Below are 116907 nucleotides of genomic sequence, written 5' to 3' on the forward strand. Positions count from 1 at the left end.
GGAAACAGCAAGAATTCTTCCTCTGATGGTGGAGGTGGAAACAGCAGGCATTCTTCCTCTGCTGGTGGAGGTGGAAAAAGCTGTCCCACAGGCTTTGGATTCCCGCGGGCCCCCTTGTCTGGGCGCTGGACGCTCACGGTCCCCCCGTCTGGGCTCTGGACGCTCACAGTCCCTCCGTCTGGGCGCTGGACGCTCACGGTCCCCCCGTCTGGGCATTGGATGCTCATGGTCCCCCCGTCTGGGCGCTGGATGCACGGGCTCCTCCCACTTGGGCATTAGTTCCCCCTCTGCGTATTGCATGGGGCATAGGGCAAACGTGTGCCCATATACCCCACAGCCGGGGCACAATTCTGCCTCGAGGTACCGGAAAAAGCCTTTCAAGCCCTCATCCCCAACCTCCTCTAACTGTTGTAGCTTTCCTCTTCCCCTTCTCTTCCTGCTCCTTCTTCCCACCTTCCTCTCTTGGGCTGGTTCCTCTTCCTCTTCCTGGAAGGGGCAGACAACCATCGTGTTCCCGTACACCCCACAGGCGAAGCACCAACCTGGTCCTCCAGACTGCCGAGGAGCTCCTCTAGGTCAGTGCAGCTGTCTCTCCAGCCTTCCATTTTTTATTTATTTATTTATTTATTTATTTATTTCCAAAAAAACTGCAGGTTCCTGCTCTGGTCTGCGTCTAGGAGGCACTGGTAATCCCATGATGACACCACGTGTCACAAAGACGGCTGCAGTGGGTGACGTCAGACCAGAAACAGGAGCCAACACAAAATAAACAGAGAGGTGGAGTTTGGTGAAGCTGGCGATTGTTACCGCTCAGCATTTAATAATTAAACAAGCAGAAAATAAAACAAAAACAAAACAGAAGACATGGCAATTTAGCCAAAATAAAGAGATGAAACAAAACAGACTAACACTTAAACAAACAGTGGACTAACAGACAAACAAACATGGTGAGTCAAAACAATTATTGACTTTTGTTTTTACTTTCTCCTGTCCACACCCGTTCTCCACTCACCGAACACACAACCCTGAGTGAGTGAAAACATGCTGCTAATCAATCATTCAGTTGGAGTCTCGGTACAACTGCACGTGAATTAATAAAAGTGCAATTCCCCGTGCTCAAATATTACATTTTACTTGCACGTGAAGTGCTGTGCAATCCTCCTGCCTAAATAAAACATACATTTTAAACACTCGTGTTACACAGACCCATTTATATCCCGTGTACCAATGACTATACCACAACATCTACACACTACTCGTAACATACAACATAAATAAATAGCCCAGGGTCGGGGCACTTTGCCACAATGGTCTACTTAGATCTATCTTTGTATTAGTGCTTGCAAATAAATAGTGAATAAAGAAGGAAATATTTTCTGGTGAAATAAAACAGTTGTCAAATTTAATTTTTAGTATGTTTCTTTTAGTACATACATATTCTACACAAATAAAATGTTCTCTTTTCTGTGTATGTGTGTGTGTGTGTGTGGGCAGGTATTACTAACAATGTGCATTTGAGAAAATGTCCCCTCAAAGGTAGTAACTCTGGAAAAAAATAATGTTTTGGTTCCCTAAAAGAGAAGACTACCACCAAAACATACTTATGGGATATGTGTGGGCAGGTATTATGCGTGGGCAGGGCAATTCCAAAGACTAGTTGATGTCAAAGGCTGTGATCACCTTAGGTGGAAAAGCAGGGTTTGTACGAAGTAACAACCTGCTGTCATCGTCCCAAATATGCATAAAGGAGCTGTGCACTGACAGCGCCTGCAACTCACTGGCCTACTGTGTGGAAGTGGTAGCCAAGAGAAAGGTTGTCTTCATAGACAGATACTTCAACTCTATGGAGTCTATGGGCTCAAACGGGGTCTTCGTGAGAGCCTCCAGTACAATATCAAGGCTCCATTAGGGGAGAACAGTCCTCCTTGGAGGGCATAATCACCAAGCACCCTTGAGAAAACGGGTTGCCAAGAAATGTGAACCTGGAGATACAGAATCCACAGGGGCATGGCACTCAGAGTTGGCCACCAAATACCTGTGGGTGAAGAGGCCACTTCGATGGATGCGTACCCTCCCTCAAGAGGGCGTCCACTGCCCACTTCACCACTCCAGGAAGATCCGTCGTCCGGGGACCGAAGACCACCCTGGTGGTTGACATACTCCACCACTGATGTGCTGTCCATCTGAACTAACACATGTGTTCCATTGTAGCACCGGGGCAATCTGCTGGAGGGGAATGAAAATAGCCTGCAACTCCAGCATGTCTATGTGCAGGGATGTCCAAAGGCCCGACCATGTGCCATGGTCTCCTCTGGCTTCCCAGACTAACCCCCAATCCAAGTTGGAGGCGTCCGTTATCACCACCTGGTGGTTCACCACTACTCCCATCCTCACACCTTCTCACAGGTGACGGTGTCTGTTGCGCTTCGGATGTAAATGAAATGCATTGAGCCACACTTGCAGTGCATATGAAGTAAGCCCAGCTTGATGGCTGCAGCCATCAGACCCAATAATTTCTTACACAGCACCAAGGTAACCTCCAATCCCTGTCGAAACAGCAACCTTGAATGGCTGCTACCCTGTCATCCGACAGGGCCCCAAGTACGTCATGCACTGCACCAGTGTAAGCAGACTCTTTGCATCGTTGATGAGGAGGCCCAGCTTCGCCAGATGATCTGTCACAATCGCCGTGTGGGTCACTACTCCCTCTCGCGACTGGGAACAAATCAACCAGTCGTCGAGGTAGTTCAATACTGTGATCCCCTGCAACCGCCAGGGGGCCAGGATAGCATCTACGCACTTTGAAAATGTACAAAGAGCTAAGGAGAGACCGAAAGGCAACACAGAAAATACTATCCTGAAAGGTGAAGCAGAGATACTTCCTGGGTGCGGGACGAATGAGACGTGGAAGTACGCATCCCGTAAGTCCACGGTGGTAAACCAGCCGGAAGGACTGGAGAATGTGAAGGTGGGTGAGCATTTGGAACTCCTCTCCTTTAAAAACTCGTTGGGTAGTCTCAGGTCTAGGATGAGGCAAAAGCCAGCGTCCTTCTTAGGTACCAGAAAGTATCTCGAGGTGGGATCTACAAGACAAGTGGCTCGCTTGCACAGCAAGGCAGCCACTTCCTGCTGGAGTACCAAGACACAAAGAGGGTCTGTCACAGATGTATTCCTGACCCCTTGGAAGGGAGGAGGCCCCATGTAGAACTGTGGCGCATAACCGTTGTGCACAGTGGTGACCACCCAGGATTCCGAGGTGCAAGCACGCCAGTATTGCAGCTGGTATATCAAACGGATGGGTCTGAGGCTGCAAGGCTTCTAGGCCCCTGCTGAGGTTGGGACGGAGCATGCTGAGGCAGCTGCCTAGAGCAACAGCCCTGCAACTGCCTCCTTGAACGCTGCTGCGTGGACTCACCACACCATGCATTCTCTTTGCGTAGCAGGGGTGCCTGGTTGCCTGCTGCCGCGGTGGCCTGTATCCAGTGCCTCAGATCACCCAGCAGAGCTGTGGGAACTGGAACCGTCCTAATAATGGTGCGTGCCTGGGGAGATTGCCAATGGCTCGACCTGCCCCGCTCTGGAGCACGGGGAAGGAGTAGCACGGTCACTTGCCGAGACACCTTGCGTTCTCGGTGGGAGTGCTGCAAGATTTCCTCCACAGCTGGCCCAAATGTATGCCCTGGAGATATCAACACGTCTATCATCGCCGCCTTATCCACATCGGGGACCCTCGCCTGCGACAGCCATAGCTGTCTACGAGCTACTACCAGGCTTGACAGGCTCCAGCCTAGGGCTTTCCCTTGAAGGCCGGAGATCTGGAGCAGTGTGTCTGAAAGGAGGCGTAACTCAGTAGCCACCAGCTCAGGGTGCGGGGGACCTGCAAAAAAGGATGCAGTCCCATCAGTGCCGACATCGAGCTCAAAAGCGGGGACACACTAGCTTCCGAGGCAACCTTGGAACTAGGCTCTTCTCGGCAGAGAACGCAGGCTCCTCTCATTCCGCCATCTCAGTAGGGAAGGAGCCTTCACCCCAGGAGGCTTTTATCAATAGCGCATCCTCCACTGCCATCGTGATGGCATTGATTGCTCAGCCTGAGCTCCCCTGGAGCAGGCGATGGCAGAGCCGCAGACACCTGCTGCCTTGTTAAGAGCTCTAGGACCTGGGCCATCTGAGCCTTGAGGTCCATTATGTCTCATTTGCTGAGATGAGGAGCAGCTACAAGGGGTCGACACCCGAGCCTGCTTGCAGGGAATGCCCTGCAAGGGGCACTGGGACAACCAGAGGAGCAGGAGGCCTGGGGCCCCAAAGGACGCTGACGGCATGGTCTCCCGGGACGGACCCTCCGTCTCCGTGGCCCTAGCCAGCCCATTGTGAAGCACCCAGGGCTGAAAATCCGCTCAGATGCCGCAAAAAGCCTTAGGGCCAGAGTGGCGTGCTGGACACCTGAGCACCTCGTACATAGGTTATGCCCATCCTTCTGAGGTATGTTTGCAATATAGGACTTGCAAACATGGAACCAGGACATGCTTGCCATCACTATTCCAATACCGGTTGGAATAAAAACCTCAGGCACCATACAACATGCCTGCATGGAGCGCAAGGCACGGGACCGCTTAAGCACTGTGTGCACTGAGTTACCGAAGCACTGCGTGCACCAGTCTATGCTTGCACCGACTTATTAAGTACCGCATGCACTGGACAATATCGTGCACCAAGAGCACCGGGTGCCATGCGCACTGTGTGCACTGAGCACTGTGGGCGCTATTCACCACATACAACAGACAACGAGGCAGGCTGTAGAAGAAAGGAGTAGAAAAAAGCTATATTTTAGAGCCGCTGATTCCACAAAAGCGGCTGGCCAGCTTTCAGCACGAATGCAGGGGAACTGCAGTCGACTCAGAAAACCTCTTTTAAAATATGCTCAGTTGTTATACACAGAGGTCTTACCTTACCGAAGGTGAGAAGCAGAAGAGAACATGGCTTCCGTGGGTTGACTGTTTAATCCCTCAGTAGGTGGGACCGAGGACATCAACCCAGGAAGGGGCCTATCGTCAGCTCTGATATAAAGAGCTCAGTGAATACCTACCTAAGACAGGCATATCCCATAAGTATGTTTTGGTGGTCGTCTTCAAATTGAAAGGGAACACGTTTTTAAGAACTAAATATGCCTTCCAAAAAAACCCCCAAAAAACAAAAGTGCCAAAATGTTTGTTGTAGACTTTCACCCTGTGTGAAGTTTTGTACGACGAGTTAGAAATAGCAAATAAAAATACAATGAGAGTCAATCATAGGTCCCAGCAAATATAGGATTGCAAACGTGTGTGTGACCATTTAAGTTTGGGTAAATTTCCACCAAGACTTCTGCATAGTATAGCTTAAATCACTGTACCAGCACCTTACTATAGTAGTTATGGAGTTTTGTGTTCAGATGCTACCTGCTTAGTTACTGTACATCAGGAGCACTTGTTCCATTACAGTTTCTTTAAGAAAAGTACCTGGATATTAAACATTAATTAGCAAGGAATGGTAGCCAAACATAATGAGAGATATCAAACATTAATGGTTTGAACCTAGAATTGACAGGGGGCTCTCAAGGTTAACCAATTAACAAAATTATATCCTTTTTATTGTACTAAGCATCTCTAGGTTCTTCACTTTAATTCATGCTCTTTCAGAGTATGTAAATATTTCAAATGTAAAGCTATAGATAAACTGCTGTATCCTTACCTTTAGGTACTATGGTACTATGCTCCATCATTAGAATCAGATTGAACTACAATAGGAAGTTACTGCAACTTCCGAGTGTGCTGATAGTCATATTTTCAGAGTAATTACCTTTAAGAAGTATTTGTTGTCAAGCATTAAACAAATCCATGTAATATGTGTTTATTTAAAAACAAGAAAAGCTGACCTTCCATCCTTTTAACAGCTGAGTACCAATCAATGGAAATTAACTTCGGAATTAAGGGTTATATGTTTACTAAGATGGGCCAGTTGCAGCACAAACATACCGCAGTTTGCATTTTCGTTGCGACATTGTTCAAATAATTAGCAGGAGTTGAGTTGTGGTTTGCTACAGCAGAGGACGCCCAAAGGATAACATCTATGCATGCAAGGGTGCATAATACTACACCACTGATTCGTAGCCTATAAGCCAAATGTATACTGTCTATTTTTATTTAAGTTAGTCAGGGGCGCAGTGCTAAATTGTGCACAATTACAAACCACCTGAACATTAATAGAATAGGTATGTTTCCTATTGCTATACATATACTCAGAATGAGCTCGTGACAGGGTAGCCGGTTGGTGACGTCAGACCAGAAGCGGGAACAAAAACAAAGAAGCAAGTACTGCGGTCAGAGGCGCTGCGGAGCCGTTTATTCAGATAAAAATAAAATAAAAAGTTTTTACAAAAACACACTGCTTACAGAGCAAAACAAAAGTTTTAAACAAAAAAACAAAACCAAATAGGTCAGGCTGGGCAAATTGCTAACACTTTTCCTATGTTTTGTATTTTTAGTTTCGTTTTGTTTCTCCTCTCGCTCTCCCGTACTCTCCTTTACTCTCCACCCCGAACTGAGAGCGCTGCAAGTTTATATGCAGGTAACCATCTCACGATTAATAACAAATTAATCACTTAATTCGGGAGATGGTCACATTCTGCACAATGTTTTTACTTACTACAGACGACAACCTGCTGACCTCGCCTCTCCCAGAACACATTTAAACAATAACAAAACACGGCTACACTGTCATATTTAAATACAATAAATCAGAATAACAACAACAACAACAATACAACAAAACAAATACAAAATAATAAACTGCACAGGGGCGGAGGGCTACCCCGTTCTAAAAATAAATAAACAAATGCAGGTAAAGAGCTCCCCGCCCTGTTACACACCTGGAGGGGTAAGTGACACGTGTGCAGTCTATTGCTCCCTGGTTTTAGGGAAAAATAGGTATTTCGTTGTTCGCCTCAAAAATGCATTGAGCACAAGCGGCAATGCACGAGAAAAGGTGGACTGGGAAATGCCACCAACAACAGTGACTGTTTAAAACGTGTTTTTAAAAGTTATTAAACATGTATGCAATTGTAAGTGTTGCAACTGTCTATGGCTTTTGTACATTTAATTATAATATTGTGTCACCCACATATTGTTTGTAAACCTACACGTCTTTTAAAAGCCGATTGGAAGTGAATTTTCCTCTCATCCTGGGCGCTGTCATTTTTACTCTGTACTGCCGTAATGAAAACATGTTGTAAAATTAGCAAATTCAGCTGATTTGTCACATGTCACTGTTCCGTAAACCGAACTCAAGAAACTGGGATTTGTATTTCTTTGTCGGGTTTAATTACATCTTGCCTAGGACTACAATCTAACAATTTATTGCAGAGATTACGCATTTCTAAGGAAAGTGAAATAAAAATTATTTAATTTCAAAAGCTTAAAGAGAGTAGCTGGGTGCTAAAAAATATAGCGTTATACATCCCCACATGCTGCTACAACCTGTACATTTTCTTTTCATTGTTAACATCCTGACAACTTTTCTGCTCTAGTGTACTGGAGTTTGATTTCTGTCCTCTAAATCACTGCAGGAAGAGAAATTTAAAACATAACATGAAGTTCTGTCGTTTTTCTGTTCCATACCACATCATGGATCGTTACTGCTGTGTTACCTGTCTGACAATGTGATCAATAATCCTTACACTATCAGTGCACTTGAGCGGACATTTTGAAACATGTTTGAAACGGGCTTTAAAGTTTTAAGTGTAAAATGCTGTCAGGATGTTAACATAGACAAAAAAAATTACAGGTACATAATTTAAACAGTTGTAGCAACACGTGAGGTTGTGTAACGCTATATTTTCCGGAACCCGCTACTTAATATTTAAACTTTGGTAGTTTGATCATGACAGGTTCTATATTAAAAACACTGTCAGTTTTATTATGGACTGAAACTCAATAATTGTGCAAATAAGCGAAACTTTTGTTGAGTAATTAACACGGTTTATTCCATTTAATTAATACCAAACAAACCTCACATTTCTTAAAGGTATTTACTCGGAACACCCCTACAGGTCATTCACCTGTATTGTATAGTGTTGTCTAAAATATTTGCAATATAGATCACTGATAATATTCTAGCACTTGTTAGCGCTCTGTCGTTACAGTACAAATCATTAGTGAATTACATATAAGAAGCCAAAACATTTTACAGTATATATTTTTAAATGTTTTAAAAATTCCAAAATGTTTTCCATGTTATTAATTTTAAACTGTTCCCACAAATGAATGCCTCAGGTAAGTAAACCAGCCATGCACATGTTAAAATAGACAGCTAAAGCGCACAACTGACTAGGAGTAAGTACATTTTCAAAATAACTCATACGCAAGAGATCCCTCTTTACGCCAAACAGTCCCTTTAGGCAAGCAAAAAGTCATGTATTAAAACAGGTCCCTTTGTGTTTCATCAACCACAATTCAGTTTACTGTGATTGAAGATGAGAGTCAATAAGTATTTTTACCATTAGCTTTAAAAAATGAAATTTCTATCAATTGATAGTTGACAGTATGCCCTTAGTGGAAAATAATCATTTGATTCTTGCCAACAGCTGTTTTATATAACATTGTACTTGAAACTTGGCTATGCAACCAGGCTTTAACAAGGCTTAGGTTATAAAAAGCATTCATTTTGATAATCTAGTTCTGTGGTTTTTAACCTTTTATTAAAATTGTACTGCTTCTGTCTGGAGATTTCAGCTCAAGTACCCCTTTAAGATTTTTGCTCTACTGAATGGTAACACAGCTGCAATAAAAGGCAGAATAATCTGATTAACAATCCCCCCCCCCTTTATTTAATATATAATTTATGTTAACACAGTTTGGGGCTGACAAACTGCTGGTTTAGGACAGAATACCAAGCAGTAGGCCTAATTCTTAAAACTTTCCTAAGTAGTCTGTACTGTAAATATTTATCACTTTACCATTTACTTTCCATTTCAGCATAATTATGTGTGACATTTAAAATGTTTAAAATATCAAAAACATTAAACTAAGTAAAACTATAATAACTACCAAGGGCAGTGTTTACATGCACAAGTCATGATAGATTTCCTCACGACATGTTTGCCGTACTTTTCAGGAAATGCGTTGCTATGCAGTTCTGATGTCGGCCGTGCCAATGCAGATTGCTCAATTCATGGTCATTTAGGGGAGGGGATATTTAAATGTCCATGTCTGCTTACTAAGAAGGAAAAGGACGACTCTGAATGACATGCATTGCCATGAAGATAAAAACATTTAACAAAATAAACTTGTTGTCATGCACATTCTGAATTACGCCACGGATTAACTACTTGTTTATCTGGTTACCATTCCAACACACACACAAGTACAAGTTTTACTACTTAGAATGTGTGTGTGTGTGTGTGTGTGTGTGTGTGTGTGTGTGTGTGTGTGTGTGTGTGTGTGTGTGTGTGTGTGTGTGTGTGTGTGTGTGTGTGTGTGTGTGTGTGTGTGTGTGTGTGTGTGTGTGTGTGTGTGTGTGTGTGTGTGTGTGGAACCACCTTAGAGTGGCACAGTGGCGTGATGGTTAGCACTGCTGCCTCATTGCCCCAGGGTCCTGGGTTAATTTCCAGCCTCAGGGTCTGTCTGTGTGGAGTCTGCATGGGTCTTCTCTGGTTTCCTCCCACAATCCAAGGACATTCTGTTCAGGTTGATTGGTCATTCTAAATTGCCCTTTGTGTGTGTGTGTGGTGCCCTGTGATGGACTGGCATTCTGTTCAGGGTGAAGTCACGCCTTGTGTCTGCTGGGTTAGGCTCCGACTCACTGTGACCCTGTAAAGGATTAAACGGTTAATGATAATGGATGGATAGATAGAACCACCTTGTACAATACATGTTTTTAATTTGAATAAAGATTTCACCTTGAAGCTAGCCACAGCACTTCAGCAGAAACATTTAAATCAGAAAACTGCAAAGCTGCAGGCTGCAGGAGCTCAACCTGGATTCTGTGCTGCGAGTGACACATACACAAACAAGAGAAATCATGTTACATTTTAAACAGTAAGCAGATAGGTTTGTTGATTGTTTGAGTATTATTGTTCTTTGGGATAGCAAAATGCTGAGCATTAGTCATGTCATTTCATAAAAATGCCAGGTGCTCAGTGTTTGGTATTTAAGTTAAGTTAAAGTTTCCAAAATGAATTGATCTGTATTAATAGCCCTTCAAAAAGACATGATTTTAATTAACGCAAGAACAGCAATTACTATTGCACGACTTCAAGAAAACAATGTCGAGGTCTTGCCGTGGGCAGCTTTTTCTGCTGACCTGAGTACAATAGAACATCTGTGAGACCAAATCGCCAGTGCCATCCACAGGAGACAACCGTGACCAGCCAACCTTCGACAGCTGGCTGCAGCTGCATGAGAAGAGTGGCGGAACAACCCACAGCAGTCTATCCAGAGGCTGATCAGGTCTATGCGCTGCCAGGGTAGTGTTAATGCTCAGGAAGGTCATACCCGATACTAACTTTGTAATGTTTTCATGTTGACAGTGTGTCACATTTCATATTAAAAACGTATCATAATTCTTTGATCTGTATTTGTGTTCATATTTTCTGTGATGTTGTTTGATATCTATGTTAATTAATTAGTATTTAATTATACGGCGAGTTGAAAATGACAAAGTTCATGACCAGCACAGACGACACTCCATAGGTAGAATAGCCAGATGCCTGCTTCACCCACCTGAATATCAGTTGAAATCATACATGTATACAGGTGAATGATTATTTTTAAACTGTACTATATTAACCTTTGAACTACTAAACCAAAAAGAAATATTAATGCAACTTTGGTTGAGAGATAATATATAATACTATTAAAAAAAAAATCAAGATCATTCTTTTTTTTTTACTTTAATTTTTATATTTGCATTTCTGAGTCATCTTGCATACCCCCTATGACACTTTGAAGTACCCCCAGTGGTAAGCGTACTCCGTGTTGAAAACCCCCACTCAACAATCACTGATCCCAATTCACAAAGCATTAACTCATGCATTAAAGAATACATTTTGATCTATTATATAACAAATAATTAAAAACCTAGAACAGTTTAATGGATAACAAAGTGTATTTAAGCCATCAAAACAGACAACAAATATTGCTCACTTGAATTAAACCTTGGTGAACAGGGCTCTCAGTTTCAGATTTACATAATCAAACACCAAATAGGGAAGATGGTTCTTGCTTTGACAATGTATAATTTCTTCATTGTTAAGTGAGAGCATAATTTTTGACCTTCAGATTGCTGCCATTGACTTTACAAAGTTCTGAGTGAGTGAGAGAGAAGGAATGTCATTCCACACTCTGGTAATTGATTTCTTCTAGGCAAAAAATATAATTGGATGTAGGTCATGGCTTTGGACAGGCTACAGAAGAATGTCTGTTGTCTAAAATGAACCCTGTTTCAGACGAACCCACCTGGGTCATTTGGGATTGTTATCTTGGGACCCAGTATACCTATCTTGGTATTATACCTATAGGATATATTATATATATGGTCTATATATAATATATATATATATATATATATATATCATATATATGCGTTGATATCTATCCAACTTGTTTTCAGACCTTTTGCTGTTAAATTTGGTTTAAATTTATTACATTTCTGACTAGTTTTTAAATAAATGGTTAAAACCTCAAACGGGGACTAAGCAGCAATGATGGCGAAAAGGTATTGGACACAGAGTACTAGTAGCTGGTGGCTTGAGTTGCCACATAAGGGGCACAGTTTATTAACTGCTAACAACTTGCTTACTTACACGATAACAACTGTAGTTGATTATGTATTCTTGTTACTATGTATAAACGTATTTATAAACTAATATAAAGGTATTGTAATGACCTGGGGGTCTGCTTTACTACAATGGGACATAATTATGTGCTCGTAGAGTTCTAGAACGTCTTTTGACCCAGAGCCAAGTTAATTGATACTGCAGGTGTTCAGTGATGTCAGAAGCTAGAGAATTTCCACCAATCATAAGCTCATCTTGCAGAACAGAGGGACCGACACTTTGCAAGTACGAGGGAAGGAAGGTGGGGCAGATGGGCAGATAATGCATGCTTGGGATTGGTGGGTGATGTGCTGGGGACATGGCTTGGATGAGGGCATATAAGGGAGTAAGGGCAATGGCACCAGGGAGATCATGGCTTCGAGAGCTAGGGGATACCTGTGATTTGATTGCAGTTTAGTCTGGTGTAGCACACGGCCTACAGTGTGCTTTACTTTTGTTTCTGCAGTCTATGTAACATTACGTCACTCAGCTGTTACTGTACTACTCATTTGAAAGCAGCACGCTTTACTTGCTGAATATAGAATCCCTGCCTGCAATAAACCGCTGATTTCGAGAACCTGCAACATCTGTGTGAGCCTGCTTCATTTCCTACCTGTCGCTACAGTATATTAAATAAAACCTGATCTTATTATTACAATAACATCTTTTAAAGTGCCTGTGGCAGGCTGGCGAGTGGATAGAGGCCCAGAGACAGACTGCAGTTCAAAAAAATAACTATTTTATTATAAATAAACACAAAATGAAAGGGCACAAGGGCCAAAACAAAACAATTTAAACACAAAGAAAGACAAAAAGCAAAATTTACAAAAATAACAATCTCCAGGCTGGGCAATGCCTTCACTGGATTCAAGCTCTCCAAACAACCAAAAAAAAACCCAACCTGCTTCCTCAGCTCCCTCTCCCCAAATGAGAAGCAGAGGCCTCCTTTTATATCAGGTGGCTGGGCGCTGATTGATCGTTAATCAACCTAATCAACTAATAACCCCAGCCACCTGAACATAATAAACCCAGGCAGGTAGGGGAAGTTAACCCCATCCCTGCCAATTTAAAGGGCAGAGCTTTGCTCTGCCACACACCTCCCTCCATGTACGACGTACACCGGCCGCAATCGGCCAACTCCCCCCTTCCCCCCACCCCCCCCCCCCAAGAGTCCAATTATGTCCCTTGGGTGGGCTGTTATGGTGGGTGGTGGTGGGCGGGGTTGATGTCGGAGCCCCCAAGCCTTCTTTGGTTGAGGGGGCCCCGAATGTCCAATGTAGCATGGCGACGGCGGCCCGGCTCCCTCTGGTGGCGGAGGCGGCGACGGCGGCGGCCCGGCTCCCTCTGGTGGCGGTGGCTCCTCCCTCTCGGGCTCTGAGAGCGGTGGCGGCGGCTCCTCCCTCTCGGGCTCTGAGAGCGGCGGCGGCGGCTCCTCCCTCTCGGGCTCTGGGAGCGGCGGCGGCTCCTCCTCCCTCTCTGGCTCTGGGGACGACGGCAGATCCTCCTCCCTCTCTGGCTCTGGGAGCGACGGAGGCTCCTCACCCCTCTCTGGCTCTGGGAGCGACGGAGGCTCCTCACCCCTCTCTGGCTCTGGGAGCGACGGCAGATCCTCCTCCCTCTCTGGCTCTGGGAGCGACGGCAGCTCCTCACCCTCTCTGGCTCTGGGAGCGACGGCAGCTCCTCACCCCTCTCTGGCTCTGGGAGCGACGGCAGCTCCTCACCCCTCTCTGGCTCTGGGAGCGACGGCAGCTCCTCACCCCTCTCTGGCTCTGGGAGCGACGGCAGCTCCTCACCCCTCTCTGGCTCTGGGAGCGACGGCAGCTCCTCACCCCTCTCTGGCTCTGGGAGCGACGGCAGCTCCTCCTCCCTCTCTGGCTCTGGGAGCGACGGCAGCTCCTCCTCCCTCTCTGGCTCTGGGAGCGACGGCAGCTCCTCACCCCTCTCTGGCTCTGGGAGCGACGGCAGCTCCTCACCCCTCTCTGGCTCTGGGAGCGACGGCAGCTCCTCACCCCTCTCTGGCTCTGGGAGCGACGGCAGCTCCTCACCCCTCTCTGGCTCTGGGAGCGACGGCGGCTCCTCACCCCTCTCTGGCTCTGGGAGCGACGGCGGCTCCTCACCCCTCTCTGGCTCTGGGAGCGGGAGGCGGCTCCTCACCCCTCTCTGGCTCTGGGAGCGACGGCGGCTCCTCACCCCCTCTCTGGCTCTGGGAGCGACGGCGGCTCCTCACCCCTCTCTGGCTCTGGGAGCGACGGCGGCTCCTCACCCCTCTCTGGCTCTGGGAGCGACGGCAGCTCCTCACCCCTCTCTGGCTCTCGGGAAGGCGGCTCACCCCTCTTTATTGGAGTGACCGGGGCATCTCCCATGTCTACCGCCAGGTAATTAACCACCATGAGGGCAACCTCTGGGAAGGAGGCCGGGTGGTGTTGTTCCTCCCACTGTTCCCACCTCTCCCCATCTCGACGCCACAGCGTGTTGATAACTATGGGGAGATCGTGGACGAGGTCTGCCTCAGGGTGCATCAACCAGTCCCAGATCTCCTGGGACGGTGGTGAAGGTGGTGGTGCTGGAGGTAGTGGGGTGGCCCCTGATGCCCGGGGTGAACACTGCACCTCTTCCTGGGCCTGGTTGTAGGGGCATCCTGCCCAGTTGTGGCCGTCCTCCTCACACCGGCCACACCAGTTTGCCGGTGGCACGTCTGGGCAGGACCGCCAACGATGGTCCTCCTTCCCACACCAGGAACACCAGGGGAAGAGGCTGGCCGGGTCCTCCAGCGGTGGCTGCAGCAGCTTACATTTCTTCAGCTGCTGCTGCTTTTCCTGCCTTTGCCGCTGTCTGCTCTTTCTTCCCATTTTTTTTTTTTTTTTTTTTTTTCAAAAAAAAAAAAATTATCCCAAAAATTCCACAAAACAAAAAAAAATACTGCTCTGAGCCTCTAGGTGGCGCTATCCCACTTCTGACACCAAATGTGGCAGGCTGGCGAGTGGATAGAGGCCCAGAGACAGTCTGCAGTTCAAAAAAATAACTATTTTATTATAAATAAACACAAAAATGAAAGGGCACAAGGGCCAAAACAAAACAATTTAAACACAAAGAAAGACAAAAAGCAAAATTTACAAAAATAACAATCTCCAGGCTGGGCAATGCCTTCACTGGATTCAAGCTCTCCAAACAACCAAAAAAAAAACCAACCTGCTTCCTCAGCTCCCTCCTCCCAAATGAGAAGCAGAGGCCTCCTTTTATATCAGGTGGCTGGGCGCTGATTGATCGTTAATTAACCTAATCAACTAATCAACCCCAGCCACCTGAACATAATAAACCCAGGCAGGTAGGGGAAATTAACCCCATCCCTGCCAATTTAAAGGGCAGAGCTTTGCTCTTCCACAGTGCCTTTTGATAAATGTAACCCTATCAAATGATCTGACTGACTTGGAGTTCCAAAAGTAAAGTTTTAGCTAACTGTTTTTTTTTTTTATTATTATTATTATTATTATTATTATTATTATTATTATTATTATTATTATTATTATTATATATTTCTTTCTCTTAATTATTCTTGATTTAACAGGGTGTCTAATTTTCATATTTACATGACTGATTGCAAAACTTGCTTATGATGTTAGTAACCTGAGGCATTCTGAGTGCTTATCTAGCTATACATTGCATTTTGTTCCTGAAAATAACCCAGGCCTTCAGTATATGTAAAATATATGTATATGTATATGTAAAAATCTACAGAAGTGGCCACTGCAATATAAAAATATATTAAAAAATTGACAAAAAATGGTGCAGGATTATTATGATATACTGTTCAGCACCATTCAGTAAATATTTACTAGTACATATTTGCACAATATGTCACTGCAACAAATTAATGTTTTCTGTATTCTTATGGGTTAAGAGATCTTATCATAAATTGAAGTGTCAATAACCAGCTTTATTCAGAAGCAGTGAAGTAGGAGAAATAAAAAGTCTGAGGCCGAAATAAAATATTAACCTGTGCATTTACACTATAAGTTTCACTTTTTGTTTCTGTGCATTGACTTAGAAAAAGTTTTATGTTTGAAAGGACAGAATTTCATAGCAAGCTGAAACTGACCACAAAAAAAAACACAGTACATACTGAACAATGTTTTTCCCAGATTACAAAATTTTTTCCCCCCATTATTTCATGGGCAGTTGAAATGTCAGTTGTATAACACAAAATAGAATTTCAAGAAGAAAACAGTTGGTTTCATTATAGTGCATAAAGGTACAAAGAGATGAAATTGACTTCCCAGATCTAGTTCAATGAAATGCTTTTGATTTAGTTAAAAATGTTTATTCTTTAGTACTGGTTTAGGGAAAACTTATCAATAAAAAAATAAAACTTTAATGACTTAAATATTACATGTTATTGAACTGATTTGAACGTACGACTTACAGTTTAGTTTAGGTATTTGTTACTAGTGATTATATACACTCTATAAACATTACAATACACTTTTCCCTTATTGTTTTTGCTATAAAGTTTTATACCCAATGTTATAATATGTTATAATATATAGATTGATGTATATAACCGCTTGTAATGAAATCCAAAACTAAAGTTTTGCCAATTTATCTGCCTGTTTACCTTCTATTTATGTGTTTAGTACCAACCTAAGTAATATAAGAGACACTCTGAATCTAAGGGAAAGATTGGGAAAGATTTGTTTTTATGTAAAACTCATTATAATGTATCCTCAATAAATTAATTAGATGGCTGATTGTGGGTTTAACTTTAAGCAAAACTTTAAGTTAGTCTTCACAGTTTTACTTTCTACCCCAGGTTGACAACGACAGCATTGTTTTGTTTTTTTCTTACCATTTAAGTAGCAGGCTGTTAATTGATGGGAAAACATCAATCAGGAAATTGTAGTTAGAAAACGGATGTCAGGGAGTTTTAATTCCAACTGGGGTGGTAGTTATACAGTATTCTATTGATATGTGTTGTAAAAAAAATAAAAAATTATTATTATTATTATTATTAACTTATTCTTTATGCCCTGTTAAGTTATGCTGTTTAATGCACAAAATGTGAAAGCTCATTATAATAAACTGATCTATGAAGTGATAACTATATAGGAATACAGTAATTATCTCCCTGTAGTCGGGTAAAAAAATGACTGATACATGAGGACAACAGTAAATAAATTCGCATTTACTATTGTAGCGGGGTAAGCATATATGACTGTACGTACATAGCTTCGTTATAAAGTAAACATGCCATACAATTGCAAACTAAAGCAATACATTGTTATTAAGAATTTCCCTAATAACCGAAACATTGGCAAAGTGTCACAATTATTATAGCAGTCATTATGTTTTAATTATGATAAATTCATACACAAAATCAATTTACAAATGTTTTTTTTAAAAAAGTATTCATTTAGGGAAATGCGTGTGATACACCCGTTTCCATGGTGAAAAGGTACCACTAAACGGTAAAAACTTGAGAATAAACCACATCTTCATGGGGATCTCTGCACTGATACATGAGGACTTACGGTGTTCCTGCTTTTATTTTGATGAGTGCTCCATGTTCCCTAAAGTTTATCTGCTTTGTATATCCACTTGCTCCCTAAATAGAACTTGTTGTTTCATCAAATGTGAAATCTCTTCAGTCTTTAATTATTAATTATTAATAACATTTTTGGTTCTATAGTATAGTGTAAAACCTCTATATGAACTAGTTTACACAATGGCTTATTGACCTTCTTTACATAGCATAATCTTTCCACTCTTCCAGGCCCAGGGGTTTGAATCAGTCTGTAATGATAGGTTGATTAGTTCTGCAGTAGGAAGGGCAAACAACCTCATCTGCAATTACTAAAAGGTAGTAGTCTGACGTACCCACTGCATATGGGCATGACTGGAACCCAATTTAGATCATTCTGCTAATACAAAAATGGCATTATCCTTTAGAGCGAAACAGGACCTCAATGAAAGCAACGGTCCATAGTGTCTACTGTTCATTTTACAGCATGTAAACTTTATTTTAACAGTATTTATTTAAAAAAAAAAAAAAAGTTATAATGTATATTATTTACAATCATTTAAAAAAAAATTGAAAATTTAAGAAAAGTGCAATTTACTGCAGTATGTGCTCTGGACCCCCTCCCCACTCACCTCTTCCAGGCTGCTACCCCTAGTCTACTCCCTTTCATTTCCTCTCTCCTCAACACTTTTCTGTGCTCTGACTGTTTCCCCTCTGCCTGCAAACAAGCCTACATCACCCCCATCTTAAAAAACACTCACTGGATCCCTCATCCCTCCAGAAGTACGTCCTGTCTCCCTCCTCCCTTTCCTCTCTAAAACCTTCAAGAGAGCAGTACACTGGTTTTCACCTGGCACACTGTCTGCTTGTGCCACCTACCTCTCCTCTGTCCTTATTCTCCACGACCCCTCTGCTGCCTTTGACCCAGTCAATCACTCTATTCTCCTGTCCTACCTCGCTGACCCGGGACTGCTTTTGTCTGGTTCTCCTCCTACCTCTCTGATCACATGTACTGGGTGTTCTGGAGTAGCTCTCCCTCTGCCTCTTGCTCTCTTTCAACAGGTGTCCCCCAAGGCTCAGTCCTGGGGCCCCTCCTGTTTATTCTCTACTCCCGCTCCCGGGTCCCCTCATCTCTTCCCATGGCTTCTCGTATCATTTCTATGCTGATGATGCCCAGATCTTCTCTCCTTTCCCACCTCTGACATTTCCTCCCATATTTCTGCCTGTCTCTCTGCCATCTCCTTCTGGGCGCACTTGCATCATCTCAAACTATACCTCTCCAAATTTGATCTCCTTTTCTTCCCCCTCTTCCTCCAACACCACTGATCTCTCTATCTCTATTCCGCTGGAATCCACCACCCTCTCTCCCTCCTCATCCACCAAGAACCTTGGTGTCATCCTTGACCCCTCCCTCTTATACTCTCAGCACATCTCTACTCTGGCACGCTCCTGTCGCTTCTTCCTCATCTGCACACATATGCAGAATTCGCCCCTTCCTCGCCAATTAATCCATGCATCTCCTAGTTCAGGCCCTGGTACTGTCCCTCCTTGATTATGGCAACTCCATCCTAGCCAGCCTTCTTATCTCTGCTACCTGTCCGATCCAGTTCATCCAAAACTCTGCTGCTTGCCTTGTCTTTTCCCTTCCTCATTTCTCCCATGCTACTCTGCTGCTCCACTCTCTGCTCTGGTTACCTCTCGCTGCTTGCATCCAATTCAAAACTCTTGTACTCAGCTATCACTGTCTTGACCGTTCTGCTCCCTCCTATCTCCTTACACCCCCTCTTGCCCTACCACTCCTCCTCCTACAACTGACTAGCTGTACCCCCCCTCCACTCCCCCACCTCCAGAGCCCGCTTCTTCTCCACCCTTGCCCCTTGGTGGTGGAACGACCTACCCACGGATATCAGGACTGCTCAGTCCTTGACTACTTTCCAGCGCCTCCTCAAGACACACCTGTTTAGACAGGATCTGCAAACATTGACCATACTGATTAATATGGCACCCAATTGTACCAGTACCTGCACCAGTTTGCTTCTACTATAACTACTTACTGTATCTTGCATTTGATTTTACTCTTATAGGTAACTGCACTCACATTTTTTGGAATTGCTCTTATCTAAAAGCATTGCAGCACAGAATGTTAAAGAAATGTTGGTACATAAAAAAGTTCAAATCAGCTGCTCATAGGAAAGGTATCAACCACGTACAACACATAATATGGGCTATGTTTTGTGAGGGCTACTGCACTGCAGTGCATACTGTAGTAAAGGTTTCCATAAATATTGTTGTAAAGTATGCATTATACTACAAACCAATTTGTAGTAAACCAATATCTCTACTCTTTACACATTGTATTGCCACATGTCCGTTATAGAGTATTGCTGGCAAAGTCTTTCTCTAACGTTTACCCATACCTATAAAACATTAAATCATAAAATATATGTAGAAATACCAAAAGTAACCGGTAAGATTCTACTTTATTTTAGTTTTGTTTGTTTGTTTGTTTTGTTTTGTTTTACAGTTCTCTGCAGTTACAGAATAACTAACAAACTAATTGTAAAAATAATGCCTGCATCACATCCCTTACTGCTAACAGTTCGTGGACATATAGTAGCCAAGTAAGACCTGGGAAGGCTATCTGTCTTTAAAGCTGAATTATAACTGCCTCTCTTTTATTTGTCATTAATAAGATTAGAGTCAAAAAGCCAGGGGTAGGCAATATTGCTTATTTCCATTATGCATTGAATCTTCTAAGTAAAATTGCTTCAGACTTATCTTCAACAGAATGAAGTAAAAAGGGGAGGCTGCCTATTTTAAGCCCTTGCCTTAGGAGCTATACATTTTTCCTATAATAGGCTTTGATTTCTGAAAACTCACCTTTATGAAAAGTAATTCAATTGGGTCAGATTTCCTTTCCAGATAGAAGTTCATGGGTGGTGTACATATGTATGCATCTTTGGCACCTCTGTTCTGGATTTGTTAGTTTTTATGGGAAAAACAAAACAAAACATGGCATTAATTATCTAACAAGATCATTACAAATGGATGTTAGATCATGTTTAATTTCTTAAACATTTAATCAAGGCAATATGAATGCAAGGATTGCCAACAGAGACTAATCTAGTGTACTGCCAGATATCATATTTAAAAATGAAAACACGTTTGCTAAAACATAGGATAATGGATGTGCATAGCATGGAACATTTATGGAATGGATCTGTTACCTACAATCACTTATGTTTTCAGTTGATTTGGACTAGTGAATGGTGTAATCAGTTCCGGTTTTCTTATACTTTTGGATGAAAATAAATAGGGTGTGACCAATGAGGCCACACAGTGAGGCCCCATAAACATTATAGCAGTTAAACGATAGTTATTATTTTACATTGTATATAAATCAGGCCGCACGAACTCAGAGAAAGTTAGACCAAGAGTAACATTTTCGATACCACAAAAATAGCGAGTTTAGGTCTTGATTAGAATTATTATCCAGGCTGGAATGGGTCTCGAGGTCTGGATTTGTGCTCTACTGTGCATTGTGTATATTACAACATATACAGAGTGAATAATTAATCACGCAACATTGGATCATAATGAAAACCAGCACATATGTGTAGGAATGTGGTTTTTGCAAAGGAAACATGTCTGTGATCTATGACAGAGACACTCTGGCCGTAAATATCTTCTGACAGTCCCAAACTCTCTGACTGTCTGTTTTAACTCAACTCTTGTCCCGAACCTTGTTGCTATCATAAAATGGAACACTTTTCTGCTGTTTTCCGACAGGTGGAATGGGTGCAATTTACCTAAAGGTGGCGAAATAACTATTCCGTTTTTAAATGAGAAACCTTTGTTCTGTATTAATTAAATTATAGTTTCATGTACCTGGTTTTTTGGCAGATATTTTATGCCAAAATGAAAAATAAATAAATAAATAATACATAAATAAATACACATGCATCTATTTATTCATTTATTTATTTATTTATTTATTTTTCATGTTGGCATAAAATATTCTCCATACCCGGTTGCACTTTATGAAAATTAATAACATGTGAGTGTATAACAGGATACAAAGAGCCTGTTTGAAATAGGTTCCCATCTCCATTAGGTCTCTTTGAAACAGCCAGAACCATTTTAGATGGGAAATACTCATTCTGACCACATCAACCCTTTTGATTTTTGCATGGGTGGATGTTAATTAGGTACCCACTTCATTTGCAATAACATTCCTCATACTGTCGAAATTAGGGTTTTGCAACTGTCCTCATCCTTCCTGGCCATTTTTTTTATTTTTGCTCGGAATATGAAACAGTCAGAAAGTTAAAACACCACTACAGTGGCTTGCGAAAGTATTGACCCCCCTTGGCATTTTTCCTATTTTGTTGCCTTACAACCTGGAATTAAAATGGATTTTTTGGGGGTTTGTATCATTTGATTTACACAACATGCCTATCACTTTGAAGATGCAAAATATTTTTTATTGTGAAACAAATAAGAAATAAGACAAAAAAACAGAAAACATGAGCGTGCATAAGTATTCACCCCCCCAAAGTCAATACTTTGTAGAGCCACCTTTTGCAGCAATTACAGCTGCAAGTCTCTTGGGGTATGTATCTATAAGCTTGGCACATCTAGCCACTGAGGTTTTTACACATTCTTCAAGGCAAAACTGCTCCAGCTCCTTCAAGTTGGATGGGTTCTGCTGGTGTACAGCAATCTTTAAGTCATACCACAGATTCTCAATTGGATTGAGGTCTGGGCTTTGACTAGGCCATTCCAAGACATTTAAATGTTTCCTCTTAAACCACTCGAGTGTTGCTTTAGCAGTATGCTTAGGGTCATTGTCCTGCTGGAAGGTGAACCTCCGTCCCAGTCTCAAATCTCTGGAAGACTGAAACAGGTTTCCCTCAAGAATTTCCCTGTATTTAGCGCCATCCATCATTCCTTCAATTCTGACCAGTTTCCAAGTCCCTGCCAATGAAAAACATCCCCACAGCATGATGCTGCCACCACCACGCTTCACTGTGGGGATGTTGTTCTCAGGGTGATGAGAAGTGTTGGGTTTGCGCCAGACATAGCATTTTCCTTGTTGGCCAAAAAGCTCAATTTTAGTCTTATCTGACCAGAGTACCTTCTTCCATATGTTTGGGGAGTCTCCCACATGCCTTTTGGCGAACACCAAATGCGTTTGCTTGTTTTTATCTTTAAGCAATGGCTTTTTTCTGACCACTCTTCCGTAAAGCCCAGCTCTGTGGAGTGTACGGCTTAAAGTGGTCCTATGGACAGATACTCCAATCTCCACTGTGGAGCTTTGCAGCTCCTTCAGGGTTATATTTGGTCTCTTTGTTGCCTCTCTGATTAATGCCCTCCTTGCCTGGTCTGTGAGTTTTGGTGGGCGGCCCTCTCTTGCCAGGTTTGTTGTAGTGCCATATTCTTTCCATTTTTTAATAATGGCTTTAATGGTGCTCCGTGGGATGTTCAAAGTTTCGGATATTTTTTTATAACCCAACCCTGATCTGTACTTCTCCACAACTTTGTTCCTGACCTGTTTGGAGAGCTCTTTGGTCTTCATGGTGCCGCTTGCTTGGTGGTGCCCCTTGCTTAGTGGTGTTGCAGACTCTGGGGCCTTTCAGAAGAGGTGTATATATACTGAGATCATGTGACAGATCATGTGACACTTAGATTGCACACAGGTGGACTTTATTTAACTAATTATATGACTTCTGAAGGTAACTGGTTGCACCAGATCTTATTTAGAGGCTTAATAGCAAAGGGGGTCAATACATATGCACGCACCACTTTTCCGTTATTTATTTTTTAGAATTTTTTGAAACAAGTTATTTTTTTCATTTCACGTCACCAATTTGGACTATTTTGTGTATGTCCATTACATGAAATCCAAATAAAAATCCATTTTAATTCCAGGTTGTAAGGCAACAAAATAGGAAAAATGCCAAGGGGGGTCAATACTTTCGCAAGCCACTGTACAAAAGCTCTAGCCGACAATTGGAAAAGCTTTGATTTTCAGAGCCTTTGTGACCCATCATTTGCCCACCAGTGTTGTTCATTCATTAAAAAACAAAGCAAAACAACAAAATGCTGGTAAGACATTTAAACTACATATAACGGTGGCCTCCATTTTGTGTCAAGCATTTGTGAGTTTTATTGATAACAATGCATCTTAACACTCAGCAATGTCGTAGCAACAGTCAGAGCAATCTCACTTGAAATCAATAGCTCATATATGTTGCCAGGTTGTCAGCAATACACCTATGACTTCAGATTTCTAAAAGAGTGAAATCTAAAAGAGTTGCAGAGAAACTGCAATTACCGCAGCGCTGCGGAAATTAATGAATTAACATGAATTATCACAGGAAATGAATCGCAACTCTAGAGGTATAAAATTGTCGCAACTTATTCGGGTGTGCTTGAGAATTAGTGTTTTCAACACATTTCAGTATTTGGCCCATAGTTCTCACTGGCCTTCTCACTCATACAATCAAGTAGGCCTATACTTCAGAATATAGCTGCTACGACTCTAACTTCTGACAAGTGGAAGGACCACATTTTCCAGGTTCTGGTTATTATTGTAAACCAACAATAAGTTACAATAAGTTCTAGTTGTCTACTTGACTTACACATCCCCTGGGCACCTTTGAGGTCGCCTAATGAAGGGCATTCTCTCCTGTGTCAGAAAATCTCACTCTGGGAGGTTGCTGTTTTACCTTTTCTACGCCATCTCTGATGAATGCACCAGCAGAGACAGAAAAGGACTGATAGTCTGTTTCTTTTTTTGCTTTATTAAGAGTATTTACAGCCTGCATTTTATTGGGCTGAAAATCTTTTGGTTATTTGTTTATATATTATATATGTCAGGATTTGAAACTATTTCAAATACAACACTTTAAAAATAATCTGCTGCATTTTGATCGCATGATCTGATTGCAACTAGACCATTGGAGTGAATTTACCTACTGTACTAATGATTAATATTGTAGCATTTAAAATATCTGCATGCCACAAGTTAAAGTATAAAAAGGTTTTAGTGCTTGCAATACATTTGAGCTTTTCCCTTATTTGTTTTCTTGAAGTTATACCACGGTAAAAGCATAGCAACGTGAAGTAAAGGGGCTTAAGTAAAGCATTGTATATGGAAAAATGAATGTGAAGTTTTACCATGGTAAACTTATAAGGGTTAGGTGCAACACCATGCATATTACAAACTTAATCTACAGTTGCAACTCAAATACTTACAGATAACAGGTAGCTTTCCTTAAACTAAGCTGTGATCAACAAGGTCAAGGACTTTGAACAAATCAATGGACAAATCATCCCAGCAATTCCCCTCTACCAAGGGTAGAGACTGGGATCGCGTTGAATTCTGTTAGGCTATCAAAGTAGAGTTCTGCAATCTAAAGCCTGAATCAAAGTGAAAAATGTCTTATATTTTTTTAATAGGTGGCATGAGTTGCTTTGTGACTAAAGTGCTAGAATATCTAAAGGAAACACGATTAAATAGAAAGTGTATTTTTGTATTTCACTGCTGCAATGTTTTGCACAGTATAAACATGTAGGCCCAGATATTCAAAGCAATGCGCCATCCACTCGCAAAAATCCCCACGCAATCCAACACAGCACACAATAGTTACGTGAATTTGGAAAAAAGCAGTTTTCTGCTCAATTCGCAAATGTGTTTGAGCCTCGCAAAACCGTCTGCGCAGTCAATACCAGTATAGCAGAAATGCACAAGATAATATTAATAATCCAGCTGGAATCACCTGTTTTTGTATAGCCTATATATTGATTGACAAACCCGGGGGGCAATTAATCAAACTTTAATTGAATGGGCTGAATGGGCAGTGGAATAAGAAAGGAGCACCTTTCGTAATTTTACATTCAAGACGCCAACAAAATTTACCAATACAGTAATCAGTAGTCTAGACTACTACTTTATAAGCAGTGTTTTTTGATATTGAAATCTATGCGATTGCATAGTAGTAGTGAAGTTAAGGGGGTGCAAACTGTTTCTTGATCGATATAGGGGTTTTATACTGCTGTATGCGTCTATTAAAGTAAAGCGTTCCTGCATTATACAGGTAGTTGTTTAGTGTCTGCCAGCTTGGTCTATGTTACACACCAACGGTATGTACTATGATACCGTGCTGTACTCTTGATTCGGTTTTCTTTCAGCTCCAAGAAAGTGTGCTTGGCAAAGTGATTAGTTTGCTTTCCGTCTGAAAGAACGATCATGACTGCAGCTTCCTTGTTTATTTTAATCATGTATTAACACTAATGATGCTGCTATCACAATCATTCTTTTGAATATAATCATTATATAAATGTGGACGGATTATATAGATGTGTAGTACCTCGGAAAGCGCCTGCATTTCACTTCAAACTGATTTTGTGCTTGGCGCATAGTTTTGAACATGGCAGGATCACGCAAATTGTCAGCCACTCCTGTCAAATTGCGCTATGCATACATAATACTTGTACACAGCACAAAACAGATTGTGGCACACAATTTTGCGCATTCATTTGTGATGCACATAACGCGCTGCGTGGTGCACAAACCTTTTGAATGTCTGAGCAATAGTAACAAATATACAGTTATAAAGTATAATGTTAACGTCCGTGTGCATTCACAAAAATGGAATGGTGATCACCTCAGTAATACATTGAAAACACTGACCTCTGCTGGAAAAATAATGTCTAAGTTCCAAGATAAATGCATCAGTGTTACAGTACAGTAGTCCCTTACTATGTATTTCTTTAAGGAAAGGTGTTCCTTCATGAAATGGGTCTTTTATAACAGCTTCCATTCCCTCTACCACATTTTACTGCAGTCAGATTCTATAAGGGAAATCAGTTCTAACACAACCCTGATTGGAATAACTGCTGTGAGTGTGTGCCTATTAACATTTATACAGTGATAAAGGTCACATTTCTGTTTTTTTCTGCTCAAGAACATTGTGATTTTTTAATTGAAAGCTCAATTTGTCCTGAATCTCATTATCACACCTAATTGAGTCTGCCTGCATGATGCAATTAAAATGTATAGTTACTATGCCAGGTTTTCATAATGAACTGCAGTATGTTTACGCAGCACTATTGATTCCAACAAAGGTTTAGAAATTGAAAACACTACTTTCGAACTACTTTTCTTTCGAACCATTTAGATAATGTTTTGAAAGCCCTTAAATGTACTGCTGCTCATAAAGCCCACAAATCTCTTCGATCATAGATTTAACAATCCATTCAGAATGTTCCTCTAGACTTTCAATTAGGACGCCAATGAGACCTATGTGATTCACCTCAGGTACATTGTGAGTTTGACATGTAATTGCTTAAAGGAGTGCTAGCTAAGGTTTTAAAATCTATTCTCTTACCTCTTATTAGCATTAGCAGCATTATCACTGGTCCCCCATGTTCCTCATATTTTGGTTATTTTCTTGTTTTTTTGTTTTGCTTTTTTGGTGCTGTAAAACTTATACTTAGGCCTTGCATTCTTTCTTCAAATCACAGTATAAAATACAAAGTACCAGCAGACCTTCAAAGGAATTGAGACCAAGAATAAAAAAACATTCACTGCTAATAAAAGGTAAGACAACTGATTTTAATTGTGGTTAGCATCAGCAGTCAAACTGAGTAAAATTAAGTGATCATAGATTCCTGCCAGTTTCTTCTATATGGACAGGATCTCTTCTGGGTCCAGTCCAGAAATATTAGATCAAATCACTTACTTTGAAGTGCACATTTCCAAGAGTACTAAAATAATATTGTAGAAGTATACAGCAAGCAAGAAACAACTTGAAATGATAATTTAACTGCTTCTTCGTGAAACTGAGTAGCCTAGCAATGCTGTTTTTTGTTGTTAACCATTCTATCATGTTTTGGTTCCTGGGCCTACCAGATATGCTGTTACTTGCGTTTTGAAGAAATTGAAAATATAATAGTGGAAATTATCAATTTGAAAGGCAGGCCTGTACATGGAGCAAAGTGGAAGGAACTTGATCAAGTTGATATGCATGCATGCATTGGGTAACTTTGATATGCAGACATCCATTGGGTTACTTTGTTATCTGAAGTGTACAGATCCAAAGGAGACTAGTTTGTGGAATACAGACACTGACTGGGTTGTATTTCAGGTCAATATGTCACTGGAAACATATCACATCATTGCTAGAGTGATTTGCTTTAATAATTGTGATACCAGAGCTAACCATTGTGAAAGAGACAATTAGCTGGTATCAGGAAATAGTTAGATAAATAGGTAGAAAATAAAAATATGCGCAACCTGTGATGCTAAATCCAGCTATGCATGGAATATGGAAATGTACACAGGGAAACTGCCTGGAGAAGAAATCAGGGGATGTGAGTAGTGTTGGAATGACTCTGGGACTCCAAGGTCATAATATCACGTGTGAAAACTTGTTCACATCTTACAACATTTGTGGGTTTTTGAGCATAAACTGCTCATTTCAGGTTCTACCACAACATCTCAAGGGGGTTTTGGTATGGACTTTGACTAGGCCATTCCAAAACTTAAAATTTCTTGTTCTTCAAACATTCTGATGTAGACTTGCTTGTTTGTTTCAGATCATTGTCTTGCTGTATGACCCAGCTGCGCTTCAGCTTCAGCTCATGGACGGATGGCCTGATATTCTCCTGTAGAATTCTCTGATACAAAGCGAATTCATGGTTCCTTCAAATGACGGCAAGTCGTCCAGGTCCTGAAGAAGCAAAGCATCCCCAAATCATGACACTACCACCACTATGCTTGACCGTTGGTATGAGGTTCTTCTCAATGCAGTGTTTGGTTTTCGCCAGACGTAACAGAGCCCATGTTGGCCACTTTTGACTCATCTGTCCATAGAACATTGTTCCAGAACTCTTGAGGATCAACCAGGTGCTTTTTGTAAAACTTTGGACGAGCATTCATGTTTTTCTTAGTAAGCAGTGGTTTCTGCCTTGTTACTCTGCCATGAATCCCATTTTTGCCCAGTGTCTTTCTGATGGTGGAGTTATGAACACTGACCTTAGCCAAGGTGAGAGAGGCCTGCAGATCCCTGGATGTTGTTCTAGGGTTCTTTCTGACTTCCTGGATGATTTTACGCCTTGCTCTTGGAGAGATTTTGGCAGGACGAAAGAAGATTCACTACTGTGCCAAACTTTCTCCATTTCGATAATATGACTCTGACTGTGGTTTGGTGGAGCCCCAGAGCCTTAGAAATGGCTTTCTAACCCTTTCCAGACTGATAGACATCAACAACTTTTTTTCCAGAGGTCTTTAGGAATTTGTTTTAATCGTGGCATGGTGTGCCTCTAGAACCTGTGTACTGACAACTTAACGCTGATGGTAAGGGCCAAAGTTAGTCAGATTTATATTGTGCAGGGCTGGCCCAAATCAGGCCTAATTGTTAACCAAAGTATTCAAACAGATGACCCTAATTATCCCTTTAATTGGGTTGAGTTAACTAGGGGGGGCAATAACCTTTTCACACCTGAAGATTGCATGTTTGATTACCTTGCACACAAAACAAATGAAAGAAGCACCAAACTTTGTTGTCACCTTTTCTCATGACTCCCTTAATATACTACTACAACCCACAAAAAGATCTGACCAAATTCAATGTGAAAAATATGCAAAAATGCAGAAAATCATACACGGGACAAATTCTTTTTCATGGCACTGTAAATCTATTCTCCAGAAGCTCACAGGATTACATTTTTAAGGATTTTGGGGCCAAAATAGCGGTAACAACAACCACTGTTTATTTCTTTCTTAAGAAATGGACGCTCTGAGAAATGGGATGGGAGGCTGGTAGTAAACAAAGAGAAAACATATGCACATCCAAAGTCTTTCAAAGTCTGCTGGGTGAAATATTTTAAAGTTAAACATAGTACCCGCACACTTATATATTATGCTCCAAAGTATTTATAGTTTTTATTATACCCAAGATCAGCGTTTCGATCTGCAAGAGATTTTCATCAAACCTGGTAAACAACAGCTTTGCAATTGTGCAATACGAATGGATTCTCACTGACACTGCTACGTCATATTAAAACTTGAATACTGGAGGGGGGGAGTTCCTGATAAGTGACGAGTTTGTGAACTTTGCAGAGTCTTCTGGGAATTGAATTGTAGTTTGGCGTATTGATTTCATAGCGCTGTTATGGTCAGCGCTGTAATGTCTGTTGCAGTGATGTCATAGCGCTGTTGTGCAGTTGCTGTACTGTCCGTCACGGTACTGTTGTAGTGCTGTTATGGGCAGTCGCTGTAATGACCGGCGCAGTAATGGTCCGCGCGGTCTTGGATTCGTGGTGATGTCGTGAAATGGCTGAGCTCCTGCCAAGTTGACAATCTGTGATTGGATGACTCGGCAGTTGTGGATACAGGTCTGATTGCTTTCATCGGTGCAAAGTATTGAGTGGCTGTTTTTGGTGGATAATGAAATAAATTTGGACCAATTGTGTCTCTGTTTAATATTTGCTATCCGATGGATATGAACTGAGCTTTCATTACAGCAAGTCAAAATGAAAAAGCCGGCACTTGCACCAATTGATTTTACATTTGATTCACAGGTGATGCTTGTACTGAATCATTTTCTAACATATAGTTGATGTGTCAGCATGCAATGCTTTTGTTCTTCAGGCTGATATCAATGCAATGTGGAGTGCTGGCAAGTTATATCAACGCTGAATTTACCTGGAGATGTTGGACAAGGCCTTAATGGCACTCTTCATTCAGAGAAGATCAAGAATGCCTAGAGCACCTGCAGCAATTGCTCTTATATACAATCTTCAGGCAGAAAGAGCCAGTGCATCTCTGACTATAGCAACTGGCATTTTCAAAAAACATGCAAGATGCAACTTTTGCCCTTCAAGCAATGGCAATAAGACAATAACTCATCCTGGACGTAATTTATGTTTTGTTTTGTCACAAGTAACTGTGATTATCTGTGTGTTTTGATAAAAAGGTCGCAAACACAAGGGCAACGCATAAAGTCACTACGGTAGCACCTAAGGGAGTGGTCCATCCTAATCCGACGCAATGTCTTTGTGCTACGCCAATCACTGCCGAGTGGGAGGTGAAATCTGATGTCAGTAACATTCCCTTTAAGAAGCTGTTTGTGTTTGCGCCAGGATGCTCAGCAGTTTTGAATTGAGAAAAAGAATAAGCAGTGCTGGGCAAAGCATCTAATCTAATTTCAAGACACTGATTAAATAAATGCTTTTTTTAAGAGGAAACAAACATTTTCTTAGAACGCTCCTGCAAAGAATAAATTCAAACTTCAATCTTCAAAGCCCGTCCCTTTATGCCTTTAATGCTGTTGTTGTGTGTAAATGTGCTGTTTTTCAATCAGTTTTGTTGGTGACAGTAAAAGCAAGCACTAACTTGAGTTAAACCACAGGCTTGCATCACAGGAAATTCAAAATTACTGTGGTTTTCAGTCACATGTTGATGAAGGGATGTTTATTTTCATCTGAATTTAGAAAATAGGATTGTGTGCTACCTTACAATTAAAAGAATCCCTTCTGGTTATACCAGTGCCTTCTATATTTTAATATAAAGATATATGAGCATTCTGTGAGTAACATGTCTGTTTTTAACAGATGTTTTTAACCATAAATCTGTATTATTAAAATGCACTCTCTTTTGAAAACAGGAACTAAAAATCATCTTTCTCATTTACAGATTCAAGTACATTTTGTCCTGCAGAGGTGAATTTTGACTACCGTCTAGACAGGTATGTTATGTGTTTTAGTATTATTATTATTATTATTATTATTATTATTATTATTATTATTATTATTATTATTATTTAAAGTATAAGAAAAGTAAATGCTTTTTAGTGTTAAAGAACAACTTGGTACAGGTCTGAAATAACCTCTGTTATCTTAACTCACATATTCTTCTTGGATATCATTTTCTGTTATATTTATCCCACCGTGGTCAATTTTTTAAACTAAGTTAAAATATCCCTATGTCTTCTCTCTAAGCGCAGCTGTAGTGTAACCATGAACCTATCCCCCCGTTCTGTTCTACGGTATATGGAATTTATAACTGATGTTATTTCTACTACATCCATTAGGGGGAGTGTTGCATGATGTCTGGTTAAATGGTTATACTCTAATGAAGAACACGTGTGAGAACCCTTAAAACCAATTGCGTGCTTTAAACAAGTTTAACCAGGATGTGCTGCATGAAACAGAACGTAATACATAACATTATTCTAAACAAGATGTATACACATTAGTTAGGATAACTGTGATATTTCAGACCCATACCAAGTCAATCTTAAAATGGAGACTCAGCTTAGAGAAACTAAAGCCTAAAGCTTATTCTATTAACAGCAGCCCAGGTAGGGGATGTGAATGAGTTCATATTTTTTAGAATCCTGCTGCTATGTCACATGAGCAGACATGTAGACCTCCTCTTCCTCCTCCTCTTCCTCCTCCTCCTCCTCCTCCTACTTCTATTATTGCTACTACTACTAATAATAATAATAATAATAATAAATAATAATAATAATACAAATATAATAATAATAATAATAATAATAATAATAATAATAATAATAATAATAATAATAATAATACACACTTGAAAATGAAACTGCAACTAGTTCTATTGAAGGTGACATTTATCTTTCTAAAAATATAAAAAGAAAAGTTATTGAACTTTACTCCTGTTTACCCAACTGTACTGTAGCTTCATCTTGGTTTCCCTTCAATCTCAAAATGTCAACCACTACTAGTTGGGGAATGACCCTCGTGTCACATAACCAGAGCACATATTCAAAAAGCTGCCTGATAGGCCCACTGTGATCGCATATCTGCTGCATTCTGAATCAAACCTTCGCCATTTGATTCATCACTCCAACCTGAGAAGACGTGTCTGCACTTGCTCTGTTTTTGTGAGAATTTCTTTTTCTTCAGCACTGTTTTGGCTAAGTTACTACCTCACGTATTCCTCTTTGGAAGTTGGCTTGCCTCTTTCTTTTTCTGTATTGATTGTTTTTGTTTTTTTTAACTAAATCACATGGCTGTAAGTTTTTAGTGCAGATTGCTGAGGAGCAGCGGCTGCTGTTTCCAGTTTTGTTTAATATTTCGGTTCCAGTATTTGTTTTTTGTGTGTTAAATAAATAAATAAATAAATTCTACTGTTCCTGTTGTCTTCGATAAGCGGCTACAGTGTGTTCCAGTGTACCCGCACCTCATAGCTCCGGCTCAGCATAACACAGCACCTTAACCCAGTGCAGAGCACTCCATGCATAGCACCTTGGGATTTATTCGGTGGTGCACAGCACTTCCGTGCACAGCAATGCTGTATTACTCCGTGCTCAGTACAGGTGCATAGCACTTTCATGCGTAGCACCCTGTGCACTCACCCATTGTCCCTGTGCTCGGTACACCCTGGTGCACAGCATTTCTGTGCAGAGCACCTTGTGAATTTATTCACCCGTGCGTTAACCCGGTGCATAGCAATGGTGCTTTACTTGGGAGCACTTCCATGCAATAGACAACGGTGTATAACACCTTGGTGTATAATGCCAGTTAATTTAATCTTGTAGGTGTGGCATTTTATGACTGTGAGGTGCGTGGCAGCCTCACTCTGGAAGATGGCCACAATGTGTGCGTCCAGTGCCTGGGCACTGAACATGCCCAGCGGGCGCTGGCAGACCACACCTTTTGCAAGGACCTCAGCATTGGCTGGACAATAAGGACAACCGTGGAAAAGTTTGTTTCTATTATGAAAATATCTAAAGCTATTGGAAGCTTCTGTTTCTGTTTAGTGCATGCAGTATGCAAGAGGCCTATTGCTACACTAAATTGCTTACAAATATAACAAGTCAGTTATGGTGTATTGCTTATTCAGTATGTAGATGGTTTTACTAAACCTTTAATTTAATTCAGGCATGGAAATAAGTAAACAAACTGCACTAACCATAATGAGTACAACAATATTATTTGTGAATACAAACTACTTATTTAAATAAAGTTTTTGCTATAAATTCAGATAAATATGACCCTGTACCCATAGCTTACCGACCCGTGAGGGCTTGGTAAGGTATGGGTACAGGTGATTCTCCACTGGCTATTTGTCAAGCCGAGCGAGAACTAAACTGTGAAACTCCAGCTGCACAAGGCATCTGAATCTGGCTACAAGCTGAGTCGAGCCAGGAGTTAAGGATTTTCGTCATTACTTTGCATCAGTCAGTACACTCCAGAAAGAAAAGCAACAAACATGGCGGACAGCGAGAATGATGAGAGAAAAGTACAGCCTTGGGATGGTGAGGAAGTGCAGGCTCTGGTTTCTTTGCTAGAAGTGCTCAGGAAGATCTGGAGTTGTGCAGCAGAAATGAGAAAGTTTATGCCCGAATTTCTGACGATTTGAAGCAAATTGCCATAAACCGCAGGTTCGGTACACTTAACTCACACACTCAAAAGCACAAAACTCTACCAAATGTATCATCCTTGACCTTTATTATATTAATATAAAGAAGAAAAAAATGTGGGAAATAAAACAATTTTAAACTTATTTACAAAAATATTGTTAAACAAAATACTGTACATCTATCAGGACAAACTGAACTATAGTAAGTAGATATAATTAAGAAATTCTTAAATATATTTACAATAGAGATACAAGATTCAGCTGTACCATTTGGTCTGTTAATTTTTGAACACCATTTTTTGTGTATTTTTTTGGTAAACTGCGTTAATTAATAACAATAATTAATAACACCTCTTTCGTTGTGTGTGACGTCAGTAGCACAGCTCTGTAGTGGAAAAACAACCCAAGCTCCCCTTAACCACACCATGAGGGCTCGGTACGTCCCTGGCGCAGCTCAGTTGTACAGTGGAGAGGAGGCATAATATACAATTTTGTGTTTATTCACTTTTTCAGTTTTCATTTTATAATATTTTTTCTGACTTTTTGTAGATTTCCAAAAGTCAGTGTTTATTGGGGCTTTTGTTTTTTTATACTGTCCATAAAGTGAATTGATTGATTCCTACCTGACATTGCCCCAGAATACTCTTTTGGAGTATTGATATATTGGGTCAACCTGAGAACTGCTCAAATCAAATAATAGGTTTAATGTTCTCATTGATTTGGTGGGGTTAATGTTGTTTATTGGTTAAAACCTAAAACCCCAAATCCTATATATTGTAACGGAGCGTCCAGTTGGATATTTAGGCTGCATCATTGTGGTCCGCTTTGCCTACAGCAACAACAGCCTGCAACTATAAGCATGCACAACGTGAGAGACAGAACCTACCTCAGAAAGGCCCTATAAGTTAACACAGGAGCTTTCACACTTTCAAGGGATTCAGGGGATGCAACTGGACTAAGAGAAGGAACTGGGGCCCAGGATGGGAAATAATTATACAATGTTGTATTTTTGTTGGCAGACTTTGGGTTATTTAAGGGGAGTCTGCAAGCTCATCTGGGCAGAGTTTTAGGGAAACTTGACAAAGCTAAGTCTCCTGTCGGATCTTTTCAAACTCTACACTGTTCCCAAGAAGCTGGTACTCGACAGTATGTTACAAGTGTGAAAGCCTTCAGTGACCATTGCTGGGACCTACTGAACATATCTGTTCCAACAGTGCCATTCAAAAACTTGTAAAGTCTCTTATGGCAAAGTTCCCCGCCCCAGTACTATTTATTTGTGTTTTTTGTTGTATGTAGTGTGTTAATATTGGTATGTATAGTCATTGGTACATGGGATATAAATGGGTCTGTGTAACACAAGGGATTTAAAATGTGTATTTGTATTTAGGCACGAGGATTGCACAGCACTCCACATGCTGATTAAAAAGCATATAGTGTATGGACATGGGAGTGCACTAATTTAATTCACGTGCAGTTATACTGAGATTCCAATTGAATGATTGATTAGCAATCGAGTCTCAGTACAGCTGCATAAAAGCAGCATGTTTTCACTCACTCGGGGTTGTGTGTTCAGTGAGTGGAGAATGGGTGTGGAGAAGGAGAAAGTAAAAAGTAAAGTAAATTAAATTCAAGCATATAATTGCTATTTCGCACTGGAAAGACCAGAACGATACTTGTGTGTTTGTTTGTCTGTTCATCTGTTGTTTGTTTAGTGTTAATCTGTTTTATTTGTCTGATTATTTTGGCCTCAAGTGCCGTGTCCTGTTTTTTGTTTAAATCTTTTTTTTGTTGCACTCAATAAATGCACAGAGCGCCACAGCGTCTCAGTTTCCACCTCAGTACTGCTTTTCTCTGTGTACTCCTTTCTGGCCTGACGTCACCTTACAGCCAGCCTGTTCACACCTTTACACAAGGAGGTTGGAGGAAAGGAGCAGCCAGTACTTTGGGCAAAAATGTAAATATTATGGCCCAAAATACTTTCCCATTTAAATCATTACTTGTGTATTGTGCCACTGGCAAAAACTTCTTTTGTTTTAGCTTTTTATAAACATTGGAATTTTATAAACAGTAAGACCAAAAGATGTAAAAAGTGTTACTTTGATTTGTTTCTTAATTTTGGCATTTGTATTCTTTTTTTCTAAACTTTCAAGAGAAAGCATTTGAAATCTGTCATTCAAATCCCAGCTAGAAGCGTTTAGAATTTCTTCTCTGACACTCCATCAACGTCATTGTCTTTTCTCCCTCCCCCTCCAGCACACGCAAGCTGTCTACGATCTAATTAAGCTCCTACTCACTCTTGCTCCCTTGCAGCTGCCCAGGATAATTCAGGCCTCGCCCTGCAGCGCTGTTTTACCTGATCCATCTGCTTACTATTGAAGGCTCCTTGGTTAAGATGCTGGTTCCTTCAACTCATTTGTTCCCCTGCTTATTCCTCAGATCAGTGATCTGTTATTCAATTAAATTCATCCCTGCGCAATCTCCTCCCCTTAATCCAAGACTACATGGCCACTGCCCTCGCTCGCTCATTCCTCCCTCGCCTCTGCGATGGGCTGGTCTGCCTTCATTAGCTTCAAACGCATCTCCTTTTCCACCAGAACTGCATTCTGCATTCCTTGTCCAGACAAAAGACAATCTATTCTTTCTGTATAGGTGTGGCAACCTCAGCAGCCAAAATCAATTTCAACCAGCACTTCATCAAAAAGAAATGGGACACCAATCTTCCACCGTAGTTGAGTCTTATCTTTGTTCCTCTCTCCATGATATTTCTTTTATTGCTAGTGTTCCCTGGGGCCACCAGAGTTTTCCTCCCACAGGGGGTGGGGCTTCCTTTTAACTGAGCGGTGAGATTAGTTTTTCATTTTAAAACTCTTTTCTATTTGTTTTCCTTTGGATCTGTGACACAGTTGAAGGGAACCAGGGGTCCTCTTTTGGGGGCAAGTGAAGCTCACTTCACAACCTTATGGTGGGTTTACACCAGGCAATTAATTTCTAGCAATTTTTGTAATCCACACTTGTCAATTTATTGCTGGCAATATTGCTATCAATTTCAGGGAAATTCAGTGATTCGACTGAAAACTGAGACAAGGACTTTCAATAATGCAGCAGTATGTGCATAACAAATACCAATGTTTAACTAAAGAAAATACTTTACACATATAAAGACCTATTCAATATATTTATATTGGGTATTTAGGTAATTTACTCATTATATGGCTTCATTTACATATAGTGAAGTTGAATTTCAAATTGATAACAGTAGGAAAAGTATAAAATCCCGATTCTCAGATTAGAATTTGATGTGTGTAGTGTACTGCTGTTTTACAGTACAGTATGCAGTAGGCTATAATGTAGTACAATATTTGCCGTAAAAATGATAAATGATAACATAAAGGAATATAAAAATAATAATAGTACTCTACATGTACTTAAATACTGCAGTCTCTCCCAGAGCATATACAACGATTCTCCTCAAACCATACAACTTTCATGTAACCTTTTCTGGCACGATTTTGCAGGGGACATTATAGAGATTTTTTTTTTTCCCCACATAAAGAATTAAAGCAAAAACCTGCTTAAAAATGTCACAGTCAACAAAATTGCCTGAAAGCTGCATACTGTGTCACAGGCTTACATTTGCATATATTTCAGGCAAGCTTTTCTGATATTTTTAGGTTTCTTTTCCTGTGTCAGGCAGGAAACCCTTGACCCACATGTTGAAGCCTCATGCTGTTGTGTAGTCAAACCGAAATGACACATAAAGCCTCCAACTTTTGAAATAATAATAACTGAAAGAAGCTGCTTCACAGAAGACAGTACCCAAGCAAGCATTTTAACCAAACGCTCAGATATTACATATTACCTCTTCTCACCAGCAGGGTCTGTAGAACCAACAAAAGTGTTGCACAGTATGTAAGATGTAAAATATGTTACATATTTTGTTTTAACTCATGAAAGTGATCAATTTACTAAATATATGTAAGGAATCTGTTAAAAAAAGTGTGAACGATTAGACTATATATTTTTTCTAAATACAGTTTAATATTTATGATCTAGAGGCAGTTCCTTTAACGGCAGTGTGACAGGCTGGCGAGAGGTGACTTCAGGCCAGATGCAAGAACAAAAAAAAACAAAGGCAGCACTGCAGGCAAAAAGACACTTGCGACATCGTTTATTCAATACACAAATAAATAAAAGGTTTAAACAAAAACACTTGCTCGCAGAGCAAAAATAAAAGTGTTAACAAAAACAAATCACAAACACAAAATATAACAGGTCAGGCTGGGCAGATTGCTGTCACTGTTCCTATTATTTTGTTTCATTTTAAATCAAATTTCATTCTCGTTCTCCCGTTCCTCTTCTGAACACCCCACCTGGAGTGCAGAGAGCTGCAGGTTTTTATACAGGTGACCATCTCCCGATTAGCAACAAATTAATCACTTAATTAACTCGGGAGATGACCAGCTTCTGAATAAGGTTTTTTATTAATTATTCCTGGCAAAAGACAAGATGCTAACTTGCCAGAACACACGCAAACAAAAACAACAACAAAACAACGCAGCGCTTCGCCGTCATATATAAATACATAAATAAATACAAAAACAATAACCACGGCTTTCGCTGTCAAATACTATAAATAAATCATAATACACAAATACAAAATAACACAGGGGCAGAGGGGGAGACCCCGTTCTAAAAATAAACAATACATTTACAGGTATCCTCGCCATGTCACAGGCAGAATGGAACATTTTCATGAGTTTTGCCTTCAATACTGTACCTCATGAGTAAAAACTTTGTAAAAAGGACCATCTATCTAATAATTGTATGAGATACACCAGTTCAGTTTTAGTTCAAAAGAGATTGTAAACTCAGCCAGACCACACCATGGGAAGTCACATGGATACAAAACCTTTTAATGGCACCTAATAAAACAGCCTCTTCCTGGGAGGTTGTAAAAAAATATATTCCTGATCTACTTTAGCCCGGAAGCATTCAAAACAGGCAGACAAAAATAACAGTCATCACCACGACATCAACTCCACTAACGTGAACACTGTTCAAACTAAAGGGCAAGCTGATTAGACATGTCTAAATTCAGAGTCTGCAGAGACATTAATACATTATTAGGCAACTCACACAACAGCAGTTAGATAGACAGGGACTCAAATGCATCTTTGCGTAAAGCTGATGGATACTTAAAATTCCAAGGTCCTCATTCACTAAGCAGCATCAATGTGTTTTGCAGGCAGTAAGCCCCTATACTGCATGCTCTGTACTGCTGCAGTGGCAGGAAACTTAGCGTGTGGTAAAAAGCGTGTGGAAAAACTACCGCGTTCAAGTCATTTAAATATAATGAATATTTAATGGATGGAAATGTATTCAAATTTCATCACAAAATATCATGAGGGAGGTATTTGATATGCAAACCATATGCATTAAAATTAACAAAATACCTTTTATTGAAACCAGGCGGTGTCACAGAACTAGGAGAAGAGCTGCACAGGAGAGCAAGAAGAGAATGAGGGAGAGAGTATTTCTGACCAGATAGTTGTTATTAGGGCTGTGTGAGCTTGTATGTGGGGCCCCGGAAAATGCACAATATCACAAATTTCATAGAAGTCATGTATTTCACTGGCTAATGTGAAAAATATGCATTTTATTTACCTTACCGTATTTTACATTATGCTTCACCTGTCATATTTTTATCAAGTAGAAGCAGCGCTACAGTAGATGCACATGGTCCGGAGTCAATAAATTCGTTACTTCGGCAATGGGGTCACACAAATACCAGCTCCATGTTTGGTGAATTTCTCATACTGTACAATGATGAAGTTTCAAATGGTTGTTAAGATAGTGTTGATGTATTAGTTTGCAATGTATGATTAAGATTAAAAAAAAAATGCAGACAGCTGACAAATAAAAGAAAATACCTAAATTAATTTCAACAGAAGATCGAGTTCAGAGCTACGAAAATGGACGTTGCATGCAGATGGTGGGATTCTGTTTTGCTCAACTTGTAATGTGTCTTTGTATCATCTAAGAAATGGTGCTATTGATAAGCATCTTGAAATCACAGTACACAAAAACATGAAAACCAAACTTTAAGTTCAGGTTAAACAATTACCAAACAAGCAGGTCACAATCACAGGACTGTTTAAAAAGAGCACGGAAAGTGGAGAAACACGTAATGTCAACACATCTGAATTAGTGGAAGCCTTTAGTGCAACGAACATAGCAATACAACGGCTGGTCAATGAACTACTACAAAGTTTTTTAATAAAAAAAAAATCCTGAATCGTGGAGCCGTGCCTAACAGTGACACACTCAGAAGAGAATACCTCAATGTACGCATAGTTTGTATGCGACAAGGACACTGATGATCGAGGCAACTGTGTTTTGTACCTTATTTTCATCCCACAGAGCTTTACAACTACTATTCAGAGGAACTTATTGCTTACTTACTAGATACACGCTCAATGTGACAAACTCAGTACTTCCCTTTTCTTTATATATTATAATAAAATGTGTCTTAACCTCGTGCATAATTCTGCACGATGTGACAACTTGCAAATTAATCATCATTTCGCTCGCTTTATTTGTGCATATAATTAGCTTAGTGAACAGAGTGACCACTGGTTCATTTTTGCGCATGGTGTGCCTTCCCCCTGCCATGCAGTAATTCTGGTCATTTACTGCTGTTTAGTGAATGAGGCCGAAAGCATGTTTATTTATTTTTCAAATGGCCATTTATATTTGCATAAAAAGTAGTACTTTATAATGCTTAATGTTGTGAACTGTTAATTGTTTCTAGTGATTTATTCAGGCACTATCCCATGAAGCTATTACAATCAGTCCCCTCCCCACTGTGACTGAGTAATTAGGGCATGGAAGATACAGTAAATAATGACAGCTGTCTGTTTATTGTCTCAAAGATAACTGTGGGGAAAGCAGTTAGCCGTTTCTTCGGTGGATGAAAAACAAAGATGTGGATTCAAGTTTAACACTTACTTAAGGTGAAACATGTTCCATTTAGCATGTCATTAATAATATATACATGGATTAGAAAAACACTAGGTGTGGTGTTTGCTAAAAATCTGTCACAATTGACAGCTCTAGGGTTGGTAAGGATAAAGACTGGGGGGTTGGGGAGGATGTTAATTAGTGAATTGCCCTTTCAAATGTGTAAACCTTTCAGAATAATCTTTAACCCGAGTTGCCATGGGCATTCAAGGCTACTCAACATCTTAATCTGCATCTAAATTAACATCACCGCCTCTGTTGGATAATTGATTGTTGGTTTATAGATAGTTAATGAAATGAGGCCTGTTCTCTTGACATTCATTCATTATGATGAGCAAGTCTAATAACGATTTGGAGTCAAAAGCTTTGACAATTTAGCAGTATACTGTATTTATATAATGTATATATAGTTAGTCATAAAAATGTAATATTTACTGTCTTACAGCCATACCCTTTAGATTAACTGTTGGGAATGTAAGCCATCTGCAAATTTCTTTTTGTACTATTTGTATAACTGGTCTCATTAAGTGTCAATCTAAAAGGACTAGCATGGTCTACCATTTGTACAACACCAAAGCCAGTACAATACAAACCACTGACCTTAAAAAAAAAAAAAAAAAAAACTTGCTTGATTGCTTGATTTCAGATTTTGCGGTATTCTCTGTGGCTTCTGGTCATTTGTATTAATTTGTTTACAGCAGAGGTATATTCAGTACTGTGACTTAAGTCGCATTTCAAGCAGGGTTCAAGCTGGTTAACTGTTACTCTTTATGAATCACCCCTTTGGCTTGGGTTTTTATTAACATAAACACACTCCTTTGTCTCCAAGAATAGACATGTCATCTTTACTGATATCATCTAAATGATTCAATGATGCTTTCCTCATTAGCAACTTTTATTTTTTACATTATTTTTTCTAATCCAGTGAGTTCAAAACACTGAGTTCGGAGGTGTTTAACCTGTTCACCCACTCATATTAGAAGGTGTTAGTTTCAATTTCACCACCCTTGGGGTCAAGTTGAGGTGGGATTTCACCCTAGTGACAAATGTGTCTGCATCTTTATTGCTTTTGACAGTGGGGTCACTTTCTTTAGCAGCAAAGTAAGTAGTTTCTGCCCTGAAGGAGGGGAAACTGGGAAATGGCCATGATGATTTGTTATTTAACGTCACTTCTCCCTGTTTATCTGGAGAATCATTAACAGGTTGTGGTTATTGAGGAACCAATGGGTTATCTATTCTAACCTTTTCACAATGGTGGTAGGAACAAACCCCCATAATTGGGTGCAGGAAACAGTGTGAATGTAATATTCCATTTACAGCAAGTTTAAAAACAGAAGCATAAGAATATTATTAGTATTTGTATTTCATTACAATACTATAGTATTGTATTACATGAGCTGACCCATTAGCACACGACAGCATTTCCACCAATGCCAACACAATGGTTGTTAACAATTTTTTAAGGAACCAAACGCAACAGCAACTGGGACATCAATGTAATGTTGCAATGCAAATTAAAAACATTTGCTTTGAAACTAAATGGAGAACTTGGCAACAAGCCACTGGGTGCTTTTTCCAGTCTGACATTCCTGTTTTATAAGTATACACAGTTGTTCTGGAAATGAAGCTGAATTGGAACAATGTAGTATTTATCTGAAGTGTTCCTGGGGCTTCTGTAGTAGCTAGTACTGTATATACATGTATTCATATTTGGAAGTGCCTTCTGTTTCAGCAGCTGCAAATGCTAACGATTTTTAATGTCACAGCAATTCAACACAAGTGATTTTGTTTCCTGTGTGTACTGTTCATTATACTTTTACTGGATAGGTATTTGCCTGTAGAACATTATATTAACTGTGATGTTAAAGGATAAACATATAATTGTACTAAATCTTATATCCACTTTAAAATGTGCAACAGCTTGGTACTGTGTAATTATGTTGCACTTGGTATAGATATGTCAGTTGCTTCTGGTATAGAATTACAGGTTTTTCAGGTTAGGGGAGGAGGAATTTGGCTTGAGCAATTGATCAAAGCAACTGATTACATGTTCCAAAACATTGTCAAATATTTTTGAGATCCACCTTAATGCAATAAACCAGTTCCAGAGTTTGGAGAACAGCTTGCTTTCTTTCATGGAACAGGCTGCAAACTACATCATTTTTGCTGTGAAGCGGTAACTATTTCTCCCTTCCCCCACGTTTTGTAAAAACAAATTCCCTATCTGTTTCAAGCCCAAGACTATAGAGCCCTTTACACTGGGACTGTGGGGGTTGGGCATTACCTTTAGAGTTAACAAATGCCATGACTGTGGAGGAGCAGGGGGGTTGGTGGGAAAGGGGTGGGTTTAGTTTAAAGCTGGCCTGGTGCCACAGGCAGATTATTTTCAGACAAGAAACACCTGTTATATCAGCAGTAGACAGAAAAAGAGAGGTTAAGAAAGATGACAAAGGTTTATTTCGGTCTTTTATCTCCCCAGATATTGCCATACTTCTTTTTAGCAGCCCCCAACCTAACTACACTAGGCTTCTGAGATCTACATCTGAATGTCTTACATTCTTCTCCCTTTATTGCTGTTCTAATTGCTTAAAAATGTATTCCCTTAGCAAAAACATAGCTTTATACATTTTAAATGGATGGTGAGAAGGGGACAGTTTCTGTTTTGTTTTTTTAAGAACATAGAATAAACCAATATACCATACATGTTTCCATATAGTGGTATATATAGCGGCAGATGTTCAGTGGTATAACTACCTATATATATATTTCTTGATAGGGTTTGGTTAGAAATATGTAATCAATCACAAATTCACAGCAACCTACTACTATTTATTTCCTTGCTAGAAGATTAGTTTAAATGAAAAATAATACTGTTGAAAAAATGTCTACCTGGTGCACTGTGGAATGTGTGTCATTTAAATACCCCAAAGCCCACGTGGGCTGTGTAAACAGTAGGTGGGCCTTGGCGTAAGAAAGAAAAACGAGATGACTCTTGAAGGGTGTTTCAAAGGATAGAGTGTAGTTTTACCCCCAGCACTAAAAGCGTGCTGTCAGCCAAAAACAATTTCTGGCTATGGAAATGAAGGGAGGGCCTGGTTTCTGGCAGGAGCCGAGTGTAGTAAGAGTTGAACAGTAACAAGGAAGTGGCAACAAACCGCAGCCACATTGTAGGATCTTTTTTGCAAGAGTGACAACAAGGAACTAAAATAAGGTTTGCTAATCCTCTTCTTGCCACATTGTCTTTCATTTTCTTCCTGTCTTGAGGGAGTGGCTGGCTGCTGCAGGGGATAAGGAAGTTTGCAAGACAAACAGCTGAGTGGAACTGTGTGTGTAGTGGGAGTGGAGCCATGTCCTGTAAAGTCCATTCCAGTGATTCAGGGCAACCATCCTAGTGTTCACTATTGTGTGTCAGAAAGAAAAAAAATGTGGGCCCTTTGTGTGGTAAGGTCTCAGTAGGGAAGTGATTTTCAACTGCCTGAGCCTACCAGTAAAGCTAGCTCCCTGACTCACACAACATGCCACTCTGTGTGCCGTAGCCTATGCTAGTCACATCAGTATCTGAGAGGGGCCCACAGCGACACCGGGCTTCTTCTTCTGGTGATGAAAACAGGCGTTAGACTGCCCCATGAATATTGATGTGGAGGATAGTCTGCTTTCGTAAACGAACAGAAGGAAGCAAGATGGCTGCCCTTTAGGATTTGTTAAAAAGGAGACCCAGGCTGTTTCTGTTGGAGTTCTGCAAGGTGGAGGGAAGCAAAAAGAGGTCAGAGTGGTTTTCTGTTTTTATAAAACTCTTCTTCCCCTCCCCCTCTCGTTGTGATTTTTGTTGGCCTTTTAAATCTCACCAGTGGATTTGAGTTATAAAAATAAGGAGGAGATATTAGATAAAGCTTCTTCAACATGGCTGCCAATTTTTTTTTTTTAAAGAAAATTAGTTTACTTAGTTAACTGTGTTATTTTTCAGATAGTTTTTTTTTTTCTGTTCTTTAAAATGGTGGGAACTAATGACATTTGGGAAGCTGAACTGCACTTTTTTTAAAAGTAATTAAATAAAAATACTACTGTTATTAATAAATTACAGTAGTTTTTACTACCTATACATTTCTTTTCTTTTTAGGTGTGGAATTTTCCTTGTTGAAAACTTGTTAAAAGGATAGTAATTACTATGGAAAAGGCACTATTTTTGTTTATATTCCCCCCCCCCCCCCAAATATGTCCCTGTTTTTTTATTTATTTAGCTGATTTTTTTAATTGAAGTTCTGTGTAATTTCTTATCAGTATTATAAACCATGTTTATAAGGTTTTGTTGTGCTATAATTATGGCAAGGGGGAGCATATAGATGAACTAAAAAGCATGCTCTGTAGCAGTGCTGGGTTTTGTCTTGGCTTGGGGTATGCCCCCTGAACCGAAGTGTGTATAAGATAGTGCTTATTCTAGCTTTGTGCATCCCGTGAAGCAGCTTTCATTTGGTTCGGTGGTGACTGACAGGCAGACACAAAGGCAAGCGCAGTCAAAGAAAAAAAGTATTGTGAAGCTTGAGGACTATAAGGTCAGGGGCTCCCAAGGAAATGAAACCCAATCCCACTGCACCATTAGCAGAGAAAAAAAGGAGCGGAATCTGGAACAGGTTTCCCATTAAGGTTTTCTCACAAGTTTTTGTGCTGAAATGTAGCCATATAATAAATCCATATGCAACTCTTTAATGGCTCACTCATGTTTGCTAGAGTGACCTGGTATTCTGAGGTTGTCATTTATTGGGATTGAAAAATGTGCTGCTCAAAATGTCCTGACTAGTACATTTCCTGTACTGTGCCGCTAATATCAGTAATGGTTTGTTTATAATTGACATTCTTCTATCAGTGTTGGGTGTAGGGTCAAAGGGAATGCAAATGGTTGTCATCCGCATGCTAAAATTCTAGTTAAATAAATGTTTATATTCATAGGAGATAATTAAGTATTCTTGTTTAATTTTACCTTTACATTTAAAGAAAGTGGGTCAGATAAGATAACCGTGAAATATCAGTTATATCAGTTATCTATTTCATCATCAACTAAATCCGTACATCAGGTAATAAACTGTAAAAGGTAAAATATTGCCTCATCCATTAGTATCACAAATGTGTTTAATGTCGAAAGATATATTGTATTCAATCCCATTGAATAAAGCGTGTTTAGAATTAAAACTAAAAAAAAAAATCGTCACAACCCACAATTATTTAATTTTTTTTATTAAAATGAAAAACTACCATCAGAGTGCATGTTTTAAAATCCTTGCCTAATCAGGGATATACGTACTGTATCAAGCAAACTCTTTAACAGCAAAAGGATATTGGCTGCAGTATAGTTTTTATTAGCTATTAGGAGACCTTTCTTCCTCTGTTAACAGACGAATTGCAAATGGGTTGTGTGTGTTTTTGATCCTGCTGAATTTGCTCACCAGCCCATTAGGATTAGCATTAGAATTACAGCCTAGAATACTGGAGATAAAGGTCCGAGCTCATTTGTATTTTGTTTGTGTATTCACCAGGGCTATGCACTTTAATGGTGGATCACAGTGGTGTGTGATATGCGAAACAAGGCATGCTTGTAAAGGAATCTGCTTCTGCTAATGACAGTATTGTGAATAAACATCCTAGAGAGGGAGGTGGTGCACATGTAAATTTAATTAAAAGAAGAAACATTGTACTCTTTAGTGAATGTACTTGTCTTTGGATTCAAAATAGGCTTCTAAGTGTTTTCTGTTTTATTTTGTTGGTTGACTCCTGAGATCAACCTTAGTTTTGGTTCTTGGCTGCAAGCCAATGAAATTGTATTTTTTTGAAATGGTGCACATGGTCATTGACTATACGGTGTCACCATTGTACAAGGATCTGGGAAAGTATGTCTATTCAGAGTTTGTTTTGATGGACCAATGTGCTGGACCTTCAGTTGGCACTACACAGGGAAACTAATGCACTGATGTGATGTAGAAAAGTTTTGCTTTCATAAGCACACACAATTAATTGGTTGTCGGCTAGTGCTAAATCTACTTTATTTTCACACTGCAATAAAGACAAAAAGCACTTTTTTTATAAGGATGCATTTCTGTTCTTTTGCAGTTGTCTGAATCATCAGAAGGGGTGATATGCATAATCCTTGATAAAGCTACATCATTGTGTTTTTAATATAGGGTAGTTGCCAATGTGCAAAATATGTTGCCATTCCTGTAGTCAGTTACAAATTGTAGTATATACTATATATATATATATAATATATATATAAGATATATATATATTATAATTATATATATATTAATATATATATATATATATATATTTATATATACTATTTATGATGAAACTACCATTACACTATTGGTATTTATACTTCTCATCATGTAAAGAGAGATCATTAAGACATATTCAAATCTTAAATTAGAATATGGGATAGGATATATATATATATATATAGAGATATATATATATATATATATATATATATATATATATATATATATATATATATATACTATAAACTATACTATATTTAAATATTGATTTAACATTGTAACCCTATAGTGCCCTATAACACCTGTAATTCACCTTGGATAATGTTGTCTGCCACATACATACATACATACATAATATATTAATAAAAGCCTGCAAAGCCCTATTAATTCCAGTCCAACCTTATTGCACATTCAGCTAACCTCTTGCTAAGCTTAATATTCTTCTTGAGTTCAGCTGAACTGTTAGCCTTTGTACTATTTATTTTCTGCAACAACGTTCACTTGTTTAAAGTCTCAAATTATCTTTAAGACCTACCCACAGTTTATAAAAGCCAGTAGACTGTTGCCTAAAGATGTGAGACACAACAAACCCATTCAGTCAGAATCAAACACTGGTGAATGTAGTTGCCAAGTCTCTCAGAAAGCTTGTATTAAACTTGGAAGCAAGATTGAAGTGTATAACCACAAATGGTTTACCCTTGAATAGAACACAAGCATGCCTAATTTCCAATTTGCTATTGAGGCTGTCTGCCAGTAGTCAGTGTGTGGAGGAATCGGTGGGAAAATAGAGATGTCCATTTACATGTTTGGAATGTGAAAATCCAATAATAGGAATAGGCACTAGGAAGTATAGCTTTTTTTTATTGTGACAAAAATGTATTTGAACAGTTAACTCAGTATCATAGTTCAAGGGCCGAGTCTTTTTCATGCAGATTGGACCAATTGTGGAATGCTTACTGGCTTGAAGTTGAATATAATTTGCTATTCAAATGATATAACTCAACTACAATACAGAAAGAGAATGGTACATCCAGGTTCCAACTTACTTGTTATATGAAAATGCAATAAACAGTTCATGCTTCTAACAATTAAAATATCAATACAATTGAAAAAAAAGATCATATTCCAATGTATACACTGTTCCCTTATAAGTAGGTTGAATTAAGGAAAACATTTTTTTCTAATTAATTAATTAAATTAGCCAATGCTGGGAGATTGTGCCATTGTATTTTTTTTTTAATTATGTTTACAAAGTAGACAGGGCCCTGCTAGTTTAGAGGGAAGAGTCATTACCTTTTGACACATAAACCACTTCTCACAGGATCTGGTGTCCTTGGACGACTCCCATCCAGGTCTTGACCAGGCCCAGCCTTACTCATGCAGTTGAATGGTATTGTTTAACAGCCACCAATGTATCTGTTATTGCTATCAATGTACGTCACCTAATGTGTTTAACTGTAAATCTGATTAACCATGGATTTTGCTATGCTTTTACAGTAGTATGCCACGGTAATCTTGCAAGTACGTTTGCAATAATAATATTAATGTAGCGTCTAAAGGGTTCTGCAGCATTCAGAAAAATAGGATCTGTAACCAATCTGCAGGTACAGTACATACATTCCCTACCTTAGAATTTAAATACAATTAGGTGAACTGTACCTACAGTGTGACTATTTGACACATAGTTTTACAATTTAAGCACCTATGATAAGCCTACTTAAATTTCATTTCTTGTTATGACTGTGAGATAAACAGACAGAAAAAGTTGAGCCACTTTTCAGTTGATTATGTACCTTTTTTCTAATTTGTCTCAATTTGCATTCAACAATTACGCTGAGTAATACCTCATCTACAGCAGCATAATGAGGCCATTCATTACTGCTCGAAATAGGTTTTTAAATGTGTGCCATTCTGAAAATTATTTTGCAAAAAGTCCTTGCCTGATAGCTAGAACAGTACAAAAAATAAATACAAATTGGCGAATTGTGCTATATCAATGCCAAGGGTTACCTCTGGGTAAGATTTTCAGGCCAGCCTGAAAATCTCTCCTCATGAGTACGCGCACATGGCTACACTGTTTACAAACACAATCCCAGAATTCCTGAGGGCTCTCACATAACAGTCAAAGAGAGCAACTCTCAAGGCCTCACATGATCTAAATATTTGAATATCACTGGTCCTTCCACGGGCGGCAAAAGCAATGCACTACCTATGGTTGAGGTTGTACTTTGCAAACCATAACAGACTAGATTTTATTTGGTTTTACATCATTGAAACTTTTTTTTTTAATGAATTGTGCTTGCCTCTTTAGATTCATTAATGTCCTGAATTAATGTTTTGGACAATTGTGGTGAAAATGTAGGGAGTATGACCTAGTGGATAGAGCTGAGGGCTGAGAACCAGTTTATCACTTCAACCACTGATTTACTTTGCATTCCATAAAAAAAATAATGAATTTCCTGTAACCTCAGTTCCACTGTGCTATGAAACTGGATGCAAACAAAAGCACATTCACAATTAATGTAACACCTCTTTTATGGATTGTATATGATTTTCATATGTCTTTTAATCTAACTTACATTGCTGCTAATTGCAGCCTATATTAAGGGCTTTACAGTATCCATAATTTTTATTTATTTTTTTAATGAAATCAGTGTTTAAGTTGGCTTCATACACTTATTAGCTATAATGAAAGATATTCTTTGTAGAGGTGTGACTTCATTTGGTAAGTGTGGTTACAGTTTGGTTGGGTTTACAGTAACCAGATGGATGTGTGTGTGTGTGTGTGTGAGTGTGAGAGAGAGAGAGAGAGAGAGAGAGAGAGAGAGAGAGAGAGAGAGAGAGAGAGAGAGAGAGAGAACTGATCAGTGTGATAAGATATACAAAACTTCCTTTAGAATACATTTAGTTTTACTTATTTTATTTAAAGTGTTGTCCTCAGGATAGGTTTATAGTGTGTCTTCGTTGACAGGCATAGCAGGTTTGAAACGTGTGCTTTATATATATATATATATATATATATATATATATATATATATATATATATATATATATATATATATATATATATATATATGTTCTATTTGACAACAATTTTATTGTTGAGTAAAATATCTAGGTTTATTTTAGATGGTAAACCAATGAAATTTCATGTTCTTCTAAAAATGTTATCAAAATTAAAGTACTGTATCTTCTAGTCACAGATTAAACTAAAAACTAAAAATTCCACTTTCCAATGGCTTTCTTTCTTAATTACTGTGCTGCATGTTTTAGCTCAAAGTAGATAAGATACAGTTAAATGTATCTTTACTGTTAGTGTCTTACAATTGGAAATTACTTTAGCAGGCAATGTAATAGTTTACTTAGCACTAGATTTCTGGAATTGTCAAGCTTTTTGAGTTATGTTTTCAATAAAATCTATTTTACGGGGTGATGATGTGTTTCAATAGTGTGTTTGCTGCCAACACAAAAGAGTCGAGCTCCCCTCTGCGAAATGGAGATATTTTAAAACAGCTTTAGAATATAGTTAAACTGTCTCTACAGTTACACGATTTGAGACTTCCCACAACTGGGCAACTTCCTAACAGACAACTTAATACAGACAACATTATACTAATTAAAGGCTTCGCTGAAAGAAAAAAACCAACAGGAATTCAACTGCCACCAAAGGAAATGGTGAAACAAAAGAAATGGCTTTGGGGTAGGGGGAGCTAAAAAAATCAAGTTATTGGAATTACTGTTCATATAGTAGGAAGAAACTTTAGTCCTTTGATCCCATGGAATCAATGTTTAAAACATGTGGTATTGTTAACCCAAGCATTCTGTTTGTGCTAAATTAATGTTTTGAGCAGATAACTATGGTACACTAATAAGGAGGTGATCACCATGGATATTGTGCAGTCTGAACAGAATTAGCTTTGCACTGTGCAATAGCTGAGGCTGTGTATTAAACCAGTCAAATATATTGATTAACAAATAAACTGGGAAGGAGTACAAGATTGCAGTGGAAAGTAAATTTAGCCAGATAGTACAGAAAAAAAAAAACTGCAAACCAAGGAGAGATGAGGCTTATTTCTAAAACTTAAGATTCCCCTATTATTTCAATGTTTTGTAACCAAGTAGATGCCATTTCTGACCTCTAACAGCTGGATCCTTCTTGTGTAGCTCATAGTGATGAGGTGGGAACCAAGTTTCAGGGGGACAGAAACTTGCGCCCATGTAGCTGGAGCCACTGACTTGGGAGAATGTAAAACGAATGGGTGGCTGACAGGTTATGTTTTCTGATGAAAAAGAGTAGGTGAGCAGATATCTAGAAATATATATATATATATATATATATATATATATATATATATATATATATATATATATATATATATATATATATATAATGCATATCAATGCAGAATATGGTTGCAGATATCAATGCAGAATGTGTGGTTTTGGCAGAAAAGGGGTTAAAATCACTCTACCAAACGTAATTGTTATTTTGTTAATTGAAACCAGCTCCCAAAGTATAAAGAAAGAACAGTCAGTCTGTTCTGGGTCTCTCCTGTGTGAAGAGCCTCGACTGCGTGTCGTGTCGTGTAGTGTCTAGGTACTGTGTGGTTTCAGGTGTAACTGTGTATAAAACGTGTTTGTGTTTTAATCGGGAATTGTTTTTTTTAATTCATTTTTGTGCATAAATAAATAGCCCAATCACGCATTTACAATCCACTTCCTGAGTGTTTGGTTAGTTTGTGTGCTGAAAAGAACTCAAACACTCAGGCTATATATATATATATATATATATATATATATATATATATATAATATATATATATATATATATATATATATATATATATATATATATATATAGATACACACACACACACACACATAGACACACACACACACACACACAGGTTGTCCGTATACATTGAATATAGCCATATGGGATATCAGAGGAGAGAAATCCGTTGTTTGGAAGGAAGTACGTGATTGAGAGCGAAGGAGAAAAGATTTAAGAAAAATAACAATTGCTACGTGTGCAGGAAGCACGGTACTTGCTTATTTGATGTCAGTGTTTGTGATTTGTTTTTGTGCAAACCTTTTTTTTGCTCTGTGAGCAGTGTTTTTTTTTTGTACAACCTTTATATTTTATTTTTGTTTAATAAATACGCGCACCAGCGCTTTTCACCTGCAAGTACTAGTTAATTTACACAATTCAGAAATTCCCAGTTTTCTATGACACTTTGTCTAAAGTTTACAAGGACACAGAGCGAAGAGAAAATGTTTGGAGGCTGATCTCTTCAGAGATCAACATAACAGTAGAGTTGTCTTTTATTTGAATCTTAACTAGGCTTCGTCCCATCACTGAATCTTCTTGCATTCAAACTTTAAAAACTGTGAAAGATGTAATGCTAATAAATGATTGAAGATATTAAGCTAAAATCTTTGTTAAAATTAAAAAATTTCTACCATGTCGTAAATCGTTTACATCTTTGTATACAGAATGTATGGATATGCTTAGCTTTTGAATTGTACATAGACTACTGTAGACAGGTGAACATCCTTCTGCTCTGATTCTATTACTTCTGATTAGGGGGCGGGCCCGCAATCAAGATGCGGGAAGCTTTATTATTTAAATCTGCTGCAGGTGACCTGGACGTGCTGCTGTAACAAGGTTGCTGGGTTTGGTAAATTTCAGACGCATCAAACACTCATTTTTTGTCATGATCTGATGATCCAATGGGGTCTGATGTTTAAATATCATTGAAACAAGAAGGTAGCGGTTGCCACTTTTTTTTGTCACACAAATGTTTTATTTATTTTTGATCACTTAATTATTGTATTGTATTGTTTTATAATTGTTATTGTTTGTTTTGTTTTCTAAATTTCACTTAAGTGTGTTGATTTGATTTATTTACTCACACAGTGTGTTATACTGACCTGCTTTCCAATAGGGCTATTCATTTAACCACTGGACCACACAGCCTCCTGTAAGAAATGCGTTTTTATCGTCTCGTCTAAATGATAGAAGACAAAAAGGCCATGCTTTGCATTTAAATGAATCTCCAAAATAACAGTGCACCATTTTAATTGTGTTAATTATTTTAAGATGAAACTTATTTTTAAAGTAATGTTTTATAAAACAGTATGTTTACTTTCATCAAAATTTAACACTCTAAAGATGTCAGATCATTTTACAGAGGAAGTTTTTTTAATGTAATGTTACTGTGTTTACATTTTATTATGTAATGTTACTGTGTAAATGTAGTCATTATTTTTGAGAGTTCTCTAAATACTGATTACCTTTTGGGTGTACTGTATATATGGGCATATCTGTATTCTGAAATTAAGCTTAAAGGCTATACTAAAAGTAAACTAAAATAGTTCTATATAACAACTGCTGAAATGGTTTTAAAGGTGATGTATTACATTTGCTGAAGTTAAGTATATAAAGTGGGACTGCAGTACTTACTGGCATGCTGTTTGAATACAGTTCCAAGGTAGCAATATCTAATTATTTCTTACATGTGTGGCAATCATGTGACTAAGATATGTTCAACCAATGAACTGTACTTTCATTTGCTATCATCATTTGGTTATTAGTTTTCACTCAGGGAATCAACAGGAAACAGCCACCATGGTATTTTTTTTTTCTGAAAACAGATAACCAGAGTGAAAATATATTGCAGTGTACTTGGCAATACTATAGAGTAATGTTTTATATATAGTATTAACTTGTCTTTGAATATTTTAACCTGAGTGACACTGGTACCTAACACAGTCATAGGTTTTCATCTTGTGTTATGCTATACTGAAAAGTAAAAAAAAATCATAAGCTAGTGTGCAGTACTTGAAAGAAATGTAGTTATACATTTTGACAAACATACTTTGACAAACTCTATTATATACAGTGTATACCACAGAAGACAAAGATTAGTAAAATTAATTTAGGTCAAACCCTTCTTACCACACCTTTTGGTGGTGTTGTGGCTACACTAATAAGAGAATTGCTTATAAGGGTTGTGATTATTTGATTGTTGGAGATCAAAGCACTTTGGTTTCATTATTCTGAACATAGGCACTAGCCCTTTGTGCTTACTGGCATGCAGATAGCTGCAAACACCATTAGAGCAGAACAGAAGACGCTATAAACAGCCACTAATGAATTTATTTTGTAACTAAGTGTTACATAATACAGGGGAGTTGGGTGAAATTAGATATTAACAATCTTGGAGGTGTTAGGAAGGTAGAGCCACACCTAAGAATGTTACATTAACTTCTGCACACAGATACCAATAACTTGAATGAATTAAAATATCAGTTCAAGACACAAAGATAAACCCAACCTTGTATAATGTTGTTAGCTGATCAGAATAGTCCATTTATCCAAACAGTTGCAAAATAGTTTCCTTTTAAGCCGACAAAAAGGAAAATCTTATTTCAGTATTAATTAAAAAACAAAATGCAAAGCCTTTGTAAATATCGTTTCTGTATAGTGTCAGGGAACTGTAAGGACTAGAGCCACAATTACACTGTGTTTTTTTTCTCACAGCGTTCTACAGATAAACTGAAAATAGGAAGTTGTTTACTCAAATACCATTCTCGGCCATTTCTTTCTCATCTCAGGAAATTTAGTTGTAAAGTTTTGGTACAGTACTTTTGATAACTACACTACCAGTCAAAAGTTATAGAACACCCCCATTTTTACAGTTTTTATTGACATTTAAGCAGTTCAAGTCCAGTGAATAACCTGAAATGGTACAAAGGTAAGCAGTAAACTGACAGAGGTTAAAAAAGAAAAGTTTAGGTTACCATAACCTGAAAAATAATGTATATTTCAGAGTTATATAAAAAGGCCTTTTTCAGGGAACAAGTAATGGGTTAACAACTTACAGCTGTTCTGCAGCAATGGAAGTAAATTAAGCCTTGAAAGTTGATGCTAACAATTCCTACAGGTGTCCCAACTTTTGATGATTACTTACAAACCCTCTGTCTGTATAAAAGCAGTGCTGGAACAGACTGTGTTACTACACCCTCTTAAGCATTGTTTGGACAGTATTGTACTGCAGGAAGTAGTATATTGCTATCATAATGGTGAGAAAAGGGCAATTTACAAAGACAGACAGACCATTATAACCCTTAAAAGTGTAGGTCTTTCCTTTAGAGAAATTGCAAAGATAGCCAAGGTGTCATTGAGTATAGTTTCCGACACCATCAAAAAGCACTTGGAAACTAGAGGAAACTCTGACAGGAAGAGGTCTGGCAGACCCAAAGTCACAACAGAATCAGAAGACAAGTTTCTGAAAGTCAACAGCTTGCGTGATAGGCAGCTCACAGGACAACAGCTTCAAGCACAGCTTAACACTGGTCGAAGTAAGCAAGTCTCAGTTTCAACTGTGAAGAGAAGACTTCGAGCTGCAGGTCGAGTGGCAGTAAGAAAGCCATTGCTAAGATTGCAAAATAAGAAAAAGAGGCTTGCCTGGGCCATGAAGCACTGCCAGTGGACTACTGAAGACTGGAAGAAGTGCTTATGGACCGATGAATCAAAATTTGAAATCTTCGGTTCATCACGCAGGGTTTTTGTACGCCATCGAGTAGGTGAAAGGATGGTTCCTCGGTGTGTGACACCAACTGTCAAACATGGAGGAGGAAGCGTGATGGTCTGGGGCTCTTTTGCTGGTCGGCGACTTGCACAGAGTGAGTGACACCCTGAACCAAAACGGCAACCACAACATTTTGCAGCGCTATACAATACCCTCTGGTATATGCCTAGTTGGTCAGGGGTTCATTCTACAGCAAGATAATGGCCCAAAACATACCTCCAGGCTATGTCAGAACTACCTTAGAAGAAAAGAACAAATATAGGCTTCAAATCATAGAATGGCCAGCACAGTCTCCAGACTTAAACCCCATCGAGCTGGTTTGGGATGAACTGGACAGAAGGGTGAAAGCAAAGCAACCTACAAGTGCAACACATTTGTGGGAACTTCTGCAACAGTGCAACTTTCCAAACAATATTTGATTTCGATTGTAGAAAGAATGCCACAAGTGTGTTCGGCTGTTATATCTGCAAAAGGTGGCTACTTTGATGAGTCAAAAATTTTGATTACATTTTGTTAAACAAAAGGATTCCATGATTTCTTTTTTTTATCTCCAATTGTTTATTTGTTCTATGCTTTAGTTTCAGAGTACATTGAGACATTAAACTGTGTACATTTCAATAGAAACTGAAAAAATGGAGGTGTTCTAAAACTTTTGACCGGTAGTGTACATATTTCTGTGTTATGTTGTACATCTTGGATAAGCAACATATTAATTTGTTTCTAATAGATTATGTTCATGTTTTAAGTTGAGCTATTATTTCACATAAAATAATAAGTGATGACATTTCCTTAGATCATGCTTCAGGGGTGGTGATTGATTAGAAGTGCATTAAACTGTGGGGATATGTTATATTTCATAAATATATCTCATAAACTACATTTGTTGAAAATGGCTTGACATAGAAAATGGGTAAATTCATACACACACTATTGGGACAGTTTTGGGACAAAGGTGCCTGAGCAAAGCTGGGGTGTGGTATGGCTGTAAAAGCCCCTTCAGGCATGTAGCTCTCTCCTAATAGACTCTCTAAAGTCTAACTTTATTGTAAATAATGTAACGAAAGCCTCTGTTAAAACCCACATGGCTATATTAATAATAATAATAATAATAATAATAATAATAATAATAATAATAATAATAATAATAATATCTTTATTTTTATATAGCACCTTTCATAGTGGACCATCATCACAAAGCCCTTTACAGAGGTAGGCTGTGAACTTTGCATTACATGCAGTCACTTACAATAGGACAAATGGTTCTCTCAGCTGTGAAATTGGGTTGAAGACTAATCAGCATTTGAATTCAGTTGCAAGATGATTATACTGATAGTTGTGCTGAGCGTCATTAAAGTAGCATGATATAATGTTTCTCACTGTGGTGCTGACCACAAATTTGTCACATAGCCTTGTATGGTTATACCTTGCTGCACAGAGTCGTCGCTGGCTACTGGCAAGTTCACAGTTTTCATTGGTTTGTAAATTGGTTTGTGACAAGGGAATAGTACAAGGAGTCAAGACCCAACTTACTGCTGTTCTTCTCAAATTAATTTAAACTCAGTTACACAACCCAATTGTACTGCCTCAAACACAGACCCAACTGATTGTATTCAAAACAGGCTTTTGTAATCTCACACTAGTCACTCGTGAGTAACAACTACATTTCTTATTGATATTCTGTGAACATGCAAGTAGGAAGATTACATATGTAACTGCTCAAAGGCTTACCATTATATAAAACATTAATTATTAAAACAATTGATTGCAATTATTGAAAGTGAATGCAAACTTACTGACAGTGACGCAAAAATAATGAAGAAAATGTTCAAGTGATTCAAAATTTTAGCAAAGAGGGTATGCATTTGAAGCAATACAGTCTTTTACCAATGCTGGCTGCATTTAAGGATGAATAACACCTGCATAGAGCCAAATGTCAGTGCAATACAATTATAAAAACCCAAGCAGAATCAACAGCAGATAACATCATTACCAGCAACAGAACACAGCACTGTATTACCAGCGCAATATTTCACTGTGCTCCAGGTCTGGTGGTAGCAAGGCTATACGGTCATGGTACCATCATGAATTACCAGTGTTCATTGCTTCATACAATTGTCAAAATAAGAAATTGTTACCACTGCAGTATCATTTTACTAATGCCGCATTCTACTTTACTAATGCTTGAGCTGTGCAGCTGACAAGCAGCATGTAAATAGGTTTCAAATTGTAATTTCTCAGGAAAGCTGATCCACAGGGGACTCTCAAAGATGTCTGACCATGCAGTGCAGTGTCTTTGTGCGACTGGACTCACACTAGGTAGCTGGTTTGTGCTGTAAATGAGGAGTGTCTTTCTTTAATTTCCATTGCATTTTACAACTGGGGGATGATGCAACCTGGGTAGAAAATGATGTGTTGCCATGATGATTTAGACAGGCGTATTTGATAAGGGGGTTAGAAAAAATCACCTTGACTGAGGTTAACATTACATTAGAAGAAAAACAAATAAATCCAAGGAAGAATATGTATTCTATTAACTTTCATTGGTACAATATGAGGCAGACCTGTTGTTAGTTGTTTTAATTTAACAAATAAAGCAATCACTAAAAGTACTCTTCAACTTCCAACTGAGAAAAATGCATTTGAAGTTCCTGATACCAGTATTTTGTCACTGTAAAAGGAATTGACAAATTCTCGGTTTGACTGGATACACGAAATCTGCCTTTACTTTGACACATGAAACTTCAGTTTATGACTAACATTCAAGTAACTTGTTCACAGAACAGTTATCTTGAGATTTGTATGTGCTCTGATGGCAAGAACTGTAGAAAACAACAACTGTGCTTTCTAAATGGAGCTCCAAAACAGCGGTCTCCTGCATTGGCTGGGTCGTAGCTTAAGCTTCTGACATAAAAAGAAAGTCTCGCTGCAGCCTGCTTTAGTGACCTAGTACTCTAGATGACATTACTTTTTTTATACGCCCTCACCACATACATTTGTGTTTCAAACACAGGTTCCAGGTTTAAAACCAAGACGAAAATGCACTTAACTTTTTTTAACTTTACTCACTCAGAAACATTGTTACCTGGAAAACACAATTAATTTTGTTTCTTTCAATGACTGAATTGTTCTGTTTGTTTTGTTTTTTAACAGATGTGTTAGCTTGAGTAATAAATATGATTTACATACATGTACTGCCAGGATAGTGGTAGAATAAACTATTTGCTTTGATTTAAAACAGGAAAAGATTAATAGTGTTATTTAGTCCTGAAAGGAAATGGACACGTGTAATAATAAGTTATTTTTAGTCACTACAAAAAGGGTGCTGCCACCAAGCTGATTTATGAATTTTCTCCACAATATCTTGATAGTGCTAGAGCAATTAGAAGTGTTACGACTTCCGTGTCCCTGTTTGAACTTGAGAAGCGTGGCTCAGAGCAGTTGTCATTATCAGTAGACAGAAGCAGTGAAGTCTTGCCAGCTTAACCCATTGAGTACAGTGAAACGTCTTTCATTTCTCACAGTAGCTGAGAATATTTCCTAAACACATGTTATAAATTAACTTGGTAAAAACAAACTCAAATTTACACATGCACAACCTGACATGTATACCAAATCTACTGTAGAAGATACCTTGTATATATGTGCACTTTGATTCAGCAAAATGTAGTATTATTTATAATTCATTTTAATATTTTTTTTGTGTAATTTAAATTGGCTTGTAAATTAATAGGAACATAAAGCACCTGTATAGAAGATGCTTGTTGGGTTAATGTGCTAACACTGCTTTTCAAAACGCACTAATACATTTTAAAAAACCAATGGCTTTGAAATGAGTGTAAATGTAGAAATATAAACCCAGCTAACTTTGAATAACATCTTACATGACAGTTGTAGTGATGAACTTAATTTTCTGTAAGATAGATTCTAATTGCAGTCCTTCAAATATTAAAATATACAGAACAGAAAATAATAAGGACTGTGAAAAGGAAGTTTGTGTTTTGTTACAACATGAGAATAGCAAGTCAAGCAGTTCAAGATAGCGAAGTTCCTCGTTCAATTATTATAAATATAGATATGTGGAAGCTTTTGAATTTAAGCCTCTTAGCTGTATATCATGTGGGAACAGGTCCTTACAATATATATATATATAATATATATATATATATATATATATATATATATATATATATATATATTATATATATTAAATTCAGTCAGCCGACTGAGAAAAAAAAAATTCATCTTTAAATGCACTGTGAACAGAGTGCTGCCAATATTGTTAATGTTTCAAAGAAGCTGAGTCTACATTAGCATTTTTTGCAGGGAGCTCTCAGTAGGGATCTCTGGCTTTGTAATCTTATATTTTCTCTTTTTTTTAAGGTGGGTGTATCCAACTGTGACAAGCAGCTTGGTGTTCAATAAACTCTGGTTTGTACCTCCAGGGAGACTGGAGTTGGATTTCACTGACACTTTCAAGCTAATTCCAAGGGGTTGCAAGTGGTTGGCAAGGGTTCTGTTTTGATACGGCATTAAATAAGGGCTCTACGCTTGTGAGGCAAATAAGTTGCTTGTGGCAGGTTATGTCAGGAACTGTGGGAATATAGTTTTTTTTTTTAAAGACAGTGATTTACAAGCTTGGGTAACATTACTGGACATGAACTGCAACTGTTTAACTTTGCAGTCAATATGTAAATCTTGATTTGTGTGATGTTTCTTGGTTCAAACTGCTTTTTTTTGTGCACTACTAGCCATAAATAAATTACATATATTTGGTGGTATGAGAACCCAATTACATCAGTCATAAACTACCTTTAAAGTTATAGAATACAATAGTAGCACACACTTATTAAGGCACAAGCCAAAGCACACAATGTTTTTTATGTGTACTGAAGAGTAAATGTCTCAGTTCACATAGACTGTGAGTCTAGTCTGACGAAGACATGTTTGGCTGGTTTTAAAGACACAAATTAGCGCAAATCATTCCGTAAGGTAAGGATTGGTAGTTCTAGATTCATGTTTATCATGATCTATGAAACCAGTCTGTTACATCCTGGAAAAGGCACATAAAGGGATTTATGTATTAATTTTCTGCATAACATGGAGATGTAGAATTAACATTTCAGAACATTACTGCCACACATCCTGGGGCTCTGCAAACAAGAGGCATTTTACATTAAAATTATATATAGGCAGACAAGTTTACAGCTATAATCGAGGATGTTGTTTCTTCATATAATAAAACTAAATTTAGATTTCTTCTGTGCTAGGGAAAGTTGATAATGATGATTTTTATAATTATTACAATTAATAGCACACGCATAGCTTAAATGGTTTAGCATAAGTATGAGGTTAAAAATCCACCTGCAAGATCTGATAGTAAACTTTCTTCATGGGCATATAGGTAAAAACTATGGGAGTATTAAATTGCATTTTCAGTCACTCAATGATTACCAAGGTTATTTATTACATGCTGCATTATAATTTTCACAATTTAAATCAAAACTAAAAGATATAAACCAAAAATAAACCAAAACTAAGATATTAGGTGTTCAAGAGGAGATTTTGCAAAAGCATGCAATCTATCTTTTTCCTAGCTGACGGATGTAATACATTGCAAATGTGCTATTGTAGCTGTTATCTATTAGTGCTGCCATGGTGCTATTCTTTCTGCCAGCCATTAATTTATGCATATATTGTACCATATATGGAGCTCCCTATTTCCATTTGTTTCATTTCTGAAGGTCAGTATAGCCCAATCCATTATGCAGTGTGGAATAAGTCATACTAACAAGTTCTGATGGGCCGTTGCCCAAAATAGGCTGTTTTTTTTTATGAACATTTTTCACACAGCATTGTTAAAGTGGTTACAGATGATATGAAACCAGGATGAGCTGGACAGAAGTAGTTTGAAGCTTGACAGCTTTTCCTATAAGATCACAAGCAACTGTGATGAGGTGCAGAGTATGCCAAATGAAACATACCAGTCTCTGTGCCCTGCATTACTGCAGTTTATAAAGTGCATTGTTCCATTCATAGAATACAGTGATGAAGAACTTTTCAGAGGCATTCTGAGTCTGTCTCCAATTACGATAGAAGCACTGGAGGTTCTGCTTTTTAATGTAACATGCAAGGCTTTTAAGGCTAACTTGATATTGCTATAAAATACTGGTTTTAGTGCCCACACTACACCCAAACCCCACTTTTTCTCATGTTTTGATGTATAATTGTAAACATAACCAGATTTTCCATCCAATTCTTAAAAACTTGTTGGTTTGCTCTGTATTTAACTTGGGCTCTAAATGAATGTTACACTTTGATGGGGTCTATTGTAGCAGTCCAAACAGTGGCAGATCTAAATATTGCCATCCTAAAATTGAAAAACCTTATTTTCTGGGGACTTAATTTCACTGTATTTTTATTGTATGTTGTAATGTTAATAAGTGGGTCAATGGACGAAAACACCAATAAGATTATTAAAGTGTGCCAGTATGTCCTTCTGCTGTGATTTTATATAATTTAAATAGATTCTGATGATGGGAACGAACTACATTATCAGAAACAGCCCTAAGCACTTGTTTGACATCCTTTTAAAGTAAATGTTCCAGAACAAGTTGCAAGGTAGAGTGGGATAGGTTCAATGTTGACTTTTGATGTAGAATATATTAGTATTGCCATTGAGAAGTGTGCAATCGCATCACTTTCCCAAAATTGCAAATCAAGTTTCTTTTAATTTTATTCCTTCAACTTTGTACATGGAGAATATGTTTTTAAACTTGTATTAAATGTGATGTTATAGCTCTTTAATGATGAATTTTAAAATGACATGCATCGGTTTATTTAATGCTGAATCAATTTAAAATGAAACCCCACACTGATAATCATAAACCCCACAAACACCCAACTAACAAGTACCACCTCCATTGACCCAATAAACTTATTTTGAATTTCTGTAGGGGTTTGTGGGTTTTATGAACTTTGAAGTTCACTGCCATTGGAAACTCAATTATACATATGTGCTTCCTGAAATAAGAAGTTATACATTGTCATTATTTAAAAAAAAGGATAATTTAAATTGAATATATCATAGAAACAAAATGTAATGTGCAAGATATTTAGTGTGCCTGTAATTTTATAAATTTAATAATAATATTGAAATTAAAGTTTCACAGATGAAGGCCTCATTTGCTAAAGGGAGCTGAACTTTACAGTGCGCGATAATTTAAATTAGTGTGCACGTTCACTGTTTACTATTGCAATTTTATTCACTATCACATGCGATACTTGGCATATTATTGCGTGCACTAAATTTAGTGCTTCACACTATGGTAATTAGATTGAATATGTGATGTGTATGGTAATGCATGCTGATGTATTTAAAAGAGCATCCAGCTCAGAATAACGACATGAGTTGTGTTCACATGGTATTTACTAAAGGATGTTAATTTTACATAGTGTACGGATTAAAGTGATCATTAATTAGTTTGTATGGAAGTCAGCTATAACCATTATTACAAGTATTATTTAAACCTCTTTTTAGAGGTGATGTGTAGTTTGATTCTTTTTACTGACTATTTGTTTGATTCATTCAGTTTAGTGAAACAATTCAACAGATTTGTTCGTTTGATTCACTGATTTCAATAACGCGAAATAAATCTTGCTTAATTACTTGGTTATGAAAATATGTTTGAACGGAAAAAGTCTAGAAATGATAAGGTTGTTGGGCACTTGAAATGGTAACATACAGTTAAAATAAAATTTAAAAATACAGTAAAACTTCAAATAATTGCCCAGTCTCAATTAATCGACGGTCTCCAACAGGCGCCGGGGCTGCTGGGAAGTATTGTAAATAAACGCCGGATATCTTTTAAATGCTGGGTTATGAATAATACTATAATGCCCGTTAAACTGGATGTTCCCACCAATACACCCAAACAGCCGTACAGTGAGTTTAGCTATTTGTTTTTCAATAGCGCCGAAAAGATGTTACAATTTAAAATTAAAGCTTGAAGTGTTAAGGTTTGCAGAACAAAATGCAGGTGAAGCTGCAGCACATGGCTTGGGCCCCAGGTGTGTACAAGAATGGAAAACAAATGCTTGAAAATGAATCAGAAACTCAGCAAAAACGGAAGAAAGTGGATAGCAGGGGAAGAAAGAAAGTAAGTGAAATGCTGGAAGCACAGGTTTCTGACTTGATAATGACAAAGCCAAATAGCTATTTCTTTCTTTAGAGAATAGCACTGCAGTCAAGTATAAAGCTAGCGGTGGGTGACTGAATACATTGCTGAAAGGTAATGGATTTTCTGTGTGACGCCGCTACCATCCTTGCTCAAAAAGATGCAGACAAGCTAACAAAGAAACTTGTTTCTTACATTCTGTATGTGGACAATGAATGAAAAGAAAAAAAAAGCTTGCCAAGATGTTTGGTTCGACATGGCTGGGTCCGGCACTGTGGATACTCGTGGGCCCGTATCATATCATTGAAAACTACTGGAAATGAAAAATGCCACCTGACAGTTGTGCTTGCTGCAAAAGGGGACAGGACCAAACTAAAATTTTACATTTTGTTCAAAGGAGCTGTCCGGGAAGTGAAAAGCATGCAGTATGTTAGTGTTGTTGTTGTTGTGGCAATATCCAAAATTTGGCTGGATACTCATGTATACAATACAACTGCATGCCCTGCTAAAGCTTGCAGAGAATTATATGAAATTTCCCACACAGAGGACAGGTTTATAGGACGTGAAAGTGGGCTTCTGCCAGGTTGCTGGTTTCTCCAGTCTGATGGCTGATATTGATTGTATTCACATAGCACTGTGACCCCAATCCATGGAGCCTGCTCTGCAGGGTGACAATGCCAACAAGGAAGAGAACTGAGGCTACGTCTCATCAATCAATATTTCTCCAGTAAGCAAGACAAAAAGAAAAATTTGCCATTGCACAGCATTACTTCTACTGTACATGCATTAAAGGAGAAAGGAAAGGGGCTTTTTTGTTTTACATCAGACAAGGAATACATGTTAAAATGAAAAGGAAAACAGTGCAGTTTCACTTTATGTTGCCTCTGCCTGTCCCCAGCTGAGTGCTGTGTCTGTTGAGCTCTCATTTTTAGTCAATGTAAGCCACCTCCACCTTTCACAATAAGCTACTGACCAAAAGGTTTTTATATGAAGGTGGTCACGTGTAGTCTCGGAAATTATCGCTCGCACTAAATTTAGTGCGTGTACTATGGCATGTAAATAAGCCAAATAGTGTGCACATACAGTAATTAGTATGTTCTGTGTTAGTGAACAGGAAAGTAAAATATGGATTTATCGTGCATTTACACTGTATTTTACCCATCACATAGATATTTCAGATACAACGCTATAGATGAAATGTTGATGCTGCTCTAAAGTATCTGATCGCTTCATGTGTTGTAGTTCAAACTCACTCCAACAATCTTACTGCCATCAGATCATGTGGTTCACAGAAAAGTTTACAGGATGCAGCAGTTTTATCTAAAGTGAAAATGTGTATATCTGGAATTAACATTGAAGACAACATATGGTATTAAACTTGAGAAAGTAACTTGCTGCTTTTTGTCTGTCTTCAGAATGAATATAAATATGACAGGATAATAAAAGTCACTGCCTTACTGAGCTAATCATGTTAATGTTACATCCTAGCTGCTTTGCAAGTCAAATGGTGCTCAACAGATCCGACGTTGCTTGCTACTGAAGTGATATGCCATTGTATTTTATAGTAATCTGCTATTTTTAAACTAGTCTTCATAGCATCTGCAAAATGGAAGGTCATAATTATGATGGATTAGACTGCAGAGTTGAGTGCAGTAATTGTTTCGCAGATGCTACTGATGTGACATGCATTACTAATTATGTGAAGCAGACAAAACCAATGCATGGAGTGCAATCTACATTTTGCTTTGAGTGAACGTACGAAAAACAGCTGAGAATATCTGTGCTATTGAAGGACATTGAATGGGGTTATTCCGTCTCATATGAACCAATATAGGACCCTCTCTTGAATTATATATATTTTTACAGGCAGAAATGCACTAAACACACTCATGTTTATTATTAGGTGTTTGATTTTTGGTCCGCCACTGTTTAACCGTCTAAACTATAGAACATTATATTTGAAGCACAATTTCTTTAGTTAGATTATATGTTGCTAATGAACCATTTTCTTAAATAGTTCAAAGATAACAAAAATCTGAAAGTGAACACATTTCCCTTATAAATTTGTATATCTTCAGATACGAGTACATTACTACTGTATAGAACTAAAAATAAGTGAATATTCGGAAACATGTGCTCTAGTGTACTTTCAGATGTTTCACTGGTAGCATGACGGGTATTAACTTGTGCTTACCTAACTTAATAGTATGTTTCCTCCAGTGAAACCTAGTAGTAGAGCATTTACAGCTAACACATTCTAATAACAGGTTTTGTATGTTTTGCTCTCTCTCAGGAAAGCTGTGATCTCAAAGGAAGCTTCAGCAGTCACATTAAATGTCACAAGCATACATTGCTGAAACATGTATCATGCGTTCCGTGGCTGTGCAGCAAAATCAGGTCACACCATTAAAGAACTGTGATTGAAATGTATGTATGCCAGCTGACGGAAGACTCCAGCCCTCAAGGGCATTTCAAGAGAGGCCCATTCTCAGTTATGGTGGGTGTAGATAATAAAGAGACCAGGACACTGCAGGCATACAGTTGATCCAGAACCTGGTGGTTATTGTGTTTTGAGTAACATACCTCTTAGTGCACTTGCAAAGGCAAGTACACTAAGCTGTGGGGCAAATGACATAACATAAGAAACATGGCCTATATTTATACAAATAGGAACACATTGGTATTGATATATGTAGAAAAAGAGGGTTAACATTTTGTTAAATTTGAAATATGATTGTAGTTTTAAATATAGTCCACAGAGATTGAGGAATGTGTTGAAGAAGGCTGATTTTTCAAGAATGTCATTCCTTTAATAATTATGTTAAAAGTCACCTTGGATAAAGGTGTCTGCTAAATAATATAATAATAATAATAATAATAATAATAATAATAATAATAATAATAACAATAATAATAATAATAATAAATTGCCCTCTTAGCATTTTACCGTATGCCGTGTTTTAACCATTAGCAGTCCATTTATTCAGCGCTTGTCAGGTGCGTCAGGTCCAATTTATTTTCACTGACGCTGTTTATTTTACACGCACTGTTTATTTTTATTTTTTTTCAGAGGAAAACAGGTTTCAAATGCACTGCATAGCAAAGGACACTGCGTATTGAAGCCAAGTCCCACCCCTTGTTCGCTATATTTTTCACATACCTCTTCATAGTCGTGCATACCGATTAATGTAATAATGTGATCCAAGTCATTATTTTATTACTATAACATCTCAAAAAGTTCTGCAAATGTCTGTGATAGTCTTTGGCTTCATTCGGCTCCTTTCGTCGTCACTCTGCCATTGAAAGGTTTTCTCAGTTTTTTCCGGAGAAAAAATGACTAGAGACCTGTGCTTGACGTCTTTTTGATGCTGCTGCAATTATGATATTAAAAAGGTTTTAAATAGTTGCTCGCAGGACTTTTTTTCTGAAAATGGTAGGTTAATGATTATATTATTAATGTAGATAGGGTTTATTGTACAGGATACTCTTTGAAAAGCAGTAATTTATAGGTAAGGCTTTGCAGTGTCGACGAATAACTCAAACCAAGACTAGAAGCAATCTGGAATGATTGATATGTTTGCTGGCGTCCAGACAAATCCGGATCTGTTAAAGTTGTGCAATAATATAATATACTAAGTAAAGTCCATAGTTTTACATTGGTGTACAATGCAAATAAAATATTATTTTAAATTGCAACTAAATGATTTTAGCATTGTACATTGTATTACTGTATTATGTTTAGCCTAGACGATTAAAATAAATCATGGTGCCATGTTCACAAGTTATGGTACTTACAGGAGGTCAGTCAATTCTCCTTAATATGGATTTCAAGGGACCAGCAACACATTTTTTGCATTATACCACTAATTCATATTATCACGAGTAGCCTGTAAGCCAAATGTATACTGGCCATTTAAAGTCAGTGGTGCAGTGCTAAACTGTGCAATTACAAACCACCTGCACATTAACAGAATAGGTGTGTTACCTATTCATATTCAGATGCTCAGAATGAGCTGGAGGGGTTATATCAGAATGTACGCAATAGATGACTTCTGCTAATTGCTTTCTAGTACATAGTTGACAATAAAGATCAAAAAAGGAAAGACCAAATGTTTGAAGATTCATCACAGGCAATTTCTAGTAAAAATATAATTGATTGAATATATTTAAACTCAATTAAATATTTAATATATATATATATATTATATATATATATATATATTATATATATATATATATATTATATATAAACATTTGTGAAATAATTTGTATTTAATGTGAAATAAAGTCTTTCAAGATTAGGGACTGTGGAATAATTAAGAGTTTAGCTTTATTTCAACTCCTGACAGTAATACCCAGACAAAGAATGCTCACATGCAAGCAATTTTAAAAGTTAAAACATACTATTGTTAATTCATTGATGTTTTTCTACATTATTTATTATTATTATTATTATTGCTATAACCTAGTGTTAACTCTCATACAGTTCAGCATAACTTGAAACTCGTGTGACGGTGTGCTCTGCAGTGGGGGTATCCATTTTAATATGGTGGGGGTGTGCATTTCAAAGCAATTAGAGAGGATATAATGTCTTTCAAATTAAGTCACTCGAGCCCCCCTATTGTTCAAAAGTTTGAATGGACTAAACAGGTATTTTTTGTATAAGCAAATCAGTGTATTCATTTTAGGTCGTATTATTATAAAAACAACTGCTTCAGAGGATTCATATGCTGACATGTCTTTTGAACCAGTTAATCCTGTAATGTAGGTTTAAGGTTTTAGGGCTTTCTGCTTTGTAATCTACTGTAGGCAGAAATTTAGATTTCACAAGTGTGTTACACTTTAGGTTCACCTGACTTTGTGCCATGTGAAAACAGCAATCATAAAGCCTTTTATTTTCTTTTTGTTTTTCAGGTACGTTCAGAGGGCAGCCTTGTGGATGGACCCAGAGCAGACCAGATAGAATCGGATAAGACCAGTCATGTGGCAGACAAGAGACTGAATTCACTGTTATTAGCACATCCTACTAATGTCCATCAGATCGAAAATCTGAACACAAAAACGCAGAATGGAAACCAATTACCAGAAGCACTCCCACAGCAAATCAATGGAGATAACAATTGGAACTATTTTAAAAGTAACTTGGGAGTCAGCCAAATGAAGAGGCAACAGGAAAACAGTTCAAGTCCTGCAGTAATGCAAGACTTAATTAAAAATACACCCTATATTCACAATGGTGGGATAAAGCACGCTTTTAGTGAATCGTCTTTACTGGGGCTTCATGAGTCCAGAGAAGTCCGATTAGATTTGGAGGTAAATGGCCAAGAAAGTAAAGTAGAAGAAAACAATGTGATCAATGTATGTAGCAAAAAAGAAGCTCTGGGGATAGCAAGGATACAAAATAGTTTTCCAGAACTAAAAAAGCCTTTAGAGTGTGAATGTGACGGTCCGGAATGCCATAAACTTCAGAGACAGAAGGAAAGCAGTCAGGACAAGAAAAACTGTAACTACTACAATGGGGACATTTTCTCTCTATCCAGGAACAAGCAAGTGCCAGTCTCCAATGGTGCTATAGTTTCTCCTTCCTCCATGGAAAACATTCACGGTGACCTCCTGGAAAAAACATTGTCTCAGTATTACCCAGACCATGTTTCCATTGCATTGCAGAACAATGCATCTCAGGAACATGCTGTCAAAAGCCCTGTTGCAAATGACTTGCCCATCGAGGCAACACATTCACCCCATACCCCAGATTTGGCAATTTCACAACAGACCTCTGCTTCTACACATTCTGAAGTGCCAGATACAGTCTCCCCACAGGTCCACACCCCTGATATCTGTAATACACCAGTGAGCACAGACAACTACCTAAATGAGTTTCAAGGAGAGCCCCAGCAGCTTCAACATCAGCAATCATACAACCTGCAGAACGTTCCGGTGACAACTGAGCAATGTCACGAGGGGCAGGGCCCTGGCAAAGTCCAACCTGCAAGACCTGGGAGCAGTTTACAAGGTCAAACAAACACAGAGTGTTTCTCTAATGAATCTGAGACACCAGATATGTTCCATAAACCAAATGCAGTGTTAAGTGTAGAGCCCTATTCTGGGGAAGCAGACGGATTCAACCCTTTTGAAAACTTAACTGAAAAAGATCTGGAAAGCATAATCAAAAACAAGGAATCTAAAACTGGGCATCGGTCACCGGCTCCCAGTCTGCTCTTACAGCCTCACAACCTTCAACACAGGGTGTCATATGCTACACAGCATCAGCTGCTGGACTATAATGCAGCTGAAATCAGTGGCATTCTGGGCTCACCTGCGCTACCTAACCAGCTACCTCCTCCACATCTGATTCGAGATACACCAATTTCTGCAAATGATCTGAAACCTCAGCCGCCTTATCAGCAGGGACAGAAAGCTCTTCAGCACCTAACGGCCCAGCAAAAGCAAGGCAACGAGATGGAAAATGAAATGCCCTTTAATGGAGAAGCTGGCAAAATATTACAGCAGACACACTCCTATCCTCTGTTGAATTGGATAGATCTGAATTCTTCGCAGCTTTCGCAGCAAGGAGTCCTGTCTCAGACGTGGAAGAATTTAAATTTATTGTCACAGCAACATAAGCAGATGCAGAGTCAGGGGGAAACCCATACACAGAATACAGAGGCAGTGCAAGGCTTCCAAATTCAGGATTTCCAACAGTCAAAGCAACAGGAGCAGCAGATGCCCCAAATGTACAAACCTAGTTTAGCACAGGATCAAATCCAGCAGGCTGCTGAATGGCAACAACAGAATTCAAAAAACAATCCAGTGGTACAAGCAGAGACTCACATGCAGCCAAACATTCTGCACCATGGAAACCAGCAGTGCAGTCTGTCCCAAGAGCAGGTACAACATCAGTTTCAGCCCCAGATACAGCAAGAGCACTTATGCGATAATACCCAGGATGTACAGCAAATGCTGTCATCAGAGTTTTTACAGGAGCAGCAACCACATCAACCTCAGTCTGAACAGCAACAGGTACAGCATGTCTTGCAGCAACACTCTTCTCAAGACACTAAGGATATAAAAATGGGTCCAGCACAAGAGTCTCCTCAAAGGCCATTTGATCGGCAGCTCTTGAATAGGATGAAGTTGGAGGACTACATAAGGTTAGAAAAGCAGCTTAAAACATCAAACTATGAATCCCACCAAATACAGACAGAAACATTTGCAACTTCTCCCAGTAAAGCTGTAGATCCATACTTGGAATCAACGTTACCAAATACCCAGCCTCCCCAAAATAACTTTTCATATGAGAAAGCCAATGGTAGTATTCCTCAGGAACAATATAAGTTCCACAAAATGCAAGATATGCAGCAAACAAAGCACTCTCCAAGTACTGGAGTCCCAAAGCAATACTTGCAACAGCAACAAATCCTAGAGCACGGACAGCAATTGAATCACATGGGGATCCCTCCACCACCACAGCAACAACAACTTGAACCAGGGCAAAGTTCTTTGAACCAACAGGTCATGGGCCATATCCATTCACAGAGATATACAAAATCAGAATCATGTGAACCCTGTGCTAAAACCCATCCACAACAGCTCCCAAATCAAAATCACAAGCATGCTGCACTTCGGTGGCACCTGTTGCAAAAACAGGAACAAGCTTACCATCAAAACTTGGAGGAGTTTAAAACTACACTGAAGTCCATCAAAAGTGAACACAATCCTCAGTCTGTGCCTTCTGTGCCCACGCAAACCAGAGAAGTGGGAATTGCAATGATGGGACACACAATTAAACAAGAATTCCTGCCGTCGAACTGTGAGCAGAAGAGCATCATTGCCACGATGGAGCAGCAACTCAAACAGTACCAGCTCTCCCCCTTGTTTGAAAGAAAAGATATGATTATAAAGTCACCCAAGCAGGTTAAAGTTGAAACGGCAGGCGCTGTAACCATTCTGTCAACCAACGTCAACCTGGGAGGGGAGGACAAGAGGATGTCCTCTGATTTTACACCAACCAAGAGAACTACAGACCACAACCTTAACAATTTTTTAGAGTCTCCTCTGAAACTGCTGGATACTCCTATCAAAAACCTACTGGATACACCAATTAAAACTCAGTATGATTTTCCATCCTGTCACTGTGTTGGTAAGGCTACCTTGAGATTTTCAACCTATATATTATTGAACTGAATTATAATAATACTACTTACTACAATAATAATTGCTCGTAGCAATAGCTTTAAAACGATGCCATCCAGTGGTTATTTTTAGTAGAAGCAAAATTTATTTCAGAATGAATCTACCAAATACTTTTACAGTGTTTCTTATAATGCTAAACACACAGAGAGAGAGGGAGAGAGAGAGAGAGAGAGAGAGAGAGAGAGAGAGAGAGAGAGAGAGAGAGAGAGAGAGAGAGAATGGAAGGTACAGCAGATAGAACTAGATCATCATACCTAATCAGAAAAGTCATACATAATGACATGTCAGTTTACCTACTACTTTACTTTTTTGTAGTTTTTTTTTTGTTAAATACCGGTTTATCTTATTAATGTTTACTTTTAAATATATTGTATGTATGTCCATTTGAGATTTATTTTAATAATGTTAGTTATACACCTCCAGGAAGTACAATTATGTCAAAAACATGGTTACAAATACTGGGATAATTATAACTTTGAATTTAGGCGCTATATGCTTAAACATAGATTCTTACTGTATGCATGTATTTTTATTTATTTATTTATTTGCAGAACAACTCAGTGAGAAAGATGAAGGTCCCTACTATACCCATCTTGGAGCTGCGCCAAATGTAGCAGCTATCAGGGAAATCATGGAAACTAGGTAAAAAAACAAAAAGAAGATGGTGGATAAAACACTCTCCCTAATAAACACCTCTTCTTTCTACACCAAAATATTCACAAAAACGTATAAAAATGGCCCGTGCAGCAGTTTTTAATGACATTTATAAAAAAAAATAATTCTTTCTAAGGTTTGGCAAATCTGGAAAAGCTATCAGGATTGAGAAAGTTGTCTACACAGGGAAGGAGGGAAAGAGCACACAAGGGTGCCCCATCGCTAAATGGGTAAGAGCTGCTTATTTTTATTATGAATTTATTGAATGGGTTGGTTAATCAATTCAATATCTATTCAAAGTCTTCTATATACACATAAACATTGCACAAATGTAGTCTCATGCAAATGTTGAACTAAGAACACACTTATTGGAGGGCTACTCGTGATGGGTTTTATAATTGACTACGAACAATCATAATAGGTGAAAGTTTAAATATATATTTGTTTTCATAGTTAACATTTAATCATTTAAAAAAGAAAAATCCCAGTTACCATTAGGTACATTTTTTGTCCTTGTGCCTTCCTTTTTTGGCAATAATTGATAAATGAAAAGTGATTGTAGAGAAATTTTTTTTATGAATTCCCTCTGTCATTAACAGATTAATAACCTAATTCACTGGCTGCAACCATCAAAACCCAGATAAGGAGGATAAATTGCTTCCTCCATTAATGTACTGGCAATTATTGTAGCAATTACGAATAAACAGTGTACAGCAATTATAGCATGAACAATAACGTTTTGACAAAATGTCTTAAACAGGTATTTGTGAATCCATTTCTGGAATAATAATTTTTTTTCCATCTGCCTAGCCCTGTGCCAGAAAGCCTTTGCCTTAGCTAATGCCTGGTTTGCATGTACACTGCAGGTGATGCGCAGGAGTAGTGTGGAGGAGAAGGTGCTTGTCCTGGTGCGAGAGCGGGCTGGCCACAGATGCGAAACTGCAACCATAGTTATCCTGATCCTGTTGTGGGATGGCATCTCTACTACTCTTGCTGACTCACTGTACACAGAGCTGAGTGAAACCTTGCGGAAACATGGTGCTTTCACGAACCGGAGATGTGCAATAAACGAAGAGTAAGGAACAGCCTTCATAACATTGATTGCTAAAGCATTTCAGCACCTTTATTAAATATAGGCCAGAATCCTTGTAATACAGTGAAAGCGTGGTAAAGCATGGGTAAGAACTGCATATCTGTACATATGGCAAACTGACCCCATATATATATATATATAATATATATATATATATATATATATATATATATATATATATATATAGTACCAGTCAAAAGATCGAGTACACCTGCTTAAAACCTGTATTTTCATGATTATCTATGTTTTTAACTGTATAAACGTGTCTATAAACACTTAATATTTCATTATATGATATGTGTACTTATATAAGCTGATAATCATAAGTGAACTGCATTCAAAATTTTAATTTTTAAATGAAAATGTAAATCTTGTCAATTTCAATGAAATGGTCACCCAAAGCAAGGGGATTTCAGTCTGAAGCCCAAGTCAGTTAAAAGTCTGAAATGTGTATAACACAGTGTTAGAAAACTGGTCTAAGTATAAAAGTGTCTTTGTTAGATGTTCTCTGAATTAACTAGCATGTTACCTAACTAACCTTTTGTCACCAATTATTGTTAACAGGTGAGGGTCCATGATTACTATAAATACAGGTAGCATAGGCACAAGTTTGTCATTCCTGAATGTAAGGGAGCAGAAAATGGCAAAATACGCTCAGTTAAGCAAAAAAAAAAGACTTTAATAAATGAAGGTCAATCTTTAAGACAAATCGCAAGAACTGTGCAAGTGTCTGTAACTGCTGTGGCCAAGACCATCAAACGATTTGAAGAAACTGGCATTCATGAGGACCGAACAAGGTCAGGCAGGCCAAGGGTGACCTCAAAATCAGAGAACAAGTTCATTCGAATCACAAGTCTGCGAAACCGGCGATTAACTGCCCCTGAAATTCAAGCTCAGCTAAATGCAACAAGAAGTACAGATGTTTCAACATCAACTGTTAACATCAACATTATTAAGAGTGCAGAATAAGAGGAAGAGACTTGCCTGGGCCAAAAAACACAGAAACTGGACGTTTGAGGAGTGGAAGTCGGTCTTATGGACCAATGAGTCAAAATTTGAAATATTTGGGTCCTACCGCCAAGTATTTCTAAGACACAGAGAGGGTGAGCGCATGAGTTCTGCACGTGTGGTTCTCATTGTCAAGCATGGAGGAGGCAGGGTCATGGTCTGGGGTTGCTTTGCTGGTGACAGAGTTGGTGATCTTTACCAAGTCCATGGCAAGCTCAACCAGCATGGCTATCATAGCATACTTCAGAGGCATGTCATTCCATCAGGATTATGGCTAGTTGGGCAGTCTATCATTCTTCAGCAAGATAATGACCCGATACACACCTCAAAGTTGTGCAAGAACTGTCTGGCGAAGAAGGAAAGTGAAGGACAAGTCAATCTAATGATCTGGCCAGCCCAGTCTCCAGACACCAATCCCATAGAACTTGTATGGGACAAACTGGACAGAAGAGTCAAAGCAAAGCTACCCACAAGTGCCCTACATCTCTGGGAATTGCTGCAGAAGAGCTCGGAAGACATGTCTTGCTGATTTCCTACTGAAACTTATTAACAAATGCCTTGGTTTTGCCTTTGAGGAATCCAAGATTTAGAGACAATTTTCAATTTTCTTGAACATGTAACATGTGTTTTCATTTTCAAGTATTTACAGAAATGTAAATGTCAATTATGAAAAAAACCTAGTTTCCAGCAACTTTTGACTGGTACTCTGTCTGTGTGTGTGTGTGTGTGTGTGTGTGTGTGTGTGTGTGTGTGTGTGTGTGTGTGTGTGTGTGTGTGTGTGTGTGTGTGTGTGTGTGTGTGTGTGTGTGTGTGTGTGTGTGTGTGTGTGTGTGTGTGTGTGTGTGTGTGTGTGTGTGTGTGTGTGTGTGTGTATAGTGTAGCGTGCAAGGGGGAAGGCAGCAGCAGGGCTGGTAGGTGACGTAATCACATACAAAGACAAGCTCGATATACTCTTCTCACAAAGGGGCCGGCTCTTGTACAGTGATATCGGCGCTATGCTTTAGTGAGAGAGGTCCTGGGTTCGCGCCCGCCCTCCGTCTGCGTGTGGATTTTATGAAAAAAACCTAGTTTCCAGAAAGTGTACTCAAACTTTTGCACAATTTAATTTAAGCACAACAGTCAAAGCTGTTGTTTTTCATATAACATTTCTTTATTCAGTGGATTTCTTTTATTTCTTTACTCCAGGAGAACGTGTGCTTGTCAAGGGCTGGACTCAGAGGCATGTGGAGCTTCTTTCTCCTTTGGCTGCTCCTGGAGTATGTACTACAACGGCTGTAAATTTGCCAGAAGCAAAGTCCCCAGAAAGTTCAGGCTACTAGGGGATGACCCCAAAGAGGTCAGCACATTTCTAGAGAATTAACCTGTTACATTAAATTGAATACTTCTAATAAAAACAACAATGCATAGTTCACAATCATTACTGTATGAATGGATATAAATACAAAAAAAAAATGTAAAACAAGAATGGATCTGTTTTTTTGTTATTGTTGATATTCAGGAAGAAAGACTAGAACAGAATCTGCAGAGTCTGGCAACTTTGATGGCACCAGCTTACAAACAAATGGCTCCTGAATCGTATGGTAACCAGGTAAGGTATTACTTACAGAAACTGTTCCATGAAACTTTTTAAATGTCAAATTGATCATTTCTGAGCTGCATTTTACCTGCCTTTCTTGGGTTCCCAGGCCCTTTTAAAACATGTGAAAAGGAATACAAATAAATTGGTAAATTAAATGGTAAATATAGCTGTGTTTAAATGCACGTGAAAATTGACTCTACAGTCATGACTGTGTGACGTTGTCACGCAAATGCATCGTGAAACAGCAAAAGAACGCCCTTTGGTCAGCGCAACTTTAAGGGCGGGGCCAATCGCTTTCTCACGATAAAAAATATTTGTAAAAACCCATGTAAACTGGAGCCGGAATCGTGCTTGTGTCTCCTGAGATTTCAGCGGTCAAGATCCCGTTTAACTGGCGGAATCTCACGTTAATCCTCAGCAAAGCCCTACCAAACCAGACACACACACACGCACACGCACACAGACACACAGACACACACACACACACACACACACACACAGACACACACACACACACACACACACACACACACACACAGACACACACACACACACACACACACACACACACACACACACACACACACACACACACACACACACACACACACACACACACACACACACACACACACACACACACAGACACACACACACACACACACACACAGACAAGAAAAAACGCAAAAGATGCTGCAAATGTAAACATATAGCTCTCATATAGCCAATTATTAATGTTTGTATAAATGTGTGTTGTTAAGTACAACTATCAAACTATTATTATTATTAGTAGGAGTAGTAGTAGTCGTATAATCTTTCTATACAGTAATTCTTTTAAGATATCCCGGGAACAACAGAGCTCCACGTCTTCTTCCACCGCACAGAACTGGAATGAATTCTTAGCATCAATTGGCATATTGTGCAATAAGTAATGGATATAGTTAACAAACAACATAAATGTATCGTATCGCTTTAAATAAAGACTTGTTTGAATGTTTATAATATTACAAGACATCCACGTTTCATTATAATGTTTGTGTGTTAAGCGGATTCTGCGCATGGCACTTCTACCACAGCTGCAGACCAGCAGTCACTGGCTTCTCAGAGCAGAGGCAGGGTATAGGGACCGTTAGGTGTGTACAGGAACATTAGGATGCCTGGTACTCTGCCTTTAGAACTGCCAGTGCATGAAGCTGCTCAGGAATCTTGTATGTATTTTTACATATCCCCCCTGTTCTCAATCTTGTATTCATATAGGCCTAAGGATCATACCACTTTTTATTGTATTGTAACCCCCCGTGTTCCCACATTGTCCACGTACATTTATAGGCTACTTTAATTAAATAAAACTTTTAGATGTTACTTATATCTATGTTTTAAGTAGTAAAACATGAACTTAGTAGAAGTTTTATTTTATATACTTTTATGTGTGTGTGTGTGTGTTGGAAAGGTAACGAGACACAAACACGTAACACGTGGTAATTCGGAATGTGTGCGACAAGATGTTAATTATTTTCTCTTATTAATTTTTTAAATCTTCATGGCAATGCATGAAGCTCCCCTCACGATATTCAGAGTCGTTCCTCTCCTAATTACTAGGCAGACACAGACATGTAACTATCCCCTCCCCTAAATTACTGCGAATTGAGTAATCTGCAGAGGTACACCAACTTTTTTTCCTAGAACAGCATAGCAAAGCATTTCCTGAAAAAGTACGGCAAAAACGTTGTGAGGAAACTGTCATGACTTGTCCATGTAAACGCCGTCTATGTTGCTTCGCAGTTTACCACAATTTGTTTTGCTATGCTTTTACCATGTTCCCTGTGGTTTATCATGCGTATCCCATTACTTCCTAGTGCTGCCATGCTTCTCCTAATTTTACCATGGCTTTCCTTGCTTTGGCTACACTTAACGATCCTGGTATTTTACCACCCTTTTCTATTTATTTATTTATTAGGTGGTCGTGACTGAGACGCAAATTGGCAACCTCATGACTCATAGGCAAGCATTCTACCACTGCTTCATAAGAGCCGGGCTCCCACTGGAGCAAATTAAAGCACTGCAGTGCTGGTACTTCCTGCAGTCACTTAGTGTTTATATGGGGATAATCATATACTGTATAATATACTTTTACCCTAGCTGTATATCCTAGGCATGTGTAAGGGACTGGTCATATGCTTGAAACTGCATAGAAATTGTTAAATTGTTATATTATGCCGCTGATCCTAGAGTTGATCTTTAAGGTATAAAATACTCCGTGGCCATAAAACATCTTTCAAATATTCACTGTACAAGATGGAATGAAAGTTTGAAATATGGATGATCTAGTTGTCGCTTCAGCGTTTTACAGTCTTAGCCCCATTGTCCTTGGAAGCAGCGACAAGCAAGGAAGGAAGTTTGTGTCTCTAAAGCAGAAACTAACTTTGAGTGCACAGAAGGTTAAACTATGGTAAAATGTACTGTAGTTCTTGTTATCAGATACCAAGGGATTATATTGAATATATACAATTGTGGGAACAGGCTTACTTTAAAACTTTATTTTAGTGAAGTTTAGAAAATGTTGTCGTCTCCGTCCGTCCCGTCCCCCCACCCCACCCCCATGTATGAGCCAGATGAGTTACAGGGAACATACTGAAGTACCTTTTTTATTTCAGATTGAACATGAACACAGAGCCCCAGACTGCAGATTGGGCTTGAAAGAAGGCCGTCCATTCTCAGGGGTGACTGCTTGTCTGGATTTCTGTGCTCATTCACACAGAGACCTGCAAAACATGCAGAGTGGCAGTACTTTGGTGAGTACAGAGTGAGTATAGAGTAGTAATGAACATGTCTTCCGTCTTTAAAGTGAAAGCCTGTTAGTTATCACTTCAAAATCCATGCCGCTAAACTTTTGTTTAAACTCGTTTATAAGAAATAAAAAAAATTATATGCAGTATATATCTATATATCTATATATCTATATATATATATATATATATATATATATATATATATATATATAATGTTAAGGTTAAGGACCAGTCTAGTTTCGCCAAGGACTTCTGGGCGAATCCCAAAGTTACCACTTTTTTTCGGCACTCGCCCACATGCAGTCGGGCGAATCTAGATTGTCCCAGAACTTGAAAAAGACTACTGGGTGAAAAGTTTTTTTTTCAATGAATTTCAGGGCTAGTCCAGGCGAGTCTAGTTTCATCCAATACTTCAAAATCGATGCTGGGCAAATTGCCATTAATGCTATTTATTTGGGCAAATCTAGTTTTGAATTTCTACACACTCCTCTGGCAGCTTCCAAGCGCGTACCGTGGTACCTGCCTCACCTCCACTTCTGATAACAATGTAGCAACTGTGTGCTGGGTTTCCAGTGGCGGAAACCACTCTTTTTATTAGCTCTCTCTTCCCAAAAAGTTAATTAAAAAAGTCTCACTCCTCCATACGTGCAGACAAACTCGACACATACACACACACAAGAGAGAGAGAGCAAGAGAGAAAGAGAGAAGTGAACAGTAAAGTGCAGGCAAACTCGCCACACACACAAGAGAGAGAGAGAGATATGTTCATTGTTTGTGTTTGTACTGTTAATAGGTTTACATCACTTGTAATTAAAATTGACAGGAAACTTGTACGAAAACTGGAAGGTTTTCCAGAATGGCTTCAAGCTTTATGTTTTAGCAATTTCTGGACTGACAGGCATCAACAACTTTTTTTCCGGAGATCTTCAGGAATTTCTTTTGATCGTGGCATGATGTGCCTCTAGAACCTGTGTGCTGACAACTTCACTCTGATGTTAAGGGCCAAAGTTAGTCAGATTTATATTGTGCAGGGCTGGCCCAAATCAGGCCTGATTGTTAACCAAAGTATTCAAACAGCTGACCCTAACTAACCGTTTAATTGGGTTGAGTTAACTAGGGGGGCAATAACTTTTTCACACCTGAAGATTGCTTGTTTGATTACCTTTCACACCAAACAAATGAAAGAAGCACCAAACTGGTGTCATTTTTTCTCTCAGACTCTCTCTATATACTTCTACAACCCACAAAAAGATCTGACCAAATTCAATGTGAATAATGTGCAAAAATGCAGAAAATCAGACAGGGGGCAAATACTTTTTCACAGCACTGAGTGTATATATATATATATATATATATATATATATATATACACACACACACACACACACACGTATATTGCAGCAATCCTGACTCCCGCAGGCAGACGCATCACACAGCGCGAGGCAATCCACACACAGGCGGAGGGCGGGCACAAACCCAGGACCTCTCGCACTAAAGCATAGCGCCGATATCGCTGTACAAGAGCCGGCTCCTTTGTGAGAAGTGTATATCGGGCTTATCGAAGACGATATGGTAAGGATTAGAGGTAGTGGACAGTGGGGACCCGTTGCAAAATTAATCAATCAAAGAAACTACCCCAAGATCATATCAGGTACTAATTGAATATGGTAAAGTGTTTCAAAGTAATCTGGGACACCTACTGAAAGTACCTGGGACCTTCAACCCACTGAGTGAAGAAACTCCAGAACTGTCACGAACTATGGATAACACTATCGACCACAAACACAGACAGACAGCACACTTGTATCAGACAACAGCAACTTATTTCCAACTTTAGAAAACAAAGTGAAGACAGATATTCAGATAAGACACTGATAGAGGAATTCTGAATGGACAGAGATTAAAAGATTATAAAAAAAACATTAACAGTCGTAAACGTAAACGAGAAGGTTTTGGATAAAAGTTAAAATGTAATAAATAAATAATAATTGCATTTATCAGCCTATACAGTACTACTGTTGTAAGGATAACTAGTTTAATATTAGGGATTGATATAATGCTTTTGTTAAAATACAAAAAGGAGATGTAAGGACAATAGGTTTACATCACTGTTGTCAAACACCCACTAGAGGGCAGTGTTACATTGTGATATATAAGATGTGTTGGTGTTTATAAAAGGTCTTCAAATGGTAACTGGCAATGTGATCAGTCATAACAAAACAGTGTTCAAATCTTCTTTTGTTTCATCTTCCCTAAAAGATAGTTAAGATTGTAACAGGGTCAATAATGTCCCTGTTATATTTCACGCATTTATTGATCACTTGTATGTTTTATTTTTATAATTGTACACTTTAATTTTATTAGTGCATGTTTTTTTATGTATTGTCGACTAGTACCTTGCAATTGATTTATCACTTTCTAGTAGCTTCTCCACTCAGTCCCCTTGTAATGCCTTATTGGGTACCAAGTAATTGAGTCGCTGGTAGTTTTACCCACCTGTGTGTGTCGAGTTTGCCTGCATGTATGGATGAGTGAGACTTTTTGACTTTCAACTTTTTAAGACAGAGAGCTAATAAAAAGAGTGGTTTCTGCCACTTGAAACCCAGCACACAGTCGCTACATTGTTATCAGAAGTGGAGGTGAGGCAGGTACCCTGGCACGCACTTGGAAGCTGGCAGAGGAGAGTGTATAAATGCAAAACTAGACTCGCCCAAATTAATGGCATGGGCGAACCAGATTCTGCCAGCATTGATTTTGAAGCGTTGGATGAAACTAGACTCGACCAATGTATTGTTATATTACGTTTTGTCTCAATTTCATTCAATATTAAGAAAAAAGTGAATGTTGAGCCATTTATAGTTTGCCTAATTTCCAGCTAAAAAAGGTAATTTCAAGTCATTAGGATACATTTTATTTCTGAATTTATTAATGGGCCATTTTTATATGACATGTTTTTAGCTGTATCTGTGAATATATTATAACATGTATAAAACCTATATTAACTGTGTCCTCCTGGAACAAAGCTGTAAAGAAGACAATTTGTTTATTTGTTGCCTTGTATGCTTGTGAATAAACACCACATATATTCTACTTTTGTTCCCTCCCTGGCCCATGTATAGCTAAATTTGAGATAAATATTACAACTGTAATGAAAATGACCAAGAACATTTTGTAACATACACAGGTATGCACTCTAACTAGAGAAGACAATCGGGAAATTGGAAAATTACCAGACGACGAACAACTCCATGTGTTGCCTTTATACAAAGTTTCCCAGACTGACGAGTTTGGAAGCTTTGAAGCTCAGCAAGAGAAGGTTAAAACAGGTGCTATCCAGGTGCTGAACGGTTACCGTCGGAAAGTCCGAATGCTTGCTGAGCCTGCCAAGACCTGTCGCCAGAGGAAGCTGGAAGCAAAGAGGGCATCAGCAGCCAAGCCTTCAAACCAGGACACACTAAGCAAGGCAGACAAGGCTAATCAAGCACGACTAAAGCAAAGCACTTATGACAACACAGCCCAAAGCACACCAACGCCAGGTATGTCAAGATCCGTGATTATTCGCTCTCTTTTTGTAGAAAAGCTTTGTCTTTGATTAAGTAGGCTGCTTTATTAGGATATAACAGCTGAGGTGATCCGGTTTAGTATCCCTTTTAAATGTGTATGACAAAAACTGGGCTAACAACAGTGAAAGTTAAAAACTCCCTTTCAAGTAACAATGCAAAAAACACAAAATGAACTTAAAAGGATGCCAGTGAAATATCTCCTGTTGACGATTATTTCATTTTATAAATCTATCAGATTTATTTCATTTTATCATTATTTTATATCTGTCATTATTTCATTTTATAAATCTATCAGTTTTTTTCTTGCTAAAAAAAATTGAGTGACAAAGCAAAAAAGAAAATGCTTTAAAATGCTACTAACTTATTTGTCTAGACCATCCCCCACATATATAAAAATGAGGTATCAAAATATACATTACTCCTTCATAAGTGGTTTAAGTATCATCTACCAGAAATGGAGAGAGCATCTCCTTGAATTTGGTCCATGTGAGCCGAAACAACTTTGAAGAACAAATACATACCTAATAGTAGGGTTAATATTTAAGAATTCTCATGAACAAGATGATGTTCATTTTTTGTCACATGTTTTACAGGTCCTCATGCTGCTCAAGGTCACATTGGGGCGTCACGGGCTGGTGCCCAACAACATTCTCTTTCCAATCACCTGCAAAAGAATCCTCCAAACCAATATCCTAGTTCTCTGCATCCATCAAACTACCCAACATTTCCTAACCCAGCAAATCCATATCCAAGCACTTCCCAACCTGCAGGGTCATATCCAGTCTCCTCAGCCCCTGGGAATCCTTATTCAAGTAGTTCTTTATGTGTAGCAAACTCATATTTAAATGGGTCAAATCCCACAAACCCTTATCCAGGTTCTTTAAACCCCAGCAACCATTATCCAGGTTATCAATGCAATGGAAACATGCTGATGGACAACTATCACCACTTTATGGGCTCTTACGGTTCAAATCCCCAACATATGGATGCCATTCGGCATCAAAGTTCAGAAGCTTTGAACAAGCTGGGTTTGTCACAGGTTCCATCACTTTATTCTCAGCAGCAATATGGCAGCCATCAGGGCTATGGAATAAGTTACCCCCCTCGTTATGGTGATCACAACATGCAGATCAATGGTTACAGTAACTGCAACATGAGACCCAATGTACATCACATGGGTCCCTATTCTTCTTTTGGCCCAGACCACCACGTGGACCCTCATTTTATGGAGGCCATTCCTCGAACACCATCTTCTCACTCAGGTCTGGACTTTCCAGCAGTTAGCAAAGGCACTCAGTACCCTGGCTATCCCAATCCATACCTAGTACAGAGACAAAATTCTGCAATGCTCAACATACCCCCTGATTCTTTTCATATGCAAAATAAAAATGAAATGAATTTGCATAGCTCAAATGGGATATCAAGGATGCTTCCTTCAATGATAAATGAACCTTCTAATCCTTCCCAACCTGTGTATGGGTTGTATGATGGTAATATTCAGGTGAACCCGGCACAATCTGCTGCTGCTCCTGCACAGAATGCTAAAGAAGTTAATGAGGAGGTTTGGTCAGACAGCGAGCACAACTTCCTGGATCCAGAAATTGGCGGAGTTGCCGTGGCACCCAGTCATGGCTCAATTCTAATTGAATGTGCAAAGAGAGAGCTCCATGCGACAACCCCGCTGAAGAATCCCAACAGGAACCATCCCACCAGGATCTCGCTTGTGTTCTACCAACACAAGAGCATGAACGAGGCCAAACATGGCCTGGCAATGTGGGAAGCCAAGGTGGCAGAAAAGGCTAGAGAGAAAGAGGAGGAGAGTGAAAAGCAGGGCTCAGACAACATGCCAACCAAACACAATGGCAAAAAGGTCAAGCGGGAGCATTCAGAAACGAGCGAGCACTCGGAACCACCGTACAAGCGCTTCATCCAAACCCTCTCGCAAAAGTCCATGTCCCTGACAACAGACTCCGTGGTGACAACATCTCCATACGCCTTCACACGAGTCACAGGGCCTTACAACCGTTTTTTTTAGCTTTGCATTCAGGTTTGATATGCAGATGTCTAGGTCTATAACTATGGTTGCTAACAGTTGTAAAACCTCAGCATACCAGACTGTTTTTCCTATCCACACACTATCTAAAGCTCATCATAAAAGAACATCTGTGGTAAGTATCTGGGAATAAGACAAGATGATCCTATGCAACAGTTTTGATTTCATATTATAGAACTACTGTAACTGTACTTTTGTAGTTTTACTGTAAACAGACCTCTTCAATGACTGAACTTTAGTAACTCTGGTGTGACAGCATGGCAGTATTTGTTTACGAAATACATAACTGCCCTCTGGTGCTTATTGTACTAAAGATCAGGACTCCTACTGGTATCAAAGATTTCATATGGTGTTGTTTTTATATAAACAATTTGATTTATCAATATCATTTAATTTGAAAATAGTAACACTGACTTTTAGGATTATTTAAGTCATGGTGCTAAAAAAAAAAAAAAAGGAAGAAGGCTGTCTTTAATATAAAGTTTCCTTTTAAATACCTTTGTGTTCTATGAAACATTGGTTTGTGTGTTTCCAGACAAGGGGCTTTTTAACTCAACTAGCAATGTAATTGCTTTAAAATTAAATTTTCTACATTTTAAATGTAGAACTCTTGAAGACATCTGGGTTGTACTGAAGTCTTTATCTATGAAATATGGTGGATTTTATAAAATACTGGTGTTTGTAAAGCACTTTGTGGATTTAAGCTTAAAGTGTTGGAAGGATGAAAGGGTACCTTCAAATTAAGATTTTACTGTAACTTTTATGATGCAAAAAAAGCATCAACATTTATTTAATATTGCAGATGGGCTACATTTTTTATATGATTAGTTACAGTGCAGTTGGGACTTACTGGATGCAAATAGAATTTTTACATAACCATTTTTGGTGCTTATCTTACAGTTATACTGAAAAGAACAGCTCTTTTTAATTCAAACACATACTGATACTTTTAAAGATGCATTTTAGGATAGATGTTAGTAACTAAACTAATTACTAGCATGTTTTTATGTTACACAAAAACAAATCGCATAGGCCGATTGTCTGCTCTGAAACTGTATATTATCGAGCAATAAAAATCATAACAGGTTCATTTTAAAATGAATTACTTATAGTTATATCAATGACTGATCTCATTGTGAACATTATCTTTGTAGAAAAAGGTACAGGAAGCTGTTATCTGGGCAAGGGAGGTGAAACAGGGTTAGCTGTATGTAACTGTAATGATTTCCAAGGCAGCTGGTTTGCTGTGGGGAAGGGGTTAAATCATTGTAATCTATAACCTAGTTGTAAAAAAAAAAAAAAAAGAAAAAAAAAAAAAGAAAAAAAAACAAACAAACAAAAACAAAAACATTGTAGAATAATTAAAATTACAAACTTTTTTTAGATTACGCTTTCGAATTTAGTGCTATAAAAAAATATAATACTTTTTTGGGGGTTTGAGCTAATTTTATTTCAAAACGGTGCTATTCGACTTGCTACAGGTGTTTAATGTGAGTTTCTATGGGAGCGGTGAGAAAGGTTTTGCGTGATGTTCCTATTTGTCATTTACCTCAGCACTAGTTTGGCAATAGGATTCCGATAATAAAGGTGTTGGTTTTACAGTTTCATACAGCATCACAGTTAACTACATCAACAACAAAAAAGCCTTTAGCGAGAATAAAAAAAAAGATACTTCATAGTTTGCAAACTTGATCTTTTAGCAAGTATAACTTGAAATTCAAGCTTTGATTTTTTAAAACAAAATCAGGGATATTTCAACTCATGTTCTCCTTATGCCAACATTGCCTGTGTTTATCGTTTTTTATTGTATTATTTTCTTCAGGGATTTAACTTCTTTGTTTTTAATCCCCATTTTATCTTTACTTGTATATAAAATAACTAAAACGAACTTTGTAAATGATGGCAGTTTTTAATGTACTTAAGTTGTGTACATTGTTTTTGACTTTACAGAAGACATTTGAAAGTACAGTACGCACTGAACTGATAAAGGGAAAATCATGGCACTGACCTTGTAAACAGCAATGTATTTGAACCTCGCGCAAAAGAGAAAATCCGGCAGTTATGGTATTAAAGGCACATTCTGTGTCTGTGAAAAAAAAAAAATATATAACCACTAAACAATTCTGTTGGTGTTAGTTGTTTTCAATTACAATTAATTACATATTAATTGGGGGGGGGGGGGGGGGTATCAGTGAGTGCTGCAGAAAACTTTTTTTTTTCAAAGCACTTTTGTTAGAATTGTTACTTTCAAAAAACCTACAATTTCATTGAAAATTTTTTTTAAATTTAAACTTTTTTATATTTTAAATAATTTATGCCATATTGTGTATAAAACATGTATTTTATATGTTTAAAACTTGATTTTACTTATTTTAATTCCTTTTTCTTGGATGATGTAATTATTGGAATTGCCAATAGCATGAATGGCCCACTTTTTTTTTTTTTTTTGCCAGTTGATTATTAAATTATTATTTTTTAAATATCACAAAATATAAAATAGCAGGGAATGGTTTGGCACCACGTCTCTGTAACTGCCTCATTAAATTGCATATAGTGCTGTATACTTTGTCACTGCTTGATTATTAGAAATGCATATTGTAAAGGACTTGGACTTGTAAAATAAACTGTAACTTCTGATGTACAGGACCCAGCCTGGGTAGAGGTTAGGGTTAGGATGAAACAGTGTACACGATATATCGGGTGATTATAGCCATACTTGAAGATGCTTCAGAGTGGTGTCAGCATTACTTGAATGAATTTTTGAGCTTGATTGATGCAAAATAAGTGTACATTTCACTTGTTAAACTAGCAGTTAATGTACACTCAAGCGTTGGTATTTAGCAGTTTGACACTAAAGTAATGAAATTCTGTGTTATTTTACCGCTTTCCTCCTATATTTTTGTACTCTGCTTTCCTAATTTCCATGATGTTTGGTATGTTGTAAACTGGGGATGGTTATAAATACTATAAGTATTGTCATGTACTGAATGCAGTTTATTTGAAAGCTGTTAATTGTATCATTCCTGATATTGCTGAGATGTGGGTGTTTTTAATAAAATTTTTATTTATTTAAAGCTTTAACAGACTGTTTTACAAAATCTTGTTCACTTTACACAACTGAAAATGAATACGATAACACGGTGGTCCCTAAGAGAATGAAGACAGTGGCCCTGTTTTTAGAACTTTTTTGATTAATTGCTAAAATGTTTTGTTGTACTGTACATCAAGCTCCAAATGGCTCTAGGACAAGAATTCAAGAACACCACACTGTAAAGTTTATTTGTAAAGAACTTGTCTCCATATTACATGGTCATAGGAAGGCTGCTCAAAAATGTGACCAACACAGAAACAGCAGATACAAACAAATGATTGTATTCCTTTTCAGCACAATCTCCTTAAAGAATGTACCTCTTAATATGCCATTTTAATTTTAATTAAAAATTAAATATTTAACTTCCACAAAAAAAAATAAAAACAAGTGAAACATTTAACTTTTAATTATGTTGGATTAACCTGATTGCATACTATACTGAGGAGTACCAGAATGGCTGTTCACATCAGAAAAAGGGGAATTAAATCTGGCTAACCACTTCTGAAGTGCTTCATAGCATTACTGCAAAACAATCCCTAATCCGCAGTCTCTCAGGATTTCACTGGAAAGCAAATATGCACTACAGGAAGAACTGAGATACAGTAATATTCAGGTACAAGTCACATGATCCAACTGGAAGGCAACCGAGGCCTAGAAGTCTAATTTCACCACCACTCAAGCACCAATGTCGTAACCAAAAGGTAATCAAGTATGTTATTGATGCTGACAACTCACATAAGAAAACCATTCGTTATACATTTTGAAACTACACTATACTGACAAAAAGCCAAAAAGTTACCTAATATTTCAGAGTATTCTGAAATATATCAGATTGGTCACACTACTGATAAAAGGGTAGAATTCATTAAAAAAAATTGTATACAAATCTACACTATTTATATCTTATATTATTTAAACCTCTGCCTTCATCACGAGGATTCCAAATCCATATATTTTGCGATACATGGGCTAAAGTCAAGCAGCATTAGCACGTCACTTTTTGTTTTCCAGGACCTTAAAAAAAGAAAGAACTGATATACTTGTCATATTAGGTTATAACTACGTAGGTGGTGCATTAAGTTTATTTGGAGACAACACTAAAAAAACCTTGACTAGTTATAAATGAATAAACCAGTGATCCTTTTGAAATGAAAGAGGTTTATAGCTACAAACACATCAGATCACATAAGGCTGCTATACTGAGCAATTGTAAGCTTTTCCTGGATTTTCTTTTGTGTAAAATGATAGCAATATGTGTAGATATACTGTATAGCAGACCAAGCCTAAGTGTTGATGCTTTACATCCATTACACATGATAAGAATGAAGGCTCTAAAACAAAATCTGTTTCAAATTTAAAAAAGCTAATCAGGGAAAGTGCACAGAGCTACATCAGGGCTTCCCATGACATTATTAAGTATATTATTATGGATTTCCCATCGCATTCTCTGAATAATCTCAAAGCAGGTTAATCTATTTTTACTGTACATTATTTATCAATATACAGTTCAACATATAAACACCTCCACACTGTCGCTGACAGAACCACTAAAATGTCAGCACCAAGTTGAACTGTGTGTAGTTTAAGCTTACGATCCTTAAAATCACAGCATCGAAACTCGCTGTTGGAAAAATATTTTAGTCCAAAAGGTACTTCTCCTACTATTACAGTAATTACAACCTCTCTCTGAAAACTGAATTGGAGTTAAGAATTGTGTATCTTTTACCAGATATATTTCATTTTTTCTTAAAGCTTGACCAAGTTTTTATTCGTATTACAGTGAAGCTGTTGATACTGACCACATTGCTGGTGAGGGATAAGCACATGAAACCCATATTAACAGTACATAGTTTTTAACAAAATGCAATTAATAGCAGTGGAAACAAGCAATTAAATGTAATCGTCCTCGAATGACCATGAATAGGTAAATACATTAGGACATTTCTGTAATATCATTCCAATATCTAAGTTGTTGTAAACACCTTTTTAATACAATACACATTTTAATTTATAGCACAGATCTTGCTATGACTGACACCCAAAATATTAGCATAGCCCCTCCTTAATTACCCTGAAGTCTCACCCACTGGTGTGGCACTTAGAAGTTTGTTGCAAACCCAAGACATAATGAAAAAGAACAGGATCAAGGAGATTTTATTTTCAGGAATAATTTGGCTGCTATTATTTCGTGCTACCTCTAATGTCTCTAGTCTACCCTGGAGGGAGCAATAGTCAATGCTTTAAAAATAATTTCTCATCCCTTATATGAATATATTGGTTCTACTTATTTTATTGTGTTTTAATAGCCTTTCATTTGTATTGCATCACGGTAATATTAGAGTACATACATTACAGTACACAGTGTTAACCGAGACGGCTTTGAGGTGTTAGGTGATTTTTGCCTACAAATGAAAAGCTTATATATAGCAAAATATAAGATTTCTTTATCAAGATTTCAAATGAGTTATGCAACATTCAATACAAAAATATTGTAGAAATGACCTTCACACACCCATTGGTACATATACTACACTAAAAGGATATGACATATTTCTTCATTTTAACCCAAATGACCCTATATTCTGCTTGACACTGCTACAAGTATTTCCCATTACAGTGATTATGTTTTTCTCATCTGCTGGTGCAACATAAAAAATGACACTACATTAAAAGAAGATAGAGCAAGGGAGACAGGATTGACATAATGAGGTCACTTCAAAACATTTTCTTTAACCGCACCTAAAACTAACTTGAAATTAATTGAATACCTTTTGGTTTTCCAAGGGTAATATTGTTCAAAGAACACACTACACACGGTGAAACCCATGACTGCCTTTAATATGTCCACATTTTTCCATAATGCCATCAGCTGCCAGTAATTACAGTGAAGAAATAAAACCTTTGGTTACATTTCAAACATTTCGATAGCATCAGACCTACTGGGAGACATGCAGGACTTTCTATGAGGATAATAATATGTTTTATTCAATATAAATTACTTTGTTTTCTAAACATACGTTTATAAATGAAAATGTATTTCAGGTCATTGTTTTTAAGACGTTCAATCAAGGGACAGAACTAAATTGCAGAAACAATTATTAAAAAGACAGTGCAGTCTATAAGCAGTAACAATTGGTTTCTTCTGAAGACAACACATTTACAATCTTAGTGTGTGTTCAAGACTGTTCAATTCAGACAACAATAATTAAACATTGACATTATTTTGAAGATTTTTTTTTTTTTTTTTTTTTTAATTATCAATATCTAATACAGCACTTTTAACAAGTTTGGACGAGGCAAAGAAATGCATGACCACATACATCAGTTTGGTTTACATTTTGTTGAATGTCATGTTCTTGAAAAAAACATATTGACATGTCCCCCTTGTCCAATACTATTGTAATCTTCTATTTTTTTTTTTTTTGTTAAAAAAAATAAACTTCATTGCAATTAGTAGTAGCAGAAACATTTAACAAACAATTCCATTTAACCATTCTCAGAGACCAGCAGAACAATCCAGTTACACCAGTTGTTAACAAGCATGGCCGTGATCAGGTAAGTAAATTGGAATGACACTCTGAATAGCATCACCAAAGCACCCACACAACACAGCTCTGACTATGTGCTCGACATAAACCAAGATGCACTATTGGTTTTCAAATTCCAACCGGTTATCACGCCATCGGAGACAAACGTGAAACCAGGGTTCCCAAAATCTGTGGACCAGCCCTGGCAACATATCCAGACACAAGATAATGTTGCAGGCTGGGAGATTCATGCCAGATATGTTTTGTGCCTGCTAGAAAGTACCAAAAACTGGCTACTTTGATACAAGCAAGAACAGGATATAAGGATGTATTTATTTTGGATATTAAACTCTGTTTGCAAACGGATATTCTTGAGATAACAACAAAGCAACGTAGATAAGATAAAAGTGGTTCTAGTCATGAATTTCTTTTGCCAATTCCAAACTTCTAAAACAGTCTGACGTCAAGCTGTTAACTTTTTGCTATTTAGTGTCTGCAGTCAAAGCTGTTACAGATTACAGTACACATGATTTCCTGTGTCTCTTAACCCAATACTTTAAAACAAAAATAAAATCTCTTTGAAGCCTTTACTGAAACGTATCATGTGCACCAATATTTCTTGCGTCTTATAAGAAACAAATGCAGAGCTGACAGGCTTGATTACAGCAAAGCACAAAAGTAAATTAAAACATCATTGCTCTGTGCTCGTTTCGTTTCAGACTCTTACATCAACTCATTTACAAAGGAAAAAAAAAAGCTTTCAGAGCTTAACAAATCAATAAAGCAATAGAACATGTTTTCAAATCATTCAGTTTTTATTCTGTGACACAGCTTAGACTTATAAGTTGTTTGCATGTTAAGTTCTTGTCTATTATACGATTCTTAGGAAGGTCGTGTGGCTTTTGAAGACAGTTTTCAAAGGAAGTTCCCATATTTGGTCAAGAATCACTTTGGAAGAAAATGCCACTTGTCGACTGAAACATAAAATTGGATTTCATTAGTTTAAATAACATTTAGAACCTCTTAATTAGTTTAAATGACCTTTACAACTAGGCAAACTGTGGCCCAAATATTCTTAAATCTAATGTTAACTAAGATTTAAATTAGTTTTTAACCTCATATTAGCATAAGCAATATTGTCAGTGGTTTCCCTTTTCTTATATTGAAGATCACTTAGTTCTTTGCTTGTATTTAACTTTAATTTTGAATATGAATTTATTTAAAAGACAACACTATAGATAAAAACGTGCTGCCATTTCCCGGTACCTCATCACTTAATGTCTTCCAGTTTAAACTAACGTCAATGTTCAGGCTGCAATCAAACCATAGACCAACAGCAACAGTACAGGATGCAGCAATTCATCGATAGCGATACATGTGAATTAATTTGCATATTCTAAATTAACAGTAAATAAAATTTTAAAAGCTTATCATAATACAAGCGAGACAAGTGCTAATGGTAATTTATAAAAAGGTAAGAAAATGGATTTGAAAATTAAATGAAGACGAAATATAATATCTATTTATAAAGTAGTACTTACAAACAAAACTAACACACACACACACGTTTTAAGTGGCTTACATACCCAAGAGTTGGATTTGTACTGAAAAAGAATCCAGTTATTATCCCTTACTGAAATGTAATACAAGATTGATGGCTTACCTTCCTCAGGCAATGTGCCTGATTTCCCAAATGCTGGAGCCTAGGAGGAAAACAAACTGAAATTGGAATACACAACTATAGTTCCACTGCTCTCTAGTCTAGTATTATCTTATTTTCTACCATCACTGCACATAAATAAACACTGCCAGCACCACTGAAGGCACTGGGCTTCATCAGTAAATTGCAATTTATTTTGGAGCCATTTATTATAATCTACAGCTATGACCTATTATAATCTAACATTTTGCATCGCCCTATTATTAATTTTGCTTCATAAAGCCAAACGGAACCTGCTGAATAATGTTACATTAATATACTGAATTACGTAATGCTTTGTAGTTCTCCCTATGCTTAATACAATACTATAATACTATTCTGGCTTTCGGTAGACTTTCGAGATATCATTTTGAAGTTTCTCTGATTACATGCTATTAATTAAAAGATCTAAATTATGTTCATATAGTTTTTTTTTTTTTTTTTTTTTACTTATTTCTCAATCCTAAAAATCTAGGTGCTGAAACACTTTTGGTCAATTCAAAATGTAATTTGTTAGCTTTATGTAATTATAAGCCATAACTCATGCGCAAAAAGATTACCATGAACTAGATTTCCAGACCCTTAAGATGTATTGTGGAATGTCCATATTAAGTTTAATCACAATTAGACAAAGTGCCTTAAAATAACCTAAACATATAAAGTGTGGCCAACCTACAGTATGTGCAGACTGCCACTTTCACTATATCCATCACTACAGAAAACCATTTGCATATGGGGATAACTAAAAACAAGCCACAAAATAACCAACGGCACTGGCAGTAATTGCCTCAGTGCCCAAGCCATTTGCCGCAATGCATCTCAAATTACAAAAAAGCTTAGGGCAAAAGTTGCCTGTAAGCCCGCCCGTCATTGCCACCGGTGTCTGTCAGCACCAGCACATCTGATCTACAACCCATTCACAAACCTGCTCAGCGTCAGCTGGCCCGTTCTGTCACAATTCAATTGATTTCTGACTAATCTCGTCCTGCGAGAAAATTACTCATTATCATAACGCGTCTCCAGGAATTTTCAATCACACGTGTTCACTGGCAGTGTCACTGTGTGATTTTTCCATCTGTCAGCACCATGCTAACTGAAACATTAAAAAAAAAAAAAAAAAAGGAACAAGAGGAGTCTAAAGAGACAGCGAAGTGTTCTAAGATTTACCTAGTGTTCAAAAAATAATAATAATAATAATAATAATAATAATAATATTAATGTGAACTTACATCAAGTACTGCAGGAATTGGTTGTCCCTTCATATGTTAAGAGCCACTTGCACAGTCATTCCACTGTGTTTGGATCATTTAGGCATTTCACAAGAAAAGTATCAAAGAACAGAGGGTTTTGAGGCCATTTCTTTAACAGCTGCAATTAAGTTTATTTTCGTTGCATCGCTGTCCGCTATTTCATATACATGTGAATATCTTTCAAATAATTTACAGCTTAGTTAGTAAAAAAAAATACAATAAAAAACATATATATATATATATATATATATTATATATAATAATATATATATATATATATATATATATATATATATATATATACCCCATTACATAATATTTTATGATCATATATGGTATAAGAAGATATCATTCTATGCTTAAAATTGCAATACTTTAAAATGCAACTGCTAACGCCTTTCATGTATTCAGTGTACATACATTGCTAATTTATATAGACATTTCATTGACCGTTACTGTTTTGTAATTCAGTATTATCCCCCCCCAAAACACCAATGCTAAAAATGAACACACAAATAGGCAGATAATTATTAGTTGTGCTCAAATCCTTACACCAAAAAAAAAACAAAAACGAGCAAGTAGCTATGTATGACACGGCTCAAGCAGCAGCTCCCTGGATTATGGAATGAGTAGGAGAGGTGGCATAACAGTGAACGAAACACAATCTTGAGAAGTGGATCAATTTCTGTTTTTATTTATTTATGTGAAATACATTCTCACTACCTTATGCAGTTCTGCTTTTTAACTAATAAAAGATGTGCTTTCACGAAAGGGGTTAGAACGTGAATGTGTTTAAAACACGATACCTTTTGTGTCCAGCAATGCACTATAACAAAATTGTAAACCCTTTGCAGATTACTTTCAAAATTCTTCTGCTTGCCCACAGTGCCAACCTGCTGACCCGCTATGTCCCAAGCTGAGGTCCTCTGACTCAGGCCTGCTTGCTATACCCAAGCAAAAGCCACACTCAGACAGCGCTCTTTTAGCTTCATGGCCCTGACTGTAGTGCGTGCAGCTCCCACAATTGCTCGCCTCAAATCAACTCTCAAGACCCACTTGTTCTCTCTTACTTTTAATGCTTTCTAAGTCTGGTATCTGTTATTAGCTGTTGTCTAAATTGCTATTTCAGGTTTTTCATCTTATTCGTATAATTCTGCTTGACGCACACATCCACAATGTTTAGAATTCACATCCTAGCCTTTTATATAATGAATTGCCTACATTTCATGTATTCGCATTGTTTTTTTCACTACTTTATTTATGTACCATGCCCTGTATGTAATGTATTATGCATTGTTCCTTACTATCTTGTAAAGTGCTTTGTGATGGTGGTCCACTATGAAAGGTGCTATATAAAATAAATATTGATTGATTTTGATTGAATGAGCTGTAAATTTCAAGAAAGTCTCTCAAATGTAAACATCTAACATTATGTACATCCAGCTGTTCATGATGCAGAGCACTCTCCATTGCCTATTTGGATTTTTATTTATTTATTTATTTATTTATTTTCCCCAAAGCCTTGTTGTTTGTACTGGTTACAGTGGTTGTTGCTCCTGAATCCTCACACCAAACAAAGCCAACATTGCCTTGCCCTTCATGACCTTAACTTCATGCCCTGCACAAACAACCAAAGGCTAAATAGAAACACTACAGCAAATATATCAAATAATTCCAACCAATACAACTTACAGACTGGACTATTGAGCAGGCCTCTTCCTCGCTGCACTGAAAAGGGCTGTTACACACCGACACATTTTTACTGAAAAAAAAAAAAAGAAGAAGACAAACATTATGTTATGTTAATTGCTGTAGGTGTAACTAGTGCTTGATATAATTATGCAGGGTTAGAAACTAACAATATTGTGCTACTAGTCCAAAGGACTAGTATCTTTTGAAACTTGCTAGTCCTGATGTAAACTTACTAGTCCTTAAGTGAAGTGCCTAAGTTGGAATAAACAAAAACAGGCTTAGATTTTATTTTGCTAAAAAATAAACACTGTTATAAATTTAGATTTGTATTTATTGATTTTTTTAACAAAGCACCTTTGTAAATGCTCATACAGATCGACCAATCACCTGTTTGCACCTCACTACTGAGCGACTACTGTACTGTGTGCTGAGAAACTGACGTTGAAATTCTCTCAGCTGTGTTACCTTGCTGACCATGAAGCTCCACCTGAAACGGACACTAAATTGTTTATTTTATTGTACATTACATGTGTTGCTATTTAGAAAAATGCTGGCTGGCTATGAATTATTATCTCCAATAATTAATGTACTCACGTACACATCACTAAAGTCCCAATTTAAAGACAGTATGTTTCACTGTAGCCCTCGGGATGAAATTGTGAGCTAGGTGGCTATTTTTTTTTTAATTAGCAGTGGGAGAAAACCAGTTCAGCAAGTACAGTAGAATCTGCCAGAACTGACGGATGCTGAATCCACTATATATATATATATATATATATATATATATATATATATATATATATATATATATACTAATGAGAGCATAACAAATACAAAAGAAAAACGAGGGAAACACAGATCTTTTCAAGAAAGCTGGGAGACTTTGTATAAATTGATTTTATATTTTTAAACGCTGCAATAACAGTTCTGCTTGTGAAGCATCCACAATACAATTTGACAGAACAGGTGATTTATTTCCAGTATGCGGGACCTCATTTTCCTGAGCCCTGCAGCACTCACAGAATCACCGCCTGTGCACCTATTATCAGTGATTAAAACCTGGTTTTCAAACAAACTGATTATCGCTCACCAATACTGTATTGGTATAAGAAAAGTCCATCCACCCATCCATTATCATTAACCACTTAATCCTTTAGAGGGTCGTGGTGAGCCAGAGCCTAACCTGGCAGACACAGGGTGCAAGGCAGGACTACACCCTGGGCAGATCGCCAGTCCATTGCACGGTATAAGAAAAGTGTGTTTTAAAAAAAGTAATTTCAGCTTCCAATCACTTAAAATACACCAACAATAATGTAAACACCCAGCTACAGACAGCGAGTCCCAAGCTTTAAACGTGTTACTGTTTATAGATAATAACTAAATTTTATTATGAATATATTGTGTTATTATGTTTTAAGCAACATACTACGATAGTGTTCATTATGATAATTGTTTGTTTATTAGTTTTAAAATGTTTTGAGAACGTGGCCTATCATTTGACCTCATTAGTAGAAACGGCCCCCTTTGCTAATGACATCTTCAGTCAGGGCTGTAAGACAGTATAAATCTCCACATTTTTGTAAAATTACTTTACACTTACTTCAAAAGATGCAACGCATTTCAGTAAAGTCAAACAACAAACTTTGCAGTCCTTTAAAGTCTGGAGGCCTAAGTTCAACTACAGCCGAAATTAAATTTGTTTAATGGTCTCAACCTAATTAATCAGAATTGGCAGTCTGTTTTGAAAGAGAGGGCGCTCATGACTGAGGTGTGCTTGTGTAGCTATGAGGAGAAGCTCTCTGCTCCATGCCTGCTGTTGTCAGTACCACCACTACCCCTAGTGAGTGGTAAATTCACAAGAAAGGCTTTTTTTTGGTTTGTATGTTTCTCAATCCCCTTAAAGTATAACATCTGGGAGTCCCACAGGACTACAGGCATGCTACAGTTCACAGTTCATTCATGCAGCAAGCATATGTTTAACAAACCAAAAATAACACATACAGTAGAGCTGAAATGACTCTTTCAACACTGGTCTATATCTATATATAAGATAACTCCACTAAAATCTGTAGACTAGCAAATTAGTAAAATATACTGATGTGACCAGACAGCAAAAAGAAGGGAGGTCATGATTGTTGGGGACTCCATATTGAGAAACACAGCAAGTTCAGTTCGCAGTTTGGACCCCCTTACTACAACAGTGTGCTGCCTTCCGGGAGCCTCGGTCAAGCACATCACTGAAAACGTGGACAGGCTCCTAGAACGAACAGGAGACGACCCGGTAGTAGTCGTCCACATCGGTACAAACAACATTGGAAGAGACAGACCAAAATCCCTGCAAAACAAATTCAGAGAGCTAGGAAGGAAATTAAAAGAGAAAACCAAAACTGTGGTATTTTCTGGTATACTACCCGCACCTTGCAAAGGACCATATGGACAGCTGGAAATAATAAATCAAAACCAATGGCTGAAGACGTGGTGCACACGGGAAGGCTTCACCTATCTTGATCATTGGACCACTTTCTACAACGAGGACTATCTGTATAGACGGGATGGACTGCATTTAAATAACAAGGGAACTAGTCTACTTGGAGAAAAGATCCTCGAGCAGGTTCGGAAGCATTTAAACTAGAAAGGAAGGGGGGAGAAATCAACAAAAAAACAGAAGGGAGACCGCATCAAAACAAGAACAACAACTCAGGTAAGACAACCATTAAATGTGTTTATCTAAATGCTAGAAGTATCAGAAACAAAATTCTAGAACTTGAAGCTACTGCACTAACAGGTAACTATGATGTGATAGGTGTTACAGAAACTTGGTTGTCTGAGAGTGATGGGGACGAATATAATATTTGTGGGTATACACTGTATAGGAAAGACAGGCAGGACAGAAGAGGAGGAGGGGTAGCGCTATACATAAGAAACAGTCTTGAAGCCCAGGTGTTAAACCTGGACAAAGAAAATAAAACCGAATCAATATGGGTCAGAATAACAGACAAAAATTCAAAAGGCATAATAATAGGAGCATGCTATAGACCGCCAGATTCAGACGGTGAGCACAATAATCTGTTATACAATGACATTAGAAATGTGTGTAGCAAAGGAGAAGCCATACTAATGGGGGATTTCAACTTCCCCCAAATAAAATGGGAAAACCCGGTGGGTAGCGCGAAGGATGAAATAGAAATGGTGGAAATGACAAATGACTGCTTCCTAACACAATTTGTGAAGGCACCCACTAGAGGGGAGGCATGCCTTGATTTAGTCTTTTCAAATAACGAAGATAGAATAACTAAAACAGAGGTCAGAGAACCACTGGCAAACTCAGACCACAACATGGTCTCATTTGAAGTGTTTTTTAAATCCTCAAAAGTAAAGACTAAAGCTAAGGTTTACAATTTTAGAAAAGCAAACTATGAAGGCATGAAACAGAGACTAACAGAAGTAGATTGGAGTAAAATAGAGAAAACACCCACAGAAGAAGGATGGTTGTTCTTCAAAAATGTAGTACTAGAGGCGCAAAACAATTATATCCCTAAAGTAGACAAATCTAAATGTAAAACTAAATTGCCAAAATGGTTTAATAGATCAATTAAAAAAAATATTCAGCGAAAAAAGGCACTTTACAGAGCATTAAAAAAGGACCAAAAAGAAAGTACACAGAAAGAGTACACAGAACTGCAAATGCAAGTCAAAAAGGAAGTTAGAAAGGCCAAGAGAGAAATAGAAATGAACATTGCTAAGGGAGCTAAAACCAATTCCAAAATGTTTTTCCAATATTACAACAGCAAGAGAACATTCAAAGAGGAGATTAAATGTTTAAGAGATACAAATGGCAAAATCGTAGAGGAAGAAAAAAAAATAGCAAATATATTAAATGATTACTTTTCACAAGTTTTTACAAAGGAAGATACTGACAACATGCCCCACATGTCATCCAGTTCCTATCCAGTTTTAAATAACTTTAGCATAACTGAGGCAGAAGTGTTAAAGGGACTAGGAGCTCTTAAAATAAACAAATCCCCTGGGCCGGATGAGATCCTCCCAGTAGTACTCAAAGAAATGAAAGAAGTAATTTACAAACCGCTAACCAAGATCATGCAGCAGTCTCTTGACACAGGGGTGGTACCGACAGACTGGAAAATTGCAAACGTAATACCGATCCACAAAAAGGGAAACAAAACTGAACCAGGTAACTACAGACCAGTAAGCCTGACTTCTATTATATGCAAACTTATGGAAACTATAATAAGATCCAAAATGGAAAATTACCTATATGGTAACAGAGTACTGGGAGACAGTCAACATGGTTTTAGGAAAGGGAGATCGTGCCTAACTAACTTGCTTGATTTTTTTGAGGATGCAACATCGATAATGGATAATTGCAAAGCATATGATATGGTTTATTTAGATTTCCAGAAAGCTTTTGACAAAGTCCCGCACAAAAGATTAATTCTCAAACTGAACGCAGTTGGGATTCAAGGAAACACATGTACATGGATTAGGGAGTGGTTAACATGTAGAAAACAGAAAGTACTGATTAGAGGAAAAACCTCAGAATGGAGTGTGGTAACCAGCGGTGTACCACAGGGATCAGTATTAGGTCCTCTGCTATTCCTAATCTACATTAATGATTTAGATTCTGGTATAGTAAGCAAACTTGTTAAATTTGCAGACGACACAAAAGTAGGAGGAGTGGCAAACACTGTTGCAGCAGCAAAGGTCATTCAAAATGATCTAGACAAGATTCAGAACTGGGCAGATACATGGCAAATGACATTTAATAGAGAAAAGTGTAAGGTACTGCACGCAGGAAATAAAAATGTACATTATAAATATCATATGGGAGATACTGAAATTGGAGAAGGAATCTATGAAAAAGACCTAGGAGTTTTTGTTGACTCAGAAATGTCTTCATCTAGGCAATGTGGGGAAGCTATAAAAAAGGCTAACAAGATGCTCGGATACATTGTGAAAAGTGTTGAATTTAAATCAAGGGAAGTAATGTTAAAACTGTACAATGCACTTGTAAGACCTCATCTTGAATATTGTGTGCAGTTCTGGTCACCTCGCTATAAAAAAGATATTGCTGCTCTAGAAAGAGTGCAAAGAAGAGCGACCAGAATTATTCCGGGCTTAAAAGGCATGTCATATGCAGACAGGCTAAAAGAATTGAATCTGTTCAGTCTTGAACAAAGAAGACTACGTGGCGACCTAATTCAAGCATTCAAAATTCTAAAAGGTATTGACAGTGTGGACGCAAGGGACTTTTTCAGCCTGAAAAAAGAAACAAGGACCAGGGGTCACAAATGGAGTTTAGAAAAAGGGGCATTCAGAACAGAAAATAGGAGACACTTTTTTACACAGAGAATTGTGAGGGTCTGGAATCAACTCCCCAGTAATGTTGTTGAAGCTGACACCCTGGGATCCTTCAAGAAGCTGCTTGATGAGATTTTGGGATCAATAAGCTACTAACAACCAAACGAGCAAGATGGGCCGAATGGCCTCCTCTCGTTTGTAAACTTTCTTATGTTCTTATGTTCTTATGTTCTTATGTTCTTAAAATCTGTAGACTAGCAAATTAGTAAAATATACTGATATGATTATAAAGTGTCAAAAGATATCCCACTGATTCACAAAATAAAAATGTTTGGACATGTCATTACAGAAGATTGAGAAGCTGTAATAAATCCAAATGAGGTCATACCAAATTGTAATAAAGATGCACTGAATAGGTGTCAGCACTTAAGGGGCTATATCTTCCACTGTGGGTAAACTGCAGGCAAATTGCACACGCCATAGTAAATGTGTGATTCAGGAATATTGTCCCCAGTGGAACATCTGGACCCATGGTCTTCTTTTTCCAAAACATATCTTTTGGACTAATGTTTAAAAGCTATGCACTGTCAATGAAGTTAATAATACATTTTATAAACTAGTAACAGTAAATTAAAAAATCTAAACTATTGATTATCCAAAATACTGTATTAGAGAACTGTAGCGCAAGCTTGTGATTTGACTTACCAGTTTATTGCACCTCCAGGAGTCTGTTTCTGTGTCAGTGCCTTCCAGTACTGGTGTGTTGATTTAATGATCTCTACTGCAAAATCCTAGGGGCAGCACAAAACAGCCTTTGCCGGTAATTCTGCAATCCAGGAATTGTACTACCAACAGTAATAAGGGTTTCCCACCCCTCAGAACCACCATTGTGAAACTAGGAGGCACCACTCAATGAAGTTAAAAACCTTATTTAGGGTTGTGATACTAAATATACCTTTGTCCTGCCACAACACTGTGTAGTTATCTTTCTTTGTCACAGGCAATAATATGCCCGTATCAAATGTGGTGTCAAGTGGGTCCTATTACTTGTAACACAGGAAGTGAATTTAATGTTGCGGAAGGACAAACAGGCTTCACCAGAGTCAGTGTGAAAAATAATACACGTAAACGCCAGTGAGACTAGGGATTGTCTTTTCAAGTTAAAATCACTGAAACGGATAACATTCAGATTCTTCCACTTCCATGTTATACCGATCGTCAGGGGATTGCTTTTAGCTGAGATTATTTACTCAGGTTTCAGAAGCTGAACAGTGAAATGTAGACGCAGGAAATAGTTTCCACAAATGCTTAACAGTAGAACATGCAGCAATACATACAGCATGAGCTCGTATTGTTGTTGCTCTGAGGTAAAGACTGTTGCACTCAGAATAGCTTAATTGTTCATTTTCCCTTATGTAGACTTAAGGAAGTCATAAGACCAAAATAATTAGGTCAGCTAACAGCTTTTGTTTTGTTTGCAATTCATTTTCTACCAAACAAAAGAATTCTGCCAGAGACAGCAGATATATTGCACTTGAATATGGTGTACCAAGTAAGGTCGTAGAGTCTTGAGTACATTTGTTTTAATCTGTTTATATATTTCTACATTATATAATATCTATATTTACAACATATTCTCAAATATGTAAAAATCGTTATGGGACAATTATCCATTATGATAACATACTGTAGTTTCCTTGTTAAATGTACTTCTGGCAACCAGGTAAGAAAGCAATGGCGCATAATATAGTTCAGCTGGTCACTTCTTTCCCCCACAGTAACACTGTTACAGTGATATTTGTACATTATATTTTTGTGTTGCAATATTGGGAACAGATTTTGGTATACCATAAAGGCCAGCTCAAGTGGACAAACAAGGGATACTCAACTATAAAACTTGCTCCAATTGAGCTGGAATGAACCAATCGAAAAATTAGAAACAACCAGGATGTTATCTGCTACAGTATATTTGTTTTTGACTTTAGTTTCATGATGCCTGTTTTCCACTCTGCTGTAATGACAGTGGTGAATTGTTTAATTTATTAACATTTCAATTACGTTAATTGTCACATTTCGGTCCCTTAAACTGGGATAATTAACTTTGAGTAAGAGGTATTTTCAACACAGTCTAATTAGGGAAAATCCAGGTAATATTTTCTGAAAACCAGAGCAGACATACCTTGTCTTTGAATTCTCCATTAAAGGCAAACTGGTTTTCTGGTTTTCCATAAGGGACCTTATATTTTTTGAACCAATCAACTGCAGACTCCAGATACCCGGGTTTGAGCTTTCGTACATCATCTATACCTGTGCAATGACAGTATGAACAGAAACAGGAAAAAAGTTACTAAAGGATAACACATTTGAGATGGTATGATGTGATGTTAAAAAAAAAAAAGTGAGTTTCAATCAAATAATGTGATATTTCTTTTGCAGTGGTAATTATTTTTCTGTCATTGTGAACTGCACTCATCTTTTGTCGTTATATGATCAGTAGTGCAGCACAAACCAATTATTTGATTATTCTGATTAAGCCTTCCACAGAAATCAGGTGCTGACAATCAGGTAAGTGTAACTGGTGTTGCTTGGGCTAATTTACCATTCAAAGTGTAACAAGTGAAGAAACAGAGGCTTGGATCTGTGTTGATTGCTGCTTTTCTTAGACTGTGGAGAACAGCAATCCACACAAATCCAAGCAGCTGTTTCTTCACTTGTTACACTTTGAATGGTAAATTAGCTCAATCAGCACCACAAGCAGTTGGAAATACAGACGCAGGCTGTAGTTCCACCAGATTTTGTTTACTTGACTTAAAAGGTATCCTTTCTTAAATATGACTATAGAGGCACAATTCATGTAGGAAGACAGTGTGATTAATCTTGTTGTGTTGCAGAGGAGACATATATGGATTAAGAACTTACTGTTAATATTTGGAGCATCTTTGTCTTCAACATCGATAGCAATTATCTTCCAATCTGTCTCTCCTTCATCAATCATTGCCAGTATTCCCAGGACCTTTACTTGAATAACCTCTCCTATAGAACATACCTGGAAGAAGCAAGTCACCAAGTAAGACCCAGTTAAAAATATGCTTACACTTTTATCAAGTGTGCAAGCTTACACCACAGCACACATACTGTTATTTTTTTTTGTTTGTTTTTCTATGTGCAATTCTTTTATCTTGTAAACATCTTTTTGGTTAAGCATTCATAATGGGGGATGGGGAGACGAAACAGGCACAGATGTAAATTGTTTGAACAAACCCTTGCCCCAGAACACCCACCAACTTTAAACAGTAATCACATCTCTGTGGAACCACTTATGGAGAACCAGGGTAAGAAAGTATTAGAAGTAATTCCCATTTTGGCTCACTGTTTTTCATTTTGGTAAATGAAGGTCAAAATACATTATGGGTTAAGGGAGGGAGGTGATGTCTGAAACTGACTGCAGGAACCCCACAACTTGTTTACAACCTTATCTTCAACAAATTGGGACCATGCTATTTCAAGAAAACCAAGTCCTGGGGAGCCAAAGCATTAATCACTGTGGCAAGTTTGCCCCGCCCCTGTGTGTATTTCGGTGTTATATGTTGCGTGTAGTGTGTTAATGTTGGTTCCATGGAGCTGGTAATGCTGAGAAACTGCAGGCAAAAGAAAATGCGGTAGAAATGAAACAGCCTCTTAACTACATTCAAAGCTGCTCAACAAAAAGTCAATTTATCTAGTCTGTGCCCAGGGCCCGTGAGTTCTTAATCCGGCCCTGACGTCACCAATAATGTTAAACATTAATACAGTGAGGATCATGGGTCAAACCAATGTGTAGGGTGTGCAATATATATATATATATATATATATATATATATATATATATATATATATATATATATATATATATATATATAATTTTATTTTTTGTAATCAATGTCAGCCTTCTGGAGTCCTCAGAATGCCCTTCCATGTTTATTTAATTTTAAACAGTTTAAATTCAAAACCATAACAAAACATAGAATAATAGTGTGTATACAAAAAAAGCGGAGGGGCAAAATATACAGTTTGCCCTGCGGTTGCTTTTTATGTATTGTTCTACACATACTGCTACTTTGTATATAATGAAGAATATGTGATTGTAAACATCTAACACTAGTACATTAAATACTCTTTCAAATAAACTTATGATTTTGAATGTGCAGTTCTTAAGAACGGTATTATTGTTATTGCTTATGCCCCGGTACCTCTTTCTTTACAAATTAAGCACTGCCCGTAGGCTATACCGGATTCTCAATTTTCTTAATTGCTCCACCAACCTTTGAGCCAATGTCGCACACATCAATTGGGTCATTGTCACCACAGCACTTTGTGTCATTATCCTTGTGACTTGGGTCCTCCCAGGTCTGTTGAATGAAAAAAAGAATATATATATATATATATATATATAGGCATCCAGTAGCCATGCTTCCAAGGGCCAACCTATAATTGCACTGCCCTCCTCAGCTAAGGTCCGAACACTTACACAATATTTTTTAACATTGAATGTTTAAAACAAGTCAGTGTCTTAAACATGAAGCAAGAGAGCCATTATCAGTATAGTTTTAAACCTCCCTTAAGACAGAGGTCAGAATCCATAATGACCCTGCATAAAACAATACTGCCCTTAACACTATTCTCCCTTTTCAACCTCGGCGTTCGGTACCGAAAGTGGATAAACAACAGAGCTTGTTATACATGCAAGTCCTTCAGTGACATTCTGCAGTCACACATTAATCCCTATCCTTACTTAAGAAAAGTGGAACCTTTCCGTAACACTAGTTTACCTTGGCTGATACCATGTTGTCAGTTTCCAATCTTACCTGTGGAAGGGCTCCATAGTTCCAAATGTAACCCCTGTGAGGGAAGACATTTGCTACATATCGAAGCTTGCCCTTTTTTACATCCTGTTTAATAGGGTTCAGTGGGTCTTTTGTTGCAATCTAGACAGAAAATAAAGATATTCAAGCCATATAACACACACAAACACATACGCAATCAGAATCGCAACCAGAGCTGGCATTCTACTGATGTCAAGCTTAGGTTTCCAGCTATGGCTGACAGTATTTATATGACTGCTTGGTATTTATTATTCAACCTCCAAATCTATGTTATCTATGTGTAAGGTAAGGCAAACCAACAGAGAAAATTAAGGAGTCTGTTGTACTTCACCAGAATTTTTACATTGATGATGCAAAAAAACAACCGAGGACACAACATCGGTGTCCTCATAGCTAGTTACGGCCATGCACACAAACAAAGAAAGAGATTTGCTGTAAAGCTTGATTTAGAGCATGTTTTAGTTGCCTCAGAGTAATTTCTTCCTGAAAATACTACCAGTAAATATACTGCATGAATTTTTTTTTTCTCCACTAACTTCTGTAATAAAGTCAAAGTGTTTCTTAATTTAAAAAAAACTCTTACAATACAGAAGTGACCAGTAGACTTGCATCTTCACTGCAAACTTCTGCAGAACTCTCTGTGATCTAACACCCATTCGTTTTAGTTTCATTATTAATTTCCTTCCCTAAGCTACAGTGGAGCTTGTGATCACATTTATAATAGGTAATAGCAGAAAAAAGGTGTCTAGTTCAGAGTGACTGAACAAAGTGGGAGGTGTGCCTAAAGGTGAAGCAACCATTACGGCATATTAGAGTAAACCTCTACAAAGGCATCTATATTAATATCAGTGGTGGAAAGTAACGAAGCAGAAATACTTTGCTACACTACTTAAGTATTTGTTTTCGGGATCTGTACTTTACTTAAGTACTTTATTTTTGGGACTACTTGTACTTTTACTAAAGTACGTTTGTTTAGAACAGTGGTCCTCAAAGTGGTGCCCGCGGGCAAATTCGTGCCCGCGAAGCCAGGCCATCGTGCCCACGGCAGCTTTTCTTAAATTATGGGTTGTGAATACATTTCTAGCGGGTCGTAGCGTGGGAGAATAAACAAAGCTTTAAACACTTTTTCCAACAGACGCGTCACAGCAGGGACACAAACTATGTCTGTTTCAGTTGCAACTACTGACAGTAGGTGTAACCAATAGTAGAGTCAAATATCTGCCAAGTTTTACGCAGCTGTCCAGTCATAAGCAAGCAAAGACCGTTCACGGTATGCAATTAAAGGTGAGTGAATAACCAATGGGAAAGTGAAAGATCTGACAGATGTCCAATCATTCGTGAGCAGAGGCGGGGTGTTAATCTGTCGGGTAAGCACTGAATTTCGCCTACTGTGTTATTATTTAGAATTTAATTCTCTCTCTATATATACATATATAGATTTTAATTTCACCAGACAAGGGAAACACATAGTAGATTTATTTATATATATATATATATATATATATTATATATATATATATATATATATATATATATATATATATATATATATATATATATATATATATAGATCTTATATCGCAAGAAGGAATCAACAAACACAGCATTTAGATGCAGAGGATGCACTAGTAGTTTTGAAGAGTAACAGGAATCTACAAGCAGTTTCAAAACAGGATTTCAAATTTTTAAACATTTGATGCTAGAATTATTTCATGAATTGTGTTTTATTTATGGATAAAGGTTGTGCCTAAAATTTTAACTCCTGATTTGCAATTTCAATTAAGCATTGAGCCCGAAGGAGCGAGCTTAATCGTGTGGTAATGCCCGCACCAAAGACAAGACGGCTCTTGAGGGCTCAAATGCTATTAGAATATGGATACGTTAAACAAAATTTAAAAATAAAGTTTTTCTAATAGTTTTATCCCGATTTTATGAAGAACTAGTTTTGTTGCTCAGTTTACCTCAGTATTTTATGAGCAATGTGGTCTGTTCAGGCTCTTTGGTTTAATCCAATAATCCAAGCGGCATAAATAACAATTTAGTACAGTACCATATTTAATTAAAATATTCTACTTACATGCAGCTGTTCGTACCGTTTGGTCACGTGTTTGTTATCGTTTACTTTTTTTTTTTTTTTTTAAATAGGATTTGAGTGCATGTTTGCACAGCCAGCTAAATTTCAGTATGTTAGGCTACTTTTCTTGAATGTGTTATTGGTAATCATGCTGTTGTGTTCATAAAGTTTATTCAAAGTGCTGTCAGAACAGGTACTGTGTCTGTGTTGCTGGTGATTAGTTGAAATAAAGTTAATGAATGTCAGTCTTCATCCATTTGTTTTGCAATTTGTGAATAAAACCACAGAGAAGTTGCTATAGCCACTGATTAACACTATTTTCGATTGAGTTTAAAAAAAAAAAAAACAACAACAAAAAAAAAAACTTTATTTGTAAAGTAATTTAAATAGATACAGTAAGGACAGCTAGGAAGTATACATTGGCAGACTGCGTTCAGAGTGTGTGTACAATAAAAAAGGAGATTTTCTTACATTAAACAGAAAAAAGGTCAATAACAGCAGGAGGGAATACATACTGGAGGTCTGCAGGACGGGGCGTAGCAGGAGGGAATACATACGAGGTCTGCAGGATGGGGTGTAGCAGGAGGGAATACATACGAGGTCTGCAGGACGGGGTGGAGCAGGAGGGAATACATATTGGAGGTCTGCAGAACTGGGTAGAGCAGGAGGGAATACATATTGGAGGTCTGCAGGATGGGGTGATGCATGTTTTCACCCACTCGGGGTTGGGTGTTCAGTGAGTGGAGAACGGGATTGGAGACTGAGGTAATAGTAATAATTGTGATAAAGTAATAGGTAAAATATCTGCTCACTGTCTTTTGTCTGTATAGTCTGTTTTGTTTGTCTGTTTATTTTGGCAAATGTGCTGTGTCCTGTTTTTGTTTGTTGCAACCGTTTATTTTCTGTGTCTGTTCACTCATTAAATGCTGAGCGAAGCCATTCGCTCAGCTCAACCAAACTCCATCTCTCTTTGTTTATTTTCCTGTTTCTGGTAGGACGTCCCCCACTCCGGCCGTCTTTGTGACAGGCGGCTACTTTTTACTTCTGATACTTGAGTACTTTTACTCAATTCGTTTTTAGAAGGATACTTTGACTTTTACTTCATTGCATTTTCCAAGTAACAGTACTTTTACTCAGGTAACATGTTTGAATACTTTTTCCACACCCGATTAACATACTATCCATTGTGACTGTGGGCACTACAGTTTTAAATATCTTTTGTTTCAAAAACCTCCCACTGCATTATTCAATTTCTTCCACAGACGGTGGCAGTAAATGGGCTTTAGATCACCCAAGATAAATGCGTCCATCTCCTTCATTAGAACCACTGGCAGAATGGACAAAAGTAAATGCTAATAAATGCACGCAGTTGCTGAGATGACTTTTCATTAGTTATAATTGACAGGTTCCAAACTGCTTCCTCAAGACAGCAGTTAATCGCTTTCTTCCACTACATCCAATAATAATAATAAACAGAAGGAAATCACTGGGTTAAGCCTTCTTGAATAAACATGTAGTATTTTATTGGTATTTTATTTTGTTTGCAATGTACTTAAAATGTCTAACATTTTAATAAGTAAAAGTAAGTAAATTAAAACTTGCCTCCATTTTGGCATTTGTCCAGCGAGGTATTTCCACAACCATGTTAAACACAGTCTAAAAAAAAAAGGCATCATCACAGTTTTTATCAGTAAAATAGAAGACATTCAGCATAGATAATCAACTTGAGGATTCAGTGGTATAATTGCCTTTTACTTGTTAAATAAATAAATACATACATACACTGTATATATAATGGTATTGACTTTATGAATATATAAAAGTAACATATATCAGAACACAAGACAGTACATTTCAGAAAGACCACTATAAAAATACAAACAATTAACACAATTACTTGCTTTCATCTAATGAGTTTAACAATTTACTCAGTAACTGTGCAACTAGCTTTCAGCAAAATGAAATTTACAGTAATACAGCATGTAGACCCAACATAATTGAAAGGACCTTTGCTCATGTCTTTCTATAATGATTTAATCAAAGACAACATGTTTAGATTTTTTTTTCTGAAAGCTAGTTTGGAGGCAATTGAATGTTAATAATGAATTAAAACAACTAAAGAAAAATAGCTACAGGAAAGGTTAAAAAAGAAAGCTATGTCTCTGGCATATTATTTTTTATACAAGACTATGATGTTCTGGAAAAACAGAACCAATACCAATGTGACCAATAATATAAGTAGATATGAAATATAGTACAAAAGCTTTGGTTGTACTTTTTCCGCATTTAGGGCTTTTTCACATGATTTCTTTTAATGCATAAAGCAATTTAACAGTTAAACATTATTTTATTTTTGATAAAAGGTTAAAAAAACAAACACTGAAGGCATAATCCAACTTGACATATACACAGCTATATAAAACCATGGTTGTGCTGAGATATAAGGGTTTAATTCATCAATACAGTGTCTATAGTAAGTGTAATATGCCAGTAAAATACCACTTGGAATTAGCAAAAAGGCATGTAGCGGACTCTGAAAAGATGTGGCAAAAGATTCTGTGGTCCAATGAAACAAAAAATGTAACTATTTGGCCTAAATCCAAAGCATTATGTCTGGCGCAAACCTAACACAACACATCACCAAGGTAACACCATCCCTACTGAAGCATGGTGGTGGCAGCATCATGCTATGGGGATGCACACTTATCTAACCAAGACATTTCAGGGTTTTTTTTTTTTTTTTTTTTTCATTAACTATTGTTTCACAATAAAAAAAAAAAATCTTGCCTGTTTAGTAGGTTGTGTAAATCAAAGGGAAAAAAAAATCCTATTTAAATGCATCAAGATTTCAGGGTGTAACACAACAAACTGTGAAAACGTCCAAGGGGGGTGAACACTTACTATAGGCACTGTACATAGTTTTAAAAGTACCTAATTTCCATTTCTCTTTGCTTTCTTTGTTGGGTCATCATTTTCATGTGCAGAAAAAGAGGGGTCTACAACTCATACAATGATAAGAGCATACTTTCCTAATAAATCATGGGTATGAGAAAATCAATCTGGTAAGAATTACTTGTCTGCTTAACACAGTTAAATTACAGTATCCATCTCAGACAAATTTGAAGGAAAAATGACGAGTAAATCATGGGAAATCATCAGCAAGTTGTTTGATGCAGTAACAGTGAAGCAAGTACCTGCTATGAGCGCTCTATTAATATCTTTCAGATCCCTGCATTTAATGACTGAATCTTGTCTTGTAATATGTAATATAAATTTGCTCGTTAATCAGCCTTGTGCAAGACAGCCCAAATACACAAAACCATGAGCTCTAAAATGTCTTTACTCTTCTGCTACTCCTAGAGACATTATAAACACAGGAGGAGCCAGTAATAATATCTATCTCTTCACTCAGTGATTATATTAATTAACTTTTTCAGCCCTTTTGTTTTTAATGTACAGCACTATTCAATATATTTTTCGGGACAAATAAAAGCTTTAGAGCAATCTAATTATTTCTTCTGCATCTCCAAGGAAATGGTCTGTAGCATTCTGAGTAAGGACAGCTGAATTTCTATCTAGGCCAGATTAGTATTGACATCATCTCTACAAAAACACTTATCCTTTCATTCTGTTCAATTAAGGTTTTTTTTTTTTTTTTTTTTTTTTTTTTACATGACCTAATCCAGTTGGTTCTGTGTTTACAAGTTAAGAAATCAATGCAACGCTGTGTCTTACTGTAAATGTGTATTTAGCTTGTGTATAGCTTACATGAAACCAGACATCAACTATGGTTTGTATCCTTTACATTTCCAATGGCAGTGTACATAGTTTTTGTTTTCCTTTCCATTGCTTCTACCTGCATTAGCATAATCACTGCACATTAACTGTTTATCGGTTGTAATTTTCCTTTACTACTTTAACTAAATAACACTATAAAGGCTGCTTTTTAAAATAATTTTCATGTTGCATTGATTGTTGCATTAATAGTCCACATTTTAATCTAAATATAGTAAACTCTTCCTAATCCAAACCAGTTGGATTAGTTTTGTTCGGAATAGTGATTGTAAAATGTACCATACTAACATTGGCTTGTCATGTCTTTATTTTTTTGTTTTTGTACTTCTAATTAAAAAGCAAAAAATACAGAGAAATCTGTAAATGTACAACATACACTTAGGATACTGAAGTTTGGTTTCTGACAGCATGCATTCCATTATTATAGCATGAGTCAGACTACATATACACATGGCTGATTGATGAGTATCCTGTTGGGTCCGGATTCTCCTTGGAGTTCTTTTTGAATTCTCTGTACCAAAAACCAATGAGGAATGGTTCATGACTTGGAGCCATTATTCAGATCATTCAAATAGAACTCAATGACTGCTTGTGGTGGGTTATACCCTGCCCTGTGAGTGTTTTATGTTTTATGTGGTACGTTATTTCTATGTATTAGTGCATGGGGTGTGGAATTATTAGTGTTTAAAGTGTATGTAGGAGGCAGTGTGGTCCAGTTGTGAAAGAAAAGGGCTTGTAACCAGGAAGTCCACGGTTCAAATCCTGGCTCAACCACTGAGTCGTGTGACGCGAGTCACTTAACCTTGTGCCCTGACTTTCGGGTGAGCCTTTGTTGTAATGACTCTGCAGCTGATGCAGTTCACATACCCTAGTCTCTGTAAGTCGCCTTGGATAAAGGCGTCTGCTAAATAAAGTAACAGTAATGTATTTGGGCACAGGTATTTAAAGTAGTTCACGTGCAGACTGTGCCAGTGCCAGATTGAGTGATTAGCAGGACCTGTTTGCTTAAGCACCAGTTGCCATAACCATGGAAATCCTGAAAATATACATAATATATTTATAATACTTAAACGTAAAATGACTGTATTTCTCTTTTAAGATTTGCCTTAAAACTTGCTTTAAAATAGGTGTTAACGCAAGTAAAAGGGTATCTGCCTGAAATGAGATGTCGCATAATTAGAGATAAAATAAAATAAAAGAATTCACTAGAACAGAAAATGCAATTATTACATTTAAATACTTAAAAAACTATACTGAAAGCAGTGATTTACCTGATCATCGCCTGCAAAAAGTGGAATGTCATGGAAAGGTGAAATGTATTTTCCCTCTGAGGTTTCTGAAAGAGACAATACGAACAACTAGAGACATTTTATTTTGTCAATGTCATACTCTAGTGCCCTAACAAACACGGAAAATACTGAACTTACAAACTGTACTGCAATAGGTTCGGAGGACATTTTGGGGATCTATGCTCAGTAAGAATGACTCCTTCAATACAGTGTGGTGCACATTATTGCGCCAGGTAGCAGTAAGTGCGCCCATCCATTAATAATATTAAAATTATTTGAATCCATCCCACTGGTGTTTCCCCCATTTTGAAAATGCATAGCTAGAAGCCTTAATTCGAAAGACAATAACATCCTCCAAACAATGACGCTGTGCCTGTAAATTGAACAGAAGCATTCTCAGAGGAGGCACTGCCTGTGCTTAGCAATTAGTATTGCCAAAATGATGGCTTTCCTCAGGGGGGCTTGGGCTGGCATTTTTGTTTTGATAGCATTTAGAACTGTTCTCACTTTCCAGGAGTTACTAAGGTTCAAAATACTAACTTACAACTGTTCACAACTCAGATATAACGGGGGCACCCATAATATACGGGATCAACTTCACAATAAACTCACTATCTACCGTAATACTGTCTCATGGTCTAGCTGCTATTTGCCACAATGTTAAAATTTAAAGCAATATACCATTCATATTATTCATTTTCTGCATTATTTTGTTTACTTTCATTATTTTTAATGTTCAACTCAAGTACTGTAATATAACAATAAAATGCTTAACTGTTTTATATTTCATACACAAAAATTCTGAAGCAGAAAGGGTTTGTAAAAACAGTTTAAAAACAAAAGTTTCTACAGGGCCAGACTAAAACTCTAATGCTCATGAAACATTTTATACCGGCACTCTGCATTATTCATAAATGCATTATATGTAATTGGCTTATTTGAATTACTGATCCCGTGGTAAATGTTAAATGTTACATACATTACTGAAAAACGTAAAACACGTAAGGGGGGTTAGTCCACATTTACTGTTAGTGCCAAATAAATGCCATCAGTAAATAGGGGTTTTCTTAGCAGCACAACTGGGTAAGAAATCAAGGAATACGTCTGCTGCTTTTAAAACGATCATATAATAATATCTAAAAAAATGTAAAACAAAGACATTATATAATGCTTCTCTATAGCAACGCATAACACTGCCCAGACAAAAACACGACTGTTTATGACGACAACTAAGCAATCTGCAGTGCTAAAAAGCCCCTGCACTTCAGGCGCAGGTGATTAATATCATTTGGTTCAGGTTTAAATTGTCTGTGAGCACTGCCTAGGAATTTTCTTTGACCTCGCTTCTGGATGCAGTTAAATCAATGAAACAATTAGACTACACGATGAAAAGTAGTCCCCCCCCCCCCCCCCCCCCCCCCCCCCCCCCCCCCCCCCCCACCCCCCCCCCCCCCCACCCCCCCCCCCCCCCCCCCCCCCCCCCGAAATCCAATGTGCATTTACAACCTTTCTGAGTCCAGACTTACTAAAATATATCCTGTAGTCAAGGGTGTTCGGTTTTCCCCTTTCTTCAGTTTTGTAATGCACCATTTTTCTTAGGTGAAATTGCATTAGTGAACTGAACCCGGTTTTTAGGCTTGTCTGCGAATATGCAGCAGAAAACCTAAAACTGAAGTTCAGAAGCAAGCGCATTGTTTATATTTAACTACTGCTTATTTACAGGCGGAGCATAGACAGTCTTCACGCCTATTTCCTCTTCTGAGATGTTGTTTCCCCTTTGAACTCTTTGCAACACCGCCATCTAACTGTAGACCTTGAAATTCACTTTCATAGTAGTACAACATGGGAAGATATTCAACAACTTTTGTGCCAAAGAAAAATGGCTGACATTTCCAGAGGTGTAAGGTTTTCTTGTTGTCATGTGGCTGTACGTAGTACAGGGATAGAGCTGTCTGTGTACTTGTTTAAGAATGCAATGCTCCCAGTTCAATGAATCACTTTATGGTAAAATGCATTTAGTAAACTGTATTGTTATTATTTTTATGCTTCTTTAAAAAAAAAAAAAAAAAAAAAAAAGTTTTATATTGTACAACACTTTGCAATTAACCCAAGGTAGCTGTTTCGATTTTTGAGTGATATAGTTTTTTCTTTGTGTCTGGGTTAAGTATATATATATATATATATATATATATAGATATATATAATATATATATATATATATATATATATATATATGTGAAAAATTACAAAACTTGTGAAGGCCAGGTTTCAAATAACATTTCTATGGTGTGAAAAAGTCGTGCTTGAGTTGGATCTCAAATTATAAGAAGTCTTAATCACTTGTTGGGGGAATTTGAAAGGAACCTCAACTGAGTTATTTTAACCTGTCCATACATGCCAACAGTCCATATATGATCGGGACAGCCCCAATTTCCTAGCAAATGCCCCGCGTGCCGACGCATAGGAAGAAAGTCCCGATATTTACCCATAGGAAAAAAAAAAATTAGTGTAAATCACACGCTGTGCTCTTCGTGCGACTGACACATCTGCTGATCACTAACTTATACAAAGGTAAGAACGCTTCGTTATGTCTATTTTTACTGTCATAATGGTGGTGTCGAGTTTGGGGGATACGTCTACTATATGATAATGAGTGTTTTTTCCGCTTGACTCCTCTCCTCCCCAGTGTATCATGCGTATGACCCCGACCCCCGGAGACGAGCTTCCCGCTGAACAGTTTCCAAATGTTAGCAAGTATGCTTGTCTGTTTTTGTATGACATCTAGTCAACACCTTATTTGCTAACTTGTCTCTCTTTGTTGTAAATGTGAAATGTTTTGTCAGAGCAGATGTAGTACATTAGATAAAGTTTCCTCCACAACGTCAAAAGTGAGAGGTTTCTTTTTAGTGCATCTATATGTAAGCTTTTATGAGTTAATCTGGGTTTTCTATTAAAACTATTTATGTACTTAGCAACACTAACAAAGTTTCGCCAACTGGTGGTGCTATTATGCACAGAGCTGTATACAGGTCAAGGAAAACTCCTCTCAAAACTGTAGACATCTCAGAAAGGTTGCCCCACTAGGAACTGCTGAGTTAGTTTTTAGTCTGACTGTAAAGTTAAACTGTTTTCACTAAATAATAATGTTAGTCAGCTTTATTGGCCAGTTTAAAAAAAGGCTTTGTAGTTTGTTCTCATATTTAAATATAATACATGGATGAATGGCTATATTTGCATTCTGAGCCATTCCAGAAAAAAAGTGAAACTATCACCGTAGTGATGTCAAAAAATGATAATTCCTCTAGAGCAAAATATACTTGAATTTTGACTCCACGAGACCAAACACAAAATGTCACTCGACAGAAATGTTCACTGAAGATCAACAAAATGTGAATATGTTTAAAAAAAAAAGATGTAAAGCTGGTACATTCATATCTCAGATAAACTCAGTTGATAACGACATAGCATGTATGTACAGCACTGAAAAACACTATTAAAAAAAAAAAAAACCTTGAAAAAAAAAACCCAAACTGTACTGCTGAACCT

The 116907-nt window shown here is 37.7% G+C and overlaps 2 protein-coding genes across 5 annotated transcripts; one reads left to right on the forward strand and one right to left on the reverse strand.

The window, feature by feature from the left end:
- Nucleotides 1-9715: 9715 nt before the first annotated feature.
- LOC121296355 (inorganic pyrophosphatase-like) lies at nucleotides 9716-115099 on the reverse strand. 4 transcript variants are annotated; one of them, XR_005947054.1, is made up of 12 exons: nucleotides 114888-115099; nucleotides 113344-113408; nucleotides 109880-109933; nucleotides 106186-106305; nucleotides 105643-105729; nucleotides 104261-104387; nucleotides 103521-103648; nucleotides 102047-102132; nucleotides 96023-96092; nucleotides 94310-94372; nucleotides 93045-93084; nucleotides 92308-92355 (listed from the first exon to the last, which is right to left on the reverse strand). XR_005947054.1 is itself a non-coding variant. In XM_041221822.1 (11 exons), the coding sequence occupies exons 1-11, from the start codon at nucleotides 115051-115053 to the stop codon at nucleotides 9729-9731; spliced, it is 1110 nt and encodes a 369-aa protein (XP_041077756.1). In that variant the 5' UTR covers nucleotides 115054-115099; the 3' UTR covers nucleotides 9716-9728. The 4 variants fall into 4 exon arrangements, 3 of the variants coding, with proteins under 3 accessions (XP_041077756.1, XP_041077767.1, XP_041077781.1); XM_041221822.1 differs by lacking the exons at nucleotides 92308-92355; nucleotides 93045-93084; nucleotides 94310-94372 and adding exons at nucleotides 9716-9842; nucleotides 20244-20336; XM_041221833.1 differs by lacking the exon at nucleotides 94310-94372 and having other exon boundaries at nucleotides 89671-92355.
- On the forward strand, nucleotides 27698-87837 carry LOC121327427 (methylcytosine dioxygenase TET2-like). Its single transcript, XM_041271496.1, has 12 exons — nucleotides 27698-27743; nucleotides 32948-33113; nucleotides 44452-44554; nucleotides 68746-71971; nucleotides 72576-72666; nucleotides 72815-72908; nucleotides 73545-73753; nucleotides 75965-76115; nucleotides 76278-76367; nucleotides 79013-79150; nucleotides 82332-82683; nucleotides 83304-87837. The coding sequence occupies exons 1-12, from the start codon at nucleotides 27698-27700 to the stop codon at nucleotides 84743-84745; spliced, it is 6108 nt and encodes a 2035-aa protein (XP_041127430.1). The 3' UTR covers nucleotides 84746-87837.
- Nucleotides 115100-116907: the final 1808 nt, after the last annotated feature.

The sequence above is a fragment of the Polyodon spathula genome, chromosome 2 (genome assembly GCF_017654505.1).
Source record: "Polyodon spathula isolate WHYD16114869_AA chromosome 2, ASM1765450v1, whole genome shotgun sequence".
Classification (NCBI taxonomy): Eukaryota; Metazoa; Chordata; class Actinopteri; order Acipenseriformes; family Polyodontidae; genus Polyodon; species Polyodon spathula.

Coding starts and splice junctions, on each gene's coding strand:
- LOC121327427 (XM_041271496.1), top strand. CDS start 27,698: ATGGAAATGTACACAGGGAAACTGCCTGGAGAAGAAATCAGGGGAT. Junction 27,744..32,947: donor TGGAGAAGAAATCAGGGGAT/GTGAGTAGTGTT, acceptor TTAATCTTGTAG/GTGTGGCATTTTATGACTGT. Junction 79,151..82,331: donor TGCAGAGTGGCAGTACTTTG/GTGAGTACAGAG, acceptor TAACATACACAG/GTATGCACTCTAACTAGAGA.
- LOC121296355 (XM_041221822.1), bottom strand. CDS start 115,053: ATGCGCTTGCTTCTGAACTTCAGTTTTAGGTTTTCTGCTGCATATTCG. Junction 106,306..109,879: donor GGACAAATGCCAAAATGGAG/GCAAGTTTTAAT, acceptor TTTTCTGTCTAG/ATTGCAACAAAAGACCCACT. Junction 105,730..106,185: donor ACTATGGAGCCCTTCCACAG/GTAAGATTGGAA, acceptor TTCATTCAACAG/ACCTGGGAGGACCCAAGTCA.